The 144,179-nt window shown below is 40.0% G+C and overlaps 3 protein-coding genes and 1 pseudogene across 5 annotated transcripts in view; 2 read left to right on the forward strand and 2 right to left on the reverse strand.

The window, feature by feature from the left end:
• Positions 1-2,698: 2,698 nt before the first annotated feature.
• On the forward strand, positions 2,699-71,660 carry citb (citron rho-interacting serine/threonine kinase b; the record flags this gene model as incomplete). Its single annotated transcript, XM_080766179.1, has 39 exons — positions 2,699-2,842; positions 3,708-3,827; positions 14,969-15,139; positions 15,526-15,579; positions 17,583-17,636; positions 18,946-19,086; positions 22,486-22,611; positions 23,103-23,198; positions 23,869-23,985; positions 25,386-25,495; positions 28,209-28,383; positions 29,712-29,909; positions 30,974-31,027; positions 36,152-36,349; positions 39,150-39,343; positions 41,148-41,283; positions 41,402-41,506; positions 43,390-43,530; positions 44,465-44,587; positions 46,015-46,258; positions 46,442-46,609; positions 46,792-46,815; positions 47,848-48,036; positions 48,470-48,650; positions 54,542-54,630; positions 55,006-55,110; positions 55,621-55,790; positions 56,501-56,545; positions 57,910-57,990; positions 58,999-59,134; positions 60,262-60,401; positions 61,651-61,743; positions 61,844-61,952; positions 64,470-64,598; positions 66,178-66,258; positions 67,053-67,131; positions 67,738-67,914; positions 70,359-70,647; positions 71,565-71,660. The coding sequence occupies 39 exons, from the start codon at positions 2,699-2,701 to the stop codon at positions 71,586-71,588; spliced, it is 5,010 nt and encodes a 1,669-aa protein (XP_080622305.1). The 3' UTR covers positions 71,589-71,660.
• Positions 49,765-50,671, reverse strand: LOC308317771 (pre-mRNA-splicing factor 18-like; annotated as a pseudogene). The gene has a single exon. The product of its transcript is annotated as a pre-mRNA-splicing factor 18-like (transcript).
• Positions 51,330-53,417, forward strand: LOC308317772 (signal transducing adapter molecule 1-like; the record flags this gene model as incomplete). The annotated part of the gene is made up of 1 exon (XM_080767051.1): positions 51,330-53,417. The coding sequence occupies one exon, from the start codon at positions 51,330-51,332 to the stop codon at positions 53,415-53,417; it is 2,088 nt and encodes a 695-aa protein (XP_080623177.1).
• A 63,884-nt stretch (positions 71,661-135,544) lies between the features above and the next one.
• Positions 135,545-144,179, reverse strand: part of susd1 (sushi domain containing 1) — a 19,429-nt gene continuing 10,794 nt past the window's right edge. The window contains exons 9-16 of one of the 2 annotated variants that reach the window (XM_080766103.1): positions 143,224-143,388; positions 142,385-142,479; positions 141,851-142,037; positions 141,497-141,590; positions 140,450-140,705; positions 140,186-140,225; positions 137,864-137,957; positions 135,545-136,577 (exon numbers count right to left, since the gene is read on the reverse strand). In XM_080766103.1, coding sequence (XP_080622229.1) covers positions 136,469-136,577; positions 137,864-137,957; positions 140,186-140,225; positions 140,450-140,705; positions 141,497-141,590; positions 141,851-142,037; positions 142,385-142,479; positions 143,224-143,388 — 1,040 coding nt within the window. In that variant the 3' untranslated portion in view covers positions 135,545-136,468. Of the gene's footprint in view, positions 136,711-137,863; positions 137,958-140,185; positions 140,226-140,449; positions 140,706-141,496; positions 141,591-141,850; positions 142,038-142,384; positions 142,480-143,223; positions 143,389-144,179 lie in introns of both variants that reach the window. The other variant, XM_080766102.1, reaches the window with a different exon arrangement.

The following is a 144,179-nucleotide window of genomic DNA, read 5'->3' on the forward strand; positions in this document are numbered from 1 at the left end:
GTAAGTGCTGGCAGGGCTGCTTGTCCTAGTGTTCTTTCCTCCACTGTGCCTGAGGCTGTGCAATGGAATAGCTACTGTATCTAATTGCATCTGTCCATCACATCATTGCTGTAATCACAGACACTATACAGTACATGCACATATACATATATAACTAGTACAGGCATAGTATGCACAAGTATATGCATACATCTATATGTATGGGAACAAATGAAATGCATATACACACACACACACACACACACACACACACACACACACACACACACACACACACACACACACACACACACACACAACAGCACTAAAAATACTGTCGACTATCAGTCATTTGCATTCACATTTTCCATTGTCAGCATTTAGCAAGACCCCTTATAATGCTCAACTAATTCACCGTAGGAGTTCCAGTGAATAAAGTCTGCTAGCTAGCAGTAAACCGTTCAGTGTACAATTTTGGATGGATGGGTGGATGTAGGCCAGGGTTTGATTTGCTGGGGGGATCCATACCTCCTATCTGCTTTTGATATTTTATTTCATTAAAGAAATATGTCAATCACATTAACCGTGGCATCTCTATTTTGGTCAAATTTTCAACATTTTGTCAAAGTCGTATTATAATTTTTAGAAAATAAATAATTGCTAAAATAGCCAATCTACAACCTCGAACCCAGGATGGATGGATGGATGGATGGGTATAGCTAGGTGTATGTACTGTAGGTAGGTAGAAGTAGAGAGATAGATACTTAAAACACTTTTTTTGTGGTGAAACGTAGCAGAATCATGTGCTTGCAAAATGTCCCTGTGCTTTGTGTTGTGATCAAATACAGAATTTATTGCGACCATAGGTCACATTTACTATCCGTCCGTCAGTTAGTTAGTAAACCCACGCCTCCATATATGGTCACTCCTCATGACATCACACCTTCATATATGGTCACGCCTCGTGACATCACGCCTCCATGTATACATGATCATGCCTCGTGACACGTCATGCCACCATATATGGCCATCTCCATATATAAAGATCACGAAACTGACCTCATCTAACGCTGGATAGCCATACATGGAGAAGACTGGATCATCACCTAGATCTGCATATATGGAGCCGGCCAGAAACTCTACATCTGACCTCAAACCTCAAACCCTTAGATCTTATGGAGCTGACCTGATTTGCCATTCCATATGTTGATCCTTCCATGTTCTGATATTCAATATGTTGATCTGACCTCATCAAACCCTGTACACTCGAGACAATCTCCATATATGGCCAAGTTCAGAATTCCTTCCATATGTTGATCTGACCCCCCATGCCAAAGCGCCAGCACTCGTCCATCGCTTCTCGCGCTCAGTGCGTCTTACTGTTATAGAGTGAAGCCTAATTCCTGCTTCAGCAGAGTTGAAAAGAAGTAATATATCTATCGAGCAACATGTTGCCGAAACATAAATTACATCTGATAATGCAGAATCTGTATCGGTTATTTAGTGAAATGAAAATTGAAATGATAATTCCTCATTCTGCTGAAGCTGTTGAAGTTCACTTTGATTGGATGCCCAAAGCACATGTGTGAAGGGGTATGTATGTATTGTAGTCTCCATCTATTGCAGTGGTTTTCAACCCTTTTAATATCACGGCCCATCATTTATTTGGCATTTGAGCCACAGACCACCATTTTTTGAGATTTAACCTCTCAGACCCAAAACTAAAGAATATTTTGTTGTCGTTGGATAAGATTTTGTCAACAATTCCATGCTGTATTGATGTTGGTACCATTAGGAGAGATAACAGGCAAACGTTTGCCAACTATTCTACATTCTCTAATTGTGTAGAGTTCGTGTAAATTAATTAAAGGAGCATTCAGTGATTTGAAAAAAAAAACCCTGGTCCGCCCCGGTAACAAGATGTGCACATGCACACACTCTACAGTGGGGGGTCGTGCAACAGGCCAACAGCACACACACCAAGACCCCACTCCACTCGATCATGAGAGGCCCCTCTCTATCCTGATTCGATGAAGGATGGGCCCTCTAGCCAAAAACTAAACATATGTTTTTTTTTACCCCAGGGGTGAACTGGGGATAGGGAAGAACTCCTTATATGGTCAGCACACTCTATAGTAGGGAGGATTATCACAAAAAAAGAAAAGTGTTATTTGAATTAAGTGAAATCACTGAAGATACCTTTAATGCAGATCTTTAACAATAATGTAACTCTTGAGACCGTGAAATGGACCTGTAAGGGTCCATGGGTATACATTTTTCACTCTCAAGAGTTAAAGATTTATAAGGGTCCATTTGATTACTAAGCCACCATCATTTAGCTGGGGACCACCTGGAACCCCTTCATGGTCCCCGGACCACCGGTTGAAAACCACTGATCTATTGTATTGTCCTGAACTGTCTAATAATTGTACAGACATCACATCCTGTGGTTAATATTATAAGTATGTATGTGTACATAATGCTTTGTATTGTGAAGTATACTCGATACTATGAACATTTCTGATTCTAAAGCATGATTTATACTTTGTTGCGTGACGGTGTTGCACACCGAAAATAGCCAATCGAAACATCAAAAATTGATCACGATATGCAATATGTTGTGAGCTTGTATAGATCGGCAATTTTTGGCACATGGCACCATTGTACGACGAAGTATAAAGTAAGCATGATTCTGATTGGTGTTGCTCATGGTTCCCAGATGGAACAGGAGATCTCATTGGTCCAGAAAAAGATGTCTGACCTGGAGTCAGTGCTGCAGCAGAAGGACGTGGAGCTGAAGGCCTCGGAAACCCAGAGAAACATCTTGGAACAGGACCTGGCCACTTACATCACCGAGTGCAGTGTAAGTATTACCCTGAGCTCTGTGTGCGTGCGTGCGTGCGTGCGTGCGTGCGTTTGTGCGTGCGTGCGTGCGTGCGTGCATGCAGATAGTCTTGTGTCCATGCATGCCTGCAAGTGTGATGTGTATGCACATTGGTGGCATGCACGTGTGTGTGAGTGCACACACAAGTGCATGTACGTGTTCTGGTGTGTATGTCTGTGCGTAGGTCACACTCTCACACACACAAAGTGCATAATCGATTAATTAAATACTATTGTCAATATGCTAATTTAATATATTAATATGAATATATATTTAAAAAATATATATATCTCTACGAATCGATTGGCCACATAAGCGTTATCTTATACGAAAATAGTTAAAATAGCAGATCAAGCTCACAACACATCACAATACGACCCATTGTGAGATTGTAGATTGTTTTTACTTTTCTTTTTTTTTTTTAATTTACTTTTTATTGAATTTTAATCAGACAAACATGAAACATGAAATGTACCTCAAACAGGTGTATCTGCTTCTACAGGTTAAACAAATGAATTTAAACAAAATCAGGTCTCATTGTCGATATGAGCAATCCATCTAAACCAGTTATCTGTGAAGACTTCAACCTGGCCTCTAAAGCTGAATGTAATTCTTTCCATAATAAATATACCATAGATTAAATCAATCCATTCATTTATAGTTTGTATAATATTTGTAAGCCACTTTTTTGTTAAGGCTCTTTTGGATGCCACCAGCAATACCCTCATTAGATACTGATCCTGCTATGCAAAGTGAAGTCCTCCCAGATCTGCAAGATACAGTACATGGTTTTACTTTTCACTATAATAAATTGTGATTTATTTATTGGATGAACTATTTGCAGAGTCTGAAGAGCAGTCTGGAGCAAGCTCGTATGGAGGTGTCCCAGGAGGACGACAAAGCCCTGCAGCTCCTCCATGACATCAGGGAGCAGAGCAACAAGCTGCAGGAGATCAAAGAGCAGGTACTGAACTACAGCACTGGTTCCTAAGCGTTTTAGCTCAACACCCAAAAGAGAAATCTTCTCTTTGTTTGGGACTCTCCCCAGGACCCAAACTAGTGAAAATAGCAGATCTACAAGCTTCTAACACGTCGGAATGCTGGGCTGCGTTGTAAAACAGCAGTTCTCCACCTTTTCTGGATGAGGGCCCACTTGAAAATATTGAAAGTGTTCACGGCTTGCCCGTCTGAACACATAACACAAGTGGTCAGATGGGTGGCGTGTATCTTCAGTAGCTTCACGTAGTGATACTAATATCACTGCGTGTGGATATTAGTCTCGTCCCTCTCAGTATTCGATTTATTTTTGCAATGAATTGTTTTTTTTTAATGTTTTTTTGTGGCTTTCACCTTTATTTTATATTTTTTATGGAGGGATAGATGTAGGCTGACAGGAAATGGGGAGAGAGATGGGGGGGGTGACATGCAGTAAAGGCTGTCGGGATCGGGAGTCGAACCCGCGGCAGACTGGATACCAGCCAAGGTGCCTGGACCGGTGTGCCACGGCCCAGGCACCACAGATTGGGAATCGTTGTGGTGAATTGATCATTTCTTTGCTGCAATATAAAACATCCATAACCTACGATCCTATGCAGAAATTGAACCTAGGTCTCCCCAGATCGCGACGTAGGACGTGACGTAGAGGTACCACAAGAACAGCGCGAAGGGTACTATGATAAGAGCCATACCAATCATATCAATGCTCGAGGGATACTACCCAGAAGACTAGTTCTTACAGGTCCTTCAAAACACCACTGAGCAACTTCCATTGAAGTGAACTGTGGGCTGCGGGGCTGTCACTCCTCAATCCGTTCTCTATATATATTAAAGCTCTATGCACTGTACCCATTACATTATGCATAGGTGTGGTTTGGCCGTTAAAATATTAAAACCAATCACCATGCCAGATGCCATTGCCTTTATTAGAGAAGACTGCGCAAGACCATTATCTCCAGTGCAATCTTATGCTCTCTCCCTCTCTGCCCATGGAAGAGCGACGTTGCCTTGAAATATTTGATAATATTTATTATTATCACTCACACATTGCTTGTTATAGAGAATTATAAATTACAGCAATCTGCTTGTGTTCTGGATTAATTCAACTGAATGGTCTGTGTGGTATAGCATATCAAACAATATGAATATAAACAATTTCACTCAGGACAACTCATGAATGGATGGAATATATATTTATTGAATATAAAATGAGCAATATATTTGTTATATTGAATTGGATCTGCTTTTTAGGTACTCAGATCAAGCGCATCAGTCCCAACCATAGGGACTCCGAATCCCCGGTACCTAAACAGCAGATCCAAAACGACAGGTGGTAGCTGGGGTGGAGGAGGGTGAGCAGCAAAGGTTTAAGCATACAGGCAGTATCAGTGTGCAGCAGCAAGCAAGCAAGAAGATTGAGCAGTGCAAACCTCCAGTTTAAATAGCCGGTATGAAGATGGAATGAGTGTGTGATTGGATGAAGTGAATCATGTGAATGAGAATGTGATGCTGAGGCGGCAGCAACTGCACTGAGTTTCCTGGCTGAACTTGCTGTGCGCATGTCTGTGACATTTGTCTTTGATAACCTTAACTGACGACTGCTGATGAAAACAAATTGACACAAGGAATTATAATTACAGTAATTAATTAAGACTCTTCAGCTCAGATTGAGCATTATAGCTGCTATAAGCAATAATATGTCAACATTGTAATGATTTGGTTTTTATTTTGTTGTATTCAGACGGCCAGCAATGAGTAAAACGCTCCCCAAAAAATGTAGTCTCAGTGACACATCTAGGGGGCACAATCTGCATTCAAAGATGTTCATAGAAGCTTTGTCATTGTTCGGAAAAGAAAACCGAAATGATTAACCAATCAGGAAGTAGACAGGCAAATCGACCAATGACAAAGCTTCTAGGAAAATCTTTGAATGCAGATTGTGGCCCCTAGATGTGTCACTGAGACTACATTTTCCATTGCTGGCTGTCTGAATACCAAAAAATAAAAATACCAGGGGTCCGGGGCAGTATATTATAAACCTTCTAACTTGTCTCAATGAACTATCGCTGCACTTTATTTTTTTACAATCGCTTAATTCAAAAGTGCCGTGGGTCTGTGCCAATCGGACTGCCACGGCATTGAGGCCCTGATGACATTACACACCCGACGTTTGATTAATACCCTCTAGTCTTTGATTACCTGTAAATATATAAACCCTATTTGATAGACATAAGTAAGTATCAATGACATGTTGCTGATTATGGAGAATTTTATGTTATTGTAATCCATTCATTATTTCCTTCAATTGAGGAATTTATGAAACTGAATGGAGCGAATGCATCGCACACCACACACATTCACTTCTGCTGATTATAGGAAAATGTGCATCACAGAGAAGGAGATCTGAGAATGTTGTGCCGTTGTGGGCCCAGACAATGGCGGATATGTCCATTGCAGACACACCTCTAAACAAGCTCATCTTTCTTACTGTTCACTGGTTACCAGGCGCTGAATATTATTGTGCAATGGTTGCCATGGCAACGAGATCCATATATTGTACCTTGAAGTGAAGAGAAGGGGCTGCAGTGGGTTGTCACGATGAGGTAGTGGGGCCTTGGATCCCACCGTTTAGGAAGCACTGAATTTATGACTTGAGCCATGACATAACATCTATAATCCACTCCACGGCTCATAGGAGGCACTGTATCTTAACACTAGCATGATTAAGTAAGGCTGGGTGTCTTCAATTCAGTAGCGCGATTATTTCAAACTTATAAAAAATAGCCGATCTACATAGTGTAAGCTCACAACGTTTGTCACACGTTGCACCTTGTAGAGTGGTTGTCTACACTATTTTGTTATGGCACCATTGTGCAGTGAACTATAATAGGGCTTTGCAGCCAGTGTTGGGAAGTTAAAATGCCATGCCTTTCCTCGTAGCGGACTTCGACCATTATCAGCTGTCATATTAATCCAATGTAGACATACCACTAGGATCCTGGTTTTAAAATGATGCTACTGTATATGATCTTGTAGAAGCCATACGTCTGTATGCAATCAATCTAGTTTTAAGAAAAAAAACATGTTTCATTTGAAATGTCGCACTGAGAAATAGTTAACTACCCACAGCCACAACACTACAGTGTAAGATCCAGTAACATCGACCTCTCTGATTGGTGTATCTTTGCTTATATGGAAATGTTTCCGCCCCCCCCTGTCACATGTTTTTGTTGATATAACCCACATGAGCAAGATCTGTTATTGGTTCATAATGTTGGTTTTGGTTAACTGCCCAGCCCTAATCTGAAGGCTAGCTGCTTTGCTCCTGTGACCAGAGGGGTTGTTAACTTGTTGAATAGAGTCTCTAGACCAGTTTGTAAAATGTGAGTGTAGAAAGTGACTGAGGAGTGCTGCACAGTATCTCAACTTGACCCCCAATTTTTCTTCAAAAGAGCATGCATGCTCCGCAAACCCTCTCTGCTCATATATAAACAAAATAAAACGTGATAAAAAGGAATTGGAATAGGAATTGAGAGTTGAGATATAGATATAGATATGTTATCTAGTATCTAGTGCAACAGGCAAATGTTTCTGTCTTATTTAGGCCTGCTTCTGCACCAGTAGTCAGCCCTGAAACATGACGAGCGTTGTGTGATCCACTACACTACACTACACTACACTACACTACACTACACCAGTAGCAGACTAGAGGTCCACTCTACAATTTTCCAGTAGCACTACCACACGAATATTGATGGCTAGTCGGCTACCGAGGTCGGCAATGATCGAACATGCTCAGTTCTACTTCTTCATCAACGGGTTCTGACCCATCGTCATGGCCATATCGACGGCAGCTTGTCGACAGAAGACGCTTTCCAACTCCTTCCATGGCCGAGTCGTGTCGGTATCAGCGCGGTGGAGAGCTGGCTTTAAAGAAAAAGAGAACGGAAGTAATTATTTTTAGGGCCAAGGAAGAATGAATAAAAGTCTGTGCTCAGCTTTAATTTGTTAACGGAAATCTTGGTGTAGTCATGGACCAGCATTTCAACAGGCACATTAAGGCAATTACAGATTCACCGTACTATCGCCTTAGGATATTTTGATAAAACCTGTCTATGCATTCATCTTAAGTAGTCTTGACGACTTTAACTGTGTCTTCTTTACAGGCCTACAAATTTATCATGCATCTGCAGTTGATTCAGAACACTTGAATCACTTGCTTGAATCCTCACTAAAACCCAGAAAGTGGATCACATCACTCTACTTAAAAATATTACTGGTTATAAAACATTGAGAGGTTTAGGACCAAAATATATTTCTGATCTTGTGTTACATCATGATTGATCCAGAACAGGTTGTCTGGGACAAGTCTGCTTTCTGAACCTAGAGTCAGAACAGACTGAGACAATTCAGCATTCAGTCTTTATATACTACCAGAACCATGTTCTTTTAAATCAAAGCTGAAGATAATTTTCTCTGCCACTGCCTTTTAGTGAGGTCTTAATGCTCTGTGTCTGAAAGTCTTAATGCTTAATGTTTTGTGTAAAGCACGTTGAATAGCCTTGTTGCAGAAATTTGCTCTACAAATGAACGTGCCTTGCCTTACACAGAGAAACTAGCTAATATCCTCATCCTTATGAGGACAGTTGGTTCACTACTTCCTAGGCTGTCATCTACCCATGAGACTTCGTTACATTATATTACACCGTGTTCCCATCAACGCCTCTCAGCAGGATATTTAAGCCAGCTAAATCCTGCATTACATCCAGGCATCATCTGTCTCCCACGCACTGGCATGCGACTGTAGTGTTTATCATACGCAAAGCATGCAGTGTTGGGTCAGAAAACATAACAGATTGTGACGAGACATTAGTTTGTCAGTGACCATAGAGAGAAAAGCAAATAAAAACAACCAAGGCTTGTAAATTGTTCCAGGAGACACCTACTGTAGGCCTTGTAGGAATTGTACAGTAGGAATGAAAATACTACAACTTTTCTTGTTGAGTGTACAAACTGTGCCTTCCCTTTATTATTAACACAATAAAGGGCGGCAGGCATATACTGGCTTTGAGGACGTCAGAGCCAGTACATGGCCACTGTCAGTGGTGATCACTTTCATTGACTTCCAAAAAGCTTACGTTTTAACTTTTAATACTATCCATCGGGGCAACTCAAGAAAATTCTCCGGGCCTACATAGTTCCAGATGATAGATCGAGGCAAGCTACAACAAGACTCGAGCCAAGGTTCTAAACCACGACGGTGACACCTAAAACTTGGGTGTCCTACTGGGTGACACTCTTGCCCCCTTACTAGCAAACTGACACTGTGGGAGTCAAATCAGGGCACAGCCAGGAAAGGCAAGAAGCTTTGTAGCTTTGATGGCGCGACAGCGGAGCAAACAACAATGCAGAGCTCAAGACCCTGATGCTAGACAGGACAGTGTGGACTGCAGCGATTCAGGACCGGAGTCCTGAGTTGGTGTTCGCTAAAGTCTAGACCACACCAATGGTTCGTCATGCAACTCCTTGCAACCAAACGGTTGCAAGGAGTTGCTTTGCTGTAACATGTCCTTTCCTTAAAACTGTTTTGTTGCAAGGAGTTGCATTGGTGTGGTTTGGGCCTAACACCAGTAACTGATTACTCATAAACCCCTGTGAAGTATGTCCGCAATAGTGTCACTACTGCCTTAAAATCAAGTGTGTTCAATTAACACACTTTTTGTCACACAGCCTAGAGTCTACAATACTTACACTTTGATGTATTCCACAAATGTCTTACATCTCATAAATTGCAGGGTGAAATCTGTGTACAGTACAGTGTGTAAATGAGTGTACAATGTGTCTGATCAGAAATATATGAAGATCCTGCCGATCTGACCGATATGCCTATATATATACAGTATGGGCCTGGCGAACTTCAATGCATTCATATCGACAGAGGATGCAGAGGGTGCGTTGAGTGGAAAGTTCTAAAAAGCACAGAAAAAGAAAATACTCAAATCCACATATATGGAGTAGTTGGAGTACCCTGATGTACCCTAATCAATATTATGTCAAAGTTACATTAATTACCCCAAAGACACTTGCTGCAAGCCAAGCCTTTACCACTCTTAAACTAAATATGAGATACTGTAGTTGTATAATTCCAGTAAAGATTGTTATCAAAGGCATGTACTGTTGTAGGTGGTTTTATAACCACCAGTTTCTGGGTCAAGAATATATTGTACCTCTGGCATAAACAACCAGTTTCCCATTTGAAGTGCTTTTCTGCCTTATACTGTTTGGTAAGGGAAAGAAAGACAGAGGGGAAGATACAGTAGATGTTTTGGTGTTTTTGCTACGTACCACGGACATTGTGTTAATTCTATCATAATGCTATAGTGGAATGAGGCAGGTCAGGGCAATAGATTTCCCTGAAATTCACAGCAGCCATTTTCACGGGTAAACGCAGCTGTATTAACATTAATTGTGGGTGTGTTTCATTTAGGTGTAACATGTAACGGTATACGTTCTGTACCTCATGCTGCCACACAGAAACACCCACAGTGCTGTGAATGAAACACACCCACAATTCAATTAATGTTAATACTGTAGGGTGAAAAGGGTCAGGGATAGATATTGTACTGTAGACATACAGTACATGTACTGTATGCAAGGCCAGGTTTTGTGTGCGTGTGCGTGTGTGTGTGTGTGTGTGTGTGTGTGTGTGTGTGTGTGTGTGTGTGTGTGTGTGTGTGTGTGTGTGTGTGTGTGTGTGTGTGTGTGTGTGTGTGTGTGTACTCCTAAGCTTTCAGCTCTCCACAGTATAAGGGCCCTATCTTGCAAAGCGGCATAAATATAGCTACAATGCAGGTGTCATCGCTAGTATCCAATCAATTCAGTTCACTTCCAGCGCCGACGACGATGTATAATAAAAATAGCCTAATGTTTTTGCGCTCCTCTATGTGCTCATCTACGAGTTGATCTTAAAATAAGTTGCAATTGTTGCATTGCTATCTTACTGTATGCACAGTGAGACATTATTTCTTTAAAGGCTATTGCGATTAATTGTCTTATATAAAGCGTAGTGACAGTGCAGATATGTCCTTAGTATTTAGAGAGCACATTCGGATGAAGATGCGCGCCAATGTGCATTCATAATGTGTGTACTATGTTAGTGAATTATCAGGCCATGACACAGTTGTATGCCGGAGAACTTTGCTTTCTTAGCTTCACACAGAATGTATTATCATACAGAATGAGCAATCTATCCCAGAATCCCTCAACACTCCCAACACTATAAGGGACACTATACAGCAACATAACAGAACGGAACAGAACAGTAGTGCAATATCTCAACACATCACTGGTGACAGTGTGTACACTGCTTGCAATCAAAATCCATCCAAATTCAGCACAACTCTCATATTCATAGCTTATACAATATGTTCAAATACCTCTCGTCATGTAAGAATGTAATGGATACATAGCCTCGTGGCTTTCTTTTTACTGTGTCTGTACAACAGTATGGTTATAGTATCCAGTTGCGGCTCTGACGGTATAGGGAACGTTTATGTCATGCATCTATGCTGTTTAAAAAAGAACCTAACTGAGAATGAGCATTTGATCTTTAACCCATTTTGACCTGAACAAAGAATTGAGTTAAAAACGTTCGCTCTGAAAGAGTATATACCGGTATTCAAAGATTTGTGCCACATTTTCACGATTTAAAAGAAATAGCAGACCTACAAGTTGTAGATCTGCTATTTTTCAATAGCTAAAGTATAACATAATGCTTAAAACACCAAAAGGGGTTCCCGCCCAAAATGGGTTAAGTTGATTTGTCAAGATATGTCTCTTGGACATGAGACACAATATTAGGCTACAGGAGGAAGGCGTGACCAATGCCTCTTGGACACATTAGGCTACAGGAGGAAGGCGTGACCAATGCCTCTTGGACACATTAGGCTACAGGAGGAAGGCGTGACCAATGCCTCTTGGACACATTAGGCTACAGGAGGAAGGCGTGACCAATGCCTCTTGGACACGTTAGGCTACAGGAGGAAGGCGTGACCAATGCCTCTTGGACACATTAGGCTACAGGAGGAAGGCGTGACCAATGCCTCTTGGACACATTAGGCTACAGGAGGAAGGCGTGACCAATGCCTCTTGGACACATTAGGCTACAGGAGGAAGGCGTGACCAATGCCTCTTGGACACATTAGGCTACAGGAGGAAGGCGTGACCAATGCCTCTTGGACACATTAGGCTACAAGAGGAAGGCGTGACCAATGCCTCTTGGACACATTAGGCTACAGGAGGAAGGCGTGACCAATGCCTCTTGGACACATTAGGCTACAGGAGGAAGGCGTGACCAATGCCTCTTGGACACATTAGGCTACAGGAGGAAGGCGTGACCAATGCCTCTTGGACACATTAGGCTACAGGAGGAAGGCGTGACCAATGCCTCTTGGACACATTAGGCTACAGGAGGAAGGTGTGACCAATGCCTCTTGGACACATTAGGCTACAGGAGGAAGGCGTGACCAATGCCTCTTGGACACATTAGGCTACAGGAGGAAGGCGTGACCAATGCCTCTTGGACACATTAGGCTACAGGAGGAAGGCGTGACAGATGTCTCTTGGATCTCTTTTCATCTTTTGTTTCCCCCACGTCTGAGTTTATTTGAAATGAAGGGACAGACGACATAATGAAGGACAGACGACATAACGAAGGACAGCAAACAGCCTTCATTGGGGCACTGTCCTAAACCTTTGTGGTCAAGGAAAGCACATCAACAACATGCCCACAAACACACCTCAACCCGCAAACATAGTAGTCGGCATAATCTATAGTGGGTAGTGTGGCCGCAAGATAACGTTTACGGATAGTGGAAGGTTCTAAACCTGCTATATGCAGGTACTGTAAGGCATGGCATACGTTATGACCCTGAGTCTAAATACATACAATCCCTTTGCAACGTTCCCCTCACATGGCACTCCGGTAATGCACCGTTTAACTACCACAGTTTGGACACACACCCTGCATTATAGATCATACCATAGATCTTCTAAATGGGGACCAAATATCCACTTCCCTCTGATCAATGACTTTGTTTCCATAACCCTAAGGGCTGAATAAACGGAGTTTAATGAGATCCTAGTTAGGGTTAGGCCTGCTAAACGTTTTGTTGCATAATCCTGTGGCCATTGGCAGGCACGTCATGTTCTGTACTTTCTTTCTACACTTTCTAAATGGTAAATGGTGCATTTACTGTACTAGTCCTTACCCGTTCTGAATATATGAACAGCAAATCATGTTCAGTGTGCGATTTTTGGGCTTCAAAGCAAGTTGTAGTTTGTTCTTTATATAATCAGGATAATAATTTGATGTTTTGTGTGATTTAGGAACGTGTCGTTGTCATTGCATCTGTCTGTATGTATTTTGTCATTGTGTTGTTCCAACGGCACGGGATCTGTCTTCCCCAAACGTCTCCATTTGGCCACCCCGAGACCCCGACAGATAAGCATTCCGTTGTGATCGTGCTGTTCAGTGTGTCACGCAGCCACGCTGGGTGAGCGCTGGGCTGTAACCTGTCGTTGTCGTGCCACTCAACCCGGCCGCGATGCTTCCCCAAAGAAGAAGTTATGTCGACTGACGCAAGAGTAGCTGTACTATGGGTCCGAGTTGTTTTCCTCGTGTGGGTCTGATGCATAGGTCTGGTGCCTGCCTGGGGGCGGTGTGAAGTGCGTTGGAGAATGCAAGGAGAATGTTGCACCGGAAACTGTGTCCCAGTATTAATCTGTGTCCGTTCCAACATGCATTTCACTGGTGACACTGGTGACACGTGATTTGCGGGGAGATGAGTTGTTCAGTACTGCGCCCTAATTCACTAATAAATTCATTATTAATCATTAATGTGTCAAATCGAAAAAAGGGCTCTGTTAAGACCTCCATATTCATATGGTCAATGCCTGTGTGAAAAGTAGAAGTGATTGGTGCAGGCAATGATGAGATAACGCGGTGTTTCTGACAGACAGACGGACAGACAGACAGACAGACAGACAGACATTGTTAGAATTATAGTATGATATAGTGCTTTTATCCAAAGGGCTTTACATTGATTGTGCATGACATTCACCCATTCACACACACATTCATACACCTATGGCGGAGGAAACCATGCAAGGCACAAACCTGCACATCGAGAGCAATTAGGGGTTCAGGCGTTCAGCGTCTTGCTCAAGGACACTTCGACACTAACTCTGGGGGAGTCCGGGATTGAACTAGGCAGGTTCCCACCCGGCCACTCTAACCCTGTGCCACTGCCGCCACAACCGCCTCACCAACATTGAAGTTAATGACCTAACGATCTATACATTTATCTTCTATTTATCGTCTGGTGCCTGATCACTTTTTTATTTTTTATTGAAAAAAGCAAAATAGAGAAAGAAATGAATTATAGAATTGTGTGTATTTCAACTAATGCCACACTAGTACTGCTTTTAATTACACACCCACCTAGCAAACATTCACACCTTATATGTAAATTTAATTATACTTTTACAAAAAAACTGTGGTTTTCTAAATGGCACAACGCAGGCTCTCAGACCATTCTTCTATGACACGCACAGTTGCCCCAAATAATTACATTGAGCCACTGCACTGCACTGTAGCATGTTCGGCAGCTGAGGCAATCCACTGGACCAATTCCAATAATTATTATATATACCCCCAAGTAATTTTTGTGTCCAAATGGTGTAACAAATAGTGCTCAGGTTTAAAACTTCTGAATACATTCGATACGTTATTTTTTGAGAAATGGAACTGTCTAAATGTGTTTTTATTATATTCAGTATATTCCTTCCGCCTTTATTGACGCCTTTTGTCTTGGTATTGTCTATTGTATTGTCAGTTCAGCACCAGTATAGCTAAGGAGGATGTTACTTTTTATTATCTGATTGACTGGCTGGTCTGCCTCTCTCCTCTCCTCTCCTCTCCTCTCCTCTCCTCTCCTCTCCTCTCCTCTCCTCTCCTCTCCTCTCCTCTCCTCTCCTCTCCTCTCCTCTCCTCTCCTCTCCTCTCCTCTCCTCTCCTCTTCTCTCCACTCCTCTGTGCCTTCTCTCTAGGAGTACCATGCCCAGCTGGAGGAGATGCGTGTTGCCATCAGGCAGTTGGAAGAGGACCTATCGGCTGCCCGTCGCCGTAGTGACCTGTACGAGGCTGAGTTGAAGGAGTCTCGACAGAGCAGTGAAGAGCTGAAGAGGAAAGCTGCTGACTACCAACACAGGATGCAGAAGGTCTGTAGTGTAGTCAGTCTAGTTTAGTTTTTTTTAGTGGCAGATGTACAGACTAGGTGTAACTGTTGAGCCTAAATGGTACAGGTACTGCATGTAAGGGGGAAATGATATGCAAGTCTAAAGCCACCTAACCTAACCTTTATCCTTTTATTAATTTTCATTATTTATGTTGCTGCTATGTTTGATTGCATTAACACTTAAACCCTGTACTTAGCTGAACGGATTCCAAAGGGCTCTATATCCTCTTTTTGCTACACACTAAATTCCACACGAAAATAGCTCACAATGTGCAGCGTTGCGATTCATTTTGAGCTTGTAGATCTGTTCTTTTAGCAGAATGTTATGGCTCAAGTGGTAATGGATAAAATTCACACATATTTTCACAGGTGAAAGAGCAAGGCAAAGCAGAAACGGAGGAGCTTCTTGCCAAACTGGAAAAGGTATTCCATTAATCCATTGGTTTGCAGAGTTTGCACACTGAAGTAAGGGTTTTCTGTGATGTGTGAGGGTAGGATATACATACTGTAGACGGGTGACAAATTAAAGCAATATCAACATAACTGTCTTAGTGAGGTGGTGGGCCACCACAAGCTGCTACAACAGCTTCACTTGACATTTGCATAAAAGGTGTCTTGGCCTCTACTAGACGATTCAGTGACCCCCTTGTGCCCTGTGTATGGGGGCATTGTCATCCAGGAAGAAACCACTCCCATCAGGGTGGAGGGTTTCAACGTACTTCAGGAGTAGGATAAACGTGATCACTCAGCCTAACTTCGTATTGATTTGCAGGGACCCTTCCCTCAAAGCCTCTGAGATAAGTGGACCCAAAACCATCCTAGGAAAATGCCTCCCACAGACCCACAGCATAACAAAAAGCCACTGGAACCGCTCAGTGTAGAGGTCAAGCATTCAGGGTCACTGGAACCGCCAGTGTAGAGGGCAAGCATTCAGGCCTTTGCTGTTCTCTTGGTGTTACTCACACACTTATGGAGAATATGAGGATACTGTATGACTCATCTCACCGTATCACTTTTTTCCTCACATCGCTGTAGAACAATGCCTATGGTTATTGCACCACTGAACTCTCAAATGTGAATTTGCCATCCGTGCCCCAATAACGAACGAATTGACTTGACTTATTTGGTGGCTACTCTAGTGTGTTCATCAAACATCTATTCGCCCAGGCGGTGGCGTAACCGTCTGGGCACCCGACTGGTAATCCAGTCGCAGTGTGCCGGGCGTTCGACTCCCGAGCCCGACACGGCCTTTACTGCATGTCTTCCCCCATCTCTCTCCCGTTTCCTGTCAGCCTACTGTCTGTCCCTTAAAAAAAACAATAAAAGGCGTAAGCCGCAAAAAATAAACTTACAAAAAAAAAAAAAAAAAAACATCTATTCATTATGTGTAACAAAATAGATTGTAATCATGACGTTCATACAACGGATGAATTACCGTTAATTTGAAAGAAATTACTGTAACTGATAATATCAGAATCAGAGCACCCCATGACGTTTTTGACCAGAGAGTATCCTACTATAAATGTGCCACGTCTCTGTGTTTGTCTGCGTGCGTGTGTGTGTGTACGGTTGTAATGCAGTAACTCGAGAACCGTTCACCCCACCGACTTCACATTCGACACACGTGGTCCACACCCCCGCAGGGAGTGCAATGCCCGGTATCGAGTCGGTCGGACCCACGGTTCTCCAGAACCACCACAAAAGGCTCTGCCAGTGGGTTAAATCAGCATAAATACCCTCACCTGTGCAATTTCCAGCCTCTGCCTCAGCCAATTGATTACCATGGCAACCCCACACCTGCCAATTGATTACTTAACCAGTCCACTTTTCACAGTCACTTCAGACACAGGCAGACAGACAGATACAGAGATCTCCATACAGATAGTTAAAACGGGTACTATGACAACGGGTATTATTAGGTTCCCAAATTGCATCGTTCTCAAGTAGGCCGGCCCGACGGGCACGTACAGGTCTAGTATTTATGAATGCACCAACATTAGGCTGCACTCAGTGCCACTCTGGTGCGTTAACATTTGGTAATTTTTTTATCAATCTTTTAAATAAACACAGTAATTAAGGAATGCTATTTTGATACATGTGGGTATACTGTATGTCTGTGTGTGTGAGTGGCGCACGCTGAAAAGTCTGGACACACAAATTACTGTACATCTTTTGTCTTGTTATCTTGAACAAATCTAACTACTAATTAGTACACCTATATGGAAGCATCTGCATTTGTTTTTTCTCCACTCGTTTATTCATGTTTTTCCTTTAATTTGTCACCTCTGTAAATAAACTTCTATTATGACTTAATTTAACCATACATTTGTGGATAGACTGATGAAGACTTCAAGACGGCGACAGTGACTTCAAAATGTGATTTTGCATATCTTAAAACGTGCATATAATTGTGTCCTTTTGTCTAGACAAATTCCGACCAGCAGATTAAGATTCAGGGCCTTCAAGAGAAGCTGGCAAAGGTAATGTTGTAACCCTAATGGATAAACCATTACAAGCATTTGATACACCGTAAATGTTGAGGGGCCTTTGCACAATACAGAGCTCAAAGCAATTTCACTCAGATCCACGACAAATGTGACAAATATCACAGATTGTTTTACTCCTGCATGAAATTAGGTACACGTGATATTGGGAGTCGTATTAGATCATGAATACAACATCCAATCAGCCACAAATGCGAAAAGTTGAACCGTATGTCGTAAATGGCTGTTTTCCCCCACAGCTTCCTCGGGTCCTGACGGCTACAACCCACCACAATTATGCCTGGAGTCAGTCTCTCTCTCTCTCTCTCTCTCTCTCTCTCTCTCCCTCTCTCTCTCTCTGGCCTCATTCTCACGTATCAAACACCGATCAATCAAATGTTAGGTAATTTTTTTCTTTTAGGCCACCACAATGCTTTTCCAATGGGAGTCACATGGTTTGACTAAACATTTTTGTTTGATGGGGGGGACGGGACACAGAACACCACCACCAGCAATCAAACACAAATGTTTGGTCAAACCATGTGACTCCCATTGGTGGTGGCCTAAAAAAACAACAAAAATTTGGTTTGATTGTGTTTGATACGTGTGAATGAGGCCTCTCTCTCTCTCTCTCTCTCCTGTATTGCACGCATTTTCCATTGTCTCTCTCAGTTTCTCTATCTATCTCTCCTGCTAATGACTAATGACTCGTACTAGCCCTGCAGTGCCATCAACCAGATGTTGATCATTGGACAATGGACTAATTAAACTAGCCCTATTAAACCCTGAGTCGCATATTTTCTCCCCATTAGCAATCAAATACTTTTGCCCCATTAAACATTTTCTTTTTATAATTATCTATCTTATCCACTCTAAAATATATATATATATATATAAATATATTATAATTATTTATCTTATCCACTCTAAAACATTATTGTTTGGCCTATATAGCCTATTCTGCTCATCAACATTTTCACACAGTAGGGCACGTTGTTGATAAGTGTTTTTCACTTAAACAGCCTCCCTGAAAAATCTGTTTATTAGAGTCATTATGTAACTGTTGTTGTTTTGCAGAATGGAAAATTTGCATTAGCCAGCACCCACTTGCTCATTGGCTCTCAGCCAAAGTGGATAGGCACCAACCAAGAATCATTTGGAGGTCCTGTTCTATTCAAAAAATGTAGTTGGCAGGCAAATCAGTCTTTCTGTCTGGGATTTACCAATACATAGCAGTTTTGTAGTCTAATAAGAAGTTGTTGATGTTCACGCTATATTATCGCTTAACTGTCGTTTTTCATCACAGACAGTCAAGGCCAGCACAGAAGCTACAGATTTACTCCACAGTATCAGAATGTCCAAAGAACGGATGGAGCGAGAGCTGGAAAGACTACAGACCAAGGAGGACAACAGTGACAGCCTTCGTAGACGCCTACGAGAGACAGAGGTACATGCATACCTACACACACACTCACTCACGCGCGCACACACACACACACACACACACACACACACACACACACACACACACACACACACACACACACACACACACACACACACACACACACACACACACACACACACACACACACACACACACACACACACACACACACACACACACACACACATATATTTATCTTCATTTCATTCTATATTACTCAAAGACAATACATGAGCCATAACAGCAGAGTTAAAGTTTTAGGCCATTGTTAGTATGCAAGTTTGTCTGGCACTGGCATTTTGCTAATTGGTTCTCCGGTGGTTAGCAATTGATTTTAGTGGCTCAGAGTCAGAGTTGTCTTGACTCTTGGTGCTGTTTACAAACTTTTTTTTGTATGTTTCAAGCCAAGTTTTGGGTGCATCATGTTTTCCTAAAATAATCACAGCTAATTCATGGGTCATATATTCAAACTATCCAAACATTCCAACCCGAGTGATCTACACAGAGCATAGCATGTGAAAATGCTCTTGTGCAGAAATTCTACCTTCACCTGTCATGTTTCCTATATAACTGTATGAACTTGTATATCTATTCTGTAATGTCCACCCCACCATCAGGTGATGTCACCAATTAGTAATTCTCAGCACCTGAGCTGTATTGTTTGAGCTCTTTAAGAGCAAGTTCTTTGTCTGTGAAAATCATATAGCACTGACGAAGGTCTTAGGACCGAAACGTTTGCTTTTAGCACAGAGCACTTTATTTTTTATCCCACGATTTTGTAACTCATTTTTCACCCCTGTGTAAAATGTCAATGATCTAATGTGATCCTGGGCACTACACACCCTCCGCCAAATAGTCCCCATACATGGGGGACATGGGGAGAGCAACGGACTTGAACTCATGCATGAGTGTGCAAGTTGCTCCTTTACACCTGACAGGGGGGAGATTCCCTGGTTGGACGTAGCGCGTGGAAGGAACACGTTATTCCAACCAGTTCCTTTCCCCTCCATCAGGCGCCCCGGCTGGCCAGGGGGAGGCATTTTAGAGACCAGGATTACTGCATGCTTTTTGTGAGGGTACCTACCCTAGGGGACACGGGGAGAACACAGAAAGGCCCTTTCGCCAACCCCGCCTCGGGTATGGGCACTGAGGAGGAGGAGGAAACACGCCGCCAGCACCCACAGCGTCCCGAGCGGGAATCGAACCCAGGACCTTCTAGCTGTGAGGCGACAGCACTACCAACTATGCCACCGTGCCCCCCCACAGAGCACTTGAGCATGATAAAATAAAAGGAGAAATGTTTCCCTAAGTCTCAGTCTATAGAAGTTTTTACTTCATTTTGTTATACAGTGAGCGAGTCGTGTTCGGTCAAGTGATCCCTGTCAAACTCTTATTTAATTTGCTGTGACAAAATTGGTGTGTTCATGTTCATTTGAGTAATATTTCATTATGTTATGAATCAGATGCTTCAAGTGGTCTTATGAATAATTGCAATTTCTTAGATGGCACTAGAAATGTGGTAATTAGCATAGGTCAAGTTATGAAATGGGGTCAGATGGAAGAAAGTCAATGTGTCCGGTTTCAAACAGAGACCTGAAGACCTCTTAAATCATCACAGCTGAATACTAATTGGCCTCCTTGAAGACATTTATGTATAATAAAGAATAAAGAAACAACGTTCGATAATGAGGCTTATATCCAGAAGTGTATCGCTAACAAGCCAAACGCATCCGACTACTACATCATCAGTTTTCCCTTGAAATGTAAATTTCAGGCTTAGTAGAAGCTCTTTGTGAATACATTATGTTCTCCAACTTGGGCCATAAATTAGGTCCACGATTATAGAATCCAGAGTCCAAGTTCAAATCTGGGCTTTGAAGCTTATCAGATTGTGTGTGTGTGTGTGTGTGTGTGTGTGTGTGTGTGTGTGTGTGTGCGCGCGCGCGCACATGTGGCGCACACATGTGCGCACATTTCGCATCTTTTGAGAATGTTGCATAATGATGATAGGGCTGTTAAGGAGTTGACTAGATCTTCCCTGTTCCTTGATCTAATGAGAAAATACAAGGTCCCTTCAGCCACTGAGTCAGAGCCCTACTTCCTTGTTTCAAAAGGAAATCTAGTGGAAAACTGGACATTCGCTCACCGTAGTTTTATCAGACTGACTGGACTCGAACGATCTTTGTGTCCAAACTGGAATGTATCTGGAGTGGGTGCAGTCTGACTCAGAAACTGTGAGGGTCTCTGAGGATCTAATAACTGACCCCCACCCTCAACACTGACCTACGATCGGATGGACACACACACCTGACATCCACAGGTGCTCGGCAAACCCTGCTGGATCTGTTTCAACATCAGCAGCAACAACACTGTACTGGACTTAACCACTTAACGACGACTGGGTAAAAATTGGCACATACGGTTAATGGCCAGTTTCTAAATTCATCGGAGATGCGAATATAATCAATTTCTAATGGAGGCCTTGGCCTGGAAGAGAGGTCATCAGGTGGTCTCCAACCTTCTTAGAGTGTTTCCCTCAACCGCCAAATATAGGCAAAGTAGAAAAGGAAAGCTGTCAATGCCTATTGGGTCAGTTTTGGCACATGACCTCACTTATTGTCTGAGATATTTGGCAATGTCCGTTTGGGACAAATTTGACCCAGCAGGCAACAATGGCTAATAGATTTATGCCACAATAATATAGATAGTAATAAGTGTAATAGTGGAATAGAGTAATTGTGTAATAAGTGAAATGGTGTAATACTGTAATAAGTGTAATAGTGTAATGTAATAAGTGTAATTGTGTACTAGTGTAATTATGTAATAGTGTAATATGTGTAATAAGTGTAATTGTGTAAATAGTGGAATAGTGGAATAACCCTAATAGCCTACTGTGCCAAATGTGGCACATACCTAAATGTATATGTATTGTTTGTGCTAAATTCAAATTGAGTACATTAACTTATTATAGCATCTCGACAAAGAGAGAATCAAGTGCTCCATGGAGATGCAACAAAGTTTAAAAATAGACTTCAAAGGTGCTTCAAAGGGACTGGAATACTGAAGAAAAGGTGGCGATCCGAGCACTCAAAAATGTTATAAAAATGAGGAGAGGGTGGAAATAAAATTAAGATACTGATAAAAAAGCAAATGTTTTGACTCACACAGGTGTTTTCATCAGGGCAGGTATAAAAAAGTACCTTGATTTTATTTCCACCCTCTCCTCATTTATTATTATAGCATCTGATTGATGGCAGAAACACAAAGATTTTGTTTTCATCATTGTGTGTGTGTGTGTGTGTGTGTGTGTGTGTGTGTGTGTGTGTGTGTGTGTGTGTGTGTGTGTGCATGGTTTGCGTGCGTGTGTGTGTGTGTGTGTGTGTGTGTGTGTCTGCACAGGATGGCAGAAAGACTCTGGAGAACCAGGTGAAGAGGCTGGAGATTGTGGAGCGTCGGGACACTAAACTGAAGGAGGACGTCCAGAGTAAAGCCCAGCAGATCCAACACATGGCAGATAAGATACTGGTGAGTCCTGGGAGTCTGCCATTAGCCAGTCCATGTGCTGATCATCATCAAACTGCAATACTCCTGGGTTCAATTCCTAGCTAAGGACCTACTGTAATATGTCATAATCATAGCACATTTCATTCAGAGGTGCTTTTTATTAGACCATTCTCTTTTCTGGATTTTGTCAGATGTACTGTAGCATTTCTCTTAGGTGCTTTTTTGTTTATTATAAAAAATAATGAACAGGATGACAGGTGTACTGACATCCACAACATTTCCAATATTAGAATAGAAAAATATGCTTCTCAGAACACAGGTCATAATTAATAATAATAATAACAATTATAATAATTATTATTATTAGTATTATTATTAGTATTAGTATTATTATTACTATTATTATTACTATTATTATTACTGTGTTCAAACCTGTGACCTCACTCATGTTCTCTTGAATTTAGTCCATGAAAAACTACCAGGTGAACTGTGTTGTTTGTTTATGTGTATAGGAGCTGGAGGCACAACTCCGGGAGACACAAGCTGCAGCCCAGCGTGTAGAGACACTCCTGGAACAGAAAGAGAACCTCTACGAAGACAAGATCAAGGTGGAGTCTCAGGGAACACAGAAAACGGAAAATGATTCTGCCTCATGGAAGTATTTCCAACTTCCAAGTTGGTTGTTGGTATTGTTGGGGTTTTCAATGGAGTCCACTTCAGTCGCTCGCTCACAGTTCAAGTGGAAGAAGTTATTATAAATTCATACTATTTTAACATTGAAAATTAAAACAAGAATGGAAATTCAAATAAACACGCATTGCATGGCGAATTCTGGGCGAATTATTGGCTATTTTACACGATAAATGATACAGATACTGATACCTGTGCATTTATATGCAGGATGTCCAAACATATATCACTGTCTGTTTGCATGTAGCGCATTATCCACAAGTGTAGTCTTGCCAAAAGATGGCAATATACAGTAGTATACATTATTTAATTTATGTAGTTACAGTACACATTTTAATCATCTTCCAAACCAGCCTAGCCTGCTAATGCTTTTATTCGAACTGTCATGGTTAGGTAACATGCACACATTTTTTACTTCTTTTATTATTCTCTGAACATTGTGTGCAATCAAATTCTCATACATCATTTATGTATTTTGCCGTCATGGCAAGACAAATTGTGAGAATTATTTGGTTCCCTCACTCACCTCTTTACTTGCCTGTCTGTATTCAGTAAACCAACTGTGGTTCTGTGGTTGTGTGTGGGAAGATTCTGGAATCTCAGATGAAGGCAGACATGGCCGACAAGGAGATGCTGGAGTCCAGTCAGGTCAAGTACGAAGAGGAGGTGCAGCAGAAATGCAGCATCGTCAGTGAGCAGAAGGCGGTAAGGGCTGTGGAGATTGGTTATTTTCGCTATTTTTGAAATGTTTCGAAATTAAAAAAAGTGGCTAAATAATTTGTAAAACCCACAGAGAGATGTAAAGTATGACCAAATTAATAGTTAAATATTTCAAAAAGTAGGCCTCTAAAACAGAAAAAGAGAAAGGAAAAAACGGTGTGAGAAAATCCAGACGGGAAGCACGCACATTTCTTTTTACGGGTGCTGGACAAAAATATACATACAAAAAAAAGGTTGGATGTCCACACACCGATGTTTAAGCTCCCAGTAGTTTTATTGGTACATAGTTCAGGAATTTTAAAAAGTGTGGACATAACATTTCTTCTTTACGTTACTGCGGCATTGAGAAGGTCGAGAGACCCTATTATGGTTGTGACCAGAATAGACTTTTACTACAACGTGAAGCCTATTATATCTACACACTCAATACTATGGCTTTTCTGCTTTCTTTAGTTTTTATTTATTTTAATCTTTATATTGTGTATACAGCTTTAATCCTTATGCCTTTTGTCCTAATATGCCATGTCCTTTGATTTGTACTGCAATTGCTGTACCTTACTTATAATATTGTTCATTTGTAGGCTTAGTTGTTTCTTTGCTATTTTTTGGTTTGCAGTTAATTATGTATTTTTCTGCACCATTGTCTCACCCTTGACTCTATTCTCTTATTCATTGTTTTTACAATTGGCCTTAGTGTCTCAATATAACTTTAGCTTTTACAAACTTTTCATGTAAACTTGTTCGTCAGTAGATGTGGTAGGAGGGTCATGTGACTACTCTGATTGCAATGACAGCTGGTTGACTTGTTGTATATAAAACACGCCTACCGTACTTTGTTGTATACGCATTCCTGATGAAGACCCGTAGGGGTCGAAACGTTGATTCCTGAACTATGTACCAATAAAACTACTGGGAGCTTAAACATTGGTGTGCAGACATCCAAACGTTTTCCTACTTTTGTGGGCACAATAATTCCAGTGCTGACAAGTAGCTCATAAGCCCAAGTGTGTATTCCCTATATAGTTTTAGTTTTCCACACGGGAGACCGAGGTTCAAATCCCATAATTACATATACAACGTATTGATTGTAGCTTCAATAGACTTTGAGAAAGGGGTAGGATTAGAGCTATTGTGGTTGTGGTTACGCCTGGCTGAAAGAACTGGCGTTATCAAACATAATTAAAACCTCTGACTTCGTCTTCACCTGAGTTGGCTCTGTACTTGGTCTGCTCTTTTCCCCCTCTAGAGTCAAGACCATATCTCTTTACCAAAAAGCTCACAGCTATTCGCGTTGCAATGCATTGTGAACTTGTAGCTCAACCGGAATAGGGATGCTAAGGTTCAAGTGGTTAAAAGGTTTCATTATCCCACTGCTCTCCATTTAGACCATCAACGCCATGGACTCTAAGATGAACAGTCTGGAGCAGAGGATATCTGAGCTGTCTGAGGCCAACAAACTGGCAGCCAACAGCAGCATCTACACACAGAAAAACATGTAAGTCACACATAATTATTTAGTATCCTATTAGTACTACAATATACAGTAATAGTAGTAGACAGAATAGGGACACTATAGGGTATAAATGCACCATTTACCATTGAATCATTATTTGACTGCACTGTTCTGAGAGGTATAGGCAAGAAAGTGTTAATCATTACAGCTACAGGTAACATATAGTATGTTACTTGTACTTCAATTTACAAACTTTAACATCTTATTTATAGTGAAACGTATGTTTAAATTAAGTATATAGTGTGTTTTGCTCTGGTAATCCACTCGAAATCTACTAATCCTGATTTTCATTTGGGATCAAATTGATCCCAATCCCATGTTTACCCTCTATTTAGAAGATTTGATCCAGATTAAAGCTTGGATATCAGAGTGATCCCAATCCTGATATTTTGTTTTGAAATACCCCAAATCTAAATCTGATCCAATCAGATAAAAAGACAAACAATAACTCAGTCACAGTATCAATAACAGGAGGGAGAAGAGGGAGTGACTGTTGTCATTTTTCCAGGAAGAGTGAGAGATTTATTTTGTTACGCACACAGCCAAATCCAGTGTGTCCTTTCATGCGTCAAACATTTAATAAATGCACCAGGAATCAGTAAACACAGTAATTAATTAGTCATTAATAATTACTAATTGCTGTGTTACTTTTAATTAGTTATTAAAAGTAACTGAGAGCCTTAACTCCTGATAGGTGAATTTACCACAGATATGCAACGTACAGTAGCACCTATCTTCAAATCAAACAGTCTGCACAGTGTCTGTCACTACTAGAAAATGAAACGAGGCTGGAACCTGCAGGATAATCAATTCTTAGTACTCTATGTCAAGAAAGTATGAATGAATTAATTAATTAGTGAATTAACCAGCCATAAAAAAACTGCTGGTGAAAAAAGCACCTGCTGCAAAGGTGATATTCATGTATGTAATGTTAACCCATCCAATCCCGGAAAGCATCATGTCATAGCAACATACATTTTTCAAAGAACTTAGAATCTATGTATGTAATCAAGGTATCTTTAGGTTATTTACAGAGGAAACGTTTGTGTAACATAATTGAAAACAGAAGTACATTTCACAAGTCTGAGCTCTATGCCCACCATTTTTCAAAAAGAGAGGGGTCAATAATGAAGTTGAATGCACAGGCATAGGCTACATGTGAAATGTGTGTTTTGGCATGGGGTAATGAATGGATTGATAACACACAGAAATTAAGCTACCACCACTGCAATATTATCACATTCTTCTTCTATATTTTCTAGCACTAAGTGTGTGTACCTTCCCAAAATTCACTATGATAATTATTCCCCGTAGCTAGGAAGCTTACAGATGTTCATATTTCATACATAATAATATAGGTATACACATACTGTACATACAGTTCTAAAAAGCCACAGCTCTGTAGCCATCTGTCAAACTTGGCCTAGTGTGGATAGTGCTAGGACGGAAGGCACAGGTTGCAAAATAGCCAAAAAGCAGGAAAAATACTGAATAATACTCAAAATAGCAAGTCTGAGTCCTTGTTTTATTCACCTTTAACACACATACATCCAGTCAGTCAGTTTGAAGTACCAATGCTTAATTCTGTTCTATGTAAAGGTACAGTATAGGATCGATTTGAAATGTGTGTTTTGGCATGGGGTTTATGGATGGATTGATAACACACAGATAGCACTAAGGGTTCTCAAAAATCACTATGACAATTATTCCCCTTAGATGGTACATTTACGGACTACATTATCTGGGGGTGGAATCTGCATGATAATGAATTTGTCCCACTTACTGTAGGTCAAAACATAATATTCATTCATTTCATTTCATGAATTAACGATTCTTCAAATAGCAGTTGACACAACTCTTAAAAAAAGAAGATGAATCTCAAGTTGGTGAAGCAATCAAAGTCATTAACACTTTCTCATTGGCCTCTGGTCTCAAATGTAACATTTCTAAATATGTGCTTCTTCCAGTTAAACAGCACAGATGCTATCATTTCAGGGGTCCCTGTCAAGCACAAGATTAAATATCTTGGTGTTATTAATTTATCGAAAAGGACCAAAGCTCTAGATTATTTTAACATTTTAACCCCCTTAATGCTTCCGTCCAACAGAGATTTAATCTTTGGTTTCAGAGAGATTTGTCCATTACTGGGAGATCCTTAGTATAGCTAAAGTTGAAGGCCTCTCCAGACTTATATAACACAGCTATGGCTCTTGATCAAAATACCTGTAAAGGCACATACGTACACACGTACGTACGTACTGGATATTCCTTTATTCCCATTTGTACCTTTGAGCCTTGCACCTATAAAACTAGTCCTTGTTTTTGCAGTTTCTCTTTCTCTCAGCATCCATTCTTTGCCTTACTCTGTCCCCTTTTCCACCAGGGTTGAACCGGTTCCGTTCTCATTAATTAAAGAGTGTTTCCACTGAAAATGAATTGGTTCAGAACCCTAAAAGTTGTTTCGGAACTGGAACTGAGGACTCCTGCTCCAATCCCATTCAGCTATGCCGCCAAGGTTCCAAGAATCTAACGGAACCAGTTCTAAAACCAAAGTTCTTCTGATGGAAAAAGGGCCTACTTATGTGGTTCAGGTGGACTCCACTCCACCTACTGTACATCCAGCACCATCCATATTTTCCCTATAGTTATTTGTGGTTATTATGGTATTAATACATATTGTGTGTTGTCCTACCAGGAAAGCACAGGAAGAGATGATCTCTGAGCTCCGACAGCAGAAGTTCTACCTGGAATCCCAGGCAGGGAAACTGGAGGCCCAGAATGCCAAGCTGGAGGAACATCTGGAGAAGATGAGCCAGCAGGAGCAGAATAATAAGAGCCGCGTTCTGGAGCTGGAAACCAGGCTCAGAGAGGTGATGGAGGAGAGGGGGGAGATGGGTTGAAGTCAAGAGAATATCAGAGAGCGGTAGAGGAGAGAGGATAGGAGAGTGAGAAGAGTAATGGAGAGAGGGTAAGTGCAAGAGAAGAGTGGATGTGAGGAAATAGGAGATGGAAAGAGTGGAAGTGTGAGAAAACGTTAGGACCTGGAGATGAGATTTAACGATAGATAGAGGGAGAGAGACGTGAAGACACCTGGGAACAGGTGAGAGAAAGTGGGACGTGGTGTTGACATTCTGTGAAAACACTGGAGAGAGAGGGAGTGAGAGAAAAATAAATGGGAGAAAGGGACAGTTACTGATTGAAGAAGATTGAATCAGGTTTCAGACGTGAAAAATATGGACTGCCACATATAATTCTTCCAAATTTGAGACTCGTTTTATGCAGACATCTACTGTATATTACGGGTTGCATTAAATTGATTGATAATTGCCAAGCGGCTTGCTAGATCGACTGAGCTCATCACATTCTAATTAAATCACAAGCCATTATTTGTAATCATGGAAGGCATGATGAAATTCATTTCTTAATTTCTTTTTTGTTCCCGGTATAACAAAAACAGATTTGAAACATTCAGTTTAGCCATGTGGACAGTGTCCAACATTTCAGGTACAAAATCTGTCAAGAAGAGGGGGGCACGGTGGCACAGTCGGTAGTGCTGTCGCCTCACAGCTAGAAGGTCCTGGGTTCGATTCCCGCTGGGGACGCTGTGGGTGCTGGGGGCGTCATCAGTGCCCATACCCGAGGCGTGGTTGGCGAAAGGGCCTTTCTGTGTGGAGTTTGAATGTTCTCCCCGTGTCCCCTAGGGTAGGTACCCTCACAAAAAACATGCAGTAATCCTGGTCTCTAAACTGACTCCACCTGGCCAGCGCACGTCATGGTGCTCTCTGCTTGCGCACAAGTAGGCCATACATGGCCTACGCCCTACAGTACTTGTGTGCAATGCGCAAGTTGGCAGCTAAACAGAGTGCATTTCTAGTTAACCTGTAGACCTGCTCAGAATCCACCAGTAGGTGATTGCTGGTGTGAATGGTAATGCTGTGAACAGAGAATGTGCTTGTTAACAAACCTCATGGGAACATAACATTTATTAAAGCATCTGAAATGCATTTCAATACATCAGGGGCTTTATGGATTGTATTCATGTCAGTGTAAAGGCTTACAAACATGCACTTAATCTCTCTCTCGCGCCTCATCTTTCTCCCCCATTTATCTCTCTCCTCATTTATATCTCCTCATCTATCTCTCTCTCTCTCTCTCTCTCTCTCTCTCTCTCTCTCTCTCTCTCTCTCTCTCTCTGTAGATTGGCCTGGAGAACGAGGAGCAGAAGTTGGAGATCAAGCGTCAGGTGACAGAGTTGACCCTGTCACTGCAGGAGCGCGAGTCCCAGATCAGTGGTCTGCAGGCGGCGCGGCATTCCTTGGAGAACCAGCTGCAACAGGCCAAGACTGAGCTGGAGGAGACCACTGCAGAGGCAGAGGAGGAGATCACCGTGCTGAGAGTGAGTGAGAGAGAGAGAGAGAGAGAGAGAGAGAATGAGGGATGGATAAAAGGAGCGAGGGAACAGGAGAAGGGAATGAGGGATGGGGGAGTGAAGGAGACATGCAGCAAGGCACATGAGAGACAAGGAGAACGAGAGAGAGAATGTGGGGAGAAGAGAGAATTGGAGAGAGGGAAGGGAAGTAGAGAAATCAAAGGCGAGCGAAGTGCGAGAATGAGGGAAGGAAACTGCAAAGGTTTAGAGACAAAGACAATAAGGGAAGGAGATAATGAAGAAACGAGATGAGAGAGAAGCTTGTAAGATATAGATGGTGGAGAATAGATAGGATGTGTACTGGTGTCGTGTGTCATGTTCTGTGCTGTTGATGTAGATAAGCATTCACATTTTACTGCATGCTTGCCCTGCTCAGAGACAGAGATAATGTGTCAGAGATACCATGCTGTCTAGTCCTCCCCTATTACATAATATGTAGCAGTGAGACCTGTCCCTCTTTCTGGGAAGAATAAGATATCTGCTACACTCTTGCTGGGTGCTCTAGCGCTACTAACTGAAAAAGAGTGAACCAATATTCTCCAGCGCTTGCTCTAGACCAGGGGTTCTCAACCCGTGGGTCGCGACCCCCCGAGGGGTCGCCAAATTATTTTGGGGGGGTCGCGAGACATGGCCAAAGCATTTCCGGGGGTCCCCAGCCAAAAACGTTGAGAACCCCTGCTCTAGACCAGAAAGCATGCTGGCTGGGCCAGGCTACCCCAGGGGTCTTAATTAATTCCCTATAATTCTATTTGGCTTACAACTTAACTAAAATGTTCATACTACGGGGAATGAATAGAGTCAGAGCCCTGACGCCAAACTATGCTTGAATATATCTATGCTCAATTTTGCTCAATAAATATATATATAATTAATTCTAAGAGTTGTCTGACTGAACTAAATACAATGTGGCCATATTGATATCGCCACCAATATAATACAGGCTGTATTTGAAATCAAGTCCTTCCTTGTTTCTTCTAGTCTTTTGGTGTGAGGTCCAGGTTTTTCTAATCTTTTGATTGTCTTCCTCATAGGCCCACCGAGATGAGATACAACGCAAGTTTGATGCCTTAAGAGACAGCTGTGCGGTAGGTCGCTTGCGCTTTGCTTTCTTTCTCACTCTTTTCCATCATATTTCTATCCTGGTTCACTCTTTCTTTTCCGGGAAAAGGCAACCTGACCCCCTGGAATGATAGAAATCCCAATGGAATCATCAAATACACCCAGCCATGTCCTTTAATTTATTAATTTCCATGCCCATCAGAGTAAAGCTGCATACTAAAAGATTTATATTGATTCTCCACTTTCATCAAATCCCCCCCTGTGACTCTGCGAGTGCGAACATTGGTGTTCTCATCTCCTTCTCCTGAAAAACTCTACATCAAGCATACAGTACAATTCTCATACGTCTATGTCGTATGATGTGTATGATGAATAGCAAATAACCCTGGGAAATTGAATGGTGTTTCATGGATTTTAAGCACCTTCAAAATTACAGCTTCAATACCCATGAGGCCATTATGGTTAATACATAATGGTCTCTCTTCATCCCTTTGCCCTACTTGAGAGATCCTCCCACTCACAGGCTGTTCAGCAGGCATCCGCCATAGATTCTGCTGGCAAATATTCAGGCAAAAGTTGAGCAACAGACAGGTTTTAAAGCCACTCTATCTGTATGCGCAGAACGGTTTGTTCCACATGCATTTCTTCTGAAGTACATTACTTTGGTGCACACTCTTCAGCTGCAATTTCACACAACGATAATGATGATGATGATGATTGCATCAGAGACCGAAGTGCAATAGACCGATTGTGATAGACCGATTGTGCGATAGACCGATTGTGCGAGACCGATTGTGCGAGACCGAAGTACGATAGACCGATTGTGCGAGACAGAAGTGCGAGAGACCGATTGTGCGAGACCGAAGTGCGAGAGACTGATTGTGCGACACCGAAGTGCGATAGACCAATTGTGTGAGACCGAAGTGCAATAGACCGATTGTGCGAGACCGATTGTGCTAGACCAGGGACGTCAAACTCAAATACACAGTGGGCCAAAATAAAGAAATTGGTAGAAGTCAAGGGTCGGACTGTGTTTCAACACACGGGCACCGCGGTCAGGAGGACGTCCCAGGCAAATAGCAAAAAAGTAAATGCATTTAAAACTGAAAATGCATTATTATTAAGCTCAGTTTCCTGTTCTATGATCCTCACAAAGCAGGACTTGTAGTATTATGGTGGTCCATGCAATATACCAGAGGGCCAGTTCTAATACTAATTAAATATCATCCCACGGGCCAAAAATAATTCATTCACGGGCATGATTTGGCCTCCGGGCCTTGAGTTTGACATATATGTGCTAGACCGATTGTGCTAGACCGAAGTGCAAGATACCGATTTTGCTAGACCCATTGTGCGAGACCCATTGTGCGAGACCCATTGTGCTAGACCGATTGTGCGAGAGACCGATTGTGCGAGGCCGAAGTGCGATTGACCGATTGTGCGAGACCGAAGTGCGAGAAATATGTGCGAGACCGATTGTGCAAGACCGATTGTGCGAGACCGATTGTGCGAGAAATTTGTGCGAGACCGATTGTGCGAGAAATTTGTGCGAGACCGATTGTGCGAGAAATATGTGCGAGACCGATTGTGCGATAAATTTGTGCGAGACCGATTGTGCGATAAATTTGTGCGAGACCGATTGTGCGATACATTTGTGCGAGACAGATTGTGCGAGACCGATTGTGCGAGAAATATGTGCGAGACCGATTGTGCGAGAAATTTGTGCGAGACCGATTGTGCGAGAAATTTGCGTGAGACCGATTGTGCGAGACCGATTGTGCGAGACCGATTGTGCGAGAAATCTGTGCGAGACCGATTGTGCGAGACCAAAGTGCGATTGACTGATTGTCCCATGACGTGATGAAGATTATGTACCAATACCAGGGTATAATTGGTTTACGATGGTGACGTAATGATGATATGTTTCAGTGTCAGGGATATATGCATCAAACCACCCGAGTAACTACATTATACCACTAATCACTCAGAAATTACATACATATAGACATATACACATATAGACATATGAGCATATGACGTGATGAATATATGTACCAATGCCAGGGTCTAATTGGTTATCGATGGTGACGTAACGATGACAGTTTCAGTGTCGGGTGGACTAAAGGTAATGCCCCTATGTATACATGTATGTAATCTGACACCACTGCCATAACAGGAATAAGTAATCATTACCATACTTCAAAATACTACTTTTTCTCCTCCAAAAGTAGCAAATAGCTAAACCTAATTCAATATTTCACAGAGAGGCTGAGATTTGAAAGTTTGTAGCGGTCTACAGTACTTGCACACTCTGCTTGCGCACTAGTAGGCCAGGCCTACTTGTTTGCAACAAGCAAGTAGGCACTCGACAGAGTGCAGTTCTAGTTAAACTTAAATTGAGTAACACTCTAAACAACATTAGAAGAGCTGTGTTATTGAACTTCAGTCACAAACACATTTCACTTGACGTACAAAAACATCAGGAGCACCTCATCACTTTAGTTTTGCACACTTCATGTTGCAATTGTTCCCGTTCACTGCTCTATGCTTTGCCCCCTCCTTTTATCTTCATCTCTTCTCCAAAAGCCTATCTACAAGCTCACAAGATCAGCTATAGTTTCAACTGAATGTTAAACCCAGAATAGGATCACTAGGGTTCAAGTGGTCAACAGATAGCTAGCTTTCACCTGGATTCACTCGATCAGTATAGTAATATTTTGTGCTCTCAGTGTAAATGTCACATCAACGTTTAACCAGATATTTTCATTTTCTATATTGCCCGGTGTTTAGAGACAGTGTCCCGCCTTAGTTCTCCAATAGTGTTGAGGCGGCAAAAAGGCTCGGTAAATCGACAATATACTTCGGGTCAGCAATGGTGGTTTGCTTTGTACGTTGGGATGACAAATGGACAAGCTGTAAGGGAAGTCTCTGCCAAAACCAAACTGCGTCCTTTGCATTGTTTACTTCCCCTCCTCCCCACCTCCTCCTCCTCCTCCTTTACGTGCATTTAGTTGCCGCTGTCAGACCTTTGCCTCAGGGGAGAAGATGCACTGGCTCAGTGGAGAAGAGACAGCTAATTATCGTACTTAAAAGCTTTGCCTCCATTCCCTCCTCTTGCTGCCTTGTAGGCTGCTGTACAGCCCGATTCATACGCGACACCATCGCGCGACAGACCATAAATTAGGCTTAATTCCGCTCACTATGCTGGTTCCTATGGGAGCCAAGGAACAACCATCTCTTTAACTTCTAGCTTCATCAGTCTCTCTAACCCTCATTTCCATACACTCTGTGCACACAAGAGCATTCGCTGATTAGAGGAAGAGAATGGGGCTGATGAATTGATTAGCCTGATCCCAGCTCTGCCCTCGCTGAGATGTGGATGCTTGTGTTAATGACACAGTATGTAGCCTGGATGTCATTATAAGATGATTAAAATATTGAATGGTTTTTTGAGCCAAGCTGTACTAGATTTAACACTGTGTAGAGTAGCTTGTCAACCAGCAACACGTTATACAGTATATAATAAAGTGATGACCGTGCCTTTGTCCATGTTAGGAGTAAAATCGACCAATCAGTACAGGGAGCAGAGTTAAGTAACTTGTAAAATGAGTTGTAAAATTAAGTAAAATGATCAGGACTCTCAACCGAATTAAGTAATCCGACTCACAAGTCTGTACGACAAACCCTTAAAAAAAGGAAGAATATCGACCAATCAGAAGAGGGGGCGGAGCTAAGTAACACCAATGAAGGACAAGCATTTTAAACTGAGTCCAATGAGGCAACTCACAAGTAAGTGGCTAAAACAAACTCTTCAAAAGTTCTGTCAAAAGATAGAAACTATGAAATATCGGAATATCAGAATAGGGGACAGGGCGAAGTGACTCCAAAGAAGAACAAAGACTTTTATCAAGTGAAGTGACACAACTAACAAGTCTGTACGACAAAACCATTCAAAAGTTAAAGCAAGCGCTGGAAATTCAAAAATTCAAATATCGACCAATAAGAAGAACAAAGGTCTCAATTTTCGTCTGATACACTGTTTTGGGATTTAGCAGTGGGGAAGGGGTGTTCCCCCACTAAAGTTGGTATTTTGGTTACCTGTCTAAATCCCTAAAACACCTCCGTTACCCGTTATATTATGCATAGGTGCGGTTTGGGTGTTACAATAATTAAACCAATCACCAATCCACGTGCCATTGCCTTTAAGAGATCCCTTATCCGTTGCCCTTTATGCCCAGTTCTATATTGCTTCATAGCCTTACGGTCTATAGCTCATGGAAGAGTGTTGAGTGCCTTGAAGTCTCACTTGTGCTGTAAACCCCCCCTCGTGCTGTTCTTTTTTTTCTCCACCCCGCACAGAGCCAAGACCACTCGTCTTTTCATTGAGTCACAACTCGCTCGAATCTTGCTCATTTAATAAAATTCAAAGTACTATGTAAACTACGGAATTCGGGCTTTCATTTGGTATATAGATCGTGTGTGTAGGCTGTCTCTACAAAATGTTAACAAGCGAAAAGGAAAGGTCGGTCAATTGGATTAAATCAATTGGATTGGAATCGCGCACGTCGCACAATGCCTGGCACAAGCCAAATAACATCTTTGACTAATCATAAACACAATGGACACAAGTAAGTGTGTCGGCAAAAAAGATAACGGGTGACACTTGACCAAAATACCATTAGCAAGTTCCTATAATCGTAATTTTCGGGTAGCGGCTGAATTGCAGGCCGCATCTCGGGTAATGCTGACGAAATTGGTGCCCAATCAGAAAAGGGGGTGGAGCCAAGCTACACCAATGATGACTGATGTCCACGGACATCACTTATTATTATAGTCTGTATGGAATCAGCTCAAAATGGAAAACCATTGACCCTGTGTAGATCGTTGATTTTCAATTCCTGTTTTGCGGTGGAAACATGTACGTTTGACGCTTCGCCACAGACACGCTTTTGATAACCTTTCATTGTTAAGGTCTTGTATGCATGCTAAGTGAGTTTGAGGTGGATCTGACCATCCTCCTCGGATGAGTGAGTGAAAGAACGACTCGTGAAAATGGCATGAAATGCAGGCAGTGGGAGAATGGAGTTGTAACATCACTTTTTGTGAATCAGTCCAGTCTGTCCAGGTAAATGTTGATGACTCCACTGCAGGTCATCACAGACCTGGAGGAGCAGCTGACCACGCTGACCCAGGAGAACGCTGAGCTCAACCGGCAGAACTTCTACCTGTCCAAGCAGCTGGACGAAGCCACGGATGAGAGCGAGGACCGGCTGCAGCTCAGCCAGGATGTGGACCGTCTGCGTCGGGAGGTGGCCGACCGCGAGATGCACATGAACAACCAGAAACAGGTGTTGTTTGAGTCAGGCGCTTTCCTACTTTTTTGGTTCTGGGAATTAAAGTCCATTTAAGGCCTAATCACACACACACACAGACACACACACACACACACACGCACGCGCACGTGCACACACACACACACACACACACACACACACACACACACACACACACACACACACACACACACACACACACTCACACTCACACTCACACACACTCACACACACACTCACACACACACACACACACACACGTACATGCACAATTGCACATGCACACACTAAAAAGCTCACAATGCTTCTAAATGTGACACGGTTTGAGCTTGTAGATCTGCTTTTTTGAAAAAATAGGATGTCCATGAAGATGACCTCAGTCATCAACTTGATTGCAATTTAATCATTTAAAGGGCCAGTGTCCTTTACTTGCATTATAGTAAACTGTAACTTTCCTAAGTCACACAAAAATTGCAGATCTACAGTGATGTGTAGATCTGCTTTTATTTTATTTAAAATTTTTATCCCACTAATTTGCAATCAATTTTTTCACCCAGTGTCACTTATCTAATGTAATCCTGGGCGCTACACTTCCTCTGCCAACCTGGGGGGCAAATTACAATAGATTTAACAGGGGAACAAATATAACAGGGTTGAGAGTTCATGGACACCTAAGGACACACATGGCACCTTCTCCTCCAGACAGACAAACTCCACACGCACGCACGTCGCACGCACACACACGCACGCACGCGCGCGCGCGCGCACACACACACACACACACACACACACACCGCACCACCACCGTCGTACATGACTTCCAAGCATAGCTGGTTACACAACCAACCGCCAGGACTGAGAGGCAGACAGACAGACAGACAGAGTGGGGGGGGGAGGGAGAGAGATCGACAGACAGAGGGAGGGAGAGACAGAAGGGAGAGAGAGAGAGAGAAAGAGCGAGAGCTACTGTATACTGAACACCCACACATACGCACCCACTCGCAGGGGCAGTGCACAGATGCACACATCACACCCGGCACATACACACGCACGTACACACACTCAAATAGACCCTTCACTTTCTATCTTCAGAGCTGCCTCCAGCATATACATAACACTAGAATCTTCCAGGATTTAGAGTCGAGGAAAGGTGTTGTCTGGTTCACCTCAGACAGGTAACATGAACACGTCACATATCTGTGTGAAACACAACCTAGTACAGCTCCGGAGACATGGGAATAAGAGAAAAACAAATAGTAGACTAGAATGGAGATATGCTATGCGTACTTGTTGAAACTGTTGTATGTTAAGGTTATTCTGAAAAGATTCAGGAACACATTAACAATTATACATACAAACAACAAGTGGGTGTGGGTGTGTGTGTGTGTGTGTGTGTGTGTGTGTGTGTGTGTGTGTGTGTGTGTGTGTGTGTGTGTGTGTGTGTGTGTGTGTGTGTGTGTGTGTGTGTGTGTGTGTGTGTGTGCCTGCGTGTGCGTGCGTGTGAGCGCGAGTGTGTGCGTGTGAGCGCGAGTGTGTAAGCGTGCGTGCGTGCACGTGTGTGGTGTCACTGGTGTGCGTGTGTGGTGCATGTGTGCGTGCGTGCATGTAAATGTCTGTCCGTGTGTGGGAGGGATGTGTCATCCCCATCACTCCCGGCCCGGGTCGTGTGGTTGCTGAGGATGCGTTGGACTTCAGAGAAGGGCTGCCGTATACCAGAACAGGCTATTTTTATCTTAGTGTGCGGTTGTCTAAAGCAGCGTGCTGAAAACATAGCAGAATGTACACGAAAGTCCCGCTGCTCTGTCCTAAAATGTTTGCTGGAGACACTTCCTAATTGCCATCCCCTACTACTGTGTTTTCAGTACACAACGCTGTTTCAATTAAAAAAAAATCTAATATCCATCTTGAAACCTGCTTTGTGAAGATGACTTTTCTCATCTAACCACAAAAATATGAAAAATGGGGTGGACTCCACAACACTTTTGAAATACATGACTAGGCAGCTTGTCTTCTTCCCACGGAAGAAAGGGGTCTTCAAAGGTCCTTCCATACTGTAGGGCGCAGGCGTTTGTTTATATCATATCCACACAGAATGCAATTTGTATTCGGAAAGAGGTTGACTTTTCACTTTGATTAAATGCATCAACCTGTATGAATTAGGCATCAACTGTATATAAATAGTTTGGATGCTAAATACTCGCATGGTATTTTCTTAAGATAGATTTGTCACACTCACACTAATACGTAAGAGGGAGTGCTGTACCATGAGATGTTGAGCCTTAGATAAATACACCGGACCAAAATGGAAATAAGCCCTCAGGGCTGTTTGTGTAGATTTATAGCACCATTGTATAATCGTACCACTGTACGGTTTGCAAACTGTTAATAAAGTATTCAATCAATATAAAAATAAATCTCACGGTATCACATGAAAACAAGTGTATTATTGCAAGTGTAGCACATTTCTTTGTATTGTACCAACACGGATTTGTGAAACATTTTTATGCTGTTATGTGTTTTTTTTGTTTTATTATCATTGGTGAAGATAGATTAAATTAACTCAAGCCCAACTATACTTAACTGAACTAAATTCAACTAAACTAAATTCAACTAGACTAGATTAGACTAGGCCATGACTATAACAATTATACTTAACTATAGTCTTGACATATATATGACATATATACGGTGTATGTATGTATGTATGTATATGTATATGTATATGTATATATATATATATATATATATATATATATTAAAACTAAATGCACTTCACTAAATGAAATGGGAAAACCTCTGTCCTGTGACATGGCAGAACATGGAGACCCTGAAGACCACATGCACCATGTTAGAGGAACAGGTGATGGAGCTGGAGAACCTGAATGATGAGCTGCTGGAGAAGGAGAGGCAGTGGGAGGCCTGGAGGTCGGCGCTGGAGGACGAGAAGAGTCAGGCTGAGAGGAGGACCAGGGAGGTCCAGAGGCTGCTGGACACCGAGAAACAGAACAGGTCACAGACACTCACTCACTCAGTCAGGACAGATTGATTGATCTGTCAATCAATTTGTCAATTGATCGGTTGGTCGGACGGACGGTTGATTGATTGATTGATTGATTATACAACATCATATTTACATTGGACAAACCAGATACATTTTAATTTTCAACACCTGTCTGCCTTTCTGAGAGAAAAAATAGAGTATAATGTTAATGCAATTAGATTTCCTTGTGTGAGCGGATGGCAGACAATGTTCAAAGATAAAGAGGTTTTGTATAACATTAACATTCATAGCATTCGTGCTTCCGTCCCCCACAATAGTAGGTGGCTGTGAACAACTGAACATGCAAGTAGACTCATAAGCAATGACCTATTTATATCTGTATCCATAATATCTATAGACATGTACTGTACATCTATGACACTCCCGCAGATACTATAACCACACTTACTCACACGCCTACAGAGTTTCAAAGAGTTGACTGTAGGCTAAACTAGATTACTACACTCAGGGTCGGGCGTCTCTATCGGGACCCATGTTTGGGTCGTGGACACATTTTAAGAAATCCATTTACTACACTACATTGTTATTTTTATTGTATTTCAAAAGACTTTCAAAACCAAAAAAGCTAACATTTTCAGAAATTAAAAAGACATTTAAAAAATGCAAGAGAATTTAATGAATGTGTAGAATACATTTAAGTTAGAAGAAGTGAAAATAGCCAATTTACAAGCTCACAAGCTTGTAGAGGTGTGAACTGTAAGTAAATAAGTACGTTCTTACTTACTAATACTTACTTACTTACTTATGTATTTGTGAACTGTGAATGAGTGAAAATAATGCACATTATAAAGTGCTTAAGCCAGCCACTATATAAATGCACCATACGTTTTATTTACCTCATTACAAGTACAAATGACATGCCATTACAAAAATCACATGTATTAATAGTTTTATACATTTTAGGAGTGAATACATAATGTTTAGATGCCTGTGACAGCATGTCAGCAGTTCAGACAATGCTGCTCCGCTTGTATACGAGAGAAAAACAGGTGAGAACAAAGCGTACGACAGCTCCTGACCTAACGTGATTTTGTCCTGGCACACGTTCAAGTTCAAGGTTTTTGCGGAAATGGTATATGCCGAAAATTGTAATTTCAGCGTGCACCCATATTTTGGCGTACGTCGAGTTGATAAATGAGGGTCTATGGATCCCTCCTTCACTCAATCACTGCTTCTCAATGCTGCTACACTCACTGTTGGCAAATCTTGGCTCCAATACACAAGCCTCTACCTTTCTAGTTCAGCGTCTGACAGGGCTCAAAGGGTATACCACCAAAGATGTTTTCCATGTCAGTTAAATGTATTGCTTACTCACATTGTGTTCCCTGATTTAGCATAGCATGCTGCCTGACTAATTCAGGGAGCAATGCTGTTGATTTGATTGCCATCAGCAGCATTAACTATTCCATTTGTTGAAAGACATTCATTCTACTGTGATTAGAGACACAGACACCAGTTTTATAAACATTTGCAGTAAAGGTAGATAATTACAGTCCTTTCACATTTGAAATGCAGACTGCATTAATGTATTTATGCTCTAATCAAACACGCATGCATGCATGCACACACGCACACATACACACATACACACGTACACACATACACACACAAATCCATGCAAGGTGATGCAAGTAGACATGTTTGGCACACACGCACATGTTACAATTGCAATGTATTACTATTGCTGCATAGGCATGACTGCATTTAAAAAACGGCAGTTTTATTCACGTTCTTCCTGCTCTCGTCCGACAGGCTTCGTGCAGACCAGCGGAACTCAGAGTCTCGCCAAACTGTGGAGCAGGCAGTGAAGGAGCACAAAGCAGAGATCCAAGCCCTACAGCAAGTTCTCAAAGATCAGAAACTCAAAGCAGAGGGCCTCTCTGACACTGTGAGGCTTTTTTACCACTGCCTACCACCTGCCCCAAATCTACATTCAGTATTTAGCATTTCCTAGTGAGCGGATCACAGATCTTTCATCTCTCCTCTCTCCTCTCTATACCATCCAGCTGAACGACCTAGAGAAGAAGCATGCCATGCTGGAGATGAATGCCCACAGTCTGCAGCAAAAGTTGGAGAGTGAGAGGGAGCTGAAACAGAGGCTGCTGGATGAGGTGCGTTCTCTGCACTCGTACCTCGTAATGACAACACTCTGAAAGAATAGCCAACGTGAGCGCCTTTTGGCATGAGGTCAGGTGTTTGCTTTATGAAATGCCAAGTAAGAATCTCTGCATTTGCTCTCATTAGTTCAAATGTTGGGTATTTTTGCTGATGCTTTCACCCTGCTGGAATTAAAAGGCCATACATTAGGTTTGATCCACACAACAGCTAGCAGATCCATAGGCGTGGGCCCTGTTGAAAGGCTCTTGAGCAAGGCATTGATCCACTAACTCACTGTAAGTCTATGCACATAAGAAATAAGGCTTACAATGTCGAGTCATTTACTCTATCAATGACTAAAATGGTTCCGGCAGTAGTAGTACAGCGGCTAACAGCCATATTGTGAGAGAATCTTTCACAAGGTGATACAAGTGTGAAATTTGGCATGAACATGCCTCTGGGTCATCTCTTTAACTTTTTAAACCGAGCCAACGAAAAATCCAATATTTTCAAAATGGTCGCCAAATGAAAAAGGTTTGTGTCGGTTCTGGACAACCATGGGTCCGGCCGACTCGAGACCAGGCACTCCTTGTGGGTGTGTGGAACGTGTGTGTCGAATTTGAAGTCGGTGGGGCGAACGGTTCTCGAGTTACGTGGATTACAGATGTATGATGCCGTGAACATTCCTTTGGTTCAACTCTTTAACTTTTTAAACCAAGCCATCCAAAAATCCAATATGGCGGTGATTTTTCAAGATGGCTCGGTTTAAAAAGTTAAAGAGTTGACCCAAAGGAATGTTCATGGCAAATGTGACGCTTGTATCACCAAGCGAACAACCGTTCCAATGATCTGCTAATTGCACGAATTTTGTGTGTGTCTGCATCTGTAATCCACGTAACTCGAGAACCGTTCACCCCACCGACTTCAAATTCGACACACACGTTCCATACACCCACAGGGAGTGCAGTGCCTGGTCTCGAGTCGGCCGGACCCATGGTTGTCGAGAACCGCCACAAACCTTTTTTATTTGGCGGCCATCTTGAAAAATGACCGCCATATTGGATTTTTCGTTGGCTCGGTTTAAAAAGTTAAAGAGTTGACCCGAAGGAATGTTCATGGCAAATGTCACGCTTGTATCACCAAGCGAACAACCGTTCCAATGATCTGCTAATTGCACGAATTTTGTGTGTCTGTACATCTGCAATCCACGTAACTCAAGAACCGTTCGCCCCACCGACTTCAAATTCGACACACACGTTCCATACACCCACAGGGAGTGCAGTGCCTGGTCTCGAGTCGGCCGGACCCTTGGTTGTCTAGTACCGCCACAAAAGGCCTTTTTCATTTGGCGGCCATCTTGAAAAATTACCACCATATTGGATTTTTCGTTGGTTCGGTTTAAAAAGTTAAAGAGATGACCCAGAGGCATGTTCATCCCAAATTTCACGCTTGTATCACCAAGTGAAAGATTGTTTCAATTATCTGCTGTACTATAGGATGTTTACAGTATTATTATAGGATCAACCATATATTGTAGGTCCTGTAGGCCCTTCCACAATCTTTTTCGAGGGCTATTTTTCATGGCATTTTTGCCTTTATTTGTACTAGCGCATGCCCATACCAGAGCGGGTGGCTTCTGGAGAACTGCTCATCCGACATGGAACTTCCTTGAGTCATACACCTCCGTTTGCATTCACACGTCTCCTATTTTTACACAAGGAAGCGTCTATATATATGGCTTTATATATTTTTGAAATACCGACATTTCTATCAGAAAATACTTGTTTGTAACCAATGTGCAGGGAGGACTTCACAGCGGACATGACACTTGCTTGAGTCATCAGCACTACACCGACCTCTGTTTACATTCACACAATGTTTTTATTTCCCCTCAAAGCAAGGGAAGCTGCAGCAGCAGATGGATGCTCAGAAGACCCACATCTTCCGCCTGACGCAGGGTCTGCAGGATGCTCTTGACCAGACAGACATACTGAAAACGGAGAGGACAGACTTGGAGTACCAACTGGAGAACATCCAGGTACTGCTACTTTATAGTTATAGTACTACCATTGTATACGATGTATGCAGTACACATTTACTGTATTGTATACTAAAACCATAATAATAATACATACATACAATTTATATAGCCCAGGTATTAAAAAAAAACAAAAACGAAACTAGTTAAAAAGTTTAAAAGGTTAGAAAGAAACTAGAAACCAACGTAGACAAACAAGAAGTGTGGGGGTGAGGATTTTATTATTATTATTTTTTGTATAATCTTTATCCCACGATTTTGTAACCCATTTTTTCACCCAGTGTCAATTATCTAATCATATAATCCTGGGCTCTGCACTCCCTACGCCAACCTGGGGAGAGCAACGGACTGACCTCATGCTTCCTTCAATGCATTTTTTTCACCTGACAGAGGGGAGTTTTCCCGGTATTGCTTATGTGACATTTACCCACCTGAAATAATGCATAAAATACACAAGAGTGAGTTGGTTGATCCAGTGAGTAAAGTATCATTTTCTGGTTCAGGTGTTGTTGCAGTGCCAACTGAATAACGTAGCACAAGTTCACAGCTTTACACTATTACTGCTAGTAGAATGCAGGCATACAAAATACAAGCCTACAATATGTACACAACATGCATAGTGCGCGCACGCACACACGCACGCACGCACGCACGCACGCACGCACGCACGCACGCACGCACGCTCTCTTTATCTTCCTTCTCTCCCATTTGCGTGCTGCACATAGACAATACACATTGTGTGTTTTAAAACGTTGATGTACTACTGCACTTTTGCCCAAGACAAATTCCCCCCGTGGGACAATAAAGTATATCTCATCTCATCATCTCATCTCATTTTCTGTCTGTCTGTCTGTCTGTCTCCCTGACTCTCTACTGTTCTACTCTTTGTAAAGTACACGAGGAGAGATTCATGGCGTTAGTAATGTTCATTTAGCTCCACCTGCAGGCCGTGTTCTCCCATGAGAAGGTGAAGATGGAGGGGACCATCACCCAGCAGACCAAGCTCATAGACTTCCTCCAAGCCAGGGTCGACCATGGCGGCTCCAAGAAGAAGAAGGTCAGACATAACATGTCAAACATAACTACACTTTAGAGAACAAAGAGAGTACTAGCACGCCACAGCCTCATGTGGCTAATCCGGTGCGTCACAGGAGCAGAAGGGATAGACACTGGAGCAGCTCGGACAGTTTAAGCCTTTTTTATTTGGGTGCTAGTGCAATCTTTCTCAGAGTCATGAAATGGCAGCATCTAAATATGCTATTTAAATACAGAGGTTAGGTGAGGGCTGTGCTCTCAATAAGCCAATGGTAATTGGCTCTGTTCCATGGTACAGTAGTTACCCTGTTCAGCCGGCAACATATGGAAGAACTACTGTTTGACTATATATTTATATCCCTTGGGATAATAAAGGTATCTATCTATCTTATATTTACCTTGTGTAACTGTTCAAAATGTCCATATATCCAGAGCCAACCGTGTGTTAATCACCTTGATTGTCAGTTGTCACATATCAGAGACTGCTGACAGAAGAGCTTAACTACCATGAAACTCAGCCAATGGCCATTAGCTTATTCAGAGCACATCCCTCACCTACCTCTGTATGCATCCCTAGACGCTGGCTGCCATTTCATGACTCTGAGGAAGATCGCCAGATCGAAACGTCAGTCATTTCTTGTACTAGTACCTAAATAAAAAAGGCTTAAGCTGTCTATCCCATAGACATTCCGTCTATAAAGCACCGACGTCTGATGTCAATATCGGTAGAGGGCGCAAATACACGGGTTCATGTACTTTTTATTTGCATTGTAATCCCCATAGCGAGATTTTAGATCGCCTCATATAAGAACTGTGTTTGAAAAATAAACATGTCATCCCGGCTGTTTCACTCATATGGATATGAAGAATCAACTGACATGAGAGAAAACGCTATTGTTACTGCTACTGAATTAGTTACATTTTCACTAGAAACAGACAGAGACACCTGACAATAACGCAGAGACAGCTTGTTTATTTTTGGACCACAATGCTTATATGAAACGATTTTAAGATGACCCCATGTTATTATCCATAGAAAACCAGGCAGAACCAGGGGATGAGCGAGTGATGTGAGGATTTTGGCGCTCTATAACTCTCTCTGATGTGCTATCATGATGAAAGAATTAGTTGCAGTAGATCACACTAGCCCCACTAGTAGTTATTAATCATCAGAAAGTTAACATTCCATGTGTTTGAGAGCGTGGGTCTAAAGATTCTATGTTTTAATAACCCTTTTTAATTACATAAATGACAGGTGGCAGAAATGTTATGTAATCTCATATTTTAAACATTGATCTCGACACGCACGCATGCGCGCACACACACACACACACACACACACACACACACACACACACACACACACACACACACACACACACACACACACACACACACACACATCCATATGTGCGTATACGTATGTCTTGTACTGTATGTGTGCTACAGGGTCTATTTGGGCGTCGTAGAGAGGACCTGCTGGCTGCCATGGCTGCCCAGGCCCAGGCTCAGGGTCAGGGTCAGAGTCAGGGTCAGGGTCAGGGTCAGGTGCCTCCTGTACCTCCGGCCCAGCCCGTGCCACTGCAGTACAGCGACTTGAAGGTAGCACTGGACAAGGAGCGTGGCCGCTGCTCTGAGCTGGAGGATGCACTGCAGAACATGAGGATGGAGCTACGCTCTCTGAGAGAGGAAGGTGAGACCCAGTCATCTTCTTCTGTTACAGTATGTTACTGTTATGTTGTTCCACTCTGCTCAGTTCCGCTATGTTGCGTTATGCTACTGTTATATGTTGCTGTATGTTGTTATGTAATGTTGTGTTATGTTACGTTATATCGTGTTACTGCATGCTTGTTATCACCCACCCGTATTTACCTAGCGGTCCAGTACAAAGCACCGGAGCATGGTAATCCAGCTTCTCAAGTCACAGCACGGCAGCAGATGATGATGTCCTCCATGAAGTCTCCGGAGCACCACCAACAAGGAGGGCCTGGCAGCATGGCACCTTCCAGCTCTGCACGAAGGAAGGACGCCGCTACCCCAGAGGGTGAGTGGAACCCAAACAATGAGGTCTGAGGGAGATGTCTGTTCAACACACAGTAACGCACGCACGCACGCACGCTCACACACACACACACACACACACACACACACACACACACACACACACACACACTGGTCATACAGTAGATCTCTTATCGTGGCCTTTTTCTTTCACCCACCTTTCAGAGAGAAGGAGGGTCACATTTGAAAGTAAGTCGTCCTGCAGTATCTCATGGCCCCCTGCGGTTCGGTTCCTCATCTCATTTCCATTATCCTTTCAAAGAGGCCAGATTTTTTTTAAAGCTCTGCACTCTTATTATCAAATGTCAGCAGGACTGCTGAGATGAGGCTGTGTGCTCCAAACTGCGTGTCCGAACGTCACATGGACCTTTTCCTCTTCCCCAGTGCAAAGCTTTAGAAATCTGAAGCGATTGCATTTTTTTAAATCTTGGATGACAAAGCTCCCAATCTGATTAACTCAGCACGATCCTGCACCTTGACCTCCTAGAACCCCCCCTTCTTCAGTTCCACCTCATACACTGACAGGGGTGTATGCCTGGTACAATCTGCAATGCTGTTTGACCTTTTTAAACCCAGATTCGAGCACTGGAGTCTCACCTTAAAGGTAATATCCAGGCATTCTGTTTTCTGGTACAAAATAGTGAAACACCAAATGTCCTGCCAAAGGCAAAATAGGGCTTTTGTGCTTAATGCCCTGTAATTCTCATACAGCCATTGCCAATATATTTGTCATCGAGATCCAACTCTATTACTCATCAGTTCAGGTCAGCTGAAGCCAGTGTCCAGAAAGATCAGCTCAAAGTGCCCTCTGGAGGGTCAACCTGAAAGCACATACCAGGCCTTCATCGCACTTTTGATGACTCAGCTTTGAGACATTTCTCACACTGGACTTAATGGTGTGGAAAAGACCATTTTGACTGGATAGTGCTTTTAAGGATGAGCATAACAGTGGACCTTTTGTAATCAAAGGGATTGATCAAAACTAACCATATTCTTTGCTTTTTTCTCCTGCTAATGCCCCTTTCCTCAACATTTTAAGACGTATTAGTTTATTTTGTTGAATGCTTTTCTCTTTAGTTGCATACCTGTTACTATGAGTTTTATTTTATTTTTATTTATTTTTAGTTTGAATTTTCTTTTTAATCGCATGGTGCACAGAGACTTGCCAAATGTAGTTTTGTCTGTTTTTACGCACTCACTTGTGTTTCTAACTGTATTCAGAGTATAGTCGCCGTATGAAGGACAGTCAGAGAGACAGAGACAGAGACAGGGGCGAGAGTCATAGGGAGAGAGAGAGGGGCCACCACAACACCCCTCACCGCTTCACAGTTGGACTCAACATGAGAGCTGCCAAGTGTACTGTCTGTCTGGACACTGTCCACTTTGGCCGCCAGGCCGCCACATGTCTTGGTAAGTTTATACGGTCCTTGAAAGTCATATACTGTAGCCCTAAACCATAAAAGTCTGTGTTAATTTAACTCAGAGAGTGTAAAGATTTACCCAACCCTCACAGATCCATACACTTCGAGAGTTAAATTAGCGCTGAGGATTGTACTGTGTAGACCTACAGTATAGGACACCATAGCCCTATTCATTGTCCATTGTCACAAGTAATTTCATGGCCAAAGAAATAACCTCATTCTGAAATACCATGTGATTCTATGCAATCAGAATTTCTTATGAGTTTCTTGCTTATTTCCTGACACCCCCACCTCTCCCTCAATTTATGCCACTTCCAAAACATCACGGATCCTGTATTTCAAATTTAAAAAGGGGTGCTTTCAGGGAGAAATGCCAGAACCGGGTGGCGTTAACTCATTAAGATGTGCTTTCTCTCCATCAGAATGTCACGCTTTGTGCCATCCGAAATGCTCACCCTGCCTTCCAGCTACCTGTGGGTTTTCCAGCGACTGTGCCCTGCACTTGACTGAGGGTCCGTGTCGTGACAAAGGCAGCTCCCCTAGCCAGCAACTCAAAGAGGCCAGCGGACACATGCGCCTGGAGGGGTGGATGAAACAGCCCAGGTTAGTTGTATCTTTGTATCTTTCACATTGTTGCTGTCAGTGGGAAATATATATTTCTTATATAACTTGTTGTGTTTTCTTAAATGAATGCCCTACTTTGTCATACAATAGTGTTGCGCAAAAGGAGCAAAAATAGCCGATCTAGATCTTTTCATTCATTTATTTCGATTTTCTTTCTTACATAAACAAAGGAACAACAGTGTACTGTGTACATGCCACAATTTGATACACACATAAGACACTTTAAAAACTATAACTAGAAAAAGTGCCCCTCGGGGCACAGGTCTCCACCAGGGCAGGTCAGGTTGTGGCCTGCTGGTGGCGCTATAATAGGCCAATGTGAAAAGGGTGCCATTTCTTCTTACACCTTGGATGGCAATTGAATGATTTGAGGCATTTCTAAAAAAGTGTTTTGCAAAACTCCACCTGTTGATGGCGCTATAACATGCCAATGTGAAAAGGGTGGGATATATTCCCCAGCCTAGTAGGAAAGTCTGTGAAAGATTTCACCTAAATTGCATGCTGTATTCATAATTTGAGGCTTTTTGTTCAAAACGGGCGAATCCTGCAAACTTTGAAAGCCAATGTTAGCCAATTAGGATGGAATATGAAATATTGGACAGATCCATCTTGGAACACATGACTATAGAGATAGTGTGTAACGATTTGCCGGATGGACGCACGCACGCACGCATGCACGCACAAACGCACGCACGCACGCACGCACACACACACACACACACACACACACACACACACACACACACACACACACACACACACACATCTCATTCCGGCCAATCACAATTTGCATCCTCAACTTTGTCATCAATGTTTGTGTTACGCAATGTTACGCAAAGTTTGTGTTTACACTATGACGTAACATTTGACGTAATTTGACTATGACATAAAATTTACATTGACGTAAAATTCTCCATTCTCCATTGTCAATGGGAATTTAATGTTTGTGTAGGACAAAGTTTGTGGACACACACCAAAAACTGGACATAGGAGGGGCTAGCACCCCTCATGAACTAAAAGCTTGTAGCTTGTAGATCAATTATCTTTTTGAGCAGTGACTTTGGAGTGACTTTTTTGTATGTGTGTCTGTCTATTAGTCGGTAGTCAGGACATGTGGCACGTGTTTGGAAAAGATCTTTCCTCGCCGTGTATGATCATGGTCACACCGATGGGCCATGGAGCAGCTGCATTACCGATGGCTATCTGCAGATACGCATAATATTCCTTGACATATTCTCTTTCCAACATGAATTTCATGATATCCGTGATTTGACGTCAGCTGGTAAACTCTTCTTTCTCAGCTTCCTGAAGAGGGGTTTGAGATCTCAGTTTGTGAGTGAGTGGCGATCAGCAGCTTGACCTGAACACTGCACTTCCACATCGTCCTCTCGGCCGTTCAGATCCAGACCCAGAAGAAACCTCAACACTTGGTAAATTATATCCTGGTCACGATTGTCATCTCCTGTGTCCAGACAGGTTTTTCCAATAGTCTCCAGTTCTTCTATGGTTGTATTTTCCTCATGAACTTTGAGGTCAAACTGTGTGTCTATTTCTCCTGGCTCTGTTCGCCCCACAATCTCATTCAGGTACTGTTGGTCAATCTTGTCCAAGGCTGCCTTCGGGTCATTCCTCAATCCCTTGTTAACTTCTGGGGCCAGAATCTCAATCTTCTGTAGTCTTTGGAAGACACCGTAGTCTGATTCTCCAAAAAAACGGACAGGCTCCCCTTGCTTCCTCAGCCGTCGGATTACCTCCTGCCGTGACAACGTTGACAACGGCACCTTCTCTTCTGTAAACTCCAACTCCAACCATGGATTAGATGTGGTGGATGGCTCATTTTCCTCCTCCTTATCAGTCTTATATCCACATCTTTTGAAATGGTCCTCTTCCTCCTTGCGTGCCAAGTCAGCCCTTTTGAAGTATTTCTTTGTATCGTTAACAAGCGATCTATCTTCGATGAGTTTTCTCTTTCTTGCGACCTCAGCTTTAAGTATGTCCATTTTAACAAAAGTCCTCAAGCAAAGTGCTACCCACCTGTGACAATCCCAGCTGCTCAAACGGAGTGCTTCCCACCTCTGACAATCCCAGCTCCTAACATTTAAATTCTTTGCCCAAAAGAGTGATTATAAATGACAGTCATAGATGACTGTAATCAGCCCAAATATGGAGCCATACGTCATATATCAGCCCAAATACGGAGCCATATTTCATACATCTGCCCAAATATGGAGCTATACTTGAATAATCTCTGAACCCACCCATCTGACCACACCCACCTGACTACAAACACGGCAGCCGTAAGGCACGTTTATTCTAACGATCAAATCAATTCATTAAATCCATCCAAATCAATCCATTTTCGTCTTGGATCAATGGCACTGACATAGTATACGTCCTTTTCCTGTTGATCAGTATCACACAGTCTCTTATTTGGATGTCAGATAGTTGGCAACCCTACTTTAGAGGCTCCTGCGCAAACCGGCGTAGTTAGACATGCATTGTTGTGTGTTTGACATCACACCGTAGCGCTGATCAGTCTATAAAAGGTAAAAGATGTCTTAATACTCTGCTCATCAGAAAGAAGAGAATACATTGGATCTCTTCGTATGATACACGAACAAAGGAAGACTAGATAAGTTGTTTTCTATTTCTTCAGCCATGAATATCTTTGGGAAAAACCTGTTCGATAAGGATGTGGAGCAAGCGACCAGCGAGATGAACGCCACAGAGGACTGGAACCTCCTTCTGAACATCTGCGATAAAGTGGGCAAGACACGTGGCGGTCCTAAAGAATGTTTACGCGCCATCATGAAAAGACTCAACCATAAGAATTCCCAGGTGGCCATGCAGGCCCTCACGCTGCTGGCCTCCTGCGTTGCCAACTGCGGTAAAGCTTTCCACCTGGAGGTGTGTTCCAGGGATTTTGCCAACGAGATCAATGTTGTGTTGAACAAGGGCAACCCCAAGCTCGTGAAGAGACTGAAGACGCTGATGGTGGAGTGGGCTGAGGAGTTCCGCGACGACCCACAGCTCTGCCTGATTTCCGCCATGATCAAGGATCTACGCGACGCAGGTTTCATCTTCCCCCCCGTCGCAAAGGGCTCCTCCTCCTCCTCCCCCTCCTCGTCCTCCCAGGCGGCTGCTGCCGCTGAAAAGAAAGTCAAAGCAAGCCTGGCTGCAGCGGCGGCGGCTCCTGCTGTCTCTGCAAGCAGAAAGGAAGAGGAAGACCTGGCCAAAGCCATTGAGTTGTCGCTGCAGCAGCAGCAGCATACATCATTTCAGTCCGGCCTCTTCCCTGTCACCTCTTCCATCAGCTCCACCTCCAGCCTGACGTCCTCTTCCTCCTCCGTGCACAAGGCGGCGGCCGATCGAAGGAAGATGCGAGCCATCTACGACTTTGAGGCGGCCGAGGACAACGAGCTCACCTTCAAGGCCGGGGAGACTATCTCCATCCTGGATGACAGCGACCCCAACTGGTGGAGAGGGGAGACGCACCGGGGGACGGGGCTCTTCCCGTCCAACTTTGTTAGTGCCGACCTCACCGCCGAGCCCGAGATGACAACGGAGTCTGTCACCAAGCTCGACCCGGAGCCTGCACTCATTGACGAGGAGAAGATGGACCGGCTCCTGCAGATGATCCAGGGCGCCGATCCCACAGACACCCGGTCTGATGCCGACGTGGAGTTCTTGCGACTGGAGGCCGCCTGCAGCCAGATGGGACCGCTCATCGACCAGAAGCTGGAGGACATAGACAGGAAACACTCTGAGCTGTCAGAGCTCAACGTCAAGGTGATGGAGGCCCTGTCTCTGTCCGCCAAGCTTATGAATGAAGACCCACAGAACCAGACTAAAGACCCAGCGTATGCAGGCTACTCTATGCCACAGAGCCAGACTAGAGACCCAGTGTATGCAGGCTACTCTACGCAACAGAGCCATAAAGACCGAGCGTATGCAGGCTACTCTACACCACAGAGCCATAAAGACCCAGCGTATGCAGGCTACTCTATGCCACAGAGCCAGACTAAAGACCCAGTGTATGCAGGCTACTCTACGCCACAGAGCCATAAAGACCCAGCGTATGCAGGCTACTCTACGCCACAGAGGCAGACTAAAGACCCAGCGTATGCAGGCTACTCTACGCCACAGAGCCATAATGACCCAGCGTATGCAGGCTACTCTACGCCACAGAGCCAGACTAAAGACCCAGCGTATGCAGGCTACTCTACGCCACAGAGCCAGACTAAAGACCCAGCGTATGCAGGCTACTCTACGCCACAGAGCCAGACTAAAGACCCAGCGTATGCAGACTACTCTACGCCACAGAGCCAGACTAAATACCCAGCGTATGCAGACTACTCTACACCACAGAGCCAGACTAAAGACCCAGCGTATGCAGGCTACTCTACGCCACAGAGTCAGACTAAAGACCCAGCGTATGCAGGCTACTCTACGCCACAGAGCCAGACTAAAGACCCAGCATATGCAGGCTACTACTACGTGACGCCACCTGCTAACCTTGTGGCTCAAACTCAACCTGTGTATTCGTACCAACCCGCGGCGAGTGTGGCGCCGTCGTATTACGCAGCACCCGTGGAGCAGCTTCAAGACGGTATTCAAGCCCCCATGACCGTCATGTGCGCCCCTGCCGACCTTAATGGTCACGTCTACATGAGACCGCCGCCACCCGTCTACGGCGCGGCGCAGCCTCACACCCCCAGTGGCGGAAAACGGGTGTCGGATGTTTGACAGACGCAAAGCAGTTTATTTTCCCCTTTTTTTAAGCGGTGCTAACCGATCCAACATGCGACTGTGTTTGGGTCGGGTGTCTATTACTGTGTGTTTGGGTTGGGTGTCTATTATCCAGTAGCAGCACGTTACTGTGGTTACCGTTATGTGAGATCATGTACATGATCATCGATACTGTACATCATCATGCTAAAATGCACCACTCACTTCACATGGGTGTTTTCTTTTTTAAGTGAAAGTGGTTAAAGGGCTATTCAACTTTAAAGCACTGTCATTTTGACATCTACTCTGACCCCCTGTTCTTCTGTTGCCAACGTATTGTCAGTCAGGTCCTTATTTTAAGGCGAAAATTACCCGGCCGGAACCGGAAGTTAGAAAACGGCTAACGGATCATCACACAATCTTTTTATAATTATAATAAACGTACATTTTGGAACCGCAACCAGCTGCACTTTTTCAACCTTTATTTAAATTCTCTAAGAGATCATTGAGGGATACCCTCATTTACAATGATGCCGAGAATATATACATAACTACAATGATACAACAATACAAGAACAACAAAGAAAAGCAATCAGTTATCACAGTTATATACAGGTAATGTGCGGTTATTAAGTACATTTCTAAAATGGCATGTTAAGTGTTCAAATTGAAAATGTAATTGAATTGAATTGTTAAGTTTAAGTTGGCAAAAGGGAGAGAAGGCCTAGCCAATCAGAGCGAGTTAAAATGTGACTAGGTTCCAACCAGGTCTTTATATACTGTATGAAGATGTGCCAATGATTATTGCATCTTTCTTCTTCTCTTGTTGTACAGTAGTTGTGTGACTAGTAATAAACCTTAGAGCTGAGTGGTAAACTGAGTCCGGAAGCTAGAGTTCAGTTCTAGTTCTAAATATTATTCTCTGGTTCAGTATTTGGTATCGGCAGAAATGGTGGTATCGGGATCCGATGGGGAACGAAAAAAGTGTATCGGGACCTAGTATTAACAAGAGCTTGTGACTAAATAATAGCCAGACATACAAGGTTTCCGGTATGAGCAGGTGTGACACGAGGCTATTAATAGGCAACTACAGTACAGTGAATCATTTCTTCTGCTCCTGTAATATGGTTGTGTGATTGCAGGAATGGGAAGCGAGGCCAGGGCTGGGAGAGGAAATATGTGGTCCTGGATGGAACTAAAGTGTCCGTCTACGAGATGGAGCCGAGAGAAGGTTGCTCTTTTCTGCATTTTCATCACATGCATGTGCAACACAGTGGAAGTGCAAACAATTACATTGTACTGTACAAGCCCACTTAAAGTGACTGCTACCCTCAGGGTTCTGTTGTCCAAGTGACAGTTTGGTTTGGGTTTAATACCACAACCTAAAGGCTTTTTGGGTTAGTGCCTACAGTATACTTTGTACTTACACTCTGTTGTTACTCCTATTAGGGAGAAATTAAGTACTTGCATGATATTTATAATGTATTTACAGTACTTCTGTAGGTTAATACACCTGCTCATAGTATATTGGGATCAGTCTGTGATAAATTACTGCTCATATATTGGGATCAGCCTGTGATCAAATAAGGTGTTACCACTCTTTCAGACTCAGTGAAGCCACTGGAAGAATTTGACCTGTGTCCGTCAGATGGAGAGGTGATGGTGCACGGGGCCGTGGGAGCGACTGAGCTACCCAACATCGCTAAGTCAGGTACACAAAATGTATTTGACCAACCAGCCTTCAATGTCTGTGATGGCTGTGTTCTGTATTAAACATTGCAAAGCATCGCGAAACAAGAGTGATGCGAGGTTGCGGACTAGCTGGCACCAACTCGGGACTGCTGGATCTCCGCCATGTACAGCAGTACAGAATCTAGAGACATTTTAACAACACCAGGGGAAATGGGGAAGGGAACTTAATTTATATTCATCTTCTTTTCATGACGAGTAATCAATCTTATTGCAGTTAAGTCAAATAACTTGAGGGATCATAACTTTCTAATCTGTCATGTTCTTACATCACCACTGCACATGTGATCTGTTCTGTACTAATAATGTCATTAAGAAAAGGCATCATTAATGTTGCTAAATTAAACAATTCTGTTTGTTGAAACCATGTACAACAATTTCTTAATCCAGAGCGACTACAACCATAGCAGCGAATAGTGATCATCAGACACCCTCATAGCAAACTCCATTGTTACCTCCTCTCTTTGCTCAGATGTCCCGTACGTGCTGAAGCTGGAGTCCTTCTCTCACGCACCCTGCTGGCCCAGTCAGGCCCTCTACTTCATGGCCCCCAGCTTCCCCGACAAACAGCGCTGGGTGGCTGTCATGGAGTCTGTGGTGGCAGGGGGGCGTACTACTCGGGAGAAGGCAGAGGCAGACGCAGTGAGTACCTCTGGGGGGACTATTAGCTCTACTCTCTGCCCATCCTGGAAGGTCTGCCGACACAAATCATTATGAGGTTATGACCGCAGTCATACGTTACTGTCTTCTTGGCTGTATGGATCTGGCTGTAGCACTTTTTACTGTGTGGGGGTTATTCATGAGCCATTGTCTGTAGAGGGATTAATCATGAGTCATTATACAGATGCATACACTAGCTTCCATTTTCTCTCAGACATTGATTTTATTAAGGCATGGTGACATTAACATTGCTATTGTGTTTATATGTATGAATTCCCCCACTGCTCCTCTCTGATTTCACTTACAGTACATGTATCGTTAATTGTCCCCTTCACACTCTGTCTCTCTGTCCTGTCTCTCTCTCTGTCCTGTCTCTCTCTCTGTCCTGTCTCTCTCTCTCTCTCTCTCTCTCTCTCACTGGCCTGTCTCTCTCTCTCACTGGCCTGTCTCTCTCTCTCTCTCTCTCTCTCTCTCTCTCTCTCTCTCTCTCTCTCTCTCTCTCTCTCTCTCTCTCTCTCTCTCTCTCTCTCTCTCTCTCTCTCTCTCTCTCTCACTGTCCTGTCTCTCTCTCTCTCTCTGACTCTCTTTCTCACAACTGTTTGTTGCTTTTTCCATCATGCCACTATGTATGTCCGGTATACTGGTATGTTGTGTTGATTTACCCAATCCATTGGGTTTCATTGTGCACATAGGCTGCTGTGTCCAAGAGACAAATGCTTCTGTCTCCCCTGGTCCAGGTAAAGAGTTACAACGATGCAGAGATGCAAGACTCACTGACACACACATAGACATGCACAGACACACCCACGTTCGGACACAGACCTGCACACAGACATGTTCACACAGAGGCGCAGACACACACAGACAACAGGGGTGAGTAGATTACATTAAAATGTAGTCAGTTAACAGATGACCTTCTTGTACCGGTAATTTGAATCGACCTTTGATTACTTCATTTAACTTACATTTATCTTAATTGAAAGTACTGAAATTAATCTAGCTACGGCATTTATTAGGTTACTAATTAGTGATTACAATTGTAATATGTTACCAATTACATTTTGAATGAAACCTTCACAACATATACAAATAATTATATACAGACACACTTTATTCACTCACCGACCAGACAACACACACACACACACACACACACACACACACACACACACACACACACACACACACACACACACGTGCATATTTCTCACAAGGAACACAGTGATGCATGTGTCTGACATTGTGCTTGTATGTCACCTTCCCTGCTGTGGTCACCTCACCGCTCTACACTTGTCATTGTCCTCTCCTAACCTGTCATGTTTTGTATTAACACTGTGTTGATGTGACATGTTGGCATATTGACTGTTGCAGAAATAACACATACTGTATATAAAATACGACCACTGTGCCTCAAATTCTCACACGCTAAGACGTTTGGCCACCTTTGGGGTGGATCCTCTGACAGGAGGACAGGGGATCAGGCAGTGGGGTTTTGACTTGCTTATTTAACCGTCTGTGTTCCTGCCCTGCCTCCTCTTCTGCCTCAGAACACTGTGTAGAGATGGGGGCATAAGCCACATGATTTGGACCTGACTTCACAAAGAGAAATCACTTGGACTTTGACTTATTAAGATAACTCAACTTGATTGATTTGAATTCTGTGGCTGTTTTGCATGGACATAGTATTTTAATTGCTTTCAAAGTTTCTTTGATGCATTCTAATAATTAATTCTATTAGAATATAGAGATTTTTGTTGATATATTTTAATGCACCAAATCTAACAGGCAGATCTTAACCAGCATGACAGTATTTTATCTTGTGTTTCAACTGTAATTTATTGGCCATGCTTAGTAGAAGATTTGTGGACTTGACCATAATAGGAAGCTTGACTTGGGACCTCGACTTCATGACTCGATATTTGTGTGACTCGAGCAAACATGACTTATTGGTCCCAGCTCTTGCACTATTTCTGTTCCTGCATATTCTTTCCTACCCTCTCTCTTTGTTCTGTTCCTTTTGCTCAAGACTGCCAGCCTTCCTGACTGTGTCATCTTGTTGATGAACCCCCTCTAACTCGTTCCCTTCTCTCTCCTTCTGTAGAAGCTGCTGGGGAACTCTCTGCTAAAACTGGAGGGAGATGACAGGCTGGATATCAACTGCACTCTCCCTCTCACAGATCAGGTGCTGGCGATGTGCATGTGATGTACAATGGAGAAAATACAGCTCTGACTTTTATACAGTTCATAACAATGAGTAGAAAAATCTAGCAAAATTCTGCAAGAAGGATGAGGATTGGGGTGCCCGTTGGCCATGCCACATATAGGCTTTGGCCTGACAGCGCGTTGCGTGTTCGAGTACCGTTCATGACGACCTTTTCTGCATGTCTCTCCCCTTCTTTCTTTCCTGTCTATCTTCACTTGATACTATCAATAAAGGCAGAAAAAACTAAAACAAATCTTTAAAAAAAGGACGAGGATTGAGGGGTTGGAGGCAGCCTAAGCAGTACTATATTGTGCCTCTGTGACTTTCAATAGATTCTAGAATATAGAATAATAAATGTATAAATAATACATTTACTGTGAGATATGGAGAGAGAGAGGGAGATATTTAGAAACAACTCATTCAAGCGTTTTGGAAGGAAAGGAAAGGACCAAGTATTGGTTTTCTGAGCTTACAATTTTGGCATTTAGCAGACACCCCTTTCCAGAGTGACTACAATGTGCAAGATCGTCAATCAGCATGTATTGTGATGCCGTATAAGAGTCAATTAGAACTAAATGGAAACAAAGGATGGACAGTTTTACACTTAAAGGAGCATTCAGTGATTTGGGGGATTTGGAAAACCCCCTGGTCCTCCCCGGTAACAAGATGTGCACATGCACGCACTACAGTGGGGGGGACACGCGACAGGCCAACCGCACGTGCACCAAGGCCCGCCACCGCTCGATCGTGATTGGAGGAAGGCCCTCTCTATCCTGATTGGATGAAGGCTGGGCCACCTAGCCAAAAACGAAAACTACAGTGTTTTGACTCCAGGGGTTAACTGGGGACAGGGAGGAACTCCTTATATGGTCAGCACACTCTATAGTATAGGGAGGATTATCACAACAAAACAAAAAAATAAGTGATATTTGAATTAAGTCAAATCACTGAATTTACCTTTAATGTGTAATCTTTTCTTGTGTACAGATAGTGCTGGTGGGCTCTGAGGAGGGTCTGTATGCCTTGAATGTTATCAAGAACTCCCTGACCCACATCCCCGGTCTGGGATCAGTCTTTCAGATCCACATTGTCAAAGAGCAAGAGAAGCTGCTGATGATTGTTGGTGAGCACTCTGATTTTATTGTCAAAGAGACAGACCAGTGCTAAAAGAGTACATGACGCCTTTTAATGAAGAAACAAAGTGTCTCGTGAGCTGTATTAATTGTTTCATAGTTTCGGGGGGAAAAAAACAGGTCTCCTAATATTAATAATAACAACAGTTATATAATAATAACAGTTTCTCGTAATTCATCTTAGCACTAATTCAACATGTGTGTTAACTTTTATACTTTTATGCATAATATTTTCATTCCGTTTTAAATGCACTTTTAGTTTATACTATACACTATAAGACCCCCTTTCCACCGGTTGGTTCCCAATGGTTATTTTTGGTTCTTAGTCCAGTGCTCCAAAATTGGTGGGAAAAACTATTATTAAATTGTTTATAGGATCAATACAAGTAAATGAATACATGATAACCTTCCACAGTAGTAGCTTTTTCATATTTTCGATTATTCGATTATTTTCCTACATAATGCCTCATTTGCATATTATTATTATTTTAATTTGTAATACAATAAATGATTGTCTTCGTGTAAGTACTCAATTGGGGAAGTTTCATCGTGATAACAATCTAATATAGGTATGGTTTTTCCCATTCAATTCATAATTAACGTTCCAATTTTGGAGCTCTGGCTCATGGACTAAGAACCAAAAAGAACTGAACCGGTTCTCATTGGGAACCAACCGGTGGAAAAGGGGCCTATGTGATATGGATTGACAGTTTATTTAGGTACCCTCACAAAACACATGCCGTAATCCTGGTCTCTATACTGCCTCCCGCTGGTCAGCTGGGGCGCCTGATGGGAGGGGAACGGAACTGGTTGGAATAACGTGTTCCTTGGCCTGCTCACTCCTCCTCATGCATTGAAGGAAGCATGAGCTCAGTTCAGGGCTCTCCCTAGGTTCGCAGAGGGAGAGTAGCGCTCAGGATTACAGCTTAGGCAATTGGCACCAGGTGAAAAATGATAGATAGTCATCTCTGTGGATATGATCTGCTATTGCCATATTCTTTTGTCTGTGCTGAAGTGTGATTGATATTTTAGTTTTCACTTTTTATTTTAACATTTTAGCACTTTGCCTTGTTTTTCATCAGATAAACTAAAGCAGTTGTCTGTCTGTGACCTGTAGGGGATGAGAGGGCGCTGTGTCTGGTGGAAATAAAGAAAGTGAAGCAGTCTTTGGCCCAGTCCCACCTGCCTAGCCAGTCTGATTTGACCCCTTATATATTTGAGACTGTCAAGGGCTGCCACCTGTTTTCATCTGGAAGAGTAAGCATCTTTAGGGGTGTTCCCCAAAATTGCTATCTATACAGTTACCCCTTATCCCTAAACCTATTTGCCATTTTTTTACTATTTTGAAAAACATTTGAAAATAGTTCATATAGTCAATCTACAAGCTCACGTGTCGATGTAGATAGTTGAACTATTTTAAAGGATCTATAACATAAAATTCAACTTTTTCAATTTCTTTTGTGTTTTTGTGGCTCCCATATGTGTTTTCTATCCCCACAAATAACCACTTTTGAACAATCAGGCTTTCATATCATATGGGTGCTTTAATGAGAATTGCTCTCAGGAACAGCTCAACTGATTTTGTCCTCATCGTGATGTCATCAATGTCACCCTACTTTGTATAATTCCTCCTCTTCTTCAGTCTTCAGTTCCAAATTTGCATTTCCACTTTGTTTACAATGTCCACCATTGTTGTTTTTCCAAGCTTGCATGGAATGGAAACAAGCCTGGTTTTATCTAGCATCAGTATCATAATGACTCAAATATTAAATAATCTGCATATCAGCACCCCCACCACCTCAGGACATTGTGGTACTGCAGCTAAAACAGCTTTCAAAGTCCAGAAAGAAATTACAAGGACTGGTTATATCAGAGTGGTGATTGAGACTCAAACCATTAGAAATAACTTTGAGGGACATAGACAATATGATATTAAATATTAAAAGCAGTTTAAAAAAAGGATGTTATTTGCGCTTTAAAATGTTCCTTCAATTTACATCGTTATTTTACAGTACACAAACTAGGAAATCGTCACCTTCATAAAATAATGGACTATGTAATTTTTGGTGGAAATGTATATTTTTACCTAAATCAGCTCTCCATGATACTGGCCCCCTCTGGTAAAATCGCCTATATCCTTATTGAAAAGAGTAGTAGTATAAGCCATTTTATGTTGCCGAAGTCAAAAACAATGTGGACCTAAGTCTGGAGTAAGTCACTTAAACTAGAAATAATTGCCTAAGTCAAAACACAAATTGGCCTAAGCTAAGCATCCCTCTTATGTTGCATAACTGACAGACACTGTTATTTGTATGTCAATAGTCTTTTTGGATGAAATTATTAAAACACATTATTGTTTGGTTTAGTTCAATTTTTCTATTTTCATTAAAACATTGCACATGCTATTTGAGCAAGGTGATGACATGCAGAGAATTGATTGCTTGATTTAAGAAAATGGAAGTTCTAATGAAAGAAGTAATTTAATAAATGTTTGTTTTGCTTTCAGATTGACAATTTGCCCTGTATATGTGCTGCTATGCCTAACAAAATAACCATTCTGCGCTACAATGACAATCTCAACAAATTTTGCATTCGTAAAGTGAGTATATGAACACTTATGTGACATTATGTCAGACATCTGTTACAGCCACAATACTGTGTTGCTAATGATGACATGTCACATTCATTTGTTCTTTTAGGAGATCGAGACTCTAGAGCCATGCAGCTGCATTCATCTGACCAGCTACAGCATCATTATTGGTACCAACAAGTTCTATGAGATCGAGATGAAGCAGTTTGTACTTGAGGGTGAGGAAGCTATATACAGTAGGAAGCTATGTTACCACAATCTTTAAGTTAATAACCAGTAAGACGCCCTGAGGATGAGAAGCGCATGCATCCGCCCGGCAGTCATAGTCTGTTGAGTATTTTGCCGTCAGTAACATTAGTGTTTTCTCACCATCAGTTGATTCTTCATATCCGTATGAGTGAATACGCTAGGATCAACAAATGACATTTGTTTATTCTTGCAACAGAGTTCTAATTTGACCTAATATTTAAAAAAAGGTCTATGGGAATTCAGAATCGGGATAAAAACGCAACCCAGGCAGTATGTGTAAATTACGTCAGACTTCAATGCTCTACGGCTGCCCCTGATAAAACGTTCTTACCTTACCTGAGCTGAAAGTTGACATGGTAATTTATCAGGGAGGTTCATGAAGGTGTACAACTGTTGGGCTCGTGCAACGTCTTGGAAATGGAAAGCAATTAGATGATGAAAAAATAGGAATTTAAAAATGCTCTGATGAAGCATGCTCTGAGCATGCTCTGATAAAGGCTGGATGTGCTACCTTTTCGGAATTTTTTAAATTCCTATTTTTTGATGTATACTGGATTTGGGTTTGGCACTTATAATTTTTTCATCAAACTACAGTGCCATACAATACATTACACTGATCCCCAAAGAGTGAGTCAAGACCTATTTGTGGGTCGTGACTCGTGCACACATTTGTATGGGTCATGAGTAAATAGGCCTTTATTTTTGGTTATATTATTTATTTTTAAATCCCCCAAAATGCAAAAATAATAATTGTAAAACAGTAATCATGAATTTTAAACAAATTCAATAATTTGTCATGAATATTTCTTTTTAAAGAAATTCCATACACAAAACAAACGTTGCTATATCTGCTATTTTCAGTAGTTTGGGTCCCGGGCATGCAGACATGAAATTTCTCTTTGGGTTCCGAGCTAAAACAAAGTTTGGGGACCAGTGCAATAACTTATCTAAACTAGAAAAGTCGCAATTTTTGAAAAATTGAAAAGTGTGGTTCCCGCAATCGCTTACATAGGCCCCTCCCACTATCTTTGCTAGCCAATTACAATGTCACCATTTTTCTGCAACAAACGGTTAATTTTTTTGCATTTGCAGCGCCCCCTATGGATGAAAATGGAATTGCTTTTGGCTCTGGGTTGATTAACCCACCCGCGACATCATGGACATGTGATTCAAATTTGGGATGGATTGGACATTCTGTTCATAATTTGTGGCATGTTTTGTAAACTAGGCCCCTCCCACTAACTTCGGATGACAATTACGGCCAAACGATACGGACTACCAACATTACGCTTGTGGTGTTTTAATCAGATAGGTCCAGAGGTTTAGGATCAAAAAGTGTGTTTTGAAGAAAATTCAAAATCTATCCTGACACAAATGGGCGTGGCCTATATGGGCATATGTGACCCAAGGAATCCAGGGGGGAAAGAATTTAGATTTTATGACCTACGGTTCAAGATTTATAAGCCAAAACATAAAGTGGGCTGTTATAGCGCCACCATGAGGCTGACCGATATAATTATGAGTTAATTAATTTTAGTAATTATTATGAACCTCCCCTCCGAGTTGATCCGGGCCTTGATGCTGTCGTAATGCCTGATTTTACACTTGCTGTGTAGATCTGCTATTTTCAGCATGCAACCAAGTGTAAAATGTTGGATCTCTTGTCCACTAGTCCCTTCCTGACATTTTAGTCCATGTTTTATTTGTTGATGAAATTGTCTTGGTTTTAGTCATCATAGCGTAGTTTCCATTTAGTTTTCGTCAGTGAAAAAAGGTAGTCGACAAACATTTGTATGTTAGGTGTTTGTGTGTCCAACATTACATTATGTAGGTTAGGTTAGGGCAGCGCTACTCAACCATTAACAGTACATTATGTAGGTTAGGTTAGGGCAGCGCTACTCAACCATTGACATTACATTTTGTAGGTTAGGGTATGGCCCCTACACACTGTAGGAGTTTTAAAGTTGTCGGCGAGTCATCAGATCGTTGTGCATTTCACACTGCAGGAGTCTTTTTTTTTAATCGGCTGTCATTATATCTTTGTGGCTTTCACACTAAACGATTGATCGCCGACCAGGCCACCAGGGATCACACACTGCAAGAGTTCACCAAGATGCGATCCAGACCTGATACATATATACATCATTTGTTTTTTATTCCAATTCATTTTCACATGCACGTGCAGGATTGATACGCACGAGACCCACACAGTAGGAGTAGGAATCTCTCTCTCACTCTCTGCGTGCACGCCACACACACAGGAATAGCCAGGCTAGAGGCTACACACGGCGACATGTTTGTGATCGCGCTATAGCGAGACTGTCTTAGTTAGTTACGTAGTTACGTACATGGCATAAACAATCGGTTGGTGGCAGTAGTGCATCCATTCATTGAAGTACCTCTGTCTTGTGGCCTTGTTGGTGGCAGTAGTGCATCCATTCATTGAAGTTCCTCTGTCTTGTGGCCTGTCGTCTAACTCTCCATAGAGTTCCTGGATAAGAATGACGTGTCTCTAGCCTCGGCGGTGTTCACTGCCTCCTCCCACAGCTTCCCCATCTCCATCATGCAGGTGGCCAGCAGCATGCAGAAAGACGAGTACCTGCTCTGTTTCCATGGTGAGCTCACAACTCCTACACACACATACACACACATACACACACTGACGCACGCACGCACGCACCCACACCAGTACAGTGGTTTAAGACTGTTTGAAATGTCAACATTTGCAAGGAAGCGTGACATTACAGTACCTGTCCGAATCGTAGTAGAAAAAAAAGAAAAGTGTTCCTTGGCTTCATACTATACAGGGATCCTTATATTCTGTTATTTTAATTTAAGTTTATTTAAGTTGAACTTCCTCAGCCATATTGCTTCTCTTTCCCAAGAGCTTCCCTTTATTTCTCTCACTTTCCCAATTAAATAAAATGAAAAATATTTAAAAAAATAAGCTCTAAAACATCTCCCAATATTTATGTTCATGAACACAGACTCAGACATATAAATGAGTCAGTCTGTTTAGTTCATCTGTTGCCTGAGATTCTTGATTACCATGGAAGAATCTTTGAACAAGCAGTGTTGAGACAAGCTCGGAATATTGTATCTGACCCCTTGCATGTATTATACCGAGAATACAAGCTAATGCCATCCGGTAGGAGGTATAGAACTCCACGGTGTGTGTATAATAGATTTAAACACTCTTTTGTTCCCCTGTCAATCAAAATGCTCGATCAGAGATTGCCGAATGCACTTTACTGACTCAGAGATTGCCAAAAGCACTTTTTTGACTAGTTGCACTTTATCAAGGGAATGTGTGCAATATCTCTGTTTTGTGTATGTGGGTGTTTCATGGTGTTTTTCCTTTTCGTATGTGAACGTGTCTGTTATTCGTATGCAGCTGTGACTCTGTCTCCAAGACAAATTTCTCCCAAGGGAGACAAATAAAGACAACCTTGAACCTTGAACCTTGAAGCCAAATGCACCTACAGTACAGTAAACGTTTCAATTTCAAAACATTGGACAACAATACAGAAAACCTAGTATGGATTGGAACTTGTATGACTTCATACACTACTCCATGGGGGCACGACCGTCGAGCCGATTCTACTCTATGGCTCCGAGACATGGACACTTTCAAAGAAATTAGAGAAACGGTTGGATGGCACTTACACCTTCTAATGCAAAATCTGTCTTGGAAGAGCCACCCATCGACTAATCTAATTTACGGCAACCTTCCCCGTGTTTCTTCACTAGTACGATCCAGAAGAACACAGTTTGCCAACCATTGCTACAGAGCTGACAATGAGGTTATATCTTCCCTTCTTCTCTGAAATCCTGCCTCCCGCAGACCAGAGGTAGAAAACGTTGTTCCCTGATGTCATCGCTAGGGACACATGCATCAGTAAGCAGGAACTGGGGATGACAATGAAGGACCGGAAAGTCTGGCGTGGCATTGTGAAATCCATGATCTCGACTGCGGTCGAAAAATGATGATGATGATGGGGACAAAAGGGACACAGACAGACGGGTACAACGGGTACTCTGATAAAGCAACAAAAGAGGCCATACAAATATAAATGCCATAGTATACCATTAAAACATGAATAAGCTAAACTGTCACAACTGGACACAGGACTGTATAACAATACAAGAAACACAGATTTTCTTTTCTATAATCCAGTTTCATTTGTGTGTCAGAGTTTGGAGTGTTTGTGGATGCGTACGGACGAAGAAGCCGCACTGAGGACATCAAATGGAGCCGAGTCCCTTTGGCCTTTGGTAAGGAACCATCCAGCCTCCCACTATGAAAAGCATGAAGAGCTTGATTTATATTTAAGGTCCTTACACACCAGGTGCGTTGTTTTTGTGCAATTAATTCGCCAGATAATATATTTGTATGAACAGTTTTTAGTGTTTTCTGGGTTTCTTCATCGGGAATAAAGGCATCTGTATGAATGACGAATCAATTATGAAAAGTTTTGATTAGAAATATTGGCAGCGTTTATGTTCAATTTATTTTAATCATACCCTGGTAGATAAAAGCCTTTTAGTCATACGAGCCACACCGACAATAGCCAATCTGCTATTCTTTACACTGGACACTGTTATAGGACACAGTATAAATAAGGTGTAGAACAGGGTTGCCCACACTTGTTTGACTTGAGAGCTACTTTCAAGAGCAGCTCAACAAAAACATTATCCGGGCGCCCGCAGGTGAAGTGGTCCACTCACATGCCACATACAGGCTTTGGTCTGACAGCGCGTTGCGTGTTTGAGTCCCGTTCATGAACTTATGATGACCTTTGCTGTATGTCTCTCCCTCTTTCCTGTCCATCTTCACTTGATACCATCAATAAAGGCAGAAAATCCAAAAAACTAATCTTAAAAAACAAAAACAATATTATCCCATTGCTGAAAATATTAGGTCTTTGGAATAGCGGCACTGACGTTTTTGTATATAACTTTGTAATGCTACTGACATTTAGTTGTCACAATGCAAAACAAAGTATTGCATTGTGGGTTTGAGAATGATTATATTGATTATATTATGTAACTACTTCTATTCCCCTTAGCCTACAGAGAACCCTACCTGTTTGTGACATACTTCAACTCCTTGGATGTCATTGAGGTTCAAGGACATGCAGCTCTGGGGTAAGACAAAACATAATACCTGATATATGTCTTGATCTGAAAAACCAGTAAGACGCCCCTGAGATCGCTCAGAAACGACAGGTTTCTGGCCAGCCCAGTTAGGGCCCGGCCTTAATTTTCAGGCCTGTTGAGAGTTTTCGCTAGCTGCCGGGCGCGGTTGCGCTAATAACTTTGGGGCGGGCACTGTCTAGAGTTTGAATGGACAGATATCAGTCAAAAGGGAGACATCAAAGAGGAAGGAGGGGTGGGGAGGAATGTCAGAACAGGTCAGCCCCATATGGAGATCTAAGGGTTTGAGGTCAGATGTACTATGTAGAGTTGCTGGCCACCTCCATATATGATGATCCAGTCTTCTCCATCTATGGCTATCCAGGGTTTGATGCAGTGTCGTGATCTTCATATATGGAGACGGCCATATATGGAGCGTGCCATGAGGCGTGATGGGCTGATGGCCATAATATGAAGCGTGTCACATGGCATGACGGACGGATGGACTGACGGACTGACTGACTGACAGGTTTTGCCTGACAAGTGTTGTCTGATTGAAATATCACAAAAAATGATACATTTCTCAAATGATTTGATGCACGTTTATCTTTCTTCCAGGCCTCCGTTGCTGGCCCACCTGGACATCCCTAACCCTCGCTACCTGGGGCCAGCCATCTCCTCTGGAGCCATCTACCTGGCGTCTTCCTACCAGAACAAGCTGCGGGTCATCTGCTGTAAAGGCAGCCTGATCAGAGAGTCCGGAGAGCTGCAGCGGAGCGGCTCCAGCAGCCGAGGGTCAGCTCCTATGTCCTGTCCCTTTGACCTTTGTCCCTTTGTTTAGCTCGTTAAAACACTTTCTGTACATAGGACGCCTAGAAACGTCATAGGGATTCGAACCGAGAGGTGCCATCGACGTCTGTGGACGTCCTAGCGACGTCCTAACGACACGGGCGAGATAAGAATATTCAGAATTATTCCTATTTTTTTTTGGCATTTCGCTTTTCGCTTACGGTATGCTAACGCTCTGTGCAACTATTAGCTTGTCATTGACTCCCATGTTAGCGCGGCGGAAAGAATGACTCGTATCTCCTCATCCAGGGCGCTCTCCGTGGTGTTGAATAGATCGATATGCTGGCGCTTCATTTCTGCTCCTCATCCGTCTCTCCCGCAAAATATGAATGCTTTTTGGAGCGTATATAAATATATTAAGATGATCGGGGATTGTGAGGTCACTTTGTCAAGTCAACTTTTTTAAGAAAGTGTTTCCGGTTCATGGCTTTCAGAGTAAAAGCGATCAGACAACTCTGGCACCCCGGGAGCTTCTATTTTGATGCACTTCCGGCACCAATTGTGTTACCTGAGGTCGATTCTACAAATATTCTTAAATCCTAAAGGTTTTCTGAAAACCTGTTTCTCTATCAGTCGTTCTCAAAATGTTATATGTATTTGGCCGCCAACTCCCATCTCAAAATATGTTGTTCCATGGACCCCCAGAAGCAAAGAGAGGGAAGATATATAAGTTAGAAATGTTCACAGTGAAAGAATATATATTCAAAGATTTGCACACATTTTCACGATTTAAAAAGATAGCAGATCTATACGCTTGTAGTGCGGCACTCAATGCAGCGCTATGAGCTTGTATATCTGCTATTTTTCAATAGCTAAAGTTTAAAAATAATGGTTAAAGTGGTTAAAAGCTAAGGTGACACAGATGCATCCCAGGTCTGGTTAGCTCATGTGGTTTGCAAACTTTTTTTAAGTGCAAGTGGAACCACAGTCAAATTGCACAGCTCCCTGCAATCAGTGTATCAATTGAACACCAAAATAAATTATCCTCCGGAAAACTTCTGTCTGTCTGTCTGTCTGTCTGTCTGTCTGTCTGTCTGTCTGTCTGTCTGTCTGTCTGTCTGTCTGTCTGTCTGTCTGTCTGTCTGTCTGTCTGTCTGTCCGTCCGTCCGTCCCCGTTCTGCTCTCACTGGCTTGCCCAGTTGATCTGAATTTGCACACATACATGACCATTCAATTATGCAGGGCCTCTCAAATTTAACAAATGTAATGCTGTTTATTAAATGTATTAGTTATTACATTTCTCCATTCAATTATAAAGGGAAATATAATAAGACTCCCATTCAAGTATTTCTTACTTAGAGACCATGGGCTCCATTTTCGTCACCGCTAAACCCCTTATCCCTACCTAAACTTAGTTTTTGTAAAAACATTTTTGAATAGTTCAACTAGCCAATCTACATTGACACGTTGTGAGCTTGTAGACTGGCCATTTTAACTATTCAAAAATGTTTTGCAAAATAGTAAAAAAAGGCAAAGAAGTTCAGGGATAAGGGCTTTAGCGGTGACGAAAATGGAGCCCCATAAGCGCTATATTTACAAAACATGGAGAGGAGACTCATAATAATTAAGAAAATTAATTGCAAAATAATTACATCAGTAGGCCTCACCGTGGCGCTATATCAGCCCACTTCTGTACGTCTGGCTGTCTGTACGAATACTGGAGAACTCGACCCGCCGAGTCTTCTTCATCTTTGGCGAGATTTCTTCCCCTTTCGGCGACTCTTCGTCACTTTCCGGGTCGAGTTCTGTCTGAGAACTCGACCCGAAAGTGACGAAGAGTCGCCGAAAGGGGAAGAAATCTCACCACTGGAGCGCGCATCTAGCTACATGTGTAATCTACGTAACTTGAGAACTGTTCACCGCACCGACTTCAAATTTGAGTCGGTCGGACACACGGTTGTCCTGAACCGCCCCAAAAAGGCCTCTGCCCGGGTCTGGACAGGACCCCTGTCCAGTATCCATATATAGAACAGGCCTGTTCTGATATCATTCTGACGGCTGCATAGACTCCATATTTGGGCATGCCTGACAAAGAACTCCATATATGGGCATAAAAGGGACACAGACACAATATCTGGGTGGGGCATTAATTTCCAACTTGCATTGTTCCAAGTACTGTAGGCCAGTGCCAAACGGGCACCGCTGTAGAGGCTCCAACGGTCACCGCCCTAGTAACAATTAAACCATAAGTAGTCAAATCCAAATTTATTTTGGGTAAGCGCTATATTTTTTTCCTTTAAATAAAAACATTTTTCAAAAAAAAAATACTACAAGCTCACAATGTTTGGCCTTATGAGCTTATACATCGGCTATCGCAGTTTTTGAACTATCAAAACAACTTTTTGAAATTCTCCTCTTGTCTGTCTCTCTCTTGATATGGCCTCCAACAGCAGTCCCAGTAAGCGAGGCCCACCCACCTACACTGAGCACATCTCCAAGCGTCTGGCCTCGGGTCCCGGTAGTCACGAGGGTCTCCACCGGGAGCCCAGCACACCGCACCGTTACCGAGAGGGCCGCACCGAGTTCAGACGGGACAAGTCCCCCGCTCGGCCACTGGAGAGGGAGAAGTCACCTGGCAGGGTGTTGGACAGCCGCAGGGAGCGGTCCCCTGGGAGGTTTGGAGACAGTGCCCGACTGCATGCAGGCTCCGTCCGCACACAGCTAACCCCCGTCAACAAGGTACCATAATGCCCTAGAGAGGCAGGGCATTGGTTCTCAACCTTTTTGGGGATCAGGGTCCACTTAACTTGGAAATCTCCAAAGCGTTAGATAAGCATAACTCAGGTATACTCCTGGTCAGTGAAAGCAAACTGTCCCTCACACACATTACCTAGTAGGAAGTGTTCAACACAATGCAACGAGATATCCCTAGCCCATCAGATTGGTGGCCGGTACTGGCAGCGTACATTTTCAGAGAATGTTATGTGATCAATCAATTGCTTGTGTTCTGGCTTTGATCAATTTAACTACTTTTTTTCCTTCTTTTTAGCAGTATCATAATGCAGTATCATAATGAAGGTTAAAGGTTGAAAGAATGACTACCACGATCATTTCTTTACATCATTTCTTTTAAATGTTAATTCATCATTAAATTCTTAGTGTTATTATTTGGGGGATCACTTGCAATATCCTCATCGCTCGCCAGTGGGCCTACCTTGGCCCACAGGTTGAGAACCACTGAACCCTAACCCCATCAAATAAAACTTTGTTGTTATTGAGTGGTGCAACCACTCCATTGCGGAGCTATGTGTGTCCCTGTTGTGTCAAACCATGTGACTCCCATTGGAAATGAATTGCAAGCTTGCATCAGTAAACCCGTCAGTCTGTTGTAAAGGTGTGAGTCAGACCTATAAGGCCTGACTTGTAAACAAACCCTTTCTTTACATCTAGCATGCATCAATGTTGCATGCCTGCAATCTGCAGGCCCCTCACGGCTGATTCATGGACATTACCAAGGCTTCCAAATATGAACACAAGTAGTTTACATTTGTAGCCAAGCTGTATAATAGCATCCTTAAGACGCTGGTACTTGGTAAGGAATACCTCTTCCAGTGGATACAGTAAGGTTAACACTTTGCTCTTGTTCATCTTTGCAGGTCTGGGATCAGTCATCAGTTTGAATGGATGGAAAGCTCTGCACATACTCTGACCTGGCAGCCACATCGCCTGTAAATACTGCAATCTTACTTCCTCCTTGACAACACACAAGGTTGCACTGGGAGATGTTTCCTTCTTTGACCATCTTCTCTTCTTCTGATCTGTGTGTTGTACACACACATGGTCCCAAGGCATATATGGGTGGCAAGAAATCTATGTTGATCACGTGGATCAAGGATATTTTATTTAAAACATAATCGAAAGATGTAAATATTATCATCTCTGTTTTTATAGATATAAATGGGAAGAGTAGGCTGGAAAAAGCCATGTATATTTTTTCTAATGATGTTGCAGGGAGACAAATTATGTCACTGGGAGGGAAATCTGATCTCAGCATTTAATCATGATTGGAAAATTTTGTTAGCTTTTCTCTGTTTGGAAAATGATGCCTACAATCAACCAATCAAAATGAGAGAGACCTCTGTGGAGGCTGCACTTTGCACACGAGATTGGATTTGAACAGGATTCTTATACGAACAGTCTTCACTTTATTGGATCGAATATTTGGTTCTCTTGAACTAAATGTGGACTTTGATATCTTATTGCCTATACGATTGCTTAATTGACAGTTCTCGTCTTGCCACACTTTGTAAAAGAACAATAATAATGTTTTACTACAAGTGTTCCTTGTGTTGTTTGAGTAATACCTAAGATGAGCATCAAGCTTTGTCTCTGGTCAGAGACCCTTTTAAGTCTTATTTTTCCTTTATCGCACCATGGTGTCATGCGACAAAGTACAGATAAGGCATTAACAGTCCAGGAGGGCTAACCTTTTGCCTGATTCATTGCGCACCTGTGTCACACACCGACAATAGCATAACTACAAGCTCAGCTTGTACTTTCGATGTGTGTCACTGGCACGCAACTACAGTAAGTGTAACTCAGGCTTTTTCCCTCAGCTTGCTCTTATGTCTGCTACCGCTGCTGAATATGGTACAGATGTCCTGTTTCTTAGGTTCTGCGCAGTGAAATATGAAGTCCAGTAATTGTCAGGAGTTGTCACTTTGTACTATCGCTTCCTTTTAGGGCCTTTAAAGAGAATCTCTTTTCTTTTCTGCTTGAAAATTATATTTTTGACGAGAGACGCCATTGTACAACAAAGTGTATATTAGGCTCAAGTTAACCTCAACTCAGAACAGCACTTGTTGCTTTTTTGGGGTGTTGATTCTTTTTCTTGGTTGGTGTTTATTTTTTTCTGTTATGTAATACACTTGAATTTGCATTCAAATGAGTATGCGTTGATGTTGAAAAAGATTACTTATGATTTTGTTTAATGTATACCAGTATATACATTAAATATATACCTAAAAAGCTTTTTTCTTGTTTGTATGTCAGAGATGCAAATCTCACATTTCACACTGACTGCCCACCAACACCTGCGTTGGCCGCGCACGGAGCAGCAGAGTGGAGCCATAATATCGTTTAATCACAGAACAACAACAACACAGGGCGCTGTCAGACGTCAGGCCCCGCGTCACTGAACAACAAAACAAAACCCATCCTTGCACCACATCGCAGGATATACTAGGATTTAATAGATTATTATACAAAAACATTCTAACAAAAGAGTTGATTTGATAATGGGTGTGTGTTCTGACTTTTTAACCACATAGTGTATTTTTACATTTGTTATAACCTCAAGATATTAACGAATTGGACAGGCAGGCAGACAGCTACTCATGGACAATTGGACAGGCAGGAAGGCAGACAGCTACTCATAGACAGACAGACAGCTACTCATGGACAATTGGACAGGCAGGAAGGCAGACAGCTACTCATAGACAGACAGACAGCTACTCATAGACAATTGGGCAGGCAGGCAGACAGCTACTCATAGACAGACAGACAGCTACTCATGGACAATTGGACAGGCAGGAAGGCAGACAGCTACTCATAGACAGGCAGACAGACAGCTACTCATGGACAATTAGGCAGGCAGGCAGACAGCTACTCATAGACAGGCAGACAGACAGCTACTCATGGACAATTAGGCAGGCAGGCAGACAGCTACTCAGACAGGCAGACAGACAGCTACTCATGGACAATTGGACAGGCAGGCAGACAGACAGGCAGGCAGACAGCTACTCATAGACAGGCAGACAAATAACTACTCATGGACAGACAGACAGACAGGCAGGCAGGCAGGCAAAGAGCTACTCATGTTATGTTATTATGTTATTATAACAGCTACTCATGTTATGTGCAATAATTTGTGCAGTTATGGAAACAGCTCTTTGTGTTTATGCAAGAAAATGTAACACATTTATTTATTTACATATTGTGTGCATGCACATTGTACTTTGATACATTTTGCGAAAATAAAGCAATTGAAAGAGAGAAGTTATCAAGTATCATTAATGTCGTAATTTTATCTACTGGCCCCTGGCCCCTTGCCATTTTTGTAATGTGGCCCACAGGTAAATCTATTTGAGTATCCCTGACTACACAGTCTAGTCCTGAGTGTTCATTCATTTGGTGACATCTGTACACTGCAAAGGAAAGGTACTATGTTTACCCAGGGTAACTGGACTAAGCTCAAGAACTTGTTTACAGCCAGGCCCTGCTCATAGAACATTTCATGGTAGGGGTTCAATGCCTTGTCCAAGGGCACTTCAGCGGTGGTAATTCTAACGTGCCGGTCCGGAGATACGAACTATAGCGACCTTCCGATATCAAGACCGCTCCGCAAACCGTTCGGCCACCCCTGCCCCTGCCCTTCACAAAGGGATGAATTAACAAGCATAGAATCCTATAATCTGACAATATAATATTGTTCCATGTTGAGTTAAAAAATGTCGCTCTAAAATAATGCATTCAAAGATTTTTTTCAAAAATAGCAGATCGTGCCAGGTACGCTACGAGCTTGTAGATCTGTTATTTTTTTAATATAGCCAAAGACAAAGTATGAAATAATGTAGCCTGACATGGCCAGACTAAATATCACTGCATAGATATTCTGTCTGATATTCTGCATAGAAGTCTTCAAACTCCAGACTGATATAACTGCGTAGATACAGTATATATTAGTCTGGATCTTCAGTGTATAAGATTCATTCCTAGGGGTGGTTTAATACAACAACGGATTCAAACAAACGTCTCCGCAACTTTGAATATTTCCGAACAGTTTTCTTAAGCATGGAGTTCGTCACTTAGCTGATCCCATAACATAGTTGTGTGGGTTCAGAAGCTTGTCACGAATGTTCATTTGGTGCAGGCGGGGGCCCCCTGTGTGCGGTCTGTGTGTGGCGGACGTAGAGCGGGGGCCCTGGGCCACAGGTTATAATATCTGGATATTGATAGGCTATAATATTATTGATTTCAGCTACAATTCCAAACATGCAAACATGACCCGCTTGGATTACTTTGGTCTAAAATACGTTTTTTTTATGTCGAATGTATTTGTATTTAGTTCATAAAGTTAACATAACTATCATATGTGTTTGAAGACCACCTAGAAGACGGTCGAAACGTTGCATTTTTGCCTTTAATAAAGTAAGTCTCTTGTGGAGCTCCAGAAACAAGTGTGTAAAACGTATTGACCTCAGTGGTGCGTTTTAAGCTTGAACTGCAGTTCAAGCTTCTTTCAGTGACCTCCCAGAAACACTCTTGTGTGGTTCCACAAAAACAAAGACCTTTTTAAATAACAGAAACGCCTCCAGACGGAAACACACACACACACACACACACACACACACACACACACACACACACACACACACACACACACACACACACACACACACACACACACACACACACACACACACACACAGGCATGAGTAATAATGTCCTGAGTGGTCGCACCAAACTGGAGAATGTTTTCAAGGAGTTCACCGAGGTCTGCATTGCATTCTGGCTGCTTCTGGCTGGAGGAGGCTGGCTGGCTGGCTGCATGTATGATGACACTAAACTGCCCGCACAACATGACCTCCATAATTACAGCACAGCAGAGATGACTCATATTATCATGGTTTTTAAAACAGTGGTTCCCAAACTTTTGTCATGTAAAGGACCCCCAAATTGGCACTAATTATAGCCCGCGGATCCCCCCCCATTTGAAAATATATGCTAAGGACTCCCAATGAGAGAAGATTTCAGACCTATAAATACATTTAGATCATTTGAAACAAGCCGATCTACAAGCTCACAGTGTGTGGTGGTGCGACGCACTGTGAGCTTGCAGAGGCGGAACCCCTTTTGGTGTTAGCATTATGTTATGCTTTAGCTATTGAAAAATAGCAGATCTACAAGCTCGAGTGGCGCGCTACGAGCTTGTAGGTCTGCTATTTTTGAAAAATGACTGACATAGAAACAGCTTTTTCAGAAAACTGTCAGGATGTAGAAGAACATTTTTAGAATCTAATCTCAGGTGGGTTAAGGTCTTTTTGATATCAATACTTTATATGATATAATTATTTTGTACTTTTTGAAGTACATTTTAAATTCCAGACTTTTACGTACTTGTGACAGAGTAAGTAAAAAATGTACTTTTTCCCACCACTGGACTTCCATAATTGCAGCACAAAGATGACTCATATTTATAATATCATGTTTTAGATACAGATATAATGCCGCCCGTCGTCCAACTGCTCATTTAGGCCTATGGCAAACCAAAAACTGCACACCGTGAAATTCTTTAGTGACGGTTTGTCCTAGCCTGGGTAAACCCACGCCCCCTGCTGGACAACATTTCATTATGTTTGTCCTCTGTTCCATTTCTCTCCGAGGTTATTCCTTCTATACCAATTAATTCCCACTTCCCACTGTTTTTCGTTGATATATCAGATGTTTTAAAAATGTATAACCTCCAAAAATGTGCTTCTCGAATCTCGATTAAGCTATAGGCCTACATGTCATGAGTAGCATTAAGTCGATGATTGGTTCGACGTATGTCGCCGAAAAAACATATTTTCATCATTTCTTTAATATAGCCTACATACTTATGTTGTTTTTCATGATTTTCAACGATAAAAAAATGAGAAAAATCATGAAAAAACCTGAAGCCATAGCCTACTATTATCACTCCATTCAACCACCTCATTTACTTTACTAATAGATAGATATACCAGTTGTAACCAAAACCCAACCTTTATTCATTGCAGCCAGCAACACCTTCCTGGATCTCAGCCAACTCCCAGTCCCTCCCCACCGGTGAGGCACCCTCCCACACTGTCAGGAAATCCCAGTGGGAACTAAAACTGACTTGACTAACATTCCGTTAACCACAGCAAATCCTCCCCCTCCTCCCCCCCCTCCTCCTCCTCCTCGTGCGTGCGTGCGTGTGCGCGCGCATGCGTGCGGCTTCTCCTTCCTTCCACACAGCTGTGATCCATACACTCTGACGGACCAATGACCGATGGTCTAGACCCGGATACAGTAGGCGGGGCTTATGATTTAAAATGGAGACGCACGCGTTCCGTAGCAGTGTGTTTGGGGCGTAGCTGCAACAAGGTAAGGTTTGTTTTAGAACCGCATGGTTGTTAGCCAACATTAACTCTGTTGTTTTTTTAATATTAGTGTTGTTAGAAGGACTGTTGGTTGTTTATTGTGACTCTAAAAGGACAACAATATGAGGAATGTGTTGGTACTTTTTGAGACACAAACAAATAAACAAACAAACAAACAAACAGGTGGAAAGTAAATAATTACATCTACTGAAGTACTGTGGACAATATATTGTACTTTTATATTTTATTTGGACACTACTAGTTGTTTTGTAGATTTGGATTATTTAAAAAAATATATCCCTTTGGCTACATTGGCTACACAATTTACCACTGGGCTACAACCACATTTTGGCCATTTGGAAGTAGCTGATCTACAATCTCACAATGCATTGTGAGATTGTAGTTCTGCTATTTTCAGATTATTTTTTCTTTCAAACATTTGATATGGGACATTTCTGCGTAATGAGCTTGGTCATTTTTTAAGTGCATTTTGATGCCATAGCCATACCCTTTTACTTTAGTACATAATGGTAAAACAAGTTGTAACTGTGGCTCAGACACTTCACCCCTTTTGCAACCAGATCTTATTTGAATGATTTTTGAGACACACTTTCCTGGGGTTTTTATGTGTTTTTAGATATTTTAGTATTTCAAAGTGTCCATGGACTCCATGATGTCATGGACACCGGGCTCACTTCCTTCCTGAACTACAATTCCCACAATGCTTTGGGCCACTGCTCCTCCTTGTGGATAGGGGGAGGGCTGTCTTACTGAGACAACATTTAGTCCAGGAAGGAAGTGAGCCCAGTGTCCATGATGACATCATGGACTCTTTGAAATACTGAAATATCTAAACGCATAAAAACCCCAGGAAAGTGTTTTTTGTCTCAAACATCATTAAAATAAGATCTGGTTGCAAAAGAAAAATGCAAGAATTTCCTAAAGATGTGTTTTCTACAATGTATAATATCTGGATAAAGAGTAATGTTGGTGTATGTTTGTGTCTTACAGGTTGATCATGTGACCTTGGTGTCATGCGGTGACCTTGGATGCAGTCTTCAGGAGATGGCTGATATTGGTAATAGAGTGTCTACTCGGCTGGGCTGAAACTTATAACGGTGTCAACGAACGCTCCCTGAGATTACGAGGCGTACGGTGCTCGGGACGTATTGTGCCATACAACCTACGCGGCTCTATTAATACCGGCTATCTTCAACCGAGCGACGGAAGACCCCCCACGGTAATTACATACAGAACTTTTTAGCTTTTAGGCTTCATAAAAGAAATGGTTGCACAAGGCAGATTATAGCCCTAGAATGTGTGTAATAATGGTGACAGCTCTGTCAGTGACTGTTATGACTTCCAAAATGTCATCCTGTATGTAGACCGACAACTAATTTTCTTTTCCCCTGCCATTTCAGAAAGTGAAGCGGACTGGAGGTGTGAACTCTATGCTGTTGCCACTGCTGGGTGAACTCTATGCTGTTGCCACTGCTGGGTGCTGTTATCAGTGAAGGTTAGTTAACCGTCTGATTCCTGCTGCTTGTTTAAGTGGGCTACATGCTACCATACCATAGGTTGTCTTTCGCGCCATGTATAATTTCACTTAATTTGTGTGTATAATGCCAGTCCACATGTGATGTTTGTGGAGGCATGTGATTTATTTATCGTTTAACATAATTTACGGGTAAAGTCTGTCCACATCCACATCACATAATGTATGTTCTCTTGTGTCTCCTCTCTATTCTTTAATAAAGTTGTTTATTTTTTGTTGTCATAGTTTTTAATCGCATTTTGCTTTATTTTATTTAGGTAATTTCTTTCTTCTTGCCTATCTTTCCCTAGTTCTTCACTAGTGTTTTATGTGATGTGGAGGTGTGTGCTTTATGTCTTGTGTCATTATGGTAGCATGTAGCCCCTTAACACTGTGTTTACAGCTTACTATGCTGTAGGTCTGTGTAAACTAACAAGAGGAAGCAAATGATGGCCGCTGTGTCATTTGGTTCCTTGGTTGGTGTGTGTGTTTTGTTTAGTGCTGATATTGAAGGTAAGTGAGTAGTTTATTATCCTTGACTGTTGGGCAGAAACCTTGTATCTCCATAGTTCAACCTTTTGTAAATTAATTTCCTTACTTGGTCATGCTACAGTGTCACACACAAGTAGCAAATGGCCAATCTCATGAGGCAAAGATAATCCATTATTGAATATTTAAGTAGTATTCTGTTTTTCAAACCAGTGAAGTATCAGCAAGAGCTTGTGACTAAATAATAACATTGGAACACAGATTATTATATTAATAATATTGGATCAGTTGTTTAGGTCCATAAAAGTAACCATTTTGGACGTACAAGGTTTTTACCCAACCTTCATCTTTTCTCTCTTTACTTTAATAAAGTTATTTGTTTTTGGTCTCAGAGTTTTTAATCGCATTTTGCTGTATTGTAATTTCTTATTTCTTTCTTTCCTATCTATGACACTAGTTCTTCACTAGTGTATGTGTGAGTCATGTCTCGCGTACAGTTTCTCATTTGGAGCTGTTTCATGTAATTTACCAGTAAAGCGTCATCACGTCAGTTCACATCAGATATGAACACAGGCCGATATGTGATGTGCATTTATGTGGTATTTTTAAAGGTGATTTTTCACAGCAATTGCGGCTAGCTCGTCATTCACGTCTGTTGGCATTGCGCCATATGAATTGTGTTTATTGCTGTTCATGTTGTGTACTAATGTTCATAATATTGCTGACAAATACTGGGGTGCAAAGAATGCTGCTACCTCGTATAATTTGTCAATCGTCCACAAATGGCATAAATTGTACAGTCTTGCCCCATGTTTCCTACATGGGACAACTAGATAGAAAAATACTTGCGCCACGGAAACCTAAAGGCCAACTGCTTGGGCAGAGACCAAGAAAATCTATTTTGTTCATGTTCATAAAGCGCTCAAAGTGCTTGAAGTGAAAAGTGCAGCAGCAAACATCTAGGTCATAAGACCATTGTTCGTGCTATATTATCAGATCTAATTTGTGAGTAAAGCTTCATTACGTAAGCCCACATCACCTATGAACACAGGCCCGGTATGTGATGTGTGTTTATGTCTTGTCTCATTTCACATTTGTGAGTAAGGCTTCATCATGTCATCCCAACATCACATAATTAACTTATAGGGTTAGTGTAGGGCTAGGTATGTGATGTTGGTTGATGTGATGTATGTCTTATAATGTGCAAGCTTCATCGTGTCAGTTAACATCACATTATGTGGTGTGTATTGATGTGATTTATTTATGCTGCCATTTGCAGCTAAAACTTTGGCATTGACGATAGGCCTATGACCCAAACGTTTTCTGCTGCACTTTTCACTTTTAGCACTTTGCAGCACTTTATGAGCATGACAAAATATTTTCTTAGTTTATGTCTGAGGAGTTTTCCTTAAGGTATCTGTGGAGTGAGTCTTCCGGCTTTCAATTGTATAAAGACATAAGCATGGCTATCATTATAGTCAAGATTCAAATTGAGTGTGTAGGCTCTCTCTTTTTTTAAATTATATTGCAAAATTGAAACTAATGACTGATTTGGACCTGTAAATTATAAACAAAAACTAAGGCACTGGTGTGGTACTCCTGGTTTACCAGAACGGGGTTCAACTCCCTGCGGTGCCCTCAATTTGTTGTATTTACATGGTTCATTTTCTGCTCATTGTTTCCTTTTCATAGATGATAACCCCCAGGTTCTTTACTGTGTTTGTACTCCCTACAGTTGGGTTACAAGTCTATTTAGGGACCAAGCCCGAAGGGACTCTTGGTCCCTTATTTTTCTCTTCTCCTTCCACCAAAAATGTTAGTTCTGGCTGAACTGTGCTGTCGGGTTTTCGTCAAACTTGGCAATATGGTAGCCCTCCTTTTTTTTTTGGGGCTCCCAATAATTTGAAAATGACGATTTGCCCTGATTTCCCATCACCCCATCTGATCAGGACAACCAGGGCAATGCCAAACGGCGAGCCCACAACCATTGTCCAATAGGTGGCGCTATAGCACTCAACTGAAAATTCAAACTTTAAACGGGCATAGCTCATGGACCGCTTGACCGTGAGCAATAAAACGTTGATACCCATGTGTAGCGATGGAGCTCGATACCCGAACAAAATCCTTAAACTTGAGTACCCGTTATCAATAAGCTGTGTAGGGATGGAGCGATACCAGGAAAAATCCTTAAACTTATTGAGTACCCGTTATCAATAAGCTTTGGGCTTGTTGAGCGTATTGGCCCATTCATGTTTGAATAATCAAGAGGTGAATCAATAAATGCCAACCAGCATTATCTGGGTAAACTCAATTACGCTTTTAAAGTGGCGGAACATATATTAACCTGTTAACAGTTTCTTTAATATTTTATTGGTAAAAAGGTCAATTGCCCTAGTATTTGCCCCATTGGGGCAATTGCCCCAGTAGATACTGGTTCTGTTCAGAGTTTATTGTCTCCTGTCTTTCCTCAAAATAATATAAATTGCTCTAAGCCTGATCGTTATCGATATAAATTAATGAGCTCCATCCCTACCCATGTGTCTCCTCTTGCCTCACTTTCGTATTCTGACTTTTGTATCTCTCTCCTCCTGGGATCTTTGCTCAAAATGCCTAAACATTTATATATGGAAATTAAGTAAAAGACTGAGTTTACTACAAACTGTAGTCCTGTCCGAACCTGGAAGGACCACAGACGAGCGTTTTAAATGTATAACAATCTTTATTAAAGTAAATACTCAGTGGGTTATAGAACAACACTAGAATGAGGCAAAACGGTAAACTACGACAAGACATTTCATATAATGCAAAGCACTTAAACACAATTAAACTCCCATCACATAATAAAGCCTTTCTCTATAAAATACTAGCCTCTATTACGTGTACTGTGTACTGCATTACAGTGTTTGGTTGTGCAATTAACTCGCCCTGGTGGCGTGACCATGCCGAGGGGTTGGGTGGAGGGGTTCTCTTCTCACCCTCTTTACTTTGTCGGGTGACCTTTTGTCATAGAGGTTTTTAATCTAGTCTTGACTGTGCAGAGCGTGTCACCCCCGAGGACAGATGCCGGGAGAACTTAAACGCTCTGCCTCCTATTGTAACTTTTGATATTCAGGACTAAACATTTTTGTAAACTATGAACACACTGTTCTGTTAAGATTGTAGGGATCGATGACTTCTTTGAAATATTGTGGTGCCTGACCATTGTGAGCTTTATAGGTGAGGATTTTGAACTATATGTATTTAACCGGGAGCCAGTGTAGAGGCCAGTGATGGTTCTGATCACATGGTTCTCGGACCCCTAGTATAGCGTTTCCTCGTTACTACAGAGGAGTGCCAAATCTTTGATTTCTACTTTTTTCATTTAATATCCATTCATTCGTTCATATCATTAATGTAATAAATCAAAATTTCATTTATGTATTTGCTACATTAATTACATTAACCCTAGAATCACTATTCTGAGGGGAACATTGGCAAAAAATCTGATGCTACAAGCTCATGATTTAAGAGGATTGGAAAAAAAGCTTTCATGACTATGCCAGGCCCAGGAAATTAATCCCAATGCATTTTTCCCATAGACATTTCAAAGTATTTATTTAAAGACCCAAGTGTCGTACGAAGCAGAGTGGTGACGAATCATGACAACAAACACAATATCTTGGCCCAAACAAAGAAGAAAAACAAAGTGTTGTACCCGTTTTTTTTTCTAATTCTTTGTTTTGCCCAAAACATTGTGCCGTCATGATTTGGTCACAACTCCAGTTGTCTTTGTCCGCGGCGTAAACGTCTTTAATAAATACTTTCTGAAAAGTCTGAGGAAAATGAACGGGGATTTCTTTTCCGGGTCACTCGAGGGGGCGGGACTGCGACGCTCTATAGTATGCCGTGGTGCAACTCAGCAGAGTTGCAGCACTTACTTCACACGGGTGTGATCTTTCAAGATTTGAGGATTTGAAAAAAAGATGAATCACGTAAATACTATAGTCCATGGCATGACGTTTTTCATGATTTTGCAGGATTTGAGTACAGGATGAAAATAATGGACCTGTAAATTACAATAAAACGAACTAAGGCACTGGTTGTGGTACTCCTGGTTTACCAGAACGGGCTTCAAGTCAAAATTTCAAAAAACATGGGCTATAACCCATCGTTTTTGTCAAATTGCGGAAATTGTGGAAATTGTGGAAATGGTAATTGTGGAAATTGTGGAAATGGAAATTGCGGATATTGCGGAAATTGCGGATATTCTTTTTCATTTTTTTCAAATCCTCAAAAATGATGAAAAACGGCGCGCTATAGTATGCCGTACGATATGGGCTACAGCCCATGGTCCAAAATAATGAGAAACGAGGCTAACTTTTTTTTTCAAAATTTCAAAAAACATGGGCTATAACCCATCGTTTTTGTCATTTCGTCTTTTTTTTTAAATCCTCAAAAATGATGAAAAACGGCGCGCTATAGTATGCCGTACGATATGGGCTATAGCCCATGGTCCAAAATGATGAGAAACGAGGCTAACTTTTTTTTTCAAAATTTCAAAAAACATGGGCTATAACCCATCGTTTTTGTCATTTCGTCATTTTTTTAAAATCCTCAAAAATGATGAAAAACGGCGCGCTATAGTATGCCGTACGATATGGGCTATAGCCCATGGTCCAAAATGATGAGAAACGAGCCTAACTTTTTTTTTCAAAATTTCAAAAAACATGGGCTATAACCCATCGTTTTTGTCATTTCGTCATTTTTTTCAAATCCTCAAAAATGATGAAAAACGGCGCGCTATAGTATGCCGTACGATATGGGCTATAGCCCATGGTCCAAAATGATGAGAAACGAGGCTAACTTTTTTTTTCAAAATTTCAAAAAACATGAGCTATAACCCATCGTTTTTGTCATTTCGTCATTTTTTTCAAATCCTCAAAAATGATGAAAAACGGCGCGCTATAGTATGCCGTACGATATGGGCTATAGCCCATGGTCCAAAATGATAAGAAACGAGGCTAACTTTTTTTTTCAAAATTTCAAAAAACATGGGCTATATAACCCATCGTTTTTGTCATTTCGTCATTTTTTTCAAATCCTCAAAAATGATGAAAAACGGTGCGCTATAGTATGCCGTACGATATGGGCTATAGCCCATGGTCCAAAATGATGAGAAACGAGGCTAACTTTTTTTTTTTGAAATTTCAAAAAACATGGGCTATAACCCATAGTTTTTGTCATTTCGTCATTTTTTTCAAATCCTCAAAAATGATGAAAAACGGCGCGCTATAGTATGCCGTACGATATGGGCTATAGCCCATGGTCCAAAAAGATGAGAAACGAGGCTAACTTTTTTTTTCAAAATTTCAAAAAACATGGGCTATAACCCATCGTTTTTGTCATTTCGTCATTTTTTTTTAATCCTCAAAAATGATGAAAAACGGCGCGCTATAGTATGCCGTACGATATGGGCTATAGCCCATGGTCCAAAATGATGAGAAACGAGGCTAACTTTTTTTTTCAAAATTTCAAAAAACATGGGCTATAACCCATCGTTTTTGTCATTTCGTCATTTTTTTCAAATCCTCAAAAATGATGAAAAACGGCGCGCTATAGTATGCCGTACGATATGGGCTATAGCCCATGGTCCAAAATGATGAGAAACGAGGCTAACTTTTTTTTTTGAAATTTCAAAAAACATGGGCTATAACCCATCGTTTTTGTCATTTCGTCATTTTTTTCAAATCCTCAAAAATGATGAAAAACGGCGCGCTATAGTATGCCGTACGATATGGGCTATAGCCCATGGTCCAAAAAGATGAGAAACGAGGCTAACTTTTTTTTTCAAAATTTCAAAAAACATGGGCTATAACCCATCGTTTTTGTCATTTCGTCATTTTTTTTTAATCCTCAAAAATGATGAAAAACGGCGCGCTATAGTATGCCGTACGATATGGGCTATAGCCCATGGTCCAAAATGATGAGAAACGAGGCTAACTTTTTTTTTCAAAATTTCAAAAAACATGGGCTATAACCCATCGTTTTTGTCATTTCGTCATTTTTTTAAAATCCTCAAAAATGATGAAAAACGGCGCGCTATAGTATGCCGTACGATATGGGCTATAGCCCATGGTCCAAAATGATGAGAAACGAGCCTAACTTTTTTTTTCAAAATTTCAAAAAACATGGGCTATAACCCATCGTTTTTGTCATTTCGTCATTTTTTTCAAATCCTCAAAAATGATGAAAAACGGCGCGCTATAGTATGCCGTACGATATGGGCTATAGCCCATGGTCCAAAATGATGAGAAACGAGTCTAACCTTTTTTTTTTTAAATTTCAAAAAACATGAGCTATAACCCATCGTTTTTGTCATTTCGTCATTTTTTTTAAATCCTCAAAAATGATGAAAAACGGCGCGCTATAGTATGCCGTACGATATGGGCTATAGCCCATGGTCCAAAATGATGAGAAACGAGCCTAACTTTTTTTTTCAAAATTTCAAAAAACATGGGCTATAACCCATCGTTTTTGTCATTTCGTCATTTTTTTCAAATCCTCAAAAATGATGAAAAACGGCGCGCTATAGTATGCCGTACGATATGGGCTATAGCCCATGGTCCAAAATGATGAGAAACGAGGCTAACTTTTTTTTTCAAAATTTCAAAAAACATGGGCTATAACCCATCGTTTTTGTCATTTCGTCATTTTTTTCAAATCCTCAAAAATGATAAAAAACGGCGCGCTATAGTATGCCGTACGATATGGGCTATAGCCCATGGTCCAAAATGATGAGAAACGAGGCTAACTTTTTTTTTCAAAATTTCAAAAAACATGGGCTATAACCCATCGTTTTTGTCATTTCGTCATTTTTTTCAAATCCTCAAAAATGATGAAAAACGGCGCGCTATAGTATGCCGTACGATATGGGCTATAGCCCATGGTCCAAAATGATGAGAAACGAGGCTAACTTTTTTTTTCAAAATTTCAAAAAACATGGGCTATAACCCATCGTTTTTGTCATTTCGTCATTTTTTTTAAATCCTCAAAAATGATGAAAAACGGCGCGCTATAGTATGCCGTACGATATGGGCTATAGCCCATGGTCCAAAATGATGAGAAACGAGGCTAACCTTTTTTTTCAAAATTTCAAAAAACATGGGCTATAACCCATCGTTTTTGTCATTTCGTCATTTTTTTTTAATCCTCAAAAATGATGAAAAATGGCGCGCTATAGTATGCCGTACGATATGGGCTATATCCCATGGTCCAAAATGATGAGAAACGAGGCTAACTTTTTTTTTTGAAATTTCAAAAAACATGGGCTATAACCCATCGTTTTTGTCATTTCGTCATTTTTTTCAAATCCTCAAAAATGATGAAAAACGGCGCGCTATAGTATGCCGTACGATATGGGCTATAGCCCATGGTCCAAAATGATGAGAAACGAGGCTAACTTTTTTTTTCAAAATTTCAAAAAACATGGGCTATAACCCATCGTTTTTGTCATTTCGTCATTTTTTAAAAATCCTCAAAAATGATGAAAAACGGCGTGCTATAGTATGCCGTACGATATGGGCTATAGCCCATGGTCCAAAATGATGAGAAACGAGGCTAACTTTTTTTTTCAAAATTTCAAAAAACATGGGCTATAACCCATCGTTTTTGTCATTTCGTAATTTTTTTAAAATCCTCAAAAATGATGAAAAACGGCGCGCTATAGTATGCCGTACGATATGGGCTATAGCCCATGGTCCAAAATGATGAGAAAAGAGGCTAACTTTTTTTTTTGAAATTTCAAAAAACATGGGCTATAACCCATCGTTTTTGTCATTTCGTTATTTTTTTCAAATCCTCAAAAATGATGAAAAACGGCGCGCTATAGTATGCCGTACGATATGGGCTATAGCCCATGGTCCAAAATGATGAGAAACGAGGCTAACTTTTTTTTTCAAAATTTCAAAAAACATGGGCTATAACCCATCGTTTTTGTCATTTCGTCATTTTTTTCAAATCCTCAAAAATGATGAAAAACGGCGCGCTATAGTACGCCGTACGATATGGGCTATAGCCCATGGTCCAAAATGATGAGAAACGAGGCTAACTTTTTTTTTTGAAATTTCAAAAAACATGGGCTATAACCCATCGTTTTTGTCATTTCGTCATTTTTTTCAAATCCTCAAAAATGATGAAAAACGGCGCGCTATAGTATGCCGTACGATATGGGCTATAGCCCATGGTCCAAAATGATGAGAAACGAGGCTAACTTTTTTTTTCAAAATTTCAAAAAACATGGGCTATAACCCATCGTTTTTGTCATTTCGTCATTTTTTTAAAATCCTCAAAAATGATGAAAAACGGCGTGCTATAGTATGCCGTACGATATGGGCTATAGCCCATGGTCCAAAATGATGAGAAACGAGGCTAACTTTTTTTTTCAAAATTTCAAAAAACATGGGCTATAACCCATCGTTTTTGTCATTTCGTAATTTTTTTAAAATCCTCAAAAATGATGAAAAACGGCGCGCTATAGTATGCCGTACGATATGGGCTATAGCCCATGGTCCAAAATGATGAGAAACGAGGCTAACTTTTTTTTTCTAAATTTCAAAAAACATGGGCTATAACCCATCGTTTTTGTCATTTTGTCATTTTTTTCAAATCCTCAAAAATGATGAAAAACGGTGCGCTATAGTATGCCGTACGATATGGGCTATAGCCCATGGTCCAAAATGATGAGAAACGAGGCTAACTTTTTTTTTTGAAATTTCAAAAAACATGGGCTATAACCCATCGTTTTTGTCATTTCGTCATTTTTTTTTTAAATCCTCAAAAATGATGAAAAACGGCGCGCTATAGTATGCCGTACGATATGGGCTATAGCCCATGGTCCAAAATGATGAGAAACGAGGCTAACTTTTTTTTTCAAAATTTCAAAAAACATGGGCTATAACCCATCGTTTTTGTCATTTTGTCATTTTTTTCAAATCCTCAAAAATGATGAAAAACGGTGCGCTATAGTATGCCGTACGATATGGGCTATAGCCCATGGTCCAAAATGATGAGAAACGAGGCTAACTTTTTTTTTTGAAATTTAAAAAAACATGGGCTATAACCCATCGTTTTTGTCATTTCGTCATTTTTTTCAAATCCTCAAAAATGATGAAAAACGGCGCGCTATAGTATGCCGTACGATATGGGCTATAGCCCATGGTCCAAAATGATGAGAAACGAGGCTAACTTTTTTTTTCAAAATTTCAAAAAACATGGGCTATAACCCATCGTTTTTGTCATTTCGTCATTTTTTTTAAATCCTCAAAAATGATGAAAAACGGCGCGCTATAGTATGCCGTACGATATGGGCTATAGCCCATGGTCCAAAATGATGAGAAACGAGGCTAACTTTTTTTTTCAAAATTTCAAAAAACATGGGCTATAACCCATCGTTTTTGTCATTTCGTCATTTTTTTTAAATCCTCAAAAATGATGAAAAACGGCGCGCTATAGTATGCCGTACGATATGGGCTATAACCCATGGTCCAAAATGATGAGAAAAGAGGCTAACTTTTTTTTTTGAAATTTCAAAAAACATGGGCTATAACCCATCGTTTTTGTCATTTCGTTATTTTTTTCAAATCCTCAAAAATGATGAAAAACGGCGCGCTATAGTATGCCGTACGATATGGGCTATAGCCCATGGTCCAAAATGATGAGAAACGAGGCTAACTTTTTTTTTCAAAATTTCAAAAAACATGGGCTATAACCCATCGTTTTTGTCATTTCGTCATTTTTTTCAAATCCTCAAAAATGATGAAAAACGGCGCGCTATAGTACGCCGTACGATATGGGCTATAGCCCATGGTCCAAAATGATGAGAAACGAGGCTAACTTTTTTTTTTGAAATTTCAAAAAACATGGGCTATAACCCATCGTTTTTGTCATTTCGTCATTTTTTTCAAATCCTCAAAAATGATGAAAAACGGCGCGCTATAGTATGCCGTACGATATGGGCTATAGCCCATGGTCCAAAATGATGAGAAACGAGGCTAACTTTTTTTTTCAAAATTTCAAAAAACATGGGCTATAACCCATCGTTTTTGTCATTTCGTCATTTTTTTAAAATCCTCAAAAATGATGAAAAACGGCGCGCTATAGTATGCCGTACGATATGGGCTATAGCCCATGGTCCAAAATGATGAGAAACGAGGCTAACTTTTTTTTTCAAAATTTCAAAAAACATGGGCTATAACCCATCGTTTTTGTCATTTCGTCATTTTTTTTTAATCCTCAAAAATGATGAAAAACGGCGCGCTATAGTATGCCGTACGATATGGGCTATATCCCATGGTCCAAAATGATGAGAAACGAGGCTAACTTTTTTTTTCAAAATTTCAAAAAACATGGGCTATAACCCATCGTTTTTGTCATTTCGTCATTTTTTTTAAATCCTCAAAAATGATGAAAAACGGCGCGCTATAGTATGCCGTACGATATGGGCTATAGCCCATGGTCCAAAATTATGAGAAACGAGGCTAACTTTTTTTTTCAAAATTTCAAAAAACATGGGCTATAACCCATCGTTTTTGTCATTTCGTCATTTTTTTCAAATCCTCAAAAATGATGAAAAACGGCGCGCTATAGTATGCCGTACGATATGGGCTATAGCCCATGGTCCAAAATGATGAGAAACGAGGCTAACTTTTTTTTTTTAAATTTCAAAAAACATGGGCTATAACCCATCGTTTTTGTCATTTCGTCATTTTTTTCAAATCCTCAAAAATGATGAAAAACGGCGCGCTATAGTATGCCGTACGATATGGGCTATAGCCCATGGTCCAAAATGATGAGAAACGAGGCTAACTTTTTTTTTCAAAATTTCAAAAAACATGGGCTATAACCCATCGTTTTTGTCATTTCGTCATTTTTTTTAAATCCTCAAAAATGATGAAAAACGGCGCGCTATAGTATGCCGTACGATATGGGCTATAGCCCATGGTCCAAAATGATGAGAAACGAGGCTAACCTTTTTTTTCAAAATTTCAAAAAACATGGGCTATAACCCATCGTTTTTGTCATTTCGTAATTTTTTAAAAATCCTCAAAAATGATGAAAAACGGCGCGCTATAGTATGCCGTACGATATGGGCTATAGCCCATGGTCCAAAATGATGAGAAACGAGGCTAACTTTTTTTTTTGAAATTTCAAAAAACATGGGCTATAACCCATCGTTTTTGTCATTTCGTCATTTTTTTTAAATCCTCAAAAATGATGAAAAACGGCGCGCTATAGTATGCCGTACGATATGGGCTATAACCCATGGTCCAAAATGATGAGAAAAGAGGCTAACTTTTTTTTTTGAAATTTCAAAAAACATGGGTTATAACCCATCGTTTTTGTCATTTCGTTATTTTTTTCAAATCCTCAAAAATGATGAAAAACGGCGCGCTATAGTATGCCGTACGATATGGGCTATAGCCCATGGTCCAAAATGATGAGAAACGAGGCTAACTTTTTTTTTTGAAATTTCAAAAAACATGGGCTATAACCCATCGTTTTTGTCATTTCGTCATTTTTTTCAAATCCTCAAAAATGATGAAAAACGGCGCGCTATAGTATGCCGTACGATATGGGCTATAGCCCATGGTCCAAAATGATGAGAAACGAGGCTAACTTTTTTTTTCAAAATTTCAAAAAACATGGGCTATAACCCATCGTTTTTGTCATTTCGTCATTTTTTTTAAATCCTCAAAAATGATGAAAAACGGCGCGCTATAGTATGCCGTACGATATGGGCTATAGCCCATGGTCCAAAATGATGAGAAACGAGGCTAACTTTTTTTTTCAAAATTTCAAAAAACATGGGCTATAACCCATCGTTTTTGTCATTTTGTCATTTTTTTTTAATCCTCAAAAATGATGAAAAACGGCGCGCTATAGTATGCCGTACGATATGGGCTATATCCCATGGTCCAAAATGATGAGAAACGAGGCTAACTTTTTTTTTCAAAATTTAAAAAAACATGGGCTATAACCCATCGTTTTTGTCATTTCGTCATTTTTTTTAAATCCTCAAAAATGATGAAAAACGGCGCGCTATAGTATGCCGTACGATATGGGCTATAGCCCATGGTCCAAAATGATGAGAAACGAGGCTAACTTTTTTTTTCAAAATTTCAAAAAACATGGGCTATAACCCATCGTTTTTGTCATTTCGTCATTTTTTTCAAATCCTCAAACATGATGAAAAACGGCGCGCTATAGTATGCCGTACGATATGGGCTATATCCCATGGTCCAAAATGATGAGAAACGAGGCTAACTTTTTTTTTCAAAATTTCAAAAAACATGGGCTATAACCCATCGTTTTTGTCATTTCGTAATTTTTTTCAAATCCTCAAAAATGATGAAAAACGGCGCGCTATAGTATGCCGTACGATATGGGCTATAGCCCATGGTCCAAAATGATGAGAAACGAGGCTAACTTTTTTTTTCAAAATTTCAAAAAACATGGGCTATAACCCATCGTTTTTGTCATTTTGTCATTTTTTTCAAATCCTCAAAAATGATGAAGAACGGTGCGCTATAGTATGCCGTACGATATGGGCTATAGCCCATGGTCCAAAATGATGAGAAACGAGGCTAACTTTTTTTTTTGAAATTTCAAAAAACATGGGCTATAACCCATCGTTTTTGTCATTTCGTCATTTTTTTAAAATCCTCAAAAATGATGAAAAACGGCGCGCTATAGTATGCCGTACGATATGGGCTATAGCCCATGGTCCAAAATGATGAGAAACGAGGCTAACTTTTTTTTTCAAAATTTCAAAAAACATGGGCTATAACCCATCGTTTTTGTCATTTCGTCATTTTTTTTAAATCCTCAAAAATGATGAAAAACGGCGCGCTATAGTATGCCGTACGATATGGGCTATAACCCATGGTCCAAAATGATGAGAAACGAGGCTAACTTTTTTTTTTGAAATTTCAAAAAACATGGGCTATAACCCATCGTTTTTGTCATTTCGTTATTTTTTTCAAATCCTCAAAAATGATGAACAACGGCGCGCTATAGTATGCCGTACGATATGGGCTATAGCCCATGGTCCAAAATGATGAGAAACGAGGCTAACTTTTTTTTTCAAAATTTAAAAAAACATGGGCTATAACCCATCGTTTTTGTCATTTCGTCATTTTTTTCTAATCCTCAAAAATGATGAAAAACGGCGCGCTATAGTACGCCGTACGATATGGGCTATAGCCCATGGTCCAAAATGATGAGAAACGAGGCTAACTTTTTTTTTTGAAATTTCAAAAAACATGGGCTATAACCCATCGTTTTTGTCATTTCGTCATTTTTTTCAAATCCTCAAAAATGATGAAAAACGGCGCGCTATAGTATGCCGTACGATATGGGCTATAGCCCATGGTCCAAAATGATGAGAAACGAGGCTAACTTTTTTTTTCAAAATTTCAAAAAACATGGGCTATAACCCATCGTTTTTGTCATTTCGTCATTTTTTTAAAATCCTCAAAAATGATGAAAAACGGCGCGCTATAGTATGCCGTACGATATGGGCTATAGCCCATGGTCCAAAATGATGAGAAACGAGGCTAACTTTTTTTTTCAAAATTTCAAAAAACATGGGCTATAACCCATCGTTTTTGTCATTTTGTCATTTTTTTTTAATCCTCAAAAATGATGAAAAACGGCGCGCTATAGTATGCCGTACGATATGGGCTATATCCCATGGTCCAAAATGATGAGAAACGAGGCTAACTTTTTTTTTCAAAATTTCAAAAAACATGGGCTATAACCCATCGTTTTTGTCATTTCGTCATTTTTTTTAAATCCTCAAAAATGATGAAAAACGGCGCGCTATAGTATGCCGTACGATATGGGCTATAGCCCATGGTCCAAAATGATGAGAAACGAGGCTAACTTTTTTTTTCAAAATTTCAAAAAACATGGGCTATAACCCATCGTTTTTGTCATTTCGTCATTTTTTTCAAATCCTCAAAAATGATGAAAAACGGCGCGCTATAGTATGCCGTACGATATGGGCTATATCCCATGGTCCAAAATGATGAGAAACGAGGCTAACTTTTTTTTTCAAAATTTCAAAAAACATGGGCTTTAACCCATCGTTTTTGTCATTTCGTAATTTTTTTCAAATCCTCAAAAATGATGAAAAACGGCGCGCTATAGTATGCCGTACGATATGGGCTATAGCCCATGGTCCAAAATGATGAGAAACGAGGCTAACTTTTTTTTTCAAAATTTCAAAAAACATGGGCTATAACCCATCGTTTTTGTCATTTTGTCATTTTTTTCAAATCCTCAAAAATGATGAAGAACGGTGCGCTATAGTATGCCGTACGATATGGGCTATAGCCCATGGTCCAAAATGATGAGAAACGAGGCTAACTTTTTTTTTTGAAATTTCAAAAAACATGGGCTATAACCCATCGTTTTTGTCATTTCGTCATTTTTTTTAAATCCTCAAAAATGATGAAAAACGGCGCGCTATAGTATGCCGTACGATATGGGCTTTAACCCATGGTCCAAAATGATGAGAAAAGAGGCTAACTTTTTTTTTTGAAATTTCAAAAAACATGGGCTATAACCCATCGTTTTTGTCATTTCGTTATTTTTTTCAAATCCTCAAAAATGATGAACAACGGCGCGCTATAGTATGCCGTACGATATGGGCTATAGCCCATGGTCCAAAATGATGAGAAACGAGGCTAACTTTTTTTTTCAAAATTTCAAAAAACATGGGCTATAACCCATCGTTTTTGTCATTTTGTCATTTTTTTCAAATCCTCAAAAATGATGAAGAACGGTGCGCTATAGTATGCCGTACGATATGGGCTATAGCCCATGGTCCAAAATGATGAGAAACGAGGCTAACTTTTTTTTTTTAAATTTCAAAAAACATGGGCTATAACCCATCGTTTTTGTCATTTCGTCATTTTTTAAAAATCCTCAAAAATGATGAAAAACGGCGCGCTATAGTATGCCGTACGATATGGGCTATAGCCCATGGTCCAAAATGATGAGAAACGAGGCTAACTTTTTTTTTCAAAATTTCAAAAAACATGGGCTATAACCCATCGTTTTTGTCATTTCGTCATTTTTTTTAAATCCTCAAAAATGATGAAAAACGGCGCGCTATAGTATGCCGTACGATATGGGCTATAACCCATGGTCCAAAATGATGAGAAAAGAGGCTAACTTTTTTTTTTGAAATTTCAAAAAACATGGGCTATAACCCATCGTTTTTGTCATTTCGTCATTTTTTTCAAATCCTCAAAAATGATGAACAACGGCGCGCTATAGTATGCCGTACGATATGGGCTATAGCCCATGGTCCAAAATGATGAGAAACGAGGCTAACTTTTTTTTTTGAAATTTCAAAAAACATGGGCTATAACCCATCGTTTTTGTCATTTCGTCATTTTTTTCAAATCCTCAAAAATGATGAAAAACGGCGCGCTATAGTATGCCGTACGATATGGGCTATAGCCCATGGTCCAAAATGATGAGAAACGAGGCTAACTTTTTTTTTCAAAATTTCAAAAAACATGGGCTATAACCCATCGTTTTTGTCATTTCGTCATTTTTTTAAAATCCTCAAAAATGATGAAAAACGGCGCGCTATAGTATGCCGTACGATATGGGCTATAGCCCATGGTCCAAAATGATGAGAAACGAGGCTAACTTTTTTTTTCAAAATTTCAAAAAACATGGGCTATAACCCATCGTTTTTGTCATTTTGTCATTTTTTTTTAATCCTCAAAAATGATGAAAAACGGCGCGCTATAGTATGCCGTACGATATGGGCTATATCCCATGGTCCAAAATGATGAGAAACGAGGCTAACTTTTTTTTTCAAAATTTCAAAAAACATGGGCTATAACCCATCGTTTTTGTCATTTCGTCATTTTTTTTAAATCCTCAAAAATGATGAAAAACGGCGCGCTATAGTATGCCGTACGATATGGGCTATAGCCCATGGTCCAAAATGATGAGAAACGAGGCTAACTTTTTTTTTCAAAATTTCAAAAAACATGGGCTATAACCCATCGTTTTTGTCATTTCGTCATTTTTTTCAAATCCTCAAAAATGATGAAAAACGGCGCGCTATAGTATGCCGTACGATATGGGCTATATCCCATGGTCCAAAATGATGAGAAACGAGGCTAACTTTTTTTTTCAAAATTTCAAAAAACATGGGCTTTAACCCATCGTTTTTGTCATTTCGTAATTTTTTTCAAATCCTCAAAAATGATGAAAAACGGCGCGCTATAGTATGCCGTACGATATGGGCTATAGCCCATGGTCCAAAATGATGAGAAACGAGGCTAACTTTTTTTTTCAAAATTTCAAAAAACATGGGCTATAACCCATCGTTTTTGTCATTTTGTCATTTTTTTCAAATCCTCAAAAATGATGAAGAACGGTGCGCTATAGTATGCCGTACGATATGGGCTATAGCCCATGGTCCAAAATGATGAGAAACGAGGCTAACTTTTTTTTTTGAAATTTCAAAAAACATGGGCTATAACCCATCGTTTTTGTCATTTCGTCATTTTTTTTAAATCCTCAAAAATGATGAAAAACGGCGCGCTATAGTATGCCGTACGATATGGGCTTTAACCCATGGTCCAAAATGATGAGAAAAGAGGCTAACTTTTTTTTTTGAAATTTCAAAAAACATGGGCTATAACCCATCGTTTTTGTCATTTCGTTATTTTTTTCAAATCCTCAAAAATGATGAACAACGGCGCGCTATAGTATGCCGTACGATATGGGCTATAGCCCATGGTCCAAAATGATGAGAAACGAGGCTAACTTTTTTTTTCAAAATTTCAAAAAACATGGGCTATAACCCATCGTTTTTGTCATTTTGTCATTTTTTTCAAATCCTCAAAAATGATGAAGAACGGTGCGCTATAGTATGCCGTACGATATGGGCTATAGCCCATGGTCCAAAATGATGAGAAACGAGGCTAACTTTTTTTTTTTAAATTTCAAAAAACATGGGCTATAACCCATCGTTTTTGTCATTTCGTCATTTTTTAAAAATCCTCAAAAATGATGAAAAACGGCGCGCTATAGTATGCCGTACGATATGGGCTATAGCCCATGGTCCAAAATGATGAGAAACGAGGCTAACTTTTTTTTTCAAAATTTCAAAAAACATGGGCTATAACCCATCGTTTTTGTCATTTCGTCATTTTTTTTAAATCCTCAAAAATGATGAAAAACGGCGCGCTATAGTATGCCGTACGATATGGGCTATAACCCATGGTCCAAAATGATGAGAAAAGAGGCTAACTTTTTTTTTTGAAATTTCAAAAAACATGGGCTATAACCCATCGTTTTTGTCATTTCGTCATTTTTTTCAAATCCTCAAAAATGATGAACAACGGCGCGCTATAGTATGCCGTACGATATGGGCTATAGCCCATGGTCCAAAATGATGAGAAACGAGGCTAACTTTTTTTTTTGAAATTTCAAAAAACATGGGCTATAACCCATCGTTTTTGTCATTTCGTCATTTTTTTCAAATCCTCAAAAATGATGAAAAACGGCGCGCTATAGTATGCCGTACGATATGGGCTATAGCCCATGGTCCAAAATGATGAGAAACGAGGCTAACTTTTTTTTTCAAAATTTCAAAAAACATGGGCTATAACCCATCGTTTTTGTCATTTCGTCATTTTTTTAAAATCCTCAAAAATGATGAAAAACGGCGCGCTATAGTATGCCGTACGATATGGGCTATAGCCCATGGTCCAAAATGATGAGAAACGAGGCTAACTTTTTTTTTCAAAATTTCAAAAAACATGGGCTATAACCCATCGTTTTTGTCATTTTGTCATTTTTTTTTAATCCTCAAAAATGATGAAAAACGGCGCGCTATAGTATGCCGTACGATATGGGCTATATCCCATGGTCCAAAATGATGAGAAACGAGGCTAACTTTTTTTTTCAAAATTTCAAAAAACATGGGCTATAACCCATCGTTTTTGTCATTTCGTCATTTTTTTTAAATCCTCAAAAATGATGAAAAACGGCGCGCTATAGTATGCCGTACGATATGGGCTATAGCCCATGGTCCAAAATGATGAGAAACGAGGCTAACTTTTTTTTTCAAAATTTCAAAAAACATGGGCTATAACCCATCGTTTTTGTCATTTCGTCATTTTTTTAAAATCCTCAAAAATGATGAAAAACGGCGCGCTATAGTATGCCGTACGATATGGGCTATAGCCCATGGTCCAAAATGATGAGAAACGAGGCTAACTTTTTTTTTCAAAATTTCAAAAAACATGGGCTATAACCCATCGTTTTTGTCATTTTGTCATTTTTTTTTAATCCTCAAAAATGATGAAAAACGGCGCGCTATAGTATGCCGTACGATATGGGCTATATCCCATGGTCCAAAATGATGAGAAACGAGGCTAACTTTTTTTTTCAAAATTTCAAAAAACATGGGCTATAACCCATCGTTTTTGTCATTTCGTCATTTTTTTTAAATCCTCAAAAATGATGAAAAACGGCGCGCTATAGTATGCCGTACGATATGGGCTATAGCCCATGGTCCAAAATGATGAGAAACGAGGCTAACTTTTTTTTTCAAAATTTCAAAAAACATGGGCTATAACCCATCGTTTTTGTCATTTCGTCATTTTTTTCAAATCCTCAAACATGATGAAAAACGGCGCGCTATAGTATGCCGTACGATATGGGCTATATCCCATGGTCCAAAATGATGAGAAACGAGGCTAACTTTTTTTTTCAAAATTTCAAAAAACATGGGCTATAACCCATCGTTTTTGTCATTTCGTAATTTTTTTCAAATCCTCAAAAATGATGAAAAACGGCGCGCTATAGTATGCCGTACGATATGGGCTATAGCCCATGGTCCAAAATGATGAGAAACGAGGCTAACTTTTTTTTTCAAAATTTCAAAAAACATGGGCTATAACCCATCGTTTTTGTCATTTTGTCATTTTTTTCAAATCCTCAAAAATGATGAAGAACGGTGCGCTATAGTATGCCGTACGATATGGGCTATAGCCCATGGTCCAAAATGATGAGAAACGAGGCTAACTTTTTTTTTTGAAATTTCAAAAAACATGGGCTATAACCCATCGTTTTTGTCATTTCGTCATTTTTTTAAAATCCTCAAAAATGATGAAAAACGGCGCGCTATAGTATGCCGTACGATATGGGCTATAGCCCATGGTCCAAAATGATGAGAAACGAGGCTAACTTTTTTTTTCAAAATTTCAAAAAACATGGGCTATAACCCATCGTTTTTGTCATTTCGTCATTTTTTTTAAATCCTCAAAAATGATGAAAAACGGCGCGCTATAGTATGCCGTACGATATGGGCTATAACCCATGGTCCAAAATGATGAGAAACGAGGCTAACTTTTTTTTTTGAAATTTCAAAAAACATGGGCTATAACCCATCGTTTTTGTCATTTCGTTATTTTTTTCAAATCCTCAAAAATGATGAACAACGGCGCGCTATAGTATGCCGTACGATATGGGCTATAGCCCATGGTCCAAAATGATGAGAAACGAGGCTAACTTTTTTTTTCAAAATTTAAAAAAACATGGGCTATAACCCATCGTTTTTGTCATTTCGTCATTTTTTTCTAATCCTCAAAAATGATGAAAAACGGCGCGCTATAGTACGCCGTACGATATGGGCTATAGCCCATGGTCCAAAATGATGAGAAACGAGGCTAACTTTTTTTTTTGAAATTTCAAAAAACATGGGCTATAACCCATCGTTTTTGTCATTTCGTCATTTTTTTAAAATCCTCAAAAATGATGAAAAACGGCGCGCTATAGTATGCCGTACGATATGGGCTATAGCCCATGGTCCAAAATGATGAGAAACGAGGCTAACTTTTTTTTTCAAAATTTCAAAAAACATGGGCTATAACCCATCGTTTTTGTCATTTCGTCATTTTTTTTTAATCCTCAAAAATGATGAAAAACGGCGCGCTATAGTATGCCGTACGATATGGGCTATAGCCCATGGTCCAAAATGATGAGAAACGAGGCTAACTTTTTTTTTCAAAATTTCAAAAAACATGGGCTATAACCCATCGTTTTTGTCATTTTGTCATTTTTTTTTAATCCTCAAAAATGATGAAAAACGGCGCGCTATAGTATGCCGTACGATATGGGCTATATCCCATGGTCCAAAATGATGAGAAACGAGGCTAACTTTTTTTTTCAAAATTTCAAAAAACATGGGCTATAACCCATCGTTTTTGTCATTTCGTCATTTTTTTTAAATCCTCAAAAATGATGAAAAACGGCGCGCTATAGTATGCCGTACGATATGGGCTATAGCCCATGGTCCAAAATGATGAGAAACGAGGCTAACTTTTTTTTTCAAAATTTCAAAAAACATGGGCTATAACCCATCGTTTTTGTCATTTCGTCATTTTTTCAAATCCTCAAAAATGATGAAAAACGGCGCGCTATAGTATGCCGTACGATATGGGCTATATCCCATGGTCCAAAATGATGAGAAACGAGGCTAACTTTTTTTTTCAAAATTTCAAAAAACATGGGCTATAACCCATCGTTTTTGTCATTTCGTAATTTTTTTCAAATCCTCAAAAATGATGAAAAACGGCGCGCTATAGTATGCCGTACGATATGGGCTATAGCCCATGGTCCAAAATGATGAGAAACGAGGCTAACTTTTTTTTTCAAAATTTCAAAAAACATGGGCTATAACCCATCGTTTTTGTCATTTTGTCATTTTTTTCAAATCCTCAAAAATGATGAAGAACGGTGCGCTATAGTATGCCGTACGATATGGGCTATAGCCCATGGTCCAAAATGATGAGAAACGAGGCTAACTTTTTTTTTTGAAATTTCAAAAAACATGGGCTATAACCCATCGTTTTTGTCATTTCGTCATTTTTTTAAAATCCTCAAAAATGATGAAAAACGGCGCGCTATAGTATGCCGTACGATATGGGCTATAGCCCATGGTCCAAAATGATGAGAAACGAGGCTAACTTTTTTTTTCAAAATTTCAAAAAACATGGGCTATAACCCATCGTTTTTGTCATTTCGTCATTTTTTTTAAATCCTCAAAAATGATGAAAAACGGCGCGCTATAGTATGCCGTACGATATGGGCTTTAACCCATGGTCCAAAATGATGAGAAAAGAGGCTAACTTTTTTTTTTGAAATTTCAAAAAACATGGGCTATAACCCATCGTTTTTGTCATTTCGTTATTTTTTTCAAATCCTCAAAAATGATGAACAACGGCGCGCTATAGTATGCCGTACGATATGGGCTATAGCCCATGGTCCAAAATGATGAGAAACGAGGCTAACTTTTTTTTTCAAAATTTCAAAAAACATGGGCTATAACCCATCGTTTTTGTCATTTTGTCATTTTTTTCAAATCCTCAAAAATGATGAAGAACGGTGCGCTATAGTATGCCGTACGATATGGGCTATAGCCCATGGTCCAAAATGATGAGAAACGAGGCTAACTTTTTTTTTTTTAATTTAAAAAAACATGGGCTATAACCCATCGTTTTTGTCATTTCGTCATTTTTTTAAAATCCTCAAAAATGATGAAAAACGGCGCGCTATAGTATGCCGTACGATATGGGCTATAGCCCATGGTCCAAAATGATGAGAAACGAGGCTAACTTTTTTTTTCAAAATTTCAAAAAACATGGGCTATAACCCATCGTTTTTGTCATTTCGTCATTTTTTTTAAATCCTCAAAAATGATGAAAAACGGCGCGCTATAGTATGCCGTACGATATGGGCTATAACCCATGGTCCAAAATGATGAGAAAAGAGGCTAACTTTTTTTTTTGAAATTTCAAAAAACATGGGCTATAACCCATCGTTTTTGTCATTTCGTCATTTTTTTCAAATCCTCAAAAATGATGAACAACGGCGCGCTATAGTATGCCGTACGATATGGGCTATAGCCCATGGTCCAAAATGATGAGAAACGAGGCTAACTTTTTTTTTTTAAATTTCAAAAAACATGGGCTATAACCCATCGTTTTTGTCATTTCGTCATTTTTTTCAAATCCTCAAAAATGATGAAAAACGGCGCGCTATAGTATGCCGTACGATATGGGCTATAGCCCATGGTCCAAAATGATGAGAAACGAGGCTAACTTTTTTTTTCAAAATTTCAAAAAACATGGGCTATAACCCATCGTTTTTGTCATTTCGTCATTTTTTTAAAATCCTCAAAAATGATGAAAAACGGCGCGCTATAGTATGCCGTACGATATGGGCTATAGCCCATGGTCCAAAATGATGAGAAACGAGGCTAACTTTTTTTTTCAAAATTTCAAAAAACATGGGCTATAACCCATCGTTTTTGTCATTTTGTCATTTTTTTTTAATCCTCAAAAATGATGAAAAACGGCGCGCTATAGTATGCCGTACGATATGGGCTATATCCCATGGTCCAAAATGATGAGAAACGAGGCTAACTTTTTTTTTCAAAATTTCAAAAAACATGGGCTATAACCCATCGTTTTTGTCATTTCGTCATTTTTTTTAAATCCTCAAAAATGATGAAAAACGGCGCGCTATAGTATGCCGTACGATATGGGCTATAGCCCATGGTCCAAAATGATGAGAAACGAGGCTAACTTTTTTTTTCAAAATTTCAAAAAACATGGGATATAACCCATCGTTTTTGTCATTTCGTCATTTTTTTAAAATCCTCAAAAATGATGAAAAACGGCGCGCTATAGTATGCCGTACGATATGGGCTATAGCCCATGGTCCAAAATGATGAGAAACGAGGCTAACTTTTTTTTTCAAAATTTCAAAAAACATGGGCTATAACCCATCGTTTTTGTCATTTTGTCATTTCTTTTTTAATCCTCAAAAATGATGAAAAACGGCGCGCTATAGTATGCCGTACGATATGGGCTATATCCCATGGTCCAAAATGATGAGAAACGAGGCTAACTTTTTTTTTCAAAATTTCAAAAAACATGGGCTATAACCCATCGTTTTTGTCATTTCGTCATTTTTTTTAAATCCTCAAAAATGATGAAAAACGGCGCGCTATAGTATGCCGTACGATATGGGCTATAGCCCATGGTCCAAAATGATGAGAAACGAGGCTAACTTTTTTTTTCAAAATTTCAAAAAACATGGGCTATAACCCATCGTTTTTGTCATTTCGTCATTTTTTTCAAATCCTCAAAAATGATGAAAAACGGCGCGCTATAGTATGCCGTACGATATGGGCTATATCCCATGGTCCAAAATGATGAGAAACGAGGCTAACTTTTTTTTTCAAAATTTCAAAAAACATGGGCTATAACCCATCGTTTTTGTCATTTCGTAATTTTTTTCAAATCCTCAAAAATGATGAAAAACGGCGCGCTATAGTATGCCGTACGATATGGGCTATAGCCCATGGTCCAAAATGATGAGAAACGAGGCTAACTTTTTTTTTCAAAATTTCAAAAAACATGGGCTATAACCCATCGTTTTTGTCATTTTGTCATTTTTTTCAAATCCTCAAAAATGATGAAGAACGGTGCGCTATAGTATGCCGTACGATATGGGCTATAGCCCATGGTCCAAAATGATGAGAAACGAGGCTAACTTTTTTTTTTGAAATTTCAAAAAACATGGGCTATAACCCATCGTTTTTGTCATTTCGTCATTTTTTTAAAATCCTCAAAAATGATGAAAAACGGCGCGCTATAGTATGCCGTACGATATGGGCTATAGCCCATGGTCCAAAATGATGAGAAACGAGGCTAACTTTTTTTTTCAAAATTTCAAAAAACATGGGCTATAACCCATCGTTTTTGTCATTTCGTCATTTTTTTTAAATCCTCAAAAATGATGAAAAACGGCGCGCTATAGTATGCCGTACGATATGGGCTATAACCCATGGTCCAAAATGATGAGAAACGAGGCTAACTTTTTTTTTTGAAATTTCAAAAAACATAGGCTATAACCCATCGTTTTTGTCATTTCGTTATTTTTTTCAAATCCTCAAAAATGATGAACAACGGCGCGCTATAGTATGCCGTACGATATGGGCTATAGCCCATGGTCCAAAATGATGAGAAACGAGGCTAACTTTCTTTTTCAAAATTTCAAAAAACATGGGCTATAACCCATCGTTTTTGTCATTTCGTCATTTTTTTCTAATCCTCAAAAATGATGAAAAACGGCGCGCTATAGTACGCCGTACGATATGGGCTATAGCCCATGGTCCAAAATGATGAGAAACGAGGCTAACTTTTTTTTTTGAAATTTCAAAAAACATGGGCTATAACCCATCGTTTTTGTCATTTCGTCATTTTTTTCAAATCCTCAAAAATGATGAAAAACGGCGCGCTATAGTATGCCGTACGATATGGGCTATAGCCCATGGTCCAAAATGATGAGAAACGAGGCTAACTTTTTTTTTCAAAATTTCAAAAAACATGGGCTATAACCCATCGTTTTTGTCATTTCGTCATTTTTTTAAAATCCTCAAAAATGATGAAAAACGGCGCGCTATAGTATGCCGTACGATATGGGCTATAGCCCATGGTCCAAAATGATGAGAAACGAGGCTAACTTTTTTTTTCAAAATTTAAAAAAACATGGGCTATAACCCATCGTTTTTGTCATTTTGTCATTTTTTTTTAATCCTCAAAAATGATGAAAAACGGCGCGCTATAGTATGCCGTACGATATGGGCTATATCCCATGGTCCAAAATGATGAGAAACGAGGCTAACTTTTTTTTTCAAAATTTCAAAAAACATGGGCTATAACCCATCGTTTTTGTCATTTCGTAATTTTTTTCAAATCCTCAAAAATGATGAAAAACGGCGCGCTATAGTATGCCGTACGATATGGGCTATAGCCCATGGTCCAAAATGATGAGAAACGAGGCTAACTTTTTTTTTCAAAATTTCAAAAAACATGGGCTATAACCCATCGTTTTTGTCATTTTGTCACTTTTTTTCAAATCCTCAAAAATGATGAAGAACGGTGCGCTATAGTATGCCGTACGATATGGGCTATAGCCCATGGTCCAAAATGATGAGAAACGAGGCTAACTTTTTTTTTTGAAATTTCAAAAAACATGGGCTATAACCCATCGTTTTTGTCATTTCGTCATTTTTTTAAAATCCTCAAAAATGATGAAAAACGGCGCGCTATAGTATGCCGTACGATATGGGCTATAGCCCATGGTCCAAAATGATGAGAAACGAGGCTAACTTTTTTTTTCAAAATTTCAAAAAACATGGGCTATAACCCATCGTTTTTGTCATTTCGTCATTTTTTTTAAATCCTCAAAAATGATGAAAAACGGCGCGCTATAGTATGCCGTACGATATGGGCTATAACCCATGGTCCAAAATGATGAGAAAAGAGGCTAACTTTTTTTTTTGAAATTTCAAAAAACATGGGCTATAACCCATCGTTTTTGTCATTTCGTTATTTTTTTCAAATCCTCAAAAATGATGAACAACGGCGCGCTATAGTATGCCGTACGATATGGGCTATAGCCCATGGTCCAAAATGATGAGAAACGAGGCTAACTTTTTTTTTCAAAATTTCAAAAAACATGGGCTATAACCCATCGTTTTTGTCATTTCGTCATTTTTTTCTAATCCTCAAAAATGATGAAAAACGGCGCGCTATAGTACGCCGTACGATATGGGCTATAGCCCATGGTCCAAAATGATGAGAAACGAGGCTAACTTTTTTTTTTGAAATTTCAAAAAACATGGGCTATAACCCATCGTTTTTGTCATTTTGTCATTTTTTTCAAATCCTCAAAAATGATGAAAAACGGCGCGCTATAGTATGCCGTACGATATGGGCTATAGCCCATGGTCCAAAATGATGAGAAACGAGGCTAACTTTTTTTTTCAAAATTTCAAAAAACATGGGCTATAACCCATCGTTTTTGTCATTTCGTCATTTTTTTAAAATCCTCAAAAATGATGAAAAACGGCGCGCTATAGTATGCCGTACGATATGGGCTATAGCCCATGGTCCAAAATGATGAGAAACGAGGCTAACTTTTTTTTTCAAAATTTCAAAAAACATGGGCTATAACCCATCGTTTTTGTCATTTTGTCATTTTTTTTTAATCCTCAAAAATGATGAAAAACGGCGCGCTATAGTATGCCGTACGATATGGGCTATATCCCATGGTCCAAAATGATGAGAAACGAGGCTAACTTTTTTTTTCAAAATTTCAAAAAACATGGGCTATAACCCATCGTTTTTGTCATTTCGTCATTTTTTTTAAATCCTCAAAAATGATGAAAAACGGCGCGCTATAGTATGCCGTACGATATGGGCTATAGCCCATGGTCCAAAATGATGAGAAACGAGGCTAACTTTTTTTTTCAAAATTTCAAAAAACATGGGCTATAACCCATCGTTTTTGTCATTTCGTCATTTTTTTCAAATCCTCAAAAATGATGAAAAACGGCGCGCTATAGTATGCCGTACGATATGGGCTATAGCCCATGGTCCAAAATGATGAGAAACGAGGCTAACTTTTTTTTTCAAAATTTCAAAAAACATGGGCTATAACCTATCGTTTTTGTCATTTCGTCATTTTTTTCAAATCCTCAAAAATGATGAAAAACGGCGCGCTATAGTATGCCGTACGATATGGGCTATAGCCCATGGTCCAAAATGATGAGAAACGAGGCTAACTTTTTTTTTTGAAATTTCAAAAAACATGGGCTATAACCCATCGTTTTTGTCATTTCGTCATTTTTTTCAAATCCTCAAAAATGATGAAAAACGGCGCGCTATAGTATGCCGTACGATATGGGCTATAGCCCATGGTCCAAAATGATGAGAAACGAGGCTAACAATTTTTTTCAAAATTTCAAAAAACATGGGCTATAACCCATCGTTTTTGTCATTTCGTCATTTTTTTAAAATCCTCAAAAATGATGAAAAACGGCGCGCTATAGTACGCCGTACGATATGGGCTATAGCCCATGGTCCAAAATGATGAGAAACGAGGCTAACTTTTTTTTTCAAAATTTCAAAAAACATGGGCTATAACCCATCGTTTTTGTCATTTCGTCATTTTTTTCAAATCCTCAAAAATGATGAAAAACGGCGCGCTATAGTATGCCGTACGATATGGGCTATAGCCCATGGTCCAAAATGATGAGAAACGAGGCTAACTTTTTTTTTTGAAATTTCAAAAAACATGGGCTATAACCCATCGTTTTTGTCATTTCGTCATTTTTTTCAAATCCTCAAAAATGATGAAAAACGGCGCGCTATAGTATGCCGTACGATATGGGCTATAGCCCATGGTCCAAAATGATGAGAAACGAGGCTAACAATTTTTTTAAAAATTTAAAAAAACATGGGCTATAACCCATCGTTTTTGTCATTTCGTCACTTTTTTTCAAATCCTCAAAAATGATGAAAAACGGCGCGCTATAGTATGCCGTACGATATGGGCTATAGCCCATGGTCCAAAATGATGAGAAACGAGGCTAACCTTTTTTTTCAAAATTTCAAAAAACATGGGCTATAACCCATCGTTTTTGTCATTTCGTCATTTTTTTTAAATCCTCAAAAATGATGAAAAACGGCGCGCTATAGTATGCCGTACGATATGGGCTATATCCCATGGTCCAAAATGATGAGAAACGAGGCTAACTTTTTTTTTCAAAATTTCAAAAAACATGGGCTATAACCCATCGTTTTTGTCATTTCGTCATTTTTTTCAAATCCTCAAAAATGATGAAAAACGGCGCGCTATAGTATGCCGTACGATATGGGCTATAGCCCATGGTCCAAAATGATGAGAAACGAGGCTAACTTTTTTTTTTGAAATTTCAAAAAACATGGGCTATAACCCATCGTTTTTGTCATTTCGTAATTTTTTTCAAATCCTCAAAAATGATGAAAAACGGCGCGCTATAGTATGCCGTACGATATGGGCTATAGCCCATGGTCCAAAATGATGAGAAACGAGGCTAACAATTTTTTTCAAAATTTCAAAAAACATGGGCTATAACCCATCGTTTTTGTCATTTCGTCATTTTTTTAAAATCCTCAAAAATGATGAAAAACGGCGCGCTATAGTACGCCGTACGATATGGGCTATAGCCCATGGTCCAAAATGATGAGAAACGAGGCTAACTTTTTTTTTCAAAATTTCAAAAAACATGGGCTATAACCCATCGTTTTTGTCATTTCGTCATTTTTTTCAAATCCTCAAAAATGATGAAAAACGGCGCGCTATAGTATGCCGTACGATATGGGCTATAGCCCATGGTCCAAAATGATGAGAAACGAGGCTAACTTTTTTTTTTGAAATTTCAAAAAACATGGGCTATAACCCATCGTTTTTGTCATTTCGTCATTTTTTTCAAATCCTCAAAAATGATGAAAAACGGCGCGCTATAGTATGCCGTACGATATGGGCTATAGCCCATGGTCCAAAATGATGAGAAACGAGGCTAACAATTTTTTTAAAAATTTAAAAAAACATGGGCTATAACCCATCGTTTTTGTCATTTCGTCACTTTTTTTCAAATCCTCAAAAATGATGAAAAACGGCGCGCTATAGTATGCCGTACGATATGGGCTATAGCCCATGGTCCAAAATGATGAGAAACGAGGCTAACCTTTTTTTTCAAAATTTCAAAAAACATGGGCTATAACCCATCGTTTTTGTCATTTCGTCATTTTTTTTAAATCCTCAAAAATGATGAAAAACGGCGCGCTATAGTATGCCGTACGATATGGGCTATATCCCATGGTCCAAAATGATGAGAAACGAGGCTAACTTTTTTTTTCAAAATTTCAAAAAACATGGGCTATAACCCATCGTTTTTGTCATTTCGTCATTTTTTTTAAATCCTCAAAAATGATGAAAAACGGCGCGCTATAGTATGCCGTACGATATGGGCTATAGCCCATGGTCCAAAATGATGAGAAAAGAGGCTAACTTTTTTTTTTGAAATTTCAAAAAACATGGGCTATAACCCATCGTTTTTGTCATTTCGTAAAAAAAAATCAAATCCTCAAAAATGATGAAAAACGGCGCGCTATAGTATGCCGTACGATATGGGCTATAGCCCATGGTCCAAAATGATGAGAAACGAGGCTAACTTTTTTTTTCAAAATTTCAAAAAACATGGGCTATAACCCATCGTTTTTGTCATTTCGTCATTTTTTTCAAATCCTCAAAAATGATGAAAAACGGCGCGCTATAGTATGCCGTACGATATGGGCTATAGCCCATGGTCCAAAATGATGAGAAACGAGGCTAACTTTTTTTTTTGAAATTTCAAAAAACATGGGCTATAACCCATCGTTTTTGTCATTTCGTCATTTTTTTCAAATCCTCAAAAATGATGAAAAACGGCGCGCTATAGTATGCCGTACGATATGGGCTATAGCCCATGGTCCAAAATGATGAGAAACGAGGCTAACAATTTTTTTAAAAATTTAAAAAAACATGGGCTATAACCCATCGTTTTTGTCATTTCGTCACTTTTTTTCAAATCCTCAAAAATGATGAAAAACGGCGCGCTATAGTATGCCGTACGATATGGGCTATAGCCCATGGTCCAAAATGATGAGAAACGAGGCTAACCTTTTTTTTCAAAATTTCAAAAAACATGGGCTATAACCCATCGTTTTTGTCATTTCGTCATTTTTTTTAAATCCTCAAAAATGATGAAAAACGGCGCGCTATAGTATGCCGTACGATATGGGCTATATCCCATGGTCCAAAATGATGAGAAACGAGGCTAACTTTTTTTTTCAAAATTTCAAAAAACATGGGCTATAACCCATCGTTTTTGTCATTTCGTCATTTTTTTTAAATCCTCAAAAATGATGAAAAACGGCGCGCTATAGTATGCCGTACGATATGGGCTATAGCCCATGGTCCAAAATGATGAGAAAAGAGGCTAACTTTTTTTTTTGAAATTTCAAAAAACATGGGCTATAACCCATCGTTTTTGTCATTTCGTAAAAAAAATTCAAATCCTCAAAAATGATGAAAAACGGCGCGCTATAGTATGCCGTACGATATGGGCTATAGCCCATGGTCCAAAATGATGAGAAACGAGGCTAACTTTTTTTTTTGAAATTTCAAAAAACATGGGCTATAACCCATCGTTTTTGTCATTTCGTCATTTTTTTCAAATCCTCAAAAATGATGAAAAACGGCGCGCTATAGTATGCCGTACGATATGGGCTATAGCCCATGGTCCAAAATGATGAGAAACGAGGCTAACTTTTTTTTTCAAAATTTCAAAAAACATGGGCTATAACCCATCGTTTTTGTCATTTCGTCATTTTTTTTAAATCCTCAAAAATGATGAAAAACGGCGCGCTATAGTATGCCGTACGATATGCGCTATAGCCCATGGTCCAAAATGATGAGAAACGAGGCTAACTTCTTTTTTCAAAATTTCAAAAAACATGGGCTATAACCCATCGTTTTTGTCATTTTGTCATTTTTTTTAAATCCTCAAAAATGATGAAAAACTGCGCGCTATAGTATGCCGTACGATATGGGCTATAGCCCATGGTCCAAAATGATGAGAAACGAGGCTAACTTTTTTTTTCAAAATTTCAAAAAACATGGGCTATAACCCATCGTTTTTGTCATTTCGTCATTTTTTTCAAATCCTCAAAAATGATGAAAAACGGCGCGCTATAGTATGCCGTACGATATGGGCTATAACCCATGGTCCAAAATGATGAGAAACGAGGCTAACTTTTTTTTTCAAAATTTCAAAAAACATGGGCTATAACCCATCGTTTTTGTCATTTCGTCATTTTTTTCAAATCCTCAAAAATGATGAAAAACGGCGCGCTATAGTATGCCGTACGATATGGGCTATAGCCCATGGTCCAAAATGATGAGAAACGAGGCTAACTTTTTTTTTTTAAATTTCAAAAAACATGGGCTATAACCCATCGTTTTTGTCATTTCGTCATTTTTTTCAAATCCTCAAAAATGATGAAAAACGGCGCGCTATAGTATGCCGTACGATATGGGCTATAGCCCATGGTCCAAAATGATGAGAAACGAGGCTAACTTTTTTTTTTGAAATTTCAAAAAACATGGGCTATAACCCATCGTTTTTGTCATTTCGTCATTTTTTTCAAATCCTCAAAAATGATGAAAAACGGCGCGCTATAGTATGCCGTACGATATGGGCTATAGCCCATGGTCCAAAATGATGAGAAACGAGGCTAACAATTTTTTTCAAAATTTCAAAAAACATGGGCTATAACCCATCGTTTTTGTCATTTCGTCATTTTTTTTAAATCCTCAAAAATGATGAAAAACGGCGCGCTATAGTATGCCGTACGATATGGGCTATAACCCATGGTCCAAAATGATGAGAAACGAGGCTAACTTTTTTTTTTGAAATTTCAAAAAACATGGGCTATAACCCATCGTTTTTGTCATTTCGTCATTTTTTTTAAATCCTCAAAAATGATGAAAAACGGCGCGCTATAGTATGCCGTACGATATGGGCTATAACCCATGGTCCAAAATGATGAGAAACGAGGCTAACTTTTTTTTTTGAAATTTCAAAAAACATGGGCTATAACCCATCGTTTTTGTCATTTCGTAAAAAAAATTCAAATCCTCAAAAATGATGAAAAACGGCGCGCTATAGTATGCCGTACGATATGGGCTATAGCCCATGGTCCAAAATGATGAGAAACGAGGCTAACTTTTTTTTTTGAAATTTCAAAAAACATGGGCTATAACCCATCGTTTTTGTCATTTCGTCATTTTTTTCAAATCCTCAAAAATGATGAAAAACGGCGCGCTATAGTATGCCGTACGATATGGGCTATAGCCCATGGTCCAAAATGATGAGAAACGAGGCTAACTTTTTTTTTCAAAATTTCAAAAAACATGGGCTATAACCCATCGTTTTTGTCATTTCGTCATTTTTTTTAAATCCTCAAAAATGATGAAAAACGGCGCGCTATAGTATGCCGTACGATATGGGCTATAGCCCATGGTCCAAAATGATGAGAAACGAGGCTAACTTCTTTTTTCAAAATTTCAAAAAACATGGGCTATAACCCATCGTTTTTGTCATTTTGTCATTTTTTTTAAATCCTCAAAAATGATGAAAAACTGCGCGCTATAGTATGCCGTACGATATGGGCTATAGCCCATAGTCCAAAATGATGAGAAACGAGGCTAACTTTTTTTTTCAAAATTTCAAAAAACATGGGCTATAACCCATCGTTTTTGTCATTTCGTCATTTTTTTCAAATCCTCAAAAATGATGAAAAACGGCGCGCTATAGTATGCCGTACGATATGGGCTATAACCCATGGTCCAAAATGATGAGAAACGAGGCTAACTTTTTTTTTCAAAATTTCAAAAAACATGGGCTATAACCCATCGTTTTTGTCATTTCGTCATTTTTTTCAAATCCTCAAAAATGATGAAAAACGGCGCGCTATAGTATGCCGTACGATATGGGCTATAGCCCATGGTCCAAAATGATGAGAAACGAGGCTAACTTTTTTTTTTTTAATTTCAAAAAACATGGGCTATAACCCATCGTTTTTGTCATTTCGTCATTTTTTTTAAATCCTCAAAAATGATGAAAAACGGCGCGCTATAGTATGCCGTACGATATGGGCTATAGCCCATGGTCCAAAATGATGAGAAACGAGGCTAACTTTTTTTTTTGAAATTTCAAAAAACATGGGCTATAACCCATCGTTTTTGTCATTTCGTCATTTTTTTCAAATCCTCAAAAATGATGAAAAACGGCGCGCTATAGTATGCCGTACGATATGGGCTATAGCCCATGGTCCAAAATGATGAGAAACGAGGCTAACAATTTTTTTCAAAATTTCAAAAAACATGGGCTATAACCCATCGTTTTTGTCATTTCGTCATTTTTTTTAAATCCTCAAAAATGATGAAAAACGGCGCGCTATAGTATGCCGTACGATATGGGCTATAACCCATGGTCCAAAATGATGAGAAACGAGGCTAACTTTTTTTTTTAAATTTCAAAAAACATGGGCTATAACCCATCGTTTTTGTCATTTCGTCATTTTTTTTAAATCCTCAAAAATGATGAAAAACGGCGCGCTATAGTATGCCGTACGATATGGGCTATAACCCATGGTCCAAAATGATGAGAAAAGAGGCTAACTTTTTTTTTTGAAATTTCAAAAAACATGGGCTATAACCCATCGTTTTTGTCATTTCGTCATTTTTTTCAAATCCTCAAAAATGATGAAAAACGGCGCGCTATAGTATGCCGTACGATATGGGCTATAGCCCATGGTCCAAAATGATGAGAAACGAGGCTAACTTTTTTTTTTAAATTTCAAAAAACATGGGCTATAACCCATCGTTTTTGTCATTTCGTCATTTTTTTCAAATCCTCAAAAATGATGAAAAACGGCGCGCTATAGTATGCCGTACGATATGGGCTATAGCCCATGGTCCAAAATGATGAGAAACGAGGCTAACTTTTTTTTTTGAAATTTCAAAAAACATGGGCTATAACCCATCGTTTTTGTCATTTCGTCATTTTTTTCAAATCCTCAAAAATGATGAAAAACGGCGCGCTATAGTATGCCGTACGATATGGGCTATAGCCCATGGTCCAAAATGATGAGAAACGAGGCTAACAATTTTTTTCAAAATTTCAAAAAACATGGGCTATAACCCATCGTTTTTGTCATTTCGTCATTTTTTTTAAATCCTCAAAAATGATGAAAAACGGCGCGCTATAGTATGCCGTACGATATGGGCTATAACCCATGGTCCAAAATGATGAGAAACGAGGCTAACTTTTTTTTTTGAAATTTCAAAAAACATGGGCTATAACCCATCGTTTTTGTCATTTCGTCATTTTTTTTAAATCCTCAAAAATGATGAAAAACGGCGCGCTATAGTATGCCGTACGATATGGGCTATAACCCATGGTCCAAAATGATGAGAAAAGAGGCTAACTTTTTTTTTTGAAATTTCAAAAAACATGGGCTATAACCCATCGTTTTTGTCATTTCGTTATTTTTTTCAAATCCTCAAAAATGATGAAAAACGGCGCGCTATAGTATGCCGTACGATATGGGCTATAGCCCATGGTCCAAAATGATGAGAAACGAGGCTAACCTTTTTTTTCAAAATTTCAAAAAACATGGGCTATAACCCATCGTTTTTGTCATTTCGTCATTTTTTTCAAATCCTCAAAAATGATGAAAAACGGCGCGCTATAGTACGCCGTACGATATGGGCTATAGCCCATGGTCCAAAATGATGAGTCACGAGGCTAACTTTTTTTTTCAAAATTTCAAAAAACATGGGCTATAACCCATCGTTTTTGTCATTTCGTCATTTTTTTAAAATCCTCAAAAATGATGAAAAACGGCGCGCTATAGTATGCCGTACGATATGGGCTATAGCCCATGGTCCAAAATGATGAGAAACGAGGCTAACAATTTTTTTCAAAATTTCAAAAAACATGGGCTATAACCCATCGTTTTTGTCATTTCGTCATTTTTTTTAAATCCTCAAAAATGATGAAAAACGGCGCGCTATAGTATGCCGTACGATATGGGCTATAACCCATGGTCCAAAATGATGAGAAACGAGGCTAACTTTTTTTTTTGAAATTTCAAAAAACATGGGCTATAACCCATCGTTTTTGTCATTTCGTCATTTTTTTTAAATCCTCAAAAATGATGAAAAACGGCGCGCTATAGTATGCCGTACGATATGGGCTATAACCCATGGTCCAAAATGATGAGAAAAGAGGCTAACTTTTTTTTTTGAAATTTCAAAAAACATGGGCTATAACCCATCGTTTTTGTCATTTCGTTATTTTTTTCAAATCCTCAAAAATGATGAAAAACGGCGCGCTATAGTATGCCGTACGATATGGGCTATAGCCCATGGTCCAAAATGATGAGAAACGAGGCTAACCTTTTTTTTCAAAATTTCAAAAAACATGGGCTATAACCCATCGTTTTTGTCATTTCGTCATTTTTTTCAAATCCTCAAAAATGATGAAAAACGGCGCGCTATAGTACGCCGTACGATATGGGCTATAGCCCATGGTCCAAAATGATGAGTCACGAGGCTAACTTTTTTTTTCAAAATTTCAAAAAACATGGGCTATAACCCATCGTTTTTGTCATTTCGTCATTTTTTTAAAATCCTCAAAAATGATGAAAAACGGCGCGCTATAGTATGCCGTACGATATGGGCTATAGCCCATGGTCCAAAATGATGAGAAACGAGGCTAACAATTTTTTTCAAAATTTCAAAAAACATGGGCTATAACCCATCGTTTTTGTCATTTCGTCATTTTTTTTAAATCCTCAAAAATGATGAAAAACGGCGCGCTATAGTATGCCGTACGATATGGGCTATAACCCATGGTCCAAAATGATGAGAAACGAGGCTAACTTTTTTTTTTGAAATTTCAAAAAACATGGGCTATAACCCATCGTTTTTGTCATTTCGTCATTTTTTTTAAATCCTCAAAAATGATGAAAAACGGCGCGCTATAGTATGCCGTACGATATGGGCTATAACCCATGGTCCAAAATGATGAGAAAAGAGGCTAACTTTTTTTTTTGAAATTTCAAAAAACATGGGCTATAACCCATCGTTTTTGTCATTTCGTTATTTTTTTCAAATCCTCAAAAATGATGAAAAACGGCGCGCTATAGTATGCCGTACGATATGGGCTATAGCCCATGGTCCAAAATGATGAGAAACGAGGCTAACCTTTTTTTTCAAAATTTCAAAAAACATGGGCTATAACCCATCGTTTTTGTCATTTCGTCATTTTTTTCAAATCCTCAAAAATGATGAAAAACGGCGCGCTATAGTACGCCGTACGATATGGGCTATAGCCCATGGTCCAAAATGATGAGTCACGAGGCTAACTTTTTTTTTCAAAATTTCAAAAAACATGGGCTATAACCCATCGTTTTTGTCATTTCGTCATTTTTTTAAAATCCTCAAAAATGATGAAAAACGGCGCGCTATAGTATGCCGTACGATATGGGCTATAACCCATGGTCCAAAATGATGAGAAAAGAGGCTAACTTTTTTTTTTGAAATTTCAAAAAACATGGGCTATAACCCATCGTTTTTGTCATTTCGTCATTTTTTTTAAATCCTCAAAAATGATGAAAAACGGCGCGCTATAGTATGCCGTACGATATGGGCTATAACCCATGGTCCAAAATGATGAGAAAAGAGGCTAACTTTTTTTTTTGAAATTTCAAAAAACATGGGCTATAACCCATCGTTTTTGTCATTTCGTCATTTTTTTCAAATCCTCAAAAATGATGAAAAACGGCGCGCTATAGTATGCCGTACGATATGGGCTATAGCCCATGGTCCAAAATGATGAGAAACGAGGCTAACTTTTTTTTTTTTAATTTCAAAAAACATGGGCTATAACCCATCGTTTTTGTCATTTCGTCATTTTTTTCAAATCCTCAAAAATGATGAAAAACGGCGCGCTATAGTATGCCGTACGATATGGGCTATAGCCCATGGTCCAAAATGATGAGAAACGAGGCTAACTTTTTTTTTTGAAATTTCAAAAAACATGGGCTATAACCCATCGTTTTTGTCATTTTGTCATTTTTTTCAAATCCTCAAAAATGATGAAAAACGGCGCGCTATAGTATGCCGTACGATATGGGCTATAGCCCATGGTCCAAAATGATGAGAAACGAGGCTAACAATTTTTTTCAAAATTTCAAAAAACATGGGCTATAACCCATCGTTTTTGTCATTTCGTCATTTTTTTTAAATCCTCAAAAATGATGAAAAACGGCGCGCTATAGTATGCCGTACGATATGGGCTATAACCCATGGTACAAAATGATGAGAAACGAGGCTAACTTTTTTTTTTGAAATTTCAAAAAACATGGGCTATAACCCATCGTTTTTGTCATTTCGTCATTTTTTTTAAATCCTCAAAAATGATGAAAAACGGCGCGCTATAGTATGCCGTACGATATGGGCTATAACCCATGGTCCAAAATGATGAGAAAAGAGGCTAACTTTTTTTTTTGAAATTTCAAAAAACATGGGCTATAACCCATCGTTTTTGTCATTTCGTTATTTTTTTCAAATCCTCAAAAATGATGAAAAACGGCGCGCTATAGTATGCCGTACGATATGGGCTATAGCCCATGGTCCAAAATGATGAGAAACGAGGCTAACCTTTTTTTTCAAAATTTCAAAAAACATGGGCTATAACCCATCGTTTTTGTCATTTCGTCATTTTTTTCAAATCCTCAAAAATGATGAAAAACGGCGCGCTATAGTACGCCGTACGATATGGGCTATAGCCCATGGTCCAAAATGATGAGTCACGAGGCTAACTTTTTTTTTCAAAATTTCAAAAAACATGGGCTATAACCCATCGTTTTTGTCATTTCGTCATTTTTTTAAAATCCTCAAAAATGATGAAAAACGGCGCGCTATAGTATGCCGTACGATATGGGCTATAACCCATGGTCCAAAATGATGAGAAAAGAGGCTAACTTTTTTTTTTTAAATTTCAAAAAACATGGGCTATAACCCATCGTTTTTGTCATTTCGTTATTTTTTTCAAATCCTCAAAAATGATGAAAAACGGCGCGCTATAGTATGCCGTACGATATGGGCTATAGCCCATGGTCCAAAATGATGAGAAACGAGGCTAACTTTTTTTTTCAAAATTTCAAAAAACATGGGCTATAACCCATCGTTTTTGTCATTTCGTCATTTTTTTAAAATCCTCAAAAATGATGAAAAACGGCACGCTATAGTATGCCGTACGATATGGGCTATAGCCCATGGTCCAAAATGATGAGAAACGAGGCTAACTTTTTTTTTCAAAATTTCAAAAAACATGGGCTATAACCCATCGTTTTTGTCATTTTGTCATTTTTTTTTAATCCTCAAAAATGATGAAAAACGGCCCGCTATAGTATGCCGTACGATATGGGCTATATCCCATGGTCCAAAATGATGAGAAACGAGGCTAACTTTTTTTTTCAAAATTTCAAAAAACATGGGCTATAACCCATCGTTTTTGTCATTTCGTCATTTTTTTACAAATCCTCAAAAATGATGAAAAACGGCGCGCTATAGTATGCCGTACGATATGGGCTATAGCCCATGGTCCAAAATGATGAGAAACGAGGCTAACTTTTTTTTTTTTAATTTAAAAAAACATGGGCTATAACCCATCGTTTTTGTCATTTCGTCATTTTTTTCAAATCCTCAAAAATGATGAAAAACGGCGCGTTATAGTATGCCGTACGATATGGGCTATAGCCCATGGTCCAAAATGATGAGAAACGAGGCTAACAATTTTTTTCAAAATTTCAAAAAACATGGGGTATAACCCATCGTTTTTGTCATTTCGTCATTTTTTTTAAATCCTCAAAAATGATGAAAAACGGCGCGCTATAGTACGCCGTACGATATGGGCTATAGCCCATGGTCCAAAATGATGAGAAACGAGGCTAACTTTTTTTTTTTAAATTTCAAAAAACATGGGCTATAACCCATCGTTTTTGTCATTTCGTCATTTTTTTAAAAATCCTCAAAAATGATGAAAAACGGCGCGCTATAGTATGCCGTACGATATGGGCTATAGCCCATGGTCCAAAATGATGAGAAACGAGGCTAACTTTTTTTTTCAAAATTTCAAAAAACATGGGCTATAACCCATCGTTTTTGTCATTTCGTCATTTTTTTCAAATCCTCAAAAATGATGAAAAACGGCGCGCTATAGTACGCCGTACGATATGGGCTATAGCCCATGGTCCAAAATGATGAGAAACGAGGCTAACTTTTTTTTTCAAAATTTCAAAAAACATGGGCTATAACCCATCGTTTTTGTCATTTCGTCATTTTTTTCAAATCCTCAAAAATGATGAAAAACGGCGCGCTATAGTATGCCGTACGATATGGGCTATAGCCCATGGTCCAAAATGATGAGAAACGAGGCTAACTTTTTTTTTTGAAATTTCAAAAAACATGGGCTATAACCCATCGTTTTTGTCATTTCGTCACTTTTTTTCAAATCCTCAAAAATGATGAAAAACGGCGCGCTAAAGTATGCCGTACGATATGGGCTATAGCCCATGGTCCAAAATGATGAGAAACGAGGCTAACCTTTTTTTTTCAAAATTTCAAAAAACATGGGCTATAACCCATCGTTTTTGTCATTTCGTCATTTTTTTTAAATCCTCAAAAATGATGAAAAACGGCGCGCTATAGTATGCCGTACGATATGGGCTATATCCCATGGTCCAAAATGATGAGAAACGAGGCTAACTTTTTTTTTCAAAATTTCAAAAAACATGGGCTATAACCCATCGTTTTTGTCATTTCGTCATTTTTTTTAAATCCTCAAAAATGATGAAAAACGGCGCGCTATAGTATGCCGTATGATATGGGCTATAGCCCATGGTCCAAAATGATGAGAAACGAGGCTAACTTTTTTTTTCAAAATTTCAAAAAACATGGGCTATAACCCATCGTTTTTGTCATTTCGTCATTTTTTTCAAATCCTCAAAAATGATGAAAAACGGCGCGCTATAGTATGCCGTACGATATGGGCTATAGCCCATGGTCCAAAATGATGAGAAACGAGGCTAACTTTTTTTTTTGAAATTTCAAAAAACATGGGCTATAACCCATCGTTTTTGTCATTTCGTCATTTTTTTTACAAATCCTCAAAAATGATGAAAAACGGCGCGCTATAGTATGCCGTACGATATGGGCTATAGCCCATGGTCCAAAATGATGAGAAACGAGGCTAACTTTTTTTTTTTAAATTTCAAAAAACATGGGCTATAACCCATCGTTTTTGTCATTTCGTCATTTTTTTAAAAATCCTCAAAAATGATGAAAAACGGCGCGCTATAGTATGCCGTACGATATGGGCTATAGCCCATGGTCCAAAATGATGAGAAACGAGGCTAACTTTTTTTTTCAAAATTTCAAAAAACATGGGCTATAACCCATCGTTTTTGTCATTTCGTCATTTTTTTCAAATCCTCAAAAATGATGAAAAACGGCGCGCTATAGTACGCCGTACGATATGGGCTATAGCCCATGGTCCAAAATGATGAGAAACGAGGCTAACTTTTTTTTTCAAAATTTCAAAAAACATGGGCTATAACCCATCGTTTTTGTCATTTCGTCATTTTTTTCAAATCCTCAAAAATGATGAAAAACGGCGCGCTATAGTATGCCGTACGATATGGGCTATAGCCCATGGTCCAAAATGATGAGAAACGAGGCTAACTTTTTTTTTTGAAATTTCAAAAAACATGGGCTATAACCCATCGTTTTTGTCATTTCGTCACTTTTTTTCAAATCCTCAAAAATGATGAAAAACGGCGCGCTAAAGTATGCCGTACGATATGGGCTATAGCCCATGGTCCAAAATGATGAGAAACGAGGCTAACCTTTTTTTTTTTTAATTTAAAAAAACATGGGCTATAACCCATCGTTTTTGTCATTTCGTCATTTTTTTCAAATCCTCAAAAATGATGAAAAACGGCGCGTTATAGTATGCCGTACGATATGGGCTATAGCCCATGGTCCAAAATGATGAGAAACGAGGCTAACAATTTTTTTCAAAATTTCAAAAAACATGGGGTATAACCCATCGTTTTTGTCATTTCGTCATTTTTTTAAAATCCTCAAAAATGATGAAAAACGGCGCGCTATAGTACGCCGTACGATATGGGCTATAGCCCATGGTCCAAAATGATGAGAAACGAGGCTAACTTTTTTTTTTTAAATTTCAAAAAACATGGGCTATAACCCATCGTTTTTGTCATTTCGTCATTTTTTTAAAAATCCTCAAAAATGATGAAAAACGGCGCGCTATAGTATGCCGTACGATATGGGCTATAGCCCATGGTCCAAAATGATGAGAAACGAGGCTAACTTTTTTTTTCAAAATTTCAAAAAACATGGGCTATAACCCATCGTTTTTGTCATTTCGTCATTTTTTTCAAATCCTCAAAAATGATGAAAAACGGCGCGCTATAGTACGCCGTACGATATGGGCTATAGCCCATGGTCCAAAATGATGAGAAACGAGGCTAACTTTTTTTTTCAAAATTTCAAAAAACATGGGCTATAACCCATCGTTTTTGTCATTTCGTCATTTTTTTCAAATCCTCAAAAATGATGAAAAACGGCGCGCTATAGTATGCCGTACGATATGGGCTATAGCCCATGGTCCAAAATGATGAGAAACGAGGCTAACTTTTTTTTTTGAAATTTCAAAAAACATGGGCTATAACCCATCGTTTTTGTCATTTCGTCACTTTTTTTCAAATCCTCAAAAATGATGAAAAACGGCGCGCTAAAGTATGCCGTACGATATGGGCTATAGCCCATGGTCCAAAATGATGAGAAACGAGGCTAACCTTTTTTTTTCAAAATTTCAAAAAACATGGGCTATAACCCATCGTTTTTGTCATTTCGTCATTTTTTTTAAATCCTCAAAAATGATGAAAAACGGCGCGCTATAGTATGCCGTACGATATGGGCTATATCCCATGGTCCAAAATGATGAGAAACGAGGCTAACTTTTTTTTTCAAAATTTCAAAAAACATGGGCTATAACCCATCGTTTTTGTCATTTCGTCATTTTTTTTAAATCCTCAAAAATGATGAAAAACGGCGCGCTATAGTATGCCGTATGATATGGGCTATAGCCCATGGTCCAAAATGATGAGAAACGAGGCTAACTTTTTTTTTCAAAATTTCAAAAAACATGGGCTATAACCCATCGTTTTTGTCATTTCGTCATTTTTTTCAAATCCTCAAAAATGATGAAAAACGGCGCGCTATAGTATGCCGTACGATATGGGCTATAGCCCATGGTCCAAAATGATGAGAAACGAGGCTAACTTTTTTTTTTGAAATTTCAAAAAACATGGGCTATAACCCATCGTTTTTGTCATTTCGTCATTTTTTTACAAATCCTCAAAAATGATGAAAAACGGCGCGCTATAGTATGCCGTACGATATGGGCTATAGCCCATGGTCCAAAATGATGAGAAACGAGGCTAACTTTTTTTTTTTAAATTTCAAAAAACATGGGCTATAACCCATCGTTTTTGTCATTTCGTCATTTTTTTAAAAATCCTCAAAAATGATGAAAAACGGCGCGCTATAGTATGCCGTACGATATGGGCTATAGCCCATGGTCCAAAATGATGAGAAACGAGGCTAACTTTTTTTTTCAAAATTTCAAAAAACATGGGCTATAACCCATCGTTTTTGTCATTTCGTCATTTTTTTAAAATCCTCAAAAATGATGAAAAACGGCGCGCTATAGTACGCCGTACGATATGGGCTATAGCCCATGGTCCAAAATGATGAGAAACGAGGCTAACTTTTTTTTTCAAAATTTCAAAAAACATGGGCTATAACCCATCGTTTTTGTCATTTCGTCATTTTTTTCAAATCCTCAAAAATGATGAAAAACGGCGCGCTATAGTATGCCGTACGATATGGGCTATAGCCCATGGTCCAAAATGATGAGAAACGAGGCTAACTTTTTTTTTTGAAATTTCAAAAAACATGGGCTATAACCCATCGTTTTTGTCATTTCGTCACTTTTTTTCAAATCCTCAAAAATGATGAAAAACGGCGCGCTAAAGTATGCCGTACGATATGGGCTATAGCCCATGGTCCAAAATGATGAGAAACGAGGCTAACCTTTTTTTTTCAAAATTTCAAAAAACATGGGCTATAACCCATCGTTTTTGTCATTTCGTCATTTTTTTTAAATCCTCAAAAATGATGAAAAACGGCGCGCTATAGTATGCCGTACGATATGGGCTATATCCCATGGTCCAAAATGATGAGAAACGAGGCTAACTTTTTTTTTCAAAATTTCAAAAAACATGGGCTATAACCCATCGTTTTTGTCATTTCGTCATTTTTTTTAAATCCTCAAAAATGATGAAAAACGGCGCGCTATAGTATGCCGTACGATATGGGCTATAGCCCATGGTCCAAAATGATGAGAAAAGAGGCTAACTTTTTTTTTTTTTTTTTCAAAAAACATGGGCTATAACCCATCGTTTTTGTCATTTCGTTATTTTTTTCAAATCCTCAAAAATGATGAAAAACGGCGCGCTATAGTATGCCGTACGATATGGGCTATAGCCCATGGTCCAAAATGATGAGAAACGAGGCTAAGTTTTTTTTTCAAAATTTCAAAAAACATGGGCTATAACCCATCGTTTTTGTCATTTCGTCATTTTTTTCAAATCCTCAAAAATGATGAAAAACGGCGCGCTATAGTACGCCGTACGATATGGGCTATAGCCCATGGTCCAAAATGATGAGAAACGAGGCTAACTTCTTTTTTTTTAAATTTCAAAAAACATGGGCTATAACCCATCGTTTTTGTCATTTCGTCATTTTTTTCAAATCCTCAAAAATGATGAAAAACGGCGCGCTATAGTATGCCGTACGATATGGGCTATAGCCCATGGTCCAAAATGATGAGAAACGAGGCTAACTTTTTTTTTTCAAAATTTCAAAAAACATGGGCTATAACCCATCGTTTTTGTCATTTCGTCATTTTTTTTAAAATCCTCAAAAATGATGAAAAACGGCGCGCTATAGTATGCCGTACGATATGGGCTATAGCCCATGGTCCAAAATGATGAGAAACGAGGCTAACTTTTTTTTTCAAAATTTCAAAAAACATGGGCTATAACCCATCGTTTTTGTCATTTCGTCATTTTTTTTTAATCCTCAAAAATGATGAAAAACGGCGCGCTATAGTATGCCGTACGATATGGGCTATATCCCATGGTCCAAAATGATGAGAAACGAGGCTAACTTTTTTTTTCAAAATTTCAAAAAACATGGGCTATAACCCATCGTTTTTGTCATTTCGTCATTTTTTTCAAATCCTCAAAAATGATGAAAAACGGCGCGCTATAGTATGCCGTACGATATGGGCTATAACCCATGGTCCAAAATGATGAGAAACGAGGCTAACTTTTTTTTTCAAAATTTCAAAAAACATGGGCTATAACCCATCGTTTTTGTCATTTCGTCATTTTTTTCAAATCCTCAAAAATGATGAAAAACGGCGCGCTATAGTATGCCGTACGATATGGGCTATAGCCCATGGTCCAAAATGATGAGAAACGAGGCTAACTTTTTTTTTTGAAATTTCAAAAAACATGGGCTATAACCCATCGTTTTTGTCATTTCGTCATTTTTTTCAAATCCTCAAAAATGATGAAAAACGGCGCGCTATAGTATGCCGTACGATATGGGCTATAGCCCATGGTCCAAAATGATGAGAAACGAGGCTAACTTTTTTTTTTGAAATTTCAAAAAACATGGGCTATAACCCATCGTTTTTGTCATTTCGTTATTTTTTTCAAATCCTCAAAAATGATGAAAAACGGCGCGCTATAGTATGCCGTACGATATGGGCTATAGCCCATGGTCCAAAATGATGAGAAACGAGGCTAACTTTTTTTTTCAAAATTTCAAAAAACATGGGCTATAACCCATCGTTTTTGTCATTTCGTCATTTTTTTCAAATCCTCAAAAATGATGAAAAACGGCGCGCTATAGTACGCCGTACGATATGGGCTATAGCCCATGGTCCAAAATGATGAGAAACGAGGCTAACTTTTTTTTTTGAAATTTCAAAAAACATGGGCTATAACCCATCGTTTTTGTCATTTCGTCATTTTTTTCAAATCCTCAAAAATGATGAAAAACGGCGCGCTATAGTATGCCGTACGATATGGGCTATAGCCCATGGTCCAAAATGATGAGAAACGAGGCTAACTTTTTTTTTTCAAAATTTCAAAAAACATGGGCTATAACCCATCGTTTTTGTCATTTCGTCATTTTTTTTAAAATCCTCAAAAATGATGAAAAACGGCGCGCTATAGTATGCCGTACGATATGGGCTATAGCCCATGGTCCAAAATGATGAGAAACGAGGCTAACTTTTTTTTTCAAAATTTCAAAAAACATGGGCTATAACCCATCGTTTTTGTCATTTCGTCATTTTTTTTTAATCCTCAAAAATGATGAAAAACGGCGCGCTATAGTATGCCGTACGATATGGGCTATATCCCATGTTCCAAAATGATGAGAAACGAGGCTAACTTTTTTTTTCAAAATTTCAAAAAACATGGGCTATAACCCATCGTTTTTGTCATTTCGTCATTTTTTTAAAATCCTCAAAAATGATGAAAAACGGCGCGCTATAGTATGCCGTACGATATGGGCTATAGCCCATGGTCCAAAATGATGAGAAACGAGGCTAATTTTTTTTTCAAAATTTCAAAAAACATGGGCTATAACCCATCGTTTTTGTCATTTCGTCATTTTTTTCAAATCCTCAAAAATGATGAAAAACGGCGCGCTATAGTATGCCGTACGATATGGGCTATAACCCATGGTCCAAAATGATGAGAAACGAGGCTAACTTTTTTTTTCAAAATTTCAAAAAACATGGGCTATAACCCATCGTTTTTGTCATTTCGTCATTTTTTTCAAATCCTCAAAAATGATGAAAAACGGCGCGCTATAGTATGCCGTACGATATGGGCTATAGCCCATGGTCCAAAATGATGAGAAACGAGGCTAACTTTTTTTTTTGAAATTTCAAAAAACATGGGCTATAACCCATCGTTTTTGTCATTTCGTCATTTTTTTCAAATCCTCAAAAATGATGAAAAACGGCGCGCTATAGTATGCCGTACGATATGGGCTATAGCCCATGGTCCAAAATGATGAGAAACGAGGCTAACTTTTTTTTTTGAAATTTCAAAAAACATGGGCTATAACCCATCGTTTTTGTCATTTCGTCATTTTTTTCAAATCCTCAAAAATGATGAAAAACGGCGCGCTATAGTATGCCGTACGATATGGGCTATAGCCCATGGTCCAAAATGATGAGAAACGAGGCTAACAATTTTTTTCAAAATTTCAAAAAACATGGGCTATAACCCATCGTTTTTGTCATTTCGTCACTTTTTTTCAAATCCTCAAAAATGATGAAAAACGGCGCGCTATAGTATGCCGTACGATATGGGCTATAGCCCATGGTCCAAAATGATGAGAAACGAGGCTAACCTTTTTTTTCATAATTTCAAAAAACATGGGATATAACCCATCGTTTTTGTCATTTCGTCATTTTTTTTAAATCCTCAAAAAATATGAAAAACGGCGCGCTATAGTATGCCGTACGATATGGGCTATATCCCATGGTCCAAAATGATGAGAAACGAGGCTAACTTTTTTTTTTCAAAATTTCAAAAAACATGGGCTATAACCCATCGTTTTTGTCATTTCGTCATTTTTTTCAAATCCTCAAAAATGATGAAAAACGGCGCGCTATAGTATGCCGTACGATATGGGCTATAGCCCATGGTCCAAAATGATGAGAAACGAGGCTAACTTTTTTTATCAAAATTTCAAAAAACATGGGCTATACCCATCGTTTTTGTCATTTTGTCATTTTTTTTAAATCCTCAAAAATGATGAAAAACGGTGCGCTATAGTATGCCGTACGATATGGGCTATAGCCCATGGTCCAAAATGATGAGAAACGAGGCTAACTTTTTTTTTTTTAAATTTCAAAAAACATGGGCTATAACCCATTGTTTTTGTCATTTCGTCATTTTTTTTAAATCCTCAAAAATGATGAAAAACGGCGCGCTATAGTATGCCGTACGATATGGGCTATAGCCCATGGTCCAAAATGATGAGAAACGAGGCTAACTTTTTTTTTCAAAATTTCAAAAAACATGGGCTATAACCCATCGTTTTTGTCATTTCGTCATTTTTTTTAAATCCTCAAAAATGATGAAAAACGGCGCGCTATAGTATGCCGTACGATATGGGCTATAGCCCATGGTCCAAAATGATGAGAAACGAGGCTAACTTTTTTTTTCAAAATTTCAAAAAACATAGGCTATAACCCATCGTTTTTGTCATTTCGTCATTTTTTTCAAGTCCTCAAAAATGATGAAAAACGGCGCGCTATAGTACGCCGTACGATATGGGCTATAGCCCATGGTCCAAAATGATGAGAAACGAGGCTAACTTTTTTTTTTGAAATTTCAAAAAACATGGGCTATAACCCATCGTTTTTGTCATTTCGTCATTTTTTTCAAATCCTCAAAAATGATGAAAAACGGCGCGCTATAGTATGCCGTACGATATGGGCTATAGCCCATGGTCCAAAATGATGAGAAACGAGGCTAACTTTTTTTTTCAAAATTTCAAAAAACATGGGCTATAACCCATCGTTTTTGTCATTTCGTCATTTTTTTTAAATCCTCAAAAATGATGAAAAACGGCGCGCTATAGTATGCCGTACGATATGGGCTATAGCCCATGGTCCAAAATGATGAGAAACGAGGCTAACTTTTTCTTTCAAAATTTCAAAAAACATGGGCTATAACCCATCGTTTTTGTCATTTCGTCATTTTTTTTTAATCCTCAAAAATGATGAAAAACGGCGCGCTATAGTATGCCGTACGATATGGGCTATATCCCATGGTCCAAAATGATGAGAAACGAGGCTAACTTTTTTTTTCAAAACTTCAAAAAACATGGGCTATAACCCATCGTTTTTGTCATTTCGTCATTTTTTTTAAATCCTCAAAAATGATGAAAAACGGCGCGCTATAGTATGCCGTACGATATGGGCTATAGCCCATGGTCCAAAATGATGAGAAACGAGGCTAACTTTTTTTTTCAAAATTTCAAAAAACATGGGCTATAACCCATCGTTTTTGTCATTTCGTCATTTTTTTTAAATCCTCAAAAATGATGAAAAACGGCGCGCTATAGTATGCCGTACGATATGGGCTATAGCCCATGGTCCAAAATGATGAGAAACGAGGCTAACTTTTTTTTTCAAAATTTCAAAAAACATGGGCTATAACCCATCGTTTTTGTCATTTCGTCATTTTTTTCAAATCCTCAAAAATGATGAAAAACGGCGCGCTATAGTATGCCGTACGATATGGGCTATAGCCCATGGTCCAAAATGATAAGAAACGAGGCTAACTTTTTTTTTTGAAATTTCAAAAAACATGGGCTATAACCCATCGTTTTTGTCATTTCGTCATTTTTTTTAAATCCTCAAAAATGATGAAAAACGGCGCGCTATAGTATGCCGTACGATATGGGCTATAGCCCATGGTCCAAAATGATGAGAAACGAGGCTAACTTTTTCTTTCAAAATTTCAAAAAACATGGGCTATAACCCATCGTTTTTGTCATTTCGTCATTTTTTTTTAATCCTCAAAAATGATGAAAAACGGCGCGCTATAGTATGCCGTACGATATGGGCTATATCCCATGGTCCAAAATGATGAGAAACGAGGCTAACTTTTTTTTTCAAAACTTCAAAAAACATGGGCTATAACCCATCGTTTTTGTCATTTCGTCATTTTTTTTAAATCCTCAAAAATGATGAAAAACGGCGCGCTATAGTATGCCGTACGATATGGGCTATAGCCCATGGTCCAAAATGATGAGAAACGAGGCTAACTTTTTTTTTCAAAATTTCAAAAAACATGGGCTATAACCCATCGTTTTTGTCATTTCGTCATTTTTTTTAAATCCTCAAAAATGATGAAAAACGGCGCGCTATAGTATGCCGTACGATATGGGCTATAGCCCATGGTCCAAAATGATGAGAAACGAGGCTAACTTTTTTTTTCAAAATTTCAAAAAACATGGGCTATAACCCATCGTTTTTGTCATTTCGTCATTTTTTTCAAATCCTCAAAAATGATGAAAAACGGCGCGCTATAGTATGCCGTACGATATGGGCTATAGCCCATGGTCCAAAATGATAAGAAACGAGGCTAACTTTTTTTTTTGAAATTTCAAAAAACATGGGCTATAACCCATCGTTTTTGTCATTTCGTCATTTTTTTCAAATCCTCAAAAATGATGAAAAACGGCGCGCTATAGTATGCCGTACGATATGGGCTATAGCCCATGGTCCAAAATGATGAGAAACGAGGCTAACAATTTTTTTCAAAATTTCAAAAAACATGGGCTATAACCCATCGTTTTTGTCATTTCGTCATTTTTTTCAAATCCTCAAAAATGATGAAAAACGGCGCGCTATAGTATGCCGTACGATATGGGCTATAGCCCATGGTCCAAAATGATGAGAAACGAGGCTAACTTTTTCTTTCAAAATTTCAAAAAACATGGGCTATAACCCATCGTTTTTGTCATTTCGTCATTTTTTTTTAATCCTCAAAAATGATGAAAAACGGCGCGCTATAGTATGCCGTACGATATGGGCTATATCCCATGGTCCAAAATGATGAGAAACGAGGCTAACTTTTTTTTTCAAAACTTCAAAAAACATGGGCTATAACCCATCGTTTTTGTCATTTCGTCATTTTTTTTAAATCCTCAAAAATGATGAAAAACGGCGCGCTATAGTATGCCGTACGATATGGGCTATAGCCCATGGTCCAAAATGATGAGAAACGAGGCTAACTTTTTTTTTCAAAATTTCAAAAAACATGGGCTATAACCCATCGTTTTTGTCATTTCGTCATTTTTTTTAAATCCTCAAAAATGATGAAAAACGGCGCGCTATAGTATGCCGTACGATATGGGCTATAGCCCATGGTCCAAAATGATGAGAAACGAGGCTAACTTTTTTTTTCAAAATTTCAAAAAACATGGGCTATAACCCATCGTTTTTGTCATTTCGTCATTTTTTTCAAATCCTCAAAAATGATGAAAAACGGCGCGCTATAGTATGCCGTACGATATGGGCTATAGCCCATGGTCCAAAATGATAAGAAACGAGGCTAACTTTTTTTTTTGAAATTTCAAAAAACATGGGCTATAACCCATCGTTTTTGTCATTTCGTCATTTTTTTCAAATCCTCAAAAATGATGAAAAACGGCGCGCTATAGTATGCCGTACGATATGGGCTATAGCCCATGGTCCAAAATGATGAGAAACGAGGCTAACAATTTTTTTCAAAATTTCAAAAAACATGGGCTATAACCCATCGTTTTTGTCATTTCGTCATTTTTTTCAAATCCTCAAAAATGATGAAAAACGGCGCGCTATAGTATGCCGTACGATATGGGCTATAGCCCATGGTCCAAAATGATGAGAAACGAGGCTAACTTTTTTTTTCAAAATTTCAAAAAACATGGGCTATAACCCATCGTTTTTGTCATTTCGTCATTTTTTTTAAATCCTCAAAAATGATGAAAAACGGCGCGCTATAGTATGCCGTACGATATGGGCTATAGCCCATGGTCCAAAATGATGAGAAACGAGGCTAACTTTTTCTTTCAAAATTTCAAAAAACATGGGCTATAACCCATCGTTTTTGTCATTTCGTCATTTTTTTTTAATCCTCAAAAATGATGAAAAACGGCGCGCTATAGTATGCCGTACGATATGGGCTATATCCCATGGTCCAAAATGATGAGAAACGAGGCTAACTTTTTTTTTCAAAACTTCAAAAAACATGGGCTATAACCCATCGTTTTTGTCATTTCGTCATTTTTTTTAAATCCTCAAAAATGATGAAAAACGGCGCGCTATAGTATGCCGTACGATATGGGCTATAGCCCATGGTCCAAAATGATGAGAAACGAGGCTAACTTTTTTTTTCAAAATTTCAAAAAACATGGGCTATAACCCATCGTTTTTGTCATTTCGTCATTTTTTTTAAATCCTCAAAAATGATGAAAAACGGCGCGCTATAGTATGCCGTACGATATGGGCTATAGCCCATGGTCCAAAATGATGAGAAACGAGGCTAACTTTTTTTTTCAAAATTTCAAAAAACATGGGCTATAACCCATCGTTTTTGTCATTTCGTCATTTTTTTCAAATCCTCAAAAATGATGAAAAACGGCGCGCTATAGTATGCCGTACGATATGGGCTATAGCCCATGGTCCAAAATGATAAGAAACGAGGCTAACTTTTTTTTTTGAAATTTCAAAAAACATGGGCTATAACCCATCGTTTTTGTCATTTCGTCATTTTTTTCAAATCCTCAAAAATGATGAAAAACGGCGCGCTATAGTATGCCGTACGATATGGGCTATAGCCCATGGTCCAAAATGATGAGAAACGAGGCTAACAATTTTTTTCAAAATTTCAAAAAACATGGGCTATAACCCATCGTTTTTGTCATTTCGTCATTTTTTTCAAATCCTCAAAAATGATGAAAAACGGCGCGCTATAGTATGCCGTACGATATGGGCTATAGCCCATGGTCCAAAATGATGAGAAACGAGGCTAACCTTTTTTTCAAAATTTCAAAAAACATGGGCTATAACCCATCGTTTTTGTCATTTCGTCATTTTTTTTAAATCCTCAAAAATGATGAAAAACGGCGCGCTATAGTATGCCGTACGATATGGGCTATATCCCATGGTCCAAAATGATGAGAAACGAGGCTAACCTTTTTTTTCAAAATTTCAAAAAACATGGGCTATAACCCATCGTTTTTGTCATTTCGTCATTTTTTTAAAAATCCTCAAAAATGATGAAAAACGGCGCGCTATAGTATGCCGTACGATATGGGCTATAGCCCATGGTCCAAAATGATGAGAAACGAGGCTAACTTTTTTTTTCAAAATTTCAAAAAACATGGGCTATAACCCATCGTTTTTGTCATTTCGTCATTTTTTTCAAATCCTCAAAAATGATGAAAAACGGCGCGCTATAGTATGCCGTACGATATGGGCTATAGCCCATGGTCCAAAATGATGAGAAACGAGGCTAACTTTTTTTTTCAAAATTTCAAAAAACATAGGCTATAACCCATCGTTTTTGTCATTTCGTCATTTTTTTTAAATCCTCAAAAATGATGAAAAACGGCGCGCTATAGTATGCCGTACGATATGGGCTATAGCCCATGGTCCAAAATGATGAGAAACGAGGCTAACTTTTTTTTTCAAAATTTCAAAAAACATGGGCTATAACCCATCGTTTTTGTCATTTCGTCATTTTTTTTAAATCCTCAAAAATGATGAAAAACGGCGCGCTATAGTATGCCGTACGATATGGGCTATAGCCCATGGTCCAAAATGATGAGAAACGAGGCTAACTTTTTTTTTCAAAATTTCAAAAAACATGGGCTATAACCCATCGTTTTTGTCATTTCGTCATTTTTTTAAAATCCTCAAAAATGATGAAAAACGGCGCGCTATAGTATGCCGTACGATATGGGCTATAGCCCATGGTCCAAAATGATGAGAAACGAGGCTAACTTTTTTTTTCAAAATTAAAAAAAACATGGGCTATAACCCATCGTTTTTGTCATTTCGTCATTTTTTTTTAATCCTCAAAAATGATGAAAAACGGCGCGCTATAGTATGCCGTACGATATGGGCTATAACCCATGGTCCAAAATGATGAGAAACGAGGCTAACTTTTTTTTTCAAAATTTCAAAAAACATGGGCTATAACCCATCGTTTTTGTCATTTCGTCATTTTTTTCAAATCCTCAAAAATGATGAAAAACGGCGCGCTATAGTATGCCGTACGATATGGGCTATAGCCCATGGTCCAAAATGATGAGAAACGAGGCTAACTTTTTTTTTTGAAATTTCAAAAAACATGGGCTATAACCCATCGTTTTTGTCATTTCGTCATTTTTTTCAAATCCTCAAAAATGATGAAAAACGGCGCGCTATAGTATGCCGTACGATATGAGCTATAGCCCATGGTCCAAAATGATGAGAAACGAGGCTAACTTTTTTTTTTTAAATTTCAAAAAACATGGGCTATAACCCATCGTTTTTGTCATTTCGTCATTTTTTTCAAATCCTCAAAAATGATGAAAAACGGCGCGCTATAGTATGCCGTACGATATGGGCTATAGCCCATGGTCCAAAATGATGAGAAACGAGGCTAACAATTTTTTTCAAAATTTAAAAAAACATGGGCAATAACCCATCGTTTTTGTCATTTCGTCACTTTTTTTCAAATCCTCAAAAATGATGAAAAACGGCGCGCTATAGTATGCCGTACGATATGGGCTATAGCCCATGGTCCAAAATGATGAGAAACGAGGCTAACCTTTTTTTTCAAAATTTCAAAAAACATGGGCTATAACCCATCGTTTTTGTCATTTCGTCATTTTTTTTAAATCCTCAAAAATGATGAAAAACGGCGCGCTATAGTATGCCGTACGATATGGGCTATATCCCATGGTCCAAAATGATGAGAAACGAGGCTAACTTTTTTTTTCAAAATTTCAAAAAACATGGGCTATAACCCATCGTTTTTGTCATTTCGTCATTTTTTTCAAATCCTCAAAAATGATGAAAAACGGCGCGCTATAGTATGCCGTACGATATGGGCTATAGCCCATGGTCCAAAATGATGAGAAACGAGGCTAACAATTTTTTTCAAAATTTCAAAAAACATGGGCTATAACCCATCGTTTTTGTCATTTCGTCATTTTTTTCAAATCCTCAAAAATGATGAAAAACGGCGCGCTATAGTATGCCGTACGATATGGGCTATAGCCCATGGTCCAAAATGATGAGAAACGAGGCTAACCTTTTTTTTCAAAATTTCAAAAAACATGGGCTATAACCCATCGTTTTTGTCATTTCGTCATTTTTTTTAAATCCTCAAAAATGATGAAAAACGGCGCGCTATAGTATGCCGTACGATATGGGCTATATCCCATGGTCCAAAATGATGAGAAACGAGGCTAACTTTTATTTTCAAAATTTCAAAAAACATGGGCTATAACCCATCGTTTTTGTCATTTCGTCATTTTTTTCAAATCCTCAAAAATGATGAAAAACGGCGCGCTATAGTATGCCGTACGATATGGGCTATAGCCCATGGTCCAAAATGATGAGAAACGAGGCTAACTTTTTTTTTTTGAAATTTCAAAAAACATGGGCTATAACCCATTGTTTTTGTCATTTCGTCATTTTTTTTAAATCCTCAAAAATGATGAAAAACGGCGCGCTATAGTATGCCGTACGATATGGGCTATAGCCCATGGTCCAAAATGATGAGAAACGAGGCTAACTTTTTTTTTCAAAATTTCAAAAAACATGGGCTATAACCCATCGTTTTTGTCATTTCGTCATTTTTTTTAAATCCTCAAAAATGATGAAAAACGGCGCGCTATAGTATGCCGTACGATATGGGCTATAGCCCATGGTCCAAAATGATGAGAAACGAGGCTAACTTTTTTTTTCAAAATTTCAAAAAACATGGGCTATAACCCATCGTTTTTGGCATTTCGTCATTTTTTTCAAATCCTCAAAAATGATGAAAAACGGCGCGCTATAGTACGCCGTACGATATGGGCTATAGCCCATGGTCCAAAATGATGAGAAACGAGGCTAACTTTTTTTTTTGAAATTTCAAAAAACATGGGCTATAACCCATCGTTTTTGTCATTTCGTCATTTTTTTCAAATCCTCAAAAATGATGAAAAACGGCGCGCTATAGTATGCCGTACGATATGGGCTATAGCCCATGGTCCAAAATGATGAGAAACGAGGCTAACTTTTTTTTTCAAAATTTCAAAAAACATGGGCTATAACCCATCGTTTTTGTCATTTCGTCATTTTTTTTAAATCCTCAAAAATGATGAAAAACGGCGCGCTATAGTATGCCGTACGATATGGGCTATAGCCCATGGTCCAAAATGATGAGAAACGAGGCTAACTTTTTTTTTCAAAATTTCAAAAAACATGGGCTATAACCCATCGTTTTTGTCATTTCGTAAAAAAAATTTAATCCTCAAAAATGATGAAAAACGGCGCGCTATAGTATGCCGTACGATATGGGCTATATCCCATGGTCCAAAATGATGAGAAACGAGGCTAACTTTTTTTTTCAAAATTTCAAAAAACATGGGCTATAACCCATCGTTTTTGTCATTTCGTCATTTTTTTTAAATCCTCAAAAATGATGAAAAACGGCGCGCTATAGTATGCCGTACGATATGGGCTATAGCCCATGGTCCAAAATGATGAGAAACGAGGCTAACTTTTTTTTTCAAAATTTCAAAAAACATGGGCTATAACCCATCGTTTTTGTCATTTCGTCATTTTTTTTAAATCCTCAAAAATGATGAAAAACGGCGCGCAATAGTATGCCGTACGATATGGGCTATAGCCCATGGTCCAAAATGATGAGAAACGAGGCTAACTTTTTTTTTCAAAATTTCAAAAAACATGGGCTATAACCCATCGTTTTTGTCATTTCGTCATTTTTTTCAAATCCTCAAAAATGATGAAAAACGGCGCGCTATAGTATGCCGTACGATATGGGCTATAGCCCATGGTCCAAAATGATGAGAAACGATGCTAACAATTTTTTTCAAAATTTCAAAAAACATGGGCTATAACCCATCGTTTTTGTCATTTCGTCACTTTTTTTCAAATCCTCAAAAATGATGAAAAACGGCGCGCTATAGTATGCCGTACGATATGGGCTATAGCCCATGGTCCAAAATGATGAGAAACGAGGCTAACCTTTTTTTTCAAAATTTCAAAAAACATGGGCTATAACCCATCGTTTTTGTCATTTCGTCATTTTTTTTAAATCCTCAAAAATGATGAAAAACGGCGCGCTATAGTATGCCGTACGATATGGGCTATATCCCATGGTCCAAAATGATGAGAAACGAGGCTAACTTTTTTTTTCAAAATTTCAAAAAACATGGGCTATAACCCATCGTTTTTGTCATTTCGTCATTTTTTTAAAATCCTCAAAAATGATGAAAAACGGCGCGCTATAGTATGCCGTACGATATGGGCTATAGCCCATGGTCCAAAATGATGAGAAACGAGGCTAACAACATTCTCTTGTGTAGACTTCTTCTAAATTATGCAGATCTTTAACAATAATTGAACTCTTGAGAGTTTAAAATGAAACCAAATGGACATGTACGGGTTACGCTCTCAAGAGTTAAAGATCTATAAGAGTCCATTTGGTTACCAACTGTTCTTCATTTAGCTGGGGACTACCTAGCTGAAACCCCCTCAAGGGTGCCCGGACCAGGTTGAAAACCACTGTGCTATGAGCTTGTAGATCTGCTATTGAAAAATAGCAGATCTTTGCAAATACAATAAATAAATGTAATTTAACCAAGTGAACCCATTATTATTATAAATTTCTCAAATTTGAAAGCAGATGAAAATCATGAAGAAAACGACATACAGTACATATAGTTCATGGTTTTTGACGACATACTATAGTATCTTGTTTTTCATGATTTTCGACGATAAAAAAAAAGATGAAAAGAAACCTCCTGGTTTCAACGACATGGTTTTTGGCTGTACTTTCATGAAAAATTACATTTTGTCCCCATAAGATCTTCAACAAAGACCTCTTGGTGCTTCATAGTCCACATGCTTCATAGAACAGATGAAACAGACGTGGCTTGGACATGTGCTGAGAATGCCGACATCAACCAGGTGTTGAAGGTTGTCCTTCAATGTACACCAAACAAGGAAAGATTGATTGATTGAATACTTTATTAGACAGAAATGTAAAGACATGTCAGACATTTGAGCTAAAAGGATAACACAAGAAAGTCCTGGAGACTGTTCCATTGTGGTCCTATGTATTCAATTAGTCAAGATAGCATCAAAATAACATCAAAATACTATATCATCAACAAATATAAAACTATATGTACAAAGTAGAAAAATTACAAAAGGGGGATGAAAACTGTAGACTCCCCTTTTGGCTCCTGAAAGATGGATTTTCAGGCCTGTTTTGAAGGAGGCCAGTGATCCACATATTTTAAGAGATGGTGTCAGGGCATTCCACACTTTGGTGGCAGTGCAGTAGAAAGATAATTTACTAGTAGACAGTTGGTAACAGATCGCTGTTATCACTCGCTGTTATCACTCGCTGTTATCACTGTCAAAGGGGAAGAGCCCCTTTGACAATCTTGAAAACCAATCCTAATTTGAATTGCTTAACCCCATCTTCTACCCTGAGACATAGCAAACTGATAGATATGTCATGGACCGCAGGCCAAGAAGTAGTCGAATCAGTTTTGTTTTGGGAGTTCTGAAGCAGTGGTGTGTTCTAAGTCTTTTCGGAGACCCGAGGCCATATGATAATCATTCCCTACACAACATTTGCACGTATAGGCGTGGTCAAAGGATTAAATGGTTAGCAGACGGTATACGCTTTCTTTCACAAATGTCTGCACGGCATACTACAGTACGTCTATAGCGTATAATGGTAGAACACACCACTGGTCTTTAGTGACATTGGGATGTTGGAGAACCAAGGGGTGCAAACAGTCAAAGTGGCATCCACTTTCCAGTCCAGAGGGCTCCAGGCAAGAGTCCTGAGAGCACTTTTGTGACCAATGAAGTCCACATGGAAAAGAACAACTGAGAGTGAAGTGAACTGGAAAAAAAAGATAAAGATGAGAGTTTCATGTGCTGTAAGTCCAAGGACCGTAACCTTATGCTCCTCTCGGAGTGTCGAGTTTTCAGTATGTACAAGGCGAGATAGGCGGTGTCATGCCTTCTTGAAGAACCTGGAAGACAAGGTACAAGATCACCAGGAGATGAACTAACATTATATAAGATTATTTTTATAATATTAATATATTATGTTTAACTTATGTGTATCCCTGTGTGTATAACAAAAAACATCGCATGGATGCACCTGGGACGTACGTGTCCTCAGTGATGTATCCCAAGGTCATCTGGGTTTCGGGTCTCTCGAACATCATACCCCTCACTCAGGTGACCCAGCCGGGGTGATCAAGTCCCGATTTACGTCCCAGTAGCTACCTTCAATCAGTCCCATTAGGGAAAAACCAGGGCCACACAATCCGTTAATCCGGAACTACTCTGCCAGGACTGGGAGAACCAGATTCTGGCGCGTGGAAGGACTAGGCTCTGTGGGTTGACTCCTGTCCGGGCCCCTCCTACGTCTCACCAGGTCCACTCCTGCTCTCACCAGGCCCAGGACCTGAGCGTTGCACCAGACTCCCAGCACCAGGCACTTCATTCAGGAGTGGTGTATTATATTGGCCCACCTAAAGTCCTCACCAAGGGTTCTTGGGCTTCCTCCTCACAGAGGACACAGGCTGGGGCGCTAACCCATACTGCTCACCCGGGTGTCGTCTACATTCCGGCTGTCACCCATCTCTCCGGTGGTCACCAGACTATACCTGGTTGTCACATAGTCTATTCCTATATGAGTCACTATAAATAGACCCCTAACCCTGCGTACGATACTGTGGTGGTATAAATACTATTTACAGGTCAATACACATTTGATCATATATGGTAATACATAATGCAATAAAACATAATGCAAAACAACAGGGGAAAAAAAGTACGACAGTTTACTATATGGTCGCTCGACAGACAGACAGACAGACAGACAGACAGACAAGTACATACAGTACCAGTGGTGGAAAGTAACTACAATTTACATCCAGAGCGATTTACATTAAGCAAGAACAAAAAACATACAGCAATACATACATCATATACATAAAAAAAAGTAGTTCGAGGTTTTGGCATTGTGATGCCAAAACCTTTGAATTCTAGACATAAACTTGTAATAGAGTATTTCTATATTGTAGTATTTATAGTTTTACTTGAGTATACATTTTACTTGGAACATTGGAGTATGTTTTCCACCACTGTACAGTACATACAGATAGACAGACTTACCAGATGTAGGTGTATCCACCAAAAATCACCAAGGCTATCAGTCCAATTGACCCAGCAGCTGACAGAGATGACACCCTCATTACATAAGATGTACCTGGAACAAGAACCAAAATACATCAGACTGATTTCGCACAACGGCTGTATCGCCGGCTGACAAGAATGTGCGGTGCATTGTTAGTTAGAAGATATGTTCTTTTTGAGCGGTGCCTCCGCTCCATTACGCAGCTATGTGTACGTGTATGCGTACGGACACCCCCACACCAAGTGGCACAGACTACACTACAGTACGAGCCTGGGCACGTTCCCGGGGACCCCCTTGAGGACCCCCACACGGTACCTCTGTCATTTCTCCACCGTTTCGAACACGGGGAGGTTCGCTGGAACCGGGCCGGCATCCTAACCTGTTCATGGGGGTCCTGGGCACGTTCTTTCCGGGGACCACCCGAGAACCTCACACGGTAACTAGATCATTTCTCCACCCTTTCGAACACGGGGAGGCTCGCTGGAACCCGGCCGGCATGCTGGGCGTGTTCGTGGGGGTCCTGGGCACGTTCTTTCCGGGGACCACCCGAGAACCTCACACGGTAACTAGATCATTTCTCCACCCTTTCGAACACGGGGAGGCTCGCTGGAACCCGGCCGGCATGCTGGGCGTGTTCGTGGGGGTCCTGGGCACGTTCTTTCCGGGGACCACCCGGGGACCCCCCCGCCGAGAACCCCCACAGGGTAACTTCTCCACCATTTCGGACATGGGGATGGTTGCCGGCACCCTGGCCACGTTCATGGGGGTCTAGATGTTTCAAAGACTTTCAAGACTTTTTCCCAAAATAATCACAGTACAGTACAGTACAATACAGTACAGAGCAGCACAGTATAACAAACAATATATGTATTGTTGCACCGCACCGCACCGCTCACTTCACACAGGTGTGATCTTTCTTTAAGGGCACACAAACAAAAAAGAAAGTACACCAGGTTCAAACTGGATAAGTCTTGCTTAGGCACATTTTTGTTGAGTTTTTGAATAGCTTTCATTTGAATGAAAAAATCGTTCTAAAAGTGTGAGTATAATTTTGTATTCTGCATGTATTGATAGTGAACAGTAGACTGATGGGGAGATGGGGAGAGAGAGACAGGCAGGGACAGAGTGATACGCAGCAAAGGTCGTCGGGATCAGGACCGACACACCGTCAGGCTAGATGCCCGGACCACTGTAATATTTTACGTTAGTATTGTATCTGAATTATTCAGTGAAGCACATTGGATTGCCTCAGTGTATATGTGGTGTACAAATAAAGTTGCCTTGCCTGAAATGTATACATGCCTTAAGTATAAATTGTGTTTAAGAACAAAGGGAGTCTAACGCGCCTCAAGCCTGGAACGGCTGGTCCGGTGCATCACAGGAACAAGGACACTTAATGCAGGAGGAGAGGACACTGGAGCAGCACAAAAACGACGAACCAGTCTTCATCAGAGTCATCACATGACTCTGATGAAGACCGCATACTGTAGGTCGAAACGTTAGTCGTTTTCATATACTAGCACCTAATAAAAGGCTTAAAATGTCCGTGCTGCTCCTTCTGTATAAATTGTGTTTGTATGACTGTGAAAAAGTGTCTGTTTTTTATTTTTTTTATTTTATCCCACGATTTTGTAACCCAGTGCCAATTATCTAATGTAATCCTGGGGGCTACACTTCCTCTGCCAATCTGGGGGGGCAGCGGACTGACCTCATGCCTCCTTCTATGCATGAGGAGTCCAAGCTGCTTCTTTTCACCTGACAGAGGGGAATTTCCCCAGCCGGACGTAGCGCGTGGAAGGGACACGTTATTCCGACCAGTTCCTTTCCCCTCCATCAGGCGCCCCGGCTGGCCAGGGGGAGGTAGTTTTAGAGACCAGGATTACGGCATGTTTTTGTGGGGGTATCTACCCTAGGGGACACGGGGAGAACATGCAAACTCCACACAGAAAGGCCCTATCGCCAACCCCCGCCTCGGGTATGGGCACTGATGACGCGGAGGAGGGAACACGCCGCCAGTGCCCACAGCGTCCCCAGCGGGAATCGAACCCAGGACCTTCTAGCTGTGAGGCGACAGCACTACCAACTGTGCCACCGTGCCCCAAGTGTCTGTTTGTTATGTCTGTGTGTTCATTTCCACTGATTGTATTTCAGAACTACGGTATACAGATATACTTTCATGTGTTTTTGTATAATATATTCATACATTTTTAATACTCATCAATAGTATTTTCTGAATATTTTCAATAGGACAGAAAGGTTTACTTATTTATTTTGGAAGGAAACTTCCCAAATATGCTTACCTCTTACTTTAGCCCATAGAACACAAGAACTTTTAAAAGCCTAGAGAGGGGGGGAGAGAGAGAGAGAGAGAGAGAGAAAGAGAGAGAGAGAGAGAGAGAGAGAGAGAGAGAGAGAGAGAGAGAGTAAACATATAGGCTATATGTACTGTAAGTTAATACCACTGTCTTAAATGTAAGAAGTTCTTTGGCGACTGGGGATGTCATTTTCATTCTATTTACAGTGAAATCAAGAACAATCTTTTACTAAATAACTATTGGACCAACCCTTTTCCATTGACTGACAGCTCTTAAGATGATGTAATAGTCCCTGCCATGCTCCAGTGGAGCATTGTAGAAGCCATCGTAGTAGAGACCATCTCCCACAGTGAAGTTCATTTCTTTTCCAACATGTATGATGTGGAACTGGGCAGCGACATACTGCGCTTGGTACTTCCTTTTGGGGGAGAAATCCTGGCTCCCGGGTGCGCTACAGTCAAAAACCATTGTCCCCTCAACTGACAGCACAAACACCTGGTACAAACTGAGAAAAAAATAATAATCTTTTAGATTCACAAATCATGGGTACAAGCGGCCAAATATATATATATATATATTTTTTAAGCAAACATTTTTAACTCAAATCTCTGCTTGAAAATATGTGTACAATACAAATACAATACAAATACAAGTACAATACATTTTATTTTTGTCAATGGGTTCCCAGATTGCTGATATAGAAACATACAATGTTTTTTATTAAACTGTCAAGGCCCATTCATACTCCAGTTTTAGGTGATGAGGTGACCTCCGAAAACTACAACATGACATCACGCTGCGGTGGTAAGCGACTCACCGCTCACACAATCACATCTCTCTGTTTTTACTAACCACTGTTTCGGTGGTCACCTTACAAGACATTTGTAGAATCGGCCTCAGGTCTTAATGGGCTAAGGTGGTTCAAGCATCAAGTACGGATGCCTTCTGGGGGTCTTCCTAGGGGGTTTTCCGGTACATGTCCTCTGGACCCACCCGGTTAGAAATAATGCTAATGTGGCAAATGTAATGTAGCTAAGATTACAGCACACCATTTACTGTATGATGTAATTAATTTTAATTACAGGGGTAGGCCTACATATAAAATAATAATTGAGTACAATAATAAATACATTTAAAAGTGAGGGTAATGGTGGTATGATTGGCTATAGTACAGTATAATAATGGGTACCCTGACAAAATAATAATAATATATATATATATATACATATATATATATTTTTAAGTACAAATTAAAATCTTCGCCTCAAGAAGATCAAGTCAGAAATCTTGTGTTACCTGATTGGGTCCAGTGTGCTGGGGGATCTGTATAGCCTTAACATAGGCAATGGAGTTTCAAATTCTTCATATGATATAACCGGTGCTCTGGGTACTGGAATGAAAGGAAAAATAATTATATATCTGATTACTGTCTGTTTACGTGTGGTTTATCTTCCTACTTCCTACTCTCAAACTAAATCCTAGTATTTAACATCTTTAAACATCTGATTTGTCTAAATTAGATAAGATAAACCTATTGGCCCAAGAGGGTGTTTGCTCATGTCAGCAGCAATACTGTAGCTACAGTATAAGCTAATATAGAAAATAAGGAAATGAGTCAGCACAAAAAGAACGTCGTAGGCCGTACTGTACCTTGTAAGCTCGTATTAGCTGTGGCTATAGTTGTGAACTTTGCAGAGAGTGCAGTGATGGAGATGGTATAGTTGGTGACAGGCAGGAGATTGAGACAGAGGTCCAACTGGTCGTCCCTGGAGCTGAGAAAGTGCTTCCTCTTATCGTGAAAGGATCCCTGATACTCTCTGGAGCCCACGTATATCACCTGTGGTATGATTCCACATAAAATGGTCAGTTTCAATGGTTGCTATACCTTGACGCGGAGAGTCAAGTCAAATCAAACAGACGTCATACACAGAAAGTCTTCAAATACAAAATAAATACAAAAGCACAATACAAAACTAAATTTGTAGTGCAAAATAGTACAAATATGCAAGAGAAAGGCTCTGCAAAGACCTGTCCTATTCATTAATAAATCCAATAAAGGCCCAGGGACGTGCAAATGCAGCCTGACAGCGTGTCTCAGGTTCGAGTCCCAATCCAGACGACATTTGCTGTGTGTCACTCCCCATCTCTCTCCCAATTTCCTGTCAGTCTACTGTCCTGACTTACTGTATAATCTTCTGTATCCTCGTCATATTTCTCCGCTTTCCACCGCAGACACTTCTCATTAAAAACAATCAAGTCATTGATTGCTGGTTTGGTTTCTGTAAGATATATGAACGTTACTTTCTAAAATAATTTAAATCATTTTGTAAAAGAGGCAAGCTGAGTGACTTTGCTGTGGAGTGCTAACATGCTCTCACTCAATGGATCTATCATTTGGTGACAGAATTGTTACGGTATTGCGTTATGTTAGGATTGTTATTGTGTTTTTTTACATTATTTAATTGCTATTTACTCATATTGCTGCTGAGTTGTGGAGTAAAACATTTGGAGATCGCCGATTGTGGTTAATAAAACAATGTGACTACAGTTGGTAGCACCACCTGACCACATGCACGGCCGAAAATGTTTAAATCTTGACTTCCTAGGCCCCATTTACACTGGCAGCCAAATCCAGATCTTTGCCACATCCAGATTGGAATCCGATTGGTTTAAACAAGTCTAAACACAAACATGTCCCATGGAAATCATATTTTTACAAATGCGACTTGAGACACATTCAGAGGTGATTTCAAATCTCATTCGAATCTGATTTCAGGAGCTCCGTCTGTCTGAACGCAGTAACCTGATCCAACCACACAAAAAATAAATACGGATTCCATGTGTCCAATCTCGATGTGGCACATATCTGATTCAGTCTGAATACACAGATAAGTGACAGATCTGATCACATGCATTTGTGCAAATGCAGTGTGAACAGTCGAAAAGTTCGCATATGAGAAATAAATTGTATTTGAGGTGGATTTTACTGCAGTCTAAAGGGGGCTTACATTTCCCACACTCACCTACACATCTCAGAGTGGCCTCCTGCCACTTCCCAGTGCTTCCACACACAGAGACATTACTTCCCCTCCAGCTGTGGTGGCCAGGTTCACACCGATGCAGCACCACACTCCTGTTGTGCCACACCACCTCCGAGTTGGCAAGGAACGGCACTGGACCGCACTTGGCTAGTTGAAAAACATTGGAGAAAGGAATTTAACTGAAATAATCAAATTATCTCATATCTTTAAAATTATTATATCTCTTAATTTAGATATTTCTTGATTGATTGGTTCCTTTATTCATTCATTCAGTCATTCATTGAAATCATTTGAAGAAAGAAAATTATCTCTTAACCCATTAAAACCGGGAAAGCATCTGTGTCATTTTAGATTTTAGTATAAATAATAATCTTGAAGGTGTGAGAAATGCTGATTTAGAAGGCATTTGTAGAATGGGCCTCAGGTCTTAAGACCGATTCGAAAAACACCTTTTCTTTTTTTATATCTTTTTTATCCCACGATTTTGTAACCCATTTTTCACCCCTGTGTCAATCATCTGATGTGATCCTGGGCACTACACACCCTCCACCAACCTAGTCCCCATATATGGGGGACAAGGGGAGAGCAACGGACTTGAACTCATACTTCCTTCATGCCTGAGTGTCCAAGTTGCTCCTTTACACCTGACAGGGGGGAATTTCCCTGGTTGGACGTAGCGCGTGGAAGGAACACGTTATTCCAACCAGTTCCTTTCCCCTCCATCAGGCGCCCCGGCTGGCCAGAGGGAGGCAGTTTAGTGACCAGGATTACTGCATGTTTTTTGTGAGGGTACCTACCCTAGGGGACACGGGGAGAACATGCAAACTCCACACAGAAAGGCCCTTTCGCCAACCCCGCCTTCGGGTATGGGCACTGATGACGCGGAGGAGGAAACATGCCGCCAGCACCCACAGCGTCCCGAGCGGGAATCGAACCCA

This window comes from Protomyctophum bolini (assembly GCF_963924005.1).
Source record: "Protomyctophum bolini genome assembly, chromosome: 6".
In the NCBI taxonomy this organism is placed as follows: Eukaryota; Metazoa; Chordata; class Actinopteri; order Myctophiformes; family Myctophidae; genus Protomyctophum; species Protomyctophum bolini.